Source organism: Thermobia domestica, chromosome 14 (assembly GCF_964235325.1).
Source record: "Thermobia domestica chromosome 14, izTheDome1.hap1.1, whole genome shotgun sequence".
Classification (NCBI taxonomy): domain Eukaryota; kingdom Metazoa; phylum Arthropoda; class Insecta; order Zygentoma; family Lepismatidae; genus Thermobia; species Thermobia domestica.
The window spans coordinates 42,414,435-42,558,613 of record NC_137467.1 but is presented as its reverse complement, the minus strand read 5'-3'; positions in this window follow the sequence as shown (position 1 = coordinate 42,558,613).

Sequence of the window (144,179 nt, the reverse complement as noted above, 5' to 3'; positions counted from 1 at the left end):
ACTGTAAAACTTTTCCGTAATGAAACATCTACTGAAAATTAAACATTTAATAGGGAAATCTGTTATCAAAGTGTCCAAACAAGTAGATAGAAGACTATTTAATGATAAACATTGTGAAACTTTATAAAAATCTCCAAATTAGAATTAGCTTTTACTGGGAAACATTCATTATGCACCAGCGAGCATATTGTGAGCAGTGAGCACAGGGAAAATAATTACGTAACTGTTTACAAACAAAACTTAGGGACACTAATGCAAGTGCGACAACATTTTTTTCTTTTCTTTTTTTTTTTTTTTTTTTTGGTATCGTCATGAGTTTTACACATATGTTACAATTTGATTCTTTCCCACATAAAAAATAAATAAAATAACCACAGTAATAAAAATGACAGTTGCACCTCTGTGGGGATTCGAACCAGCTACCTTCGGCATACAGACTCGTTGCTTTAACTAACTGAGCTATTTGTTTTCTTACGCAGATTGAACATGTTATACGGTAAAGATGATTTTTCATTACGATCGTGCTACCAATTCGTCCTTTTCCATAGGCAATTTCCACTATATGCTCTATCTATACGTTAATACTTAGTATAGATTCATATATTTGGAGTTTGCAGATAATGCACGTAATAAGACATATTAGAAATGTTTCGTTAAAAGTTTCGTTTGTAGAATTAATTTACATTTCTCTCAATGACATAGATGTCGCTGCTTCGTGTTGAACTGCAGAATTCCCTCGCGTTCTTGAAAATTTCCCACTTTAGCAGAGTTGGTAATTCCCGTAATTTCAGTCGATTTAATGTTTTTCGCTTCTAATTTATTTATTTTAAACTAATATCTAACACAAATATTTAAAACGGGCTTGTTATTAACGTTTCCTGCTGGGGAAACTTTCCGAAATTTCGAACATATAAAGAAAACGGAGATATTTTCAAAAAACTTCAAAATAAAGAGACGCGTCATTTATTTTGCTCATGGTAGTACTTTTCATACGTAAAATGAATGATAGTAAAATTAGTCAAGAAGTTATCTTGTGATTCGTAAAATTAATGACAGTAAAATGAGATAAGGGATTATGCGCTTGTAATTCGTAAAATGAATAGCAAATGAAATAACGTAATAATTACATAGAAAATGAAATGAAATGAAACGAAATCTTTGAGTTTAACGTCCCACATTTATGCCCCTTAGGCTAAGGGAGACGATGAATAAAGCAAGTGAATGATGATGAAAGAATTGGTGGAATGAGAAGGTGGGAGAAAATGGAAGTAGGGATGCGCACGAGACGAGTCGAGACAGGATTTTCCTGACAAAATTCGAGTCGAGACACGGCTCATCCAATACAAAAATATACATTTTTCGAGTCGAGACATCACTTTTACGCACATTTTCGAGTCGAGACAGCCACAAATCTTGTCTCGTGCGTATCCCTAAATGGGAGTACCCCGAGAAAATCCACGAGAACAGTGTTGGCCACCACAAACTTACTTGGCCGGAGATTGAATCAGGAACCACATGCAGCAAAGGTAAACATTCTACCACTGAGCCACCGTGCCCCAAGAACTTGTGCTCTTATGATCTATTTCCAAGAAAAAGCGCCTTATCAAGTTGAGAAGTAAGACAATTTCATAGCTTTGAGTTAGTATCACTGTTCCTTTTCGTTCGTTATTTGAGAATATTGGTGTCTGCTATCCCTTCAGTTCCCAATCTTCAGCGGCTTGCTGCAGAAGAAAATAAGATTCCCATAAAATTGCTTGGCAAATCCGACAGCCGCTCCTGCTTCACTAGAAGAATACGAAAAGATACGAGAGAGAAAAAAATCTTCAGTTTTTTTTTATTTTATTTTGTAGTCGTCATGGCGTAGAGTAAAAAGAGGGAGAGAGAATGCGAGTGTAGAAGCAAATTGCATTTGGTGCTGGAGGGCCAGTCAGTGAACGAATTTCGACTGGTTTCCAACTTCGAACGAAAAAAACGACTGGATGAAATTGCAAACTGAAGAAAATTGCATTCGATTCTCTCTTTTTTTCCTTTATTTTTTTTAAAAGACCCTGGTGGTGGTAGTTGAAGAAGAAAAGGGAGTATGGAGAGGGGTTAGAAACGTGGTTGGATTTCAAGAAAATGGGGGGAAAGAATTTTTTGTCTAGTAATGGACGTCCAGAAGAACTCTGTATTTATAGGATGCAAGACAAAGATCTTGCTGAAAGTGAATTTGCCTATTGGTAAAAATGGAGATAAACTGCCAGCAACTTCTGTGTTCATCAGTTTAATGCTTCTACTACTTTTTATTATAGAACTTACTATTTATATAACTCAGATTCAACAGCACGGTTAGTTTTAGCAGCTCCATTTGACAAATGATTTGATTCAACTGACTGTCAAACGGTTGAACGGAGAAAATTGTACAATCACAAAAGTCTTCATAATAAGTTTACGCCATTGAATATCATCACTGAGAAAAATAAGCGGTAACCTAGTCGAGGTTAATGGACAATTTGGCTGCTAGAACCAGTTAGTAATTTTCTGAGACAAAAAAAAAAAAAAATTACGAGGTCATCTGTAATCAATCGAATAAGGGTTACTGGAAAATGCAGTGTTTGGCTATTTTTAACCCATAAAGTAGGCTAGAAGAAGGTAGCCAATTCCAGAAGGTTAATTTAATTTAGCCAATTAGTGCTACTTTAATAAATCAACAAATAAACTGAAGTTCAAGGTGGCTCAAGAAAGCTACGGATATTTCCCGGTACCATTAAAGAAAAACAAACCGAGAACAATGATGCAGAGAACAAGTACGACGAAGTGAGAAGTTTTTTATTAACACGAGGATTACAAGACTAGATATTATTATTTGAAGGTCAGTGCACATGAATATTTAATTGTTGTATAAATCAAGTTCGTCCTTTGTAAATAACTTTTATGCCTATTAATATATTACAATACTGGTGTGGCTATTCTAGCATACGTAGAGATATCACATATAGTTGTGGTATGTGTATTATCGTTATCTTGTTATGAAATATTGGTAACACTACATGTTGGCAATCAACAATATACAAAGTTACCACCTCTCCTCCCATAAATAAAGAATCAAGAACACACATAATACAAGGATATGGAGAATCTCCATGAATGCAGAAATTAACATGAAGGACTTAAGTGTATGTACGCGGTAAGATCTATTGTGCAAAATACATTAACCGAGTAAATAGGTTATCTTAATTAATTGAATATGTTATTTTAACCGATCTACTCGGTTATACATTTATCTAACCCTATTATTTTAACAGAGTGAATGAGTTATTTTAACTAATTCAATATGTTATATTAACGAAAATACTCGGTTACTACAGATGACGCACCCTGTTTCATTAACCGAGTAAACAGTTGTTCCAACATGCTAACTAGGTTACCGGTTACAGTACTGGTGACTACGTGCATACACCAGTGTGTCACTACACCATAACCCAGTAATATTAACCTGTAACGCAAGGTTACAATCACCTTCTCTCGTTAACCTTTTTGGCTTGGATGCTAGGATGACAAACTTGGTCCATCTTTTTCTTGTTTGCTAGTAACCAGGCCCGTATCCACGGGGGGCAAGGGGGGCCGGGCCCCCCTAAACTTTGGCTGACCCCCATAAAATTTCACGGTAGGCTTGCAAATGAACTATAATATGGTGATGAAGAATAATATGATTGGGTCGGGCCCCCCTAAATGTTTGGGCTGGCTACGGGCCTGCTAGTAACTTTCTTTTCTTTGCGTGTACGAATAGGAAAATCGAGAAAAGTGTAGATAAATGTCGTCCACAAGGAAGATAGGGCAATTGTAAACAAATCTACTTGGGTTTGAATAGGTTGGTAGGAGTTAAAATGTCTCTAGTCAGTTGACATAAGTTCCACATTAAACAAACTGAACTGTTCAATGTGCATGATTGTTTCGGTTTTGTGCCGAAAAAATTAATGACTTCCAAGTCATTCAACAGTAGTAGGTGGGCTTTCCACTAACAGTGCCACAATTGTTGAATGACTTGGTAGTCATTTTTGAGCCATCGATTGTTACAGGTTGGAACTTGTTTTTTCTTACGCCATTAATGTTTCCCCCTTCTTCAAGTATATTGAGTTCAAATTGGAAGTATTCTGACCAGTTGTTCTTTATTTCATAGCATTTTTGAAAGTGGGATTTTAATTATTATAACCCTGTATATAAGTCGGAATTTATCATAATAGCTGATAGATAGAAAAATTCAAGAAAAATGTGGCTGAATCAAATAATATTCTCGGTATTATTATTTCTTAGTATTAATAACTAAAACTATGTAATTGTTTTATTAGAGTAAGACCTGAAAGTAATCTTAATTGTACTCGATTGCTGACATGCACATACTTCGATAAATCAATAAGAACTAATTTTGACGGAAATTCGAAAAGTATTGTCGTGAAAATGAACCTAGACAGATATTGATTTACTACAACAGAGGATGTTGCTTAAAAAAAAAAAAAAAAAAAAAAAAAAAAAAAAATATATGATAAATTGATGGCTCGCAAACGGGAGAAGAGAGATTCTGTATTTTGATCAAGTGTAAGCTACCTTCTTGTAATTAGATTTTTCAAACTTATTATTTAATTTCTGACAGATATTTCAATTTCTGTCAGTAACTAAGCGGAAAAATTATGACTTTATGAGAACATGTTTCAGTGACTTTTACTGATCATTTTCTTGGCTTTTACAGTTTCATTTAAAACAGAACGTATTGAGTGGCTTCAGATAGAAAATTGGAGAAGATTGGGAAGAAGAAGAAGAAGACGTAAATTGGAAGTAGATTAAAAATAAAAAGGAAAGGAAGGTAGATTGATAATTTACACGTAATAAATAGTAAATACACTTGTAAGTATGAATTATACATTGAGATTCGAGACAAGATAGCGTCTGGATCCGATGGTCTGTTTCAACCTCCCATTTCGTGCAATTATCTCATTTCTTACAAGTGATATTTCGTGCAGATATACTTTTGGCACACCACTCGAAGCAATTGTTAAAAAATTATAATTCTTTGCTTCCTAAATGATCTGCGCTGGGCGACATGAAAATATCTGTTGGCATAGATAAAATTCAAGGGGGGGGGATAAGAAGTACTTGTCGAAAAATTACAATTCTTTTACGATTTGTGTATAAATACAGTGTTCGAATGTATGGCATAGAAGCTACAGTGCCAAAAACACAAACCAATCTGTGCTAGGTGGCCACCAAAAAGCACGAATACTATCTAACCGAGTCAGGGCAGAGCGAAGCTGGTAGGAAGCAGCCGCTTCAGGGACAGTAGGTATACGCGTAAGCGAGGAGTGAAAACAAGTTGGTTTTTGCAATAATACGAGTTTTAATAGTACTTGCCGTGATTTTATACTAGTAGCTCTCAACTTGTAAACATAAAATACATTTCTGTACATTGTGCAGAAATACACCGCTGATGGAAAATAGTACCTAATACAGTGATCTTCACATGCACTCACTTATTTTATCCATCGTAAAGCACTTGTAATGATTGTACAGTTGTAACCCTACAGTCGAAACTTAAAACCTGTATTACTTTGTATTTAATTCTGTTGCCTGAAGAAATTTGTTCTTTATAAATATGTCTTTTCATGCAAAGTATTGAAGCTTACCTGTAAATCTTCCAAAATGTGGTATGCCAAAAGTTAACAAGCACTTTAACAATGTTATTAATACTAAAAGTTTCTATTCATACCCCAAAATATTATTAATAAGTATAAATATACTGTGTGTATTAGAAGTATCATCTTTCTGAAGCAATATTGCCAAATATTGAATTTTGTTCATTCTGTGGATTAGCTTTGTCCTCATGACGAGACGAGATATAAAATTTTCTTGTCTCGACTCGTAGATTATGTAGAAGTATCGTCCCATCTCAAAAAATGCTCGTTTCGTTTTGTAAATTTATGTATACACGACTCCAAAAGTGCATTACCACCTGCAATTCTCGTTTTCCTGCAATAGCAGGCAACCCAAAAAGCTCGGCGGTTGGGTTGGTTCCGAATTCGAAAGGCGCTGGACCAAACCTCAATTTTGTAATAAATATATCAGTGTGGCAGAGGAAATAAATGAGGAAATAAAACAAATTGTTAAAAATGACAATAATATTATCATGACGGAGATGGATGACATCAAAAGTTACAAAATGATCTTACTTAAGCAGTTCAAAAAAGATGAATGGCAAAAGACACATATCAGAGGAAAACATTTCTCTCCTCACCTCCCAAAAAAGAATCTCATAAAAAAGAAAAAGTTACATAAAGTTACGTAAGTTTTAATATAAAAGCCCCACTCTATATTGTGAAAATTGACACCCGAAAGGCAAAAACAACTGAACCAAAGTCAATAAAATTGTGCACAGATATTGTAGACGTAAAAGGAGGGAATACGAGTTTCGTATTTTCCTGGAAAAAACGGTTGGGTGGGGCACGGACCCCTCCAAACCTTTTATCACGAAATATCAAAACTGCTAGTAACAGTATGTCAGAAGTGTGTAAAAGACATGAATAATTGCAACGGAACATTTTGTATTGAAAATACGCAAAAACTAAAGAAATACGGCCTTGTTAAATTTTCTGCGGAAAAAAGGATTTAGGGGCAAAAGCTCCCACCCAAAATTTTGAAACTTGATGTCCGAAAGGCAAGAAGTGAACCGAAGTGAACGAAATTAAGCACAGATATTGCAAACGTAACATGAGGATACGAGTTTCGTATTTTCCTCGAAAAAACGGTTAGGTGGGGCACGGAACGTGGCACGGAAAATCAAATGTGCTGGTAACAGTATGTCAGATGTGTGTAAAGGACATGAAGAATTTAATCAAACTGCGTCTATGGACAATACGCAAAAAATAAAGGAAAACATTTATTTAAATTTTCTGTGAAAAAAACAGTTTTAAGGGAAAAAAGCTCAAACCCAAAATTTTGAAAGTTGATGCCCGAAAGGCAAAAGGAAGTGAACCGAAGTGAATGAAATTGTGCACAGATATTGTAGATATAAAATGGCGGAATACGGTTTTAGTATTTTTCTGGAAGTAACGGTTCGGTGGGGCACTAACCCCTCCAAACCTTTGATCACGAAATATCAAAAGTGCTAGTAAACGTATCTGAGATGTGTGTAAAGGACATGAAGAATTGCAACGAAACTTTATGTGTGGACAAAAAAATAAATGAATATTGTTTTTTTTTATTTTCCGCGGAAAAACGGTTTTAGAGGGAAAAATTCCCACACAAAATTTTGGAAGTTGATGCCCGAAAGGCAGAAGAAAAAATGAAATCTTTCAGTTTTACGTCTCACGCTTATGCCAGTTAGGCTAAAGGAGAGACATTGATGATGAGTAATGAATGAAATGGTGGAATGAAGAAAGTGGGAGGAAACGAAGAACCCCTAGAAAACCCACGCACACGGTGTTTGTCCACCACAAAGTTCACTTGGCGGGGGCTGGGATCGAACCCAGGACCCCAAGCACCAGAGGTGAATGCTCTACCACTGAGCCACGGCGGCCCCTGAAAAGCAGAAGTAAACCGAAGTGAATAAAAATTTTCACAGATATTGAATACGTAAAATGAGGATACGAATGTCGTATTTCCCTGGAAAAAATGGCAGCGTGGGGCACGGACCCCTCCAAACATTTGACCACGAAAAATAAAAGTTCTTGTAACAATATGTCAAATGTGTGTATATTACATAAAGAATTGCAACGAAACTTTGTGTATGAACAATAGGCAAAAAATGAAAGAATACGTTTTATTAATGTTCTGCAGGAAAACGGTTTTAGGGGGGAAAATGAACCCACCCCAAAAGTTTGAAATTTGACGCCGAAAAAGCAAGAAGAAGTGAACCGAAGTGAATGAAATTTTTCACACATATTGTGAAAATAAAATGTGGGAATTCTAGTTCCGTATTTCCTGAAAAAACTGTTAGGTGGGGCACGGACCACTCCAAACATTTGCTCAGAAAATATCAAAAGTGCTAGTAACAGTATATCAGATTTGTGTAAAGGACATGAAGAATTCCAATGAAACTTTATGTACGGGCGATACGCAAAAAAAAAAAAAAATGGAGAAGTGTTTTTCTGCGGAAAAAAGGTTTTAGGGGCAAAAGCTCTCACACAAAATTATGAAAGTTGACGCCGGGAAGGCAAAAAGAAATGAACCGAAGTGAATCAAATTGTGCACGGACATTGTAGACATAAAATGAGGGAATATGGGTTTGCTATTTTCCTGGAAAAAAGGAGTGGGTGCGGCACGGACCCTCCCTAACGTTTGATTACAAAATATCAAAAGTGCTAGTATGTCAGATGTGTGTCAAGGACATGAAAAATTGCAACATAACTTTGTGTATGGACAATATGCAAAAAGTAAACGAATACGGGTTTTTTTAAGTTCTGCGGGAAAACGGTTTTAGGGGGCAAAAGCTCCCACCCTAAATTTTGAAAGTTGAACTCGAAAGGCAAACAGAAGTGAATCGAAAAAAAATGAAATGAAATCTTTAAGTTTTACGTCCCACGGTTATGCCGGTTAGGCTAAAGGAGGCGGTGATGATGAGTAATGAATGAAATGGTGGAATGAAGAAAGTGGGAGGAAACGGGAGAACCCCGAGAAAACCCACGCACACGGTGTTTGTCCACCACAAAGTTCACTTGGCGGGGGCTGGGATCGAACCCGGGACTCCAAGCACCAGAGGTGAACGCTCTACCACTGAGCCACCGCGGCCCCAAGAAGTGAATCGAAGTGAGTGCAAATGTGAACATATATTGTAGACATAAAATAAGGATACGGGTTTCATATTTTCCTGGAGAAAATAGTCGTGTGGGGCACGGACCCCTCCAAACCTTTGATCACAAAAAATTAAAATGCTAATAACAGTATGTAGAAAGTGTATAAGGGACATGAAGAATTGCAATGAAACTTTTTGTATGGATAATACGCCAGAAATAAAGCAATACGGGTTCTTTTGTGTTCTGTTGAAAAATGGTATTAGGGGCCAAAAGCTCCCACACAAAATTTTGAATGTTGACTCCCGAAAGGCAAAAAGAAGTGAACCGAAGTGAATGAATTTCTACACAGATATTGTAGACGTAAAATGAGGGAATACGGTTTTCTATTTTCCTGGAAAACAGGGTTGGGTGCTGCATGGACCCCTCCAAACCTGTGGTCATGAAATATTAAAAGTGCTACCAACAGTATGTCAGATGTGTGCAAACAACTTGAAGAATTCCAACATAACTTTGTGTATTAACAATACGCAGAAAAATGAATACTTTTTTTTTTTGTTCTGCGGAAAAACGGTTTCAGGGGCAAAAGCCACCACCCGAAATTTTGAAAGTTGACGTCCGAAAGGCAAGAAGAAGTGAGCCGAAGTGAATGAAATTGTGCACAGATATTGCAGACGTGAAATGAGGGTACGAGTTTCGTACTTTCCTGGGAAAAACAGTAGGGTGGTGCACAGACCCCTCCAAACCTTTGATCCCGAAAAATCAAAAGTAATAATAACAGTATGTCAGATGTGTGTAAAGGAAATAAAGAATTGCAACATAACTTTGTGTATGGACAATACGCAGAAAGTAAATGAATACTGGTTTTGTTATGTTCTGCGGGAAAACGGTTTTTGGGGGGCAAAACCTCCCAAACAAAATTTTGAACGTTGACTCCCGAAAGGCAAAAAGAAGTGAACCGAAGGGAGTGAATTTGTGTACAGATATTGTAGACATAAAGTGAGTGAATACGGGTTTCGTATTTTCCTTTAGAAATCGGTTGGGTGGGGCACCGCCCCTCTAAAGCTTTGATCACAAAAAATGAAAAATGCTAGTAACAATATGTTAGATGTGTGTAAAAGACATGAAGAATTGCAACAAAACTTTCTGTGGACAAAAAATAAAGAATATGTTTTTCTTTTTTACGGAAAGACGGTTTTAGGGGCAAAAGAACCCAAAACCAAAATTTTGAAAGTTGACGCGCGAAAGGTAAGAAGAAGTGAACTGAAGTGAATGAAATATGGACAGATATTGTAGACACAAAATTAGGGAATAAGTTTCCTTATTTTCCTGGAAAAAACGACCAGGTGGAGCATGGATCCCTCCAAACCCTTCATCACGAAATATCAAAATATCTAGTAACAGTATATCAAATGCGTGTAACGGACATGAAGAATTGCATCAAACTGCGTGTATGCACTGAGAAAAATCCATTATCCGGACAGCGGTATATTGTACAAATACAAGGATTCGTTATGTTTACTAAGGAAATCTGTACGGAGCGTAATTTATCCATATGCTACACAGGTATTGCCTTTTACCCGCTTAGATATTACATCATGTCGCTGCAGGATGTCTGACATCTAACAATCTTCTGTATTTTACATACGTATACGTATGTTAAATACTTCAGCTATATGTTATATACGTCCATCTGTGTGTGAGGTCCTGACCGCCTATAGACACCTCTTTCCTGCACCATAGATGACGTCATGAAGCAACGGTCGTTTGCTTGCGAGTTGGTTTATAAACGAGGTTGTTTACAAATGGAAAAGAAGAGAGGAAGGAAACAAAAGCCTGGGTAAGTGCAATAGTAAACTATCACTTTAGTTAAATATTCCATTAATTATATATTCCTTTAGTATAACTTGCTTTAATATAGTACTAAACAAGTAATGTGATTTATGACTACAATTCTTACTATTGTAACTCGTTAATGGTTGAGGAGAAAGGAATGGGTTAATCTGAATTTTGAGAAATCTTTGAATATTAATGTTTTGTAACTTTTTACATTTCAATGTACGCAAAATGAATGTTATGTGTTTATTCATTCCTTTTTATATGTGACGGTTTATTACTTGATGGAGATTTACTACAGGACTGCTTAACATAATTGCTAAGAAACCGTTTTCAGCGCGAACATTTTCTTGTGTAGTGAAGATTTAGGATTTAGATTTCTGGGCTTTCGGCATCAATGACCTTGTTAGCCCGTCACATGTGAGTTATGACGTCCCTCGGTGAGCACACTATCCGGGGAAGGGGAAAGAAGCAAACGGCCTGGGACCTATATGTTGGGTACCACCCGGCATTTGCCTGGTGTGAAATGAGGAAAACCCAAGAAAGCTTCATTCAGGATGGCTGGACTTAAAAGCTTTTGATACTTTCTCGGCCGAGTGCCCCTACCGGAATCGAACCTGGGTCCGTTCGTACCGAAGACGAGAGCGTTAGCAACTACGCTACGCGGAGCCACTTGTGTCTAGAAAACCTATTTTTACTAGGATATTTGCAACAAAATTTATTTCATCTCTTTCTTTATTTTTCTTTTTCTTTTTGTTTTTTAACAATAAAAAACATATTTTACAGCCTCACTGAAATTTAAAAACAGCAGTCAGGGAGAGCTCACCTTTAAGGTTGTTTTTGTTTTGTTTTGTTTTGCTTGTTATGTTCTCTAGTTAACTAATGTTTTAGTTACTGAGAATTAAAACATTATTATTATTGTTTCATAATTTTGGAACCAAAAATTAGATGTTTTTCTTTTTTCCTTGTGTTTACGTCATTGTGGCAAGTTGGGGTGTTTGTATCGTACCTTGGCATTAATTTGGTTACAAGCACTTAGTTTCAAGGCCATAAGTTGCAGGCCGCTTGAAGCAGTTACTACACAGCTTGAATAGTTAGGAGTGTCAGGCGTTTGACTTGCAGCTTTCGTTACAGCGTCTAAATTGCAGTATTGGATTGCGTCCAGCTTCTATCGCTGGTAAAAAAGTTATATCGCTTTCGTAATATGGTAAGAAATACAATGTAACAGTTAGGTATAGTATATACTATGACTAGTTTAATCAGTCGGAAATTACTCTGTTTCCTTGTCTTATTCTTTCGATTATGTTTAAGTATTGTGACTTCATAGTATTGTTTCACTATTTCTAGAAGGAATTAAGTATTAACGAAGTAAAGAATAAGCAGAAACCCACTTTGATTGACGTTTACTATTTCTCATACTTCATTGAGAATGTTTTGATCCCCAATTGCGCAAACTTCTAGTATATGTATGTATGTATTTGTGTGTGTTTGTTTCTTTTTTGTTGTTGTTGCTTACACTGCTTTAGAGATGAGCTCCTTCATGGCTAAGCGGTTAGCGTACGTGCCTTTGGTGTGGGAGACCCGCGTTCGATTCCCGGCGGGAGTGGTTCGGAGTCCATGTTAATCAGTAAGTCCACGTCTCATACAGCCTCGTTGCAGAAAAGGATATTAAAATCAGCTCAGCACTGCTTTACAGATGGAGTTGTTTGATTCAGGGTTCGAATGAAGCTTTTTACGGGAAGCAGGCACGTATGAAGGGGTGGGTCCAGACCCCCCCCTTCGGATCCAGAAATGAAAAATATTAAGGAAAGATGAAACAGATGAATCAGCCTCAAAAATATAAAGCTACAATAAGCGTTTGGTTACTCTTTCTTACGAGGAGCTTTGTGTGGAGGAAACGGGGGGGGGGGATCAAGTTGAAATTGGATATTATTGTAACGGAACATTCAGAATTCCATCTAGCTCCATGTTAACCCTATGCAGCGGCGCAAATCTGTCTTCAACATTGGGAGGGACGCGTAAGACAGTTCTCATAATTTTCTTTAAGGATGTTCAAAATATTTATGAAGTTGAAAAACAATGCTGCGGGGGATCAGGGGAGCAGAATTGTCTTCAAAATTGTGAGGCGGGCAGATTGAAGGCTTATTCTGGGGTGGGGACATCATTTCATCTTACTTTCCTTTGTGGCAATCGGACACAAATCATCACATTTCTCCACAAAAAAACGCATTTCAAATCGGATTATTGAGGGGAAAGTCCCCCCCAGTTCTAAGATTGGAGGGGACATGTCCTCATCCCCCCGGGATTTGCGCCAGTAACCCTATGGACTAAAATGACGATCGATAAACCGGTTGTTTCAGATAGCCTGTCAGTTAGAACTTAAGCAATGGCCAGAATTACCAATAATATGAACCATTTTGAAATTCGCGGCAACACTAATCCATTTTATACGATGTCTTTACTCCCGAAAGAGATCTCGTTGCTATCCTTGACGGCATTAAACTAAGATAAGAGAAATAGAAAGAAGACGAGGAGAACCGAGTTCGAATGACCTCGGAAGACTATGTCTTTGTTAATACTTTTTTTCTATTCTTTTACGCAATATTTCTTCATAATTCTTTAATTAAAATACTAACATATCCTCATTTTATTGTCCTAACAAATCAATATGGATATGTTGTCAGTAAAATAGTTTAGATTGATCGATCCCCTGGTGTTGTAACCACAGTATTTCAAGTCACGCATCCCCTTCCATTACGAAATCCTGGCTAAACGAACGAATATATGCTACCAGTAAAATAGTTTAGAATGATCGAACCCAAACGAAGCAGGTAATTAACACTAGTACTAGGTATGTGTAGACTAAATGAGGTGATTTGCTTCGTGACCCTTCGAACAATGTACGAAGCGGATGCAAGCAGTTAGTACATGGAGTTAGCTTACCTAAATTTAGATTTCGCTTTCCGAAATCTTAATGAATGTATTAAGTGATTTCGTTACTTACACTCTCAATCTCTAAATACAAGGATTCAAAACACATTTTCGATTCCAAACTATGACTCTGGTAGACAAAGAAAGCATAGGCCAGTGTATGTTTTACTTCATTTTCATATACGTGCTTGTAGGTTTTCTCGGGGACTTGGTTTCCTCCCACTTTCTCATTCCACCAAATATTCCATAATCATTAACTTGCTTTAATCACCGTCTCCCTTAGCCTAACAGCATAATCGTGGGACATTAAACTCAAAGACTTTATTTTTATTTTCAAGTAATTACTTTTCTCTCCCTTATTTATTTTTAATTTAATTTCTTTTTCAATTTCCCTCTTTTAGGAACATTAACATAATTTGCAATTCTTTCTCATTATAATAACACTATTAAAAGTCCCATATGCAGCTCACCACGTTGTAACCCAGCGGAAACAGACGAACAACGAATATTGTCGAAAATATGTATTGCTTACAGCGGCGTAGCGAGCATTACAAGATTGGGAGGGGGATGAAACTTGAAATTGCCAAGTCTTGATTTTTTTTTTAAAAAAATGTCAAGTCTTGATAAAAAAAAATTGCCAAGTGTTTCGAAAATCTTACAAACCCTGTGGAAAACTATTACAGCAACCTTATTTTCATATTCGTTCCATTCCATGCCCCGTCTGAGACACGAATAAGATCAGCCCTTGTTCCGCTCTCGAGTCCAATTTAACATCTAACCTCAGGATCATTATCATCACCCACGATGCACAACTGTTAATTTGATAACTCATGGCTATGTTAGGTAACCTCCGCCAGCTAATCTTCACGAGAATCTTTAAAGTTACAATCAGTTGTAGAAATGCATTTAAAAACGTAGAATAAGGTAGGTTATATTTACTGTTTGTGATGTAGGAGTGCCTAATTTACATACTAAACATTCAATTGAGGGGTTCAGTGAGAGACCAGGCTAACCTACATCCAGGTCAAGATTGAGATTTTGACGGAACAACATACCAATGTCAATTGACCTTTGCCTCAACCACTTGTCGGTGTGGCTTGTCCTGAGACAGGGAAGGATCCAGGGAGGGTCTATCGCCCCCAAGAAGAGGAAACTTTGTGTATTTTAATATAAAATAAAACCCACCCAGAGTTGAATCTCTTAAAAGTAGCTATAACTTGTAAGTAATGGCATTACAACCCACCGCCCCCCAGTAGTCCATCCTGGATCCACCCCTGTTGTATACTAAGCCAAACTATGAATATCAGTCATATCCTTTGTAACGAGCTGTTTTCATTTGTTTCCTTTTCTTTCAGAAAGTTAAAATTGTCAGTTAGCCTAGTCTCTCGCTAAACTGTCAATTGTGACAAAACACACCAATAATTGTTGATGCCAACTAAAACATACATATCCAAAGCCTACAAAATACATCACATTATTTAAGTTTTTTTTTTTTTTTTTTTTTTTTTTTACAAAATTGCTTGCAATGTTTTTCTTCGTGCCAAGCATCCGAATGTCATCTTGAATTCTGACCTTCTCATTTCACTACAATTCTTTGAAGTGTAAAACTGCGCAGCTTTTTTTTTGTTTTTTCCTCTCTCTCGCTCTCTTCAGTCCTTCAGTCTCCCCCACTTTGATTTCATGATTTCGCACTCTGATGAAAAGTATTAAACACCAAAACGGAAAAGTACTAATATATAACCTCTCTTTTAGTAGCCCCTCCAACCACGCGCCCGGGGCACGTGCCTTGCTTGCTCGCCCATAGCTCTGTGAGCTATATAAGTAACATACAATGCGCGCGCATATGTAAACTTGGTGCCAGCTTTGATTCTCGCTGAGAGAGTATACATATAATGTTTGTTCGAATTCCATCAAAACCATATTCTCATTTTTGTGTAACCTTGGTACTGAAGAAGACAGTAGACTTCAACAAATATTCCTGTCGGGCCTCGATGGCTCAGTGGTAGAGCGTTCACCTCTGGTGTTTGGGGTCTTTGGTTTGATCCCAGCTCGCGCCAAGTAAACTTTGTGGTGGACAAACACCGTGTGAGTGGGTTTTCTCGGGGTTCTCCCGTTTCCTCCCACTTTCTTCATTCCACCATTTCACTCATTATATCATCATCAGCGTCTCCTTTAGCCTAGCCGGTATACCCGTCGCACGTAAAACTCAGATTTCAACAAATATTCCCTTTTCAGCAAGACATTAGGTTAAATTGGAAACAACGAACTAGATCACATATTTCCAACTTCATTATTGATACAACTATTATATACAGGGTGCATCAGAAGTCCCTTGTCATCCTTTCTGAAAACTACAGGGATGTAGTTTCATTGAATGCGAGATAAGAGATACACATTAGGCCCAGAGGGATACTTTCGGATTACATCACGCGGACGGTCGCCATCTTAGATTCGAAATTGTAATACGGATGATAAGTGGGTAGTGTGATACATGGCCATGCACTAAAATGTTCTGAGGATGTCAAATATGCAATCAGATATCATGTAACTTATTCTGGTGAAATGTTATTGGCAGTGAACCAAGTGAGACTATATGTAGTGGTATGTCATACCCTTCTGTTTTTTTTTTTTTTTTCAGTGATAGAGAGATACCGTTTCTGGGTTTTTAGTGATCAAGATATACCTTCACGGAAGAATAAATGCTAAATATCTTTAATAAATCCATTTTTATACGTATTGACAAAGATTTTATTTCTTATGTAGAAGTAACTTCTAAGTTGACAATACTGACATTTTTTACCTTTGTCTACCTTTTGTTTGTAAAATGAGGTGTTTTCAAAGAAGTTCATTAGTTTATATTTTGATGTGCCATATTGAATTGTTTCTTTCGTATGTTGGTATGTGTCGTCTTGTCTGAAGTCTTATAAGCGTCGTGTTTTGAGCATGGGCGGATTTAGAGGATTGCAGTGGGGGCGGATCTTACGGGAGTTTGAAATACCCCTCATTCGAGTGTGTGGTCCAGGAGTTTTCCCATTGGAAATTGTTAATATTAAAAGTCGGTTTTTGAGCACTTTCGTGTATAATTCTCTGATTCAAGGTAAGGGGCTATTTTTATTTATTTATTTATTTTTTCAGAAAGTTGTTCACGATGGATGGATCAGTCTCTCCATTTTTACTCCGTAACTAAAGAAGCTTTCCAGTGGTTTTCAGACATTATGTAAATAAAAATGCAATCTTGTAGGCTTCACACTTCACTGCATTTGAACATTTAGATAGCCGGTATGTCGAGTCAAAATCGTAATAAAACGCACCGCCTTTGATTGTTCCCACTTCGAACACATTTCCCTGTTATAGTCAGGGGTAAAAGCGAGGGGGAACGCGGGAGACGCAGTTCCTCACCTCGAAAACATGTACGGCGTCTCCCAGACCCTAAAATGGTATAATGGGCAAAGATAGGCAGGAGGAACGGCGTGGAGTGATGCCGCTACCTACCGTCCCCCCACCTTTTCAGGTCCACTTTTACCCCTGGTTATAGTATATGTTCCACATGTTCCTAGTGAGCAATAAACATTTGCAGAAGCTTCTTCCAATTAATGTGGACACAAAGTAGGATATAGGGTCAAATTCGTGCACAGACGATGGCGATACTTTGTTCTAGATGATAAAAATTATGAATATTTACTGCACAAACCATAGGCTTAACATGTCCACAAAGCTAGAAATTGAACAGCGTTAGGTCCGGTGATCGGGCAGCCATTCAACTGCCTCTCGTCGATCGACCCATGTTCTAGGGAATTGTTCAAGTAGTGACGCACCACGAATCCATAATGAAGAAAGCGCCATGGTGTTGAAAAAACTGCGAGAATGTACCATCCTCGGGCATCGCAGCTCGCAATATCTATCCCTGTACGAGCGTGAGGTATTATTCCGCAGTTAATTTTATGGAATGAAAAAGTGATTGATTAGACGTATTCCTCATTTGTCTGCCAACACCATAATTAATTTTCTTTGCGCTGGTCATGTTGGAGGGGTCTTGCACGCGGGGTTTTCAGGTGACCAATTGTGCATGTTCTGCCTTATTAACCTTCCCATTTACGTAGAGGTCAGCTTCATCTGAAAAGAGTATTTGCATAAAAATGTTAGAATTTAACCATAATTACTCGAAAACTCGGTCACAAAACTGCACTTTGCGATCAAGATCGTTCTCGTGGAGATGTTGCTTCATTTGCACCTTGTACGGATGCACTTATACACGCGCAGACCCTATGACTCAACCCACATTGCATTAATAAATGACGTGTGTTCCTTTGGGGCCACATCGAGAAGGAAGTCAGCACTGCCGTAGGCGTTGCTTCATCTATAGCTGTCTACGATCGTCCGCTACGACGTATGTCCACGAATGTGCCCGTCTCCTCAAATTTAGTTAATTACTGTGACACTGCAACATGTAACACAGTCACATTGTGGATGATTCTGTTTGCAATCGGTACCACTGCACAGGCACTCCTCCCGCCCCACAGTTTGAATATTTCGATACATTCCTCACGTGCTAACGGTATGGTTCTACATCTAGAAGAAGAGGTAAATACAACGTTCAATTGGCAATAACTTTTCACCAAATTAAGCTCCATGGAATCTGATTGCATATTTGACATACTGAGAAAATTCTAGCCCGTGACCATATATATATATATATATATATATATATATATATATATATATATATATATATATATATATATATATATATATATATATATATATATCACATTACCCACCAATTTATAACAAACAAATTTAATCCAAAATGGCGGCCATCTGTGTGAGTATTCCCAAACGGCCTAATGTATCATCCATCTCACATTCAATTAAACTACACCCGTGTAGAATTTAGAAAGGAACTTCGTAAGATGTATACAGGGTGTTTCGAAAGTCCCCTGACACAGGGTAACTCTGTTATCAGAGTTACAACAAAATGTAAGAGGAAAAACCATTTCTAAATATGTTGTTTTCAATCTAAGATGAACACTTTTTAAATCGGAGGAGCCGTTTGGGCTGTACTCTTTATGCGCCCAATGTGGAATGAAAATGCAATGTTACCATTTACCTGGACCCACAACATATGTGAATGAAGTTACTGTTTGAAATGGGCCATCGACATGTTAGCGTAAAAGACAGTAACTTCATTCACTTATGTTGTGGGTCCAGGTAAATGGCAACGTTGCATTTTCATTTAACATTGGACGCATAAAGAGTGTACAGCCAAACGACTCATCCGATTTCGAAAATTCCTTCAACTTACATTGGAAACATCATATTTGGAGACGGTTTCCCAATTACATTTTGTAGTAACTCTGATAATAACCGAGTTACTTTATGTCAGGGGACTTTTGAAACACCCTATATATCTTATGGAATATATGTTTGATGTCCCTATAACTGTAGTATAATTTTGTTTAAATTTACAAGTTATTACAAGTAGATTCTGACTTACATGCGTAAGAGTTTGTATGTAATTAACTAATGAATTCTATTTCATGAAATTTACATTGAAATATTTAACACAAAATCATTTATATTCATGCTTAGTGACTTGGCTTTGGACTGCAACTGATTATTGTACCCCATTATTGCTTGAGAAGAAAACCGATGTCCGAGTCTTCATTTGGAGAAACCAAAGTTCTATTGGAATGCTGAGGATTGCAATTATTAATTTCTAGACTTCAAGGTGCGTAAATTATATCTAGGTATATTCTGTGTTTATTGTTACAATTACTATTACTATTATTGGGTTTAGAATCAATCAAGTACTTCATGATATTTTAGAGGGATCAAGATGGCTGCCAGATAGATAAATATTTGAGCGTCAGGCCCTTATTTCTTTTCAATTTTATATTTAATCAATGTCTATTTTTCCCCCTCATTATTCCACCAAATCGTATTCCAAGATCATCAATTTTCAATACTCATTTGTGACTGTCAGCATTCATAGCATAACCGTAGGACGTAAAACAAAGATTTCTTTTTATTTTTCGTTTTCATGTCTTTTCTCCATAGCTGTGAAAAATAACGCCTTCAACATCATAAATTTGTATGCTACTTGCCTGCATTCGAGCACAGTAATCAACTATTTGGACATTACGAAGCAAAGCAGGTCTACTTTGCAGTTAGCATAGTTTTGAAAGGATGTGACATAATGATATTGGTGTTGCGATGTTCAGCACCGTAGATAATTAAACAGTGCTAGTAAATAAATCTGTAACAATTGTATTGGTGTTTAGCTTACATGACCTCCAGACAGGCCATTTTTTTTTTACAATATATTGTTACTTGTACTCTATATGAGGGGCCGCGGTGGCTCAGTGGTAGAGCGTTCACCTCTGGTGCTTGGGGTCCTGGGTTCGATCCCAGTCCCCGCCAAGTGAACCTTGTGGTGGACAAACACCGTGTGCGTGGGTTTTCTCGGGGTTGTCCCGTTTCCTCCCACTTTCTTCATTCCACCATTTCATTCATTACTCATTATCACCGTCTCCTTTAGCATACCCGGCAAAAGCGTGGAACGTAAAACTCAAAGATTTCATTTCATATAAACTTTGGTGCAAAGTAACCCCATAGATTAAGATATTTTGCACCACATACAAAAAAGTATGTTCAACATACTAACATAATGTTTGTCTGCAATGTTTTCTCTCCTGTATTTATACATTTCACTTTTTACACAAAACTGCATGCAGTCCACAAATATTGATGTTGGAATTATGGTACCGGTATCAGTACTTAGTATGAATTATCGATATTTGTAAAGAAAATTATGTATTTTCTGGTACCGAAATAGGAGCCACATTCTGATAGTTTAGCATGACCCACAAAAATGGCAACTGAAAAACAGAAAAAATCTCCGTGAACTGATTTGACTTGGTTGCTCTTTATATCCAAGAATATCATCTCAACCGTAATCAGTGGAAGATTTACGGGATCAGGCTGAAACCCACCCAAATTGCAGGATTTCTTTTTTAAAAAATCTAATTTAGTCATTCCTATGCGTATACCCGTCAAGCCCTTCAAAAAGTCTAGTGATTTCTAAATAAACGAAGTATTTCTGTGTGAAGCCCCTCTCAAACTATTCTTCTGAATCCGCCGCTGTTCGTAATTTATTTTCCAACAAGAAATCCATTCTGACATCAACCTAAAGAGGAAATTTTCCTAAAGTTAGACGGCAGGAGGTGCCAGTAGTAAGAATTTCCCATTTAAGGGGTTACGTTGACCCGGTGCAAAGTAACCACGATTTGAGGCTCAAAACAGCCTTCTCCCAGTGTTATTTTTTCTATGACTTTACAATGTTTCACCCTTCAGTTTCAACTATTGCTTAGAAGTCCCATCATACACATACTACGGAACCGACTTAACTTTGACGGAAATTCTTGTAGGTGATATCTTCCAAATTTTGTCTGCATTTGCAGTGAGTGCTTTCCATACCTCTACAACAACAAACCCTTCAGGTAATTAGAACTGATGTTAACCGCCAACATTATAGCCAAAATCCAGTTAGATGTTCTATCTTACGGTGGCAGTTGACACTTTCTCTTTACAGTTCATGGGTTTACCGACGGAAGACTGTGTAACTTTTTTCGTATTTTGTGCGAAGTTAACCCTGAAGTGCAAAGTAACCCCGTCTTAAGGTACTTACAGATTACCTAGGTAGTTAGCAATTTTCACATTCTTTTTTAAGGTGGTAACAGTTGGAGCCAAGGGATGTGCGATATTTCGATCGAACGATTAATATTTTCAAATATCAAACTATCGATATCGAAATTTTTGACCGATATATCGATGTTTTTGATCTTTATCATATTTCTATATTTTCGATTTTAGATATTGCTTATATTTTGATATTGCTGTATTTTTCGATATTTCGAACAAGTTTCAATAGTATGTCAATATCGATTATCTATTTCTAAATTTGGATATCACAAAGCCCTATCGAAACCCCTCTGAAATGAAGTTTTTGTCTATGGGCCTGATTAGGGTTGTGCACTATAACGAAATACTTAGGATAGTTTAATAATTACCTGCACGTTAGGCAGAAAGTGCTCATACATGTGCACTATACTTAATATAATGTTAATGTAAAAATAACAAAAGAAGAATGTTTTTAATATATGTAAAAAATATATATTATGGAATATTATTATGTAGTTGTTGCTATGTAATTGTTTATGGATACCTAATCATCATGTCTGTGTGCATGACAGTTTGAATGAAAATATATTATAAAGTGTATCAACTAATAAACCATTTTAGTACCGTTCATCGACTTTATAATTCTGATAGAAAAGGTGAGAATAATAGTATATAAAATTATTAAAGATAATTTTACATGCAAATAATTGCTACCACTCAAGATTTATATATCATCGATCGAACCAGGTTGACGACTACCCTTGGTGAGTCGTTATAAAAATTTTGGTTTACCTCACCCGGGAACTTGCTGTAAATTCATTCCCGAAGCAAAGTAAGGGTGAATTTACTTTTGTAATAAAGTTAATGAATACAAATTTCACAAGACTGAGAAGTGGTAGAATAATTATAAGAAAAATGAACGGTGAGGCAATAGAAAATGAATCCAATGAGGGTGATAACGGTGAACATAGTGTAGCACCAGGAATGACATTCGAAGAACGAATCTTGCTAACCTTACAGCGGCAAGAACAATGTCGAAAGGACGATTTTAAGCCATGAAACAAAATTTGGTCGAATTGAAGCAGACGATAGAACAGAAGATAGAACAGAAGTCTGAAGAATCCAATAAGCAATACGAGGAATTGAAGCAGACGATAGAACAGAAGATAGAACAGAAGTCTGAAGAATCCAATAAACAATACGAGGAATTGAAGCAGACGATAGAACAGAAGATGGAACAGAAGTCAGATGAAACGAAACAGTCAATTGTCCAGGCGATGAATCACATCTCCTCGCAGTTCGAGGAAAAGTTAAAAAGAATATCGGAGGATTGTCAGGGTAAGCACAACCACCAAATCCAAGAAATCAGTGATGTAAAAAAGGATTTAGAAGTAATAGAATCATCTGTTCAACAGCAAAAGATTCAGGTCATCAATAATTCTAACAACATACGTGCAAATACGCAATTGATAGCTACTCTACAGGAAGAAATTAGGACGCTACAGGTTAAGGACAACACATACCACAATAATATGGGTAGTGAGCGCTTGGAGTTTCCCCACTCACCAGAGATGACTTCGCCTTCACCTGTGTCTGATGAGGATATTATCTTGGAAGAAATGCATCCGAAGAGTACCGATGGGCGAAAAATGGATAGTGCAACGACACATCACGTCATGGATAGGAATTGTCATCCAATAAGTACATGGAATGATAAAAGAAAGGTAAAGTTAAGTGTTAAGATGAGTGAAATACGGGCTATGAGTAAATTCAGTGGTAAATGTAATGAAAACGCTATAATGAGTATAGATAGATCACAATATATGAAATTAATCCCTCATGTATTACTCCCACCATGTTTTTTATGGTTTAAAGCAGTACGTGATCACATCAATACATACGAGGAATTCAAAGCGGCATTGATCGCGAATTATGAAAATGACTTTTTGCTTGCAAATCGAGATGCCACCATTAGAAATCAACATTTCAATCCTCGTGTGCACAAATCTGTTGTAGAGTTTGTTGTAAATACATACAACGAATTAAAGGTCGTTAATCCATTACAATCGGAATCTAGAATAATAGCATCGATTCGAAATTTGCTCCCATTTAAGTTACAACAGATCTTGTTTTCTACACAGTGTATGAGTTTCAACCATTTATTAATGCTTGTCCAATGCTATGAAACTCAATACCATGCTTTGAATCAACAAGTAGGAATGGGTAAAAGTAAAAATAATTCAGATCATTTTGTACCTGTTCGGAATCTAAATATCAGAAGTGTGAACGATACGGAACACAACCCAAGCCGAGTAAATTCTAGCAATCAAAACGAGCAAAATAGGCAAAGTTATGTAGGGAATCCGCCTAACCTAATTAATCGTAGCAATCCTTATGTTAGACCATATAATCAAAATAGGTTTAAAAATAGACGGAATGTATGGCGAAATTCCAGGAATACAGCAAACTACGTGGATAGACGTAATTGGAGATCAAGAGATGGCACTATGCATCAAGATCCAGGTATCGAAGTAATTCCTGTACAGAACAGTAATACGGGACATAATCATGATTGTGCTGTACAGTGTACTTTATTGGAACCATACACGAGTATGAATTTAAACTAATTGCGGCTGATGTGGTAGGGGTTAAACCCATATCAGCTGTAGATTCTCATGAACATTTATTTACAAATTTAAGTGATAATTCTTATGAACATTTATCTTCCAATTCACATGTTCATGTTAATGATGAAAATGATCTTACACATGAAGTCTCTGTAAATAATTTTGCGGAAATAGCAATTAATAGATGTCAGTACCAATTTATACCTGTTGTAAATCGTTGTTGGTTCGAAGATGATACTGTCAATGATGGTTTTAATATTGAAGAAAATTTTGTATTTTTAAAATCATATAGTACAGCTAAAATACCTATTAAAGTCAATGGGTTAAGTACTGAGGCTTTACTTGATACAGGAGCAAATGCCTCTCTATTATCGTATTCATTGTGGAAAGCAATTACTAGTAATTATTCGAATCCTAAGCTACAAAAGGCTGAGAACCTTATTATAGTTGATTTTACCGGTAAACATAAAAAGAGAGTAGCTGGAATTACTCAGGAACTTAATGAGAAATTAATTATGGGTTTAGATTTATTATCTCAATTACGTGTCATGCTTGATTTTAAAAACCAAACGTTGACCATACCTGGTATACCTCAGGAAATCGTTCAGAAACTGCTTCCAAAATTAGATAATATTGCTTGTCAATATAATATTTTTCATGTAGTGAATAATGTTTCCGTTAGTGCAGAAAGTGGTAAATTAAATGATCAACGAATGGAAGACACACAAAATTTGGTGGATTTAAAAGACGATGTATTGTTTTCTGAACGCGTTAAATCACTCGAAAGCAGTCTTGATTTTACAGATAATACAGTAAAAGCTAACTTCAAGAATATCCTATATAAACATAAAAATGTCTTTTCAGAACGTCCTGGGCGTTGCAAGGATTTTGTTTATTCTTTTAAAGTTAAAACAGACAAACCCATAGTAACCAAGCCTTATATAATTCCATATAGATACAGGGAAAATGTACGTCAGCAAATTACAGATATGTTAAGAGATGGGATCATTAGGCCTTCACGAAGCGTGCATCTTAATCCATTACGTGTTGTTCCAAAGAAAAATGGTTCTCTACGTGTGGTATTAGATTTGAGACGCACGAATTGTCACATTGATCTGGAACAAGTGAGGTATCCTCCAGTGGAAGAAATACTAGCTTCTTTACAAGGGAATGCTGTCTTCGGAAATTTAGACCTAGTAATGGCATATAATCAGGTCGAACTACATGAAGATTCGAAACCGTATACAGCATTTAGTTTTGAAAGTCACTTATACGAATACAACCGTGTAGTCTTTGGGCTTATCAACGGTAGTGCGGCGTTAGCATCTTGCTTGAATAAAGTCTTGGGTCAAGACTTACGTAGCAACGTGATAACTTACGCTGATGACATCTTAATAATGGGAAAAAATCCACCTGAATATTTGAAGTACTTGGATATAGTTTTAGACAGATTGGAAAGTTCGGGCCTTACTATCAATATACAGAAATCAAAATTTCTGCAGAATTCCATAGAATTTCTTGGATATCAAATTGATGCCTCTGGTTTACAATTCAGTCAATCTAAAGTACAAGCCATAGAAGATCTGCCTGCCCCATTAAATGTGAAACAAACGCGGCAAATATTAGGGCTCTTCAATTGGTTTCGCAAAGCCATCCCGCGATTTGCCGAGATAGCCCAGCCTTTATTTATGATTATAAAGAAAGGAGTACCATGGCAATGGGGTCCGATTCAAGAACACAGTTTTAATAAGTTGAAAGAGTGCGTAAAACGAAACATCCATTTGAATCACCCCCGATATGACGTTCCTTTCTATGTTCAGTGTGACGGTTCCCAACTTGAAATCTCTGCAGTACTCTGGCAACCTAATCCAACTATTCAGGAACCGGCTGTGATTCATTGCGCTAGCCGTACTTTAAAGAAAGCTGAAAAGGGATACACCACGACAGAAATCGAACTTTTGGCTGTACGTTTTGCGATACAAAAATTTGCTCCATATCTTAGCGGATGTCATTTCATAGTACTTACCGATCATAATTCATTGCGATACCTTAACAGCGTACAGGGATATAATAACAGACTACTTCGCTGGTCGTTAGATCTTCAAGCTTATGATTTCGAAGTAAGACACATTAAAGGGGTAGATAATGGACCCGTAAATACCTTATCACGTCTGTTTCCTGGAGAAGAACAACATATCTTCTCCATCAACGAATTTAAGATCTTACAGGATGAAATAGCTACAATTTCAATAGAAGATCTACGAGAACATCAAATGAATTATCATGAATATAAACAAATTATGGAACATTTATCTTCATGCAGTGAGGAATGTAATTGTCCCAAACATTGGAATTCCAGATTTAAATTAACCAACGGAATTCTACTTATTAAAGATTTTAAATTCAAATCTAGAAACAAAATTTGTATTCCACCTACGCTAACAACACGCATATTAAAGGCATATCATGACGATTTCGGTCATTTTGGTTATGTAAAGGTATGTGCCTTGATTAATAAATCCTTTTACTGGAGGGGAATGAGAGCTCAAATCAAAAATTATATCAAGGACTGTATTGAGTGCATGCGAATTAAACATAATTACCAGGCTGTACAAAAACCAATGCTCTCAATAACGCCTGAGAGACCACATTCGTTTCTGTCAATCGATCTATATGGACCTTTACCAAGAGCAGCTACTGGAGAAACTTATTTACTAACAACCATGGATATCTTTTCACGTTATGTAGTAGCTTATCCTCTGCGTAGAGCAACTTCCGCTGCTATCATAAATAAAATCTTGAATGTATATATTCCCCATTGTGGCCCTATCGAACACATATTATGTGATAATGGTTCACAGTTCAAAAGTGATGTGTTCATCAAAGCCATAAACAAGGCTAACATTAAAATTCATTTTGTAACTCCGTACCATCCTAGTAGCTCCGTTGTAGAAAATGTACATCGCAATTTTGGTATGTTGTTTCGACACTTTTGTAAAGACAAACATGCCGAATGGATCAAGCATGTCAATCAAATCACGTACCTTTTGAATCATTCTATATCAGATACTTTAGGCGTGTCTCCTGCTAATGTACATAATGGTTCTGATTTGATTTTCCCTGTGGAACAACATTTTGATGTCAAGTTAGAAGATTCAACAATCATAGATTCTTCCAATTTAGTGAATATGGTAAAAATCCGAAGACATAACAAATTTTTGAAACGTAATTCTCAAGTAGAATCTTTGCAAGAAGGAAAATATCGGATCAAGGTCAATGACTTAGTTTTTGTTAAACAACATCCACAAAGTAATATGTTGTTAAAGAAGATTTATAAATTTTGTGACATTTTCTCAGGTCCCTATTTATGTTTTAAGGAAATAAATCCTAAAGTTTTTGAATTGTTGAACGCTAAAACGGGTACGTCAATTGGACTTCGTAATATAGATGAGTTAAAGGTTTGGAAACCTACTCAGTATACAAAGGAAAAATGGATGCATCTAGTGAAAGAGTTAGTTGCGCCTGACATTCTTGCTCAAATAAATAGGAATGAAGAAGACTGAAAAAAAAATAATCACAAAAGGGTGTCTTCTGTTTATGTAAAAATAGATTTATTTTCTTCCTTTTGGTTATTCGAACGTAGATTATGTTTAATTTTTGATTCTTAGTCAATTTTATTTTCTTTGATTTTCATTAACCAACGATAAGTTTCCAATGATTTTAATTCTTTCTTATTAACGTGAAGGATTATAATTTAATTCATGATTGATTAAACACAAAAATTGTTTTCATTATATTAATTTGTATTGAAACTTTATTGTCAAAGATAAGTATTAATGAAGTGAAAAATTTGTTATAAATGTATCTATATATATATATGTAATGAAGATACATACGAGGGGCGATCAAAATGTGATGGACATATGTAATGTAAGACCATTATTGTAAACGGACCAGTGGTTCTTGAAGATAAAAGTCAAACTCGCTTATGACTTTTATATTCAGTCCAATTGTCGGGCGACATTTTATATAACGAAATACTTTGGATAGTTTAATAATTACCTGCACCTTAGGCAGAAAGTGCTCATACATGTGCACTATACTTAATATAATGTTAATGTAAAAATAACAAAAGAAGAATGTTTTTAATATATGTAAAAAATATATATTATGGGATATTATTATGTAGTTGTTGCTATGTAATTGTTTATGGATACCTAATCATCATGTCTGTGTGCATGACAGTTTGAATGAAAATATATTATAAAGTGTATCAACTAATAAACCATTTTAGTACCGTTCATCGACTTTATAATTCTGATAGAAAAGGTGAGAATAATAGTATATAAAATTATTAAAGATAATTTTACATGCAAATAATTGCTACCACTCAAGATTTATATATCATCGATCGAACCAGGTTGACGACTACCCTTGGTGAGTCGTTATAGCACGGCACGAGACTAGACAGAATTTTTGTTACGAAATTCGAGACGAGACATAGCTCTTCCAATAGAAACAGATACAGTTTTCGAGACGAGACAACTTTCGCGACATCTTTGCGAGAGGTGACAGTCTCAAATAATTTCTCGTGCGCACCCCTAGCCCATATCGTGCGTTATCAAAAAGCATGTTAATGAGAAATAACAACATGTAAATACAATATAGGTAGTTAAAAACATTTTTGTTTTCATTCTTCAGTAATGCATTATTATTAACCTCAGTATTTTATAGTCCATTCTTAATCTTAAGGTGATGTATAATTAAGTTTTGAATTCGGTTAACTTTTTTGTTTCTCAAATTGTTTTAAAAATGTATGTACAAACATGTTTATTTTCATTCTTGAGTGCTTAAAGTCACTATAGTTATTAAACATAGTATTTAATATTGTACTCTTAACGTTAAAATAATATACAGTTAACTTTTGAATTCAGTTAACATTTTTCTTACTGAAATTGCTTTAAAAAGTATGTAAAAATGTTTTTATTTTCTTTCTTGAGTGCCAAAAATGATGCACAGTTATTAAGATTAGTACTTTATACTCTATTCTTAATTTTAAACTGATAAACAGTGCGTTTCTGAATAAATTATGTCAAGTTATTTGAGTGACGAACACTGGTAGAAAATTCTGACTACTACTGGAACATTTTGATTTTAAGGTGACGACTACTGGTGCAAGGATTTTAAAATATTGTTTTTCCTTCAACGGCTACTCCTTTTTGAATTCTGACTACATGGTCATTATAGGAAGGATCAGTGAGTCTTTCCAACTATGGTACAGCTCCGACAGATTCACGATGCTGAGAGAAGAGACAAAATAGTATGTTTTCAACCTTAAAGTGAGAACCACTGGCGTTTTTACCCTGCTATGCAAAAGTAAGTGGGTACTCCAATGGGGTTCCAATGCGGTACCTAATTTCTGCATTTTAGATATATGAAAATGCATGTGTCTAAAATGTAAAGAACTGATATTTGTTTACTGAAAACTGCAACTCGGTAAGCCTTACGGATACCGAGATATGGGAAAATAAAGAGGACACGATATGTATGTGGGGCTTGCCAGGCCCGTATCCAGGGGGGTCTAGGGGGGCTTGGCCCCTCCTAAATTTTTGCTGGCCCCCTAAAAGTTTTAGAGTAGGCTTGCAAAAGAACTATAATATGGTGATGAACTATCATATGGTTGGATCGGGCCCCCCCTAACTTCAGTCGGGACCCCGTACATTTTTGGGCTGGCTACGGGCTTGGGGCTTGCATACTTGAAGGTACAATTTGCAAAATGAATTAAAATATGACTAACGGCTATCAAGATATTGTCAAATAAAGGGAGGACCAATACAGGTATGGGATTTTCGTGTTAGATGATAAAATTTCCGAAACCGGTCATGGAAAGTTAATAAGCACCAGTAGCAATTCCATCTTCAAGTAATTAGATATTTCCAGTGGTGTTAGAACATCTTACAGTCTACTAAGATTAAATTTTAAAAGCTTTTGAAAATATAACTTGACATTTGTAAAGAGTATTAGAAATATGTAAGTATAAATATGTTTACCTAAAACTTCCAGCCAGTACATCTAACATATAGAGAAACACCGTGAAATAAAAGAGTATGAGATGTTGAAACTTCGGAAAAATTATTGGTCACAACAAAATTAAATAAGATGGTACTTCTATGGGTTAAATGAGTATCTCATTACAATTTCGATGGAAAGGTTCTAGGTTTTCTTCAGGCAGTTCCAAAGGTTCATCGAGCTGTGTAAAAGAGTGAAAATTCCCTGTGAATATCTAATATAGTAACCAAAATACGGTGTATAACGAGTTATATGTTTTATGACGTAAAAATAGAGATCTTTAAGGATTTGTACTTCTGGGTCTTTGCTATAAGAAAGAAATTCAAAAACCTACTGTATATACCTTAATAGACAATTAAATCAGTGAGGACACAGTAACTTCGTGGTGGGGTGTTTACCTAGTATGTTTTGCAGAAACTACACTGGAGTATTCTCTTAATCCACAGAGATACGATCACACTTAACTGCCCATTTAATTTTAAAATGAAATTAAGGCAAATGAATGTTGATGATAGAATTGATGGAGCGCAAAGGTGGGAGGAAACGGGAGTACCCCGAGAATACCCACGAATACGATGTCGACTACAAACTGACTTGGCCGCGGATCGAACCAGGGACCCAATACACCAAAGGTACGCACTCTACCACTAAGCCACCGTGCCTGCACCCATTTAATTGTCTATTAAGGTATATACGGTAGTTTTCTGAAATTTCTTCTTCTTACAGCAAAGACTCGACAGTAAAAATCCATGTGGGTCTCCATTTTTACGACGTCATAAAATACATAATTACTTATATCTCGGTTGCTATATTAGATATTGACAAAAAATTTTCATTCTTTTTGTACGCTAGGAATTATCACGCTTGGATTTACCCGAAGAAAACTTCGAGCTGAATTAATCTTTCGATCGGAATTGCCCTGATGAGTGTGAGGTACGGACTTCACCCATATAAGTACCATCTTATTTAACTTTTATTAAGATCAAAAGTTGTTTTATGAAATTTCAAGATCTAATACTCTTTTATTTCACGGTGTCTCTCTAGCTGTAAGATGTACTGGCTGGAAGTTTTGGGTAACTCTATTCTCTTTTCTAATACTCTTTACAAATGTCAAATTATATTTTCCAAAGCTTTTAAAACTTAATCTTTTTAGACCCATGATGTTCTAAAACCCCATGGAAATACCCAGTTACTTTAGGATGAAATTGCTACTGGTGCTTATTCAGATTTCATGACCGGTTTCGGAAATTTTACCACCTAACACCAAAACCCCATAACTGTGTGGGTCCTCCCTTTATTTGACAATATTTTGATAGCCATTACTCATATTTTCATTAATTTTCTAAACTGTACTGTCAAGTATGGAAGCCCCACATACCTATGGTGTTCCTATTTATTTCACCATATTTCGGTAACTGTTAAACGTACCGACTTGCGGTTTCGGTAACACACACACCTGTAACGTTCTTTATAAGTTTATTAAGATATGTTTTAGAATGTTTAGAAATGGGAGGTCTGTGAATGCCATAGTACTCGAAAACCCCCATAAGGACGTGTGTGTAGTGTATTGAATTGAAACTACGGTACTTTTGAGGTTGTTGTTAGCCCTCAGTAATTACGTTTTCGAAACTGCACAATCTAGTACGCAAACCTCACACTTCTATGGTGTTGTTCTTTATTTTCCCATACCTCGGTATCCATAAGGCTTACCGAGTCGCGGTTTTCTGTACTAAACAGATATCAGTTCTTTACATTTTAGAGACATATATTTCCACATATCTAAAAATGCAGACATTAGGTACCCCATGGTACCTCGAACGCCATTGGGTACCCACTTACTTTTGCATAGTAATACATTTCGAGTTGTTCAGCATCAATAAACACTTTTTTTTTAATTAATCGTTTTTCTACCAGAAACCCAAAAGTCCATACCTGACCGAACAGATTTTGTCCATTTAATTTAAAAAAATGTTAAATATTTTAAAATATAACATTTTAAATATTTTTTTGATTTTTGTTTCAGGTATTTCATGCATCAAAACAAAACCAGGATTCTGCATGAAAGACAGCGAAAAGAAGCAGTGTAATTTGTGGCTAAAAGTACGTCCTTTCTGAAGACAGACCCGATTATATTTACATTCTTTTGTACGAATATGTAACCTTAATAAATATACTGCTCCACAAATTATTTCTTTCTTCCATAAATTAGAATAAATGTATGTCTGTTTAAAGAAAATGTTTGTTAGCGTTAAGTCCTTTCAACTCTTTTTCTCTGTAAATAAGAGCATTATACCTTGCAACATTTTTTTTATCATTGTGCAATTCCGATTGGATAAAGTAAATCTGCACGAAGCACTATTATTTCAGACATACATTAATAACTAATGTATTGTTCTGTGAATAAGGCAATGGTATAGTGAACATGTTTTAACATAAAATCTGTAACTCAGCTTTTCAGTAGTCAACTTTATTGAGAATCCGAAGAAAGAAAGAAAAAATGTTGGACTTAACAACGAATTTCAAAATTATTTTTGTTCGAATTCTGGACTAATCCAAATTATCCAGAGAAATCATTTATGTTGCTCTCTACAGATGTATCCTTTATCCAAATCGTATGAAAAGGAGACTTCATACATCGCTATTTTTTGTATGAACTATGTTTCGTATTTATTTAATCACTTTGTACCTTTCTCTAGTGTTGACAAGGCCGCAAGTGTCAATCGAATAATTTAGTGTTTCACTCATGTAACCTTGTGACTAACGTACGTCCTGTCGGTATATATATGTTACTGGGTTCGATTAGCAACAAACAATTTTTAGCGTTAAACAAATGCAAAAATCTACACGCAATGAGATACGATGATCTTTGCCTCATAGACAATACCAAGCAACTAACGTCACTGAGTGTGGTTGAGTTTACTAGTGGTATTATCTGGCTAAAATCAGTGTTCCGATAGCTATACTTCTTTTTGTGCTCTGAATTGCAAACTTTGATATAACCGTTTTAAATTATTGTATATCTATCTATCTATCTATCTATCTATCTATCTATCTATCTCTATATATATATAAAATTGTAAGCTAGAAACTTCCGAGTAATTCTGAGAATCATCGCTCTTTCTTTAAATAATGTATGAGACTATTACACTGCTCGTTACTTAAAATGTTGAACTAAGAAGGATACATCCAGGAAAGTCCAAATTTGCAGAATGTATAGAGCAGGGAAGGATAAATATGTTTGGTCGATGGCTGCACAGCTTCTCATACCTGTGAACTCCACCAGCTACAGTTGATGAGCTGTGGCATTGGATCGTAAGACGCATGGCTTACCATACCAGAAGAGAACATCCTCTCGATGTCTCGCTGTGTTACAGTCGTTCTGGTTGTCAATGTTGGGTCAGTTCTGCTCCTTTGTCACCACGTTGTCACACAGCCAATACAGCGGTAAGTTTAACCCTTAACGTACCAAGCCTAAGTCGTCAAAGTTGTTTACCAAGCTGGAGTCTTCTGGAGACCCCAAGTATTATTTTAATTTCTCAACATAGTATTGCAGAGGGTTACTCCAACTATTATTTTTTGGATGTCTAGAAGCATACTTAAGTTAAATGAACATTGTTGACATCAAATATTATGTTTATTTGAGCACAATTCAGTTCTTCATACAATTTTATACTTTTGTGTTCGTAAATCTGAAACACAGGTTTAACAATGGAGTTTTTACATTTTCAAGTGTGTTTTTATTTTTTGTATTTTTTTTAAAGAAACGAATCGTTGATCTAATCATGTAATTAATATCTCAAAGGGTTGCAGGATACATATAAAAATTGAGAATAAATTGATTCTTATAATTGCGGCAGTATCACTAAATATCACTCTCTGGGGTCCCTAGAGTATCCCGCTTGGTATGTTAAGGGTTAAGCATATTCGACACTTACTATTAGATATCGGCTTGGGAACTTTGGCGTAGCTACCCTGTCTCCTTGAAGTTGCCTTTTTAATGGCGAGTACTGTGAGGAATCATCTTGTGAGGGAACACGTTTTCAGCTGACACCATGTTTTTAATTATAGCGTCATTTAAAAAATAACTTATCTGTTAATTAAAATGTGCAGAGAAGTTATTTCTGGAAAATCCTATTCACGCCTCTTGTGGTAACAACTTCTGCATTTTGGAAGAGGATATTATTAAGGAAAAGAATGAGGTAAAGTCGTCTTTATATAGTACACACGGAAAAGAAAGTATTTGACAGTTGACAAATTTTCTTTTGCCAATAGCTCGGGAACAAATGAATTAATTTGGATCTTTTTGTTGTTATTCTTCGAATAGTTATAACTTGACAACCTGCCAAAGTCGGTACTCTAATAGGTTAATTTATTGTTGAGTTTTTAGGAAAACAAATTTTGTCAACTGAAGAATATTTAATTTCGTGACTGTACAAGCAATGGATGATAACGGCTTAATAAATGACTGTACGTAAGTCTTGTTTGAGTTCGAACATAGGATTGTACATGGCTGTGCATTTTGCATTATAATTGAAGTGCTGCAACTAAGTTATTGCAAAAGGTATGATAAATTCTTACAGTAATATTGTCACATATTGATTTACTCTGTATGAAAACTAAAATAGTTTAACATATGGTTAACCTCCGTTGTGCCAATAATTTTAAAATTAACGCTTGTGCCACTTTTCAACCTTGGCTTTGCAGTAGCTTTCCAACGAATTAGCAGGAAGTCCAAACTTACACCCTGCAGGTAAATACATTTCTCTAGACAGTTTCACTGCTCCAAACTAAGATTGAAAAGTGTAGTATTTTTAATTTTATTATTATTGGCACAAAGGAGATCAACCATATTTTAAGCTATTTTTGTTTCCATACAGAGAAAAACAATATGTGACAACATTGCAGTAAGAATGTATCATGCATTTCTCAGTATGTTGCAGCACTTCAATAATGGTGCACTATACGTACAATCTAGATCCTGAATATGTCCAATCCATATATTACAACAAGGCAATACGTATGCGATACAGGTAAAATCCGTATATTTCATATGGACAATCTATAAGCTACATACATCCAATCCATACATTACATATGGCCAGCCTGTACGCGACATACGTATAATCTATATGCTGCATGCAGACTCTCTGTAAGCTGCATATGTGCACTCTGTATGGTGCATACGGATATTCTGTATGCTGTATCGGGACAAGCTGTGTGCGACATAAGGAAAATCTGTATAATACATACGTACAATACGTATACTGTATCTAGTCGTACGTACGGGGCACAAGTACAATATAGATGCTGCCTCGGGGTTGAACGCAAGAAACACACGTACAGAACGTATATTGCATACTTCTTGAAATTATGCTCCGTCCTGATAGTCAGTGAGTGTCGTCATTATTAACCCACATGCTACATACGATCCTGACGTCACAAAGCTAGATATTACCTCCGTATATACTTGTTACTGCAGATGACGTCACACGAATGACGTCATTGCACTTATGCAGACAGTACGTATACTACATATTTTTTCAGCTATACGTTTGCTGCAGGATGTTATATACGGTTGTACGTTAAGTCCAGAAACTACAGGAATTACGAATGTAACCTACGTTTCTAAGTATGCCACCTACATTTTTTTTTCTCAGTGTGGGTTGAGTTGAGTTGATTTTAGTTTAGCGTCCCTTTCAGCAGCGAGGCTATATGAGACGTGGACCTACTGATTAACGTGGAATCCGAACCACATGAGCTCCCGCCGGGAATCGAACCCGGGACTCCCACGCCAAAGGCGCGTACGCTAACCGCTTAGCCACGGAGGAGCTCTGCGAGTATGGGCAATACGCAAAAAATAAACGAATACATTTTTTAATTTTGGTTAAAAACGGTTTTGGTTGGCAAAAGCCCCCGTCTACAATTTTGGAATTTGACCCCAAAAGACAAGAAGAAGTGGACCGAAGTGAATGAAATGTCCACTAATATTGTAGAGGTAAGGTGAGGGAATACGTGTTTCGTATTTTCCTGAAAGAAAAAAAATTGTGAGTGAACCGAGGCGTTGAGTCGCGGGAGAAGTGGACCGAAGCGAAAGCAATTGTATGTAGATATTGGATATGTAAAATATGGCCTCTCGTGTTTCACAAGTGTCGTGTCTCCATCCGATTTCTTCAAATTTGGCAGATCAAGTAACAGCAAACACAAACAGTATAGCGTATTTTATAGTATTTCAGGAGGCACCTTTAACCCTTGCAATGTTTTTTCAGCATAAAGAAAAACACGTGTCGATTTATTTCCAGTTTGCTATTGGTATGCCAAATTTGAAGCAAAACGGATAGGAACACTTGAGAAACACGAGAGTCCTTATTTTACATATAATGTCTACACACAATTTGATTTGCTTGGGTCCACTCCTTTCTGAGCTATTACGGTAATATTTCCTTTTTGGGGGGGGGATGGGACCTAGGCCCCAACACTGTTTTTCCGCAAAAATTAAAACACGTTTCATATACTGTTTTGCAAATAGTCCCTTTACGAAGTTTCGTTCCAATTCTCCATATTCTTTAGGAACTTTTGCGTATGCTTATTTGCACTTTTGATATTCCGTAATCAACGGTTTAGAAGGTCCGTGCCTCACTCAACCGCTTTTCCCAGGAAAATACGAAACCCAATTATCTCGTTTTTCGTCTACAATATCTGCGCACAATTTCATTTAATTCGGTGCACTTCTTCTTGCATTTTGGGCCTCAAATTTCAAAATTTGGGATGGGGGCTTTTGCCCCCTAAAACCGTTTCTCCGCAGAAAATAAAAGAAAAACCGTATTCGTTTATTTTTTGCGTATTGTCCCTACACAATGTGTCGTCCCAATTCGTCATGTCCTTCAAACACTTCTGTTATTAGCAGTTTTGATATTTCATGATCAACGTTCTGGAGGTGTGTGTGTCCCACCTAAACGGTTTTCTTTTTTTTCTCAGTCAAATGAGAAAAACGTATTCCCTCATTTTATGTCGACAATATCTCTGCACAATTTCATTCAGTTCGGTTCACTTCCTCTGGCCTTCCGGGCCTTAACTTTCAAAATTTTGGGTGATAGCTTTTGCCCCCTGAAATCGTTTCTCAGCACAAAATAAAAAAAAAACCGTTTGCCTTTATTTTTTGGTATGTTGTTCATACACAAAGTTTCGTTGCAATTCTTTGTGTCCTTTACACACATTTGTCATATTGCTATTATCACTTTCGATATTTCGTGATGAAAGTTTTGGAGGGATCCGGTCCCCACCTAACCGTTTTTTCCAGGAAAATACGAAACACGTGTTCCCTCATTTTATATCTGCAATATGTGTGTAAAATTTCGTTTACTTCGGTTTCCTTGGTTTTTGCCTTTGGGGCGTAAACTTTCAAAATTGTGGGTGGGGTCTCTTGCCCCTTAAAACCCTTTTCTCCGCAGAAAATAAGAAACACGTATTCGTTTATTTCATGTATAGTATCTACCTTCCAAATTTTATCAAGATCGGAGTGTTACACTTCAGAAGTGTTGCTTGTTAATAATAATATTTCTCTAAAATTTTATGAACAAATAGAGGGAATTAAAGCGAAAAATTGGGATCAATTGGAACTTCGGCTCCTACTAACATTGAAAGAAATGACAGCACAAGTATTTAGATGCAAGGTAGACATAAAATTTAGAACTGAGATTTAACTATATTTCTGTCATGATTTTAATGCAGACTTCGAAGTTCTTAAATGCTAATTAAGTCAGGATTTCACATCCAAATTAAGTTGCAACATAATAATTCTTGTTAGAAAACCCGAATCGGCAATGCGAATTTAAGATTAGCCGATACTTTAGATAGCATGGGAAAAAGGTGAAGAGTGTAACCTAAGTGTGCTGCCAAGTGAGTTGCGAGGCGGTTTAATAAATTGGATGTCTTCTACTCGGCAGAGTCCACTTCAACCGTTTAATTTTGTTTTAAAACAAAACATTTTTGTCATGAGTTACATTTAGGGATGCGCACGAGACGAATCGAGACAGGATTTTCCTGACAAAATTCGAGTCGAGACATGGCACTTCCAATAGAGAAATATACATTTTTCGAGTCGAGACATCACTTTTACAGCACATTTTCGAGACGAGACACCCACAAATCTTGTCTCCTGCGCATCCCTAGTTATATTAGCACACACTACATGAGTGACAATTTATATTATGATAGAATATACTATGAGCTTTAATAGAAAAAGTGTAGACACTCGATAATTATTTTATGTAGTAAGATTTCAATAGATTCAGTGCTTGATCGTGCCGTGTATGAAGTTATGAAATATGAATTGGTTTCAACAGGCGCGGATCCAAGAGGAATTTTATAGGGGATAGGGATACAGCCCCCGCCCCCATGACGCTCAGGTGTACACTGGATAGAGTGGGTTTCAATCCTACTTTATTTACACTGGGTAAAGTTGGAAACTATGGTTTAGTCCAGCGTTTCCCAACCTTTTTCAACTTGCGGCACACTTCAGGGTAACTTGAATTCTCGCGGCACACATATTATTATTATTATTATTATTATTATTATTATTATTATTATTATTATTATTATTATTATTATTTGAAAATATGAAATACTGTAGTATTTTTTTCTGATTACTGACATCCTTCTCACAGAGAAGAAAGCTAGACCACTGTTTTTTCCCCGTGGTAAATTATTATGCTTATTTTTTATTTTAATTTAAAAATAGAAAACAATTACAATCAGATATAGGGCTCAAGTTGTTAAAAATACACTTTTTTTTTTTTCGAAAACTGTATCCAACCTTTCATTAAGAAGGAGGATCACTAAATAACGAACGAACAAACGAATTTCTTTTACTTTTAAAACACAAATATAGGTAATTCGTATGCATGTTTACTTTGCCGGAAGGATTGAATAATATTTTAAAATTTCAAGTTACGAAATAGTCTGCAACAATAAAGAAGCAATAATGGTCATAACAATGATAACAAATACTTTTTTTTTCAAAATTAGAAATGTACAGAAAAATGTTCTACAGAAAAGTAACACAGTATGAAACTTTAAATTTTAGATTCATAGTAGTAATTTGAAATACAAATATACCTTTTTCTGTATGTCTTGCAATTTGATTGCTATAGAATTAATAATTTTGTTCCGATTTCCTCGCGGCACACCAGCGACCCATTCGCGGCACACCACTGTGCCGCGGCACACCGGTTGGGAAACGCTGGTTTAGTCCATCCCTTGATCATATTCTGGTTCTGCGGTGTTAATATCTGGTCAGAACTTGCTGTTCTAGAAGCCTTAAGTTAATACGCGATAAAATAGTATTTCCGCATTATGCACCTTTTTAAACTATTTTCAATATTTGTATGTATCTTCAGATAAACCCTCCGTGAAAAGTTTTATTTATTGGATACTGTATTTCTGACGATGCTTCCATTATCAAATAGTGTATGTAGTTTTATTTAACATAGAATTGCATACGACAAAACAGTAGAAAACATTCTCATTGTTTTAACTTTTCTTGAGTTGATTTTGAACTTAACGTCCCTTTCAGCAGCGAAGCTATTTGAAACGTGGACCTACTAATTAACGTCGAATCCGAATCACATGAACTCCCACCGGGAATCGAACCTGGGTCTTCCATGCGTTAACTTTACTTGAATTTGGACTCGAACGCTCTGCAGCAGATTTAAAACGGTGGACTTGCCACCTCTGAGTTTTTCAATGAATGTATTTCTTAGTAATTATTTTAATTTTACTTTTGAAAAGGTGTAAGCATTTTGCTTTAAAAAAAATCCTTGAATTATACGTAGTCAGTGTTGAATACAGGTTTCATTTATGTACGTGGCAATAGTAACTTCCCTGGTCCCCTCTCTTCTACCTCCAGACAGAAATTTTGTTTTTAATAACGCCAAATTACGATTTTTATCAATAAAGAGTGGCTGTCCTACTAACTCTTGTATCGATTTCCTGCTAAGCAAAGATAAAGTGAATCTGAAAAGGTAGGGGAACGGTAGGTAGCGGCATGACATCACGCCGTCCCCCATGCCTATCTTTGCCCATTGTAATTTCTTAGGTACTGGGGGGACGCCGTACACATTTTTTGGAGGTGGGGGACGGCGTCCCCTGCATTCCCAAGCACTTTTACCTCTGCTGCTAAGTATTAATTGCTGTAAGGACTAACGAAAAATATTATGTGGTAATTCTACTACTACTACTACTACTACTACTACTACTACTAATAATAATAATAATAATAATAATAATAATAATAATAATAATAAATGATCTGAATGATAAAGATATTTTTTTAACTCTCTAATTCAATCTCTGTGGGCTTTCGCGAATCTGGATATATTGTTTTTATGAGGAATAAAGAGGCTTCAAACAACGACGATTTGTATAAAAGTCTTATCAGGTGTCTGACAGCTGACCTTGTGTTTGTTTTTTTAACACAATGTTACAAGGCACAGAAGCGTGCGGGCATTATGCTTTTTTTTGCCTGAGTGTAGTTTGAGTACTAAAATCAAGACTTTCGTTCTGTCGTTGGCACGTGTCGAAGCAGCTTGTTTGCTGTGCGTTGTTTTGCCTTCAGGCGATCGACTAGATCGAAGAGTCAAGAAAAAAAGAAATAAACAAAACGATATGCTTGTTTCATGGAGATATGCTTGCTTCTTGGCATTAGTGTTTGAAAACCAAAACTGTTCTGAGTATCCATTTTGTTATGTCCATAATAAGTATAAAGGGAAATGTTAATTCTCATATATAGTAGGGGTAAAACTGAGGGGGAACGCGAGGGTAACGTTATATATATTAGGGATGGCCGGATCCGGATCTGGTCGGATTCGAAGATCCGGATCTGGGTCCGGATCTCGAATCTCGGATCTGGATTCGAAATTCGGATCTGGGTTCGAAATTCGGATCTCAGATCTTGATTCTTATCCAAACCCACATCCCACCCAAATTGTGATAAACTTGAATGTCAAAAATTCGCCGAAAGAAATTTCACGAAGTCTTGACAGTGAAGAAGAAAACAGAAAATTAAGAAGAATACTGGCAAGTCTATTTGTCTCCTTCAATCTACACTAACGATTAAATGCTTGCCTAACTAAAAAATAATCTGATTTGATCCGGATGAGAGTTCGAATGTAGAATCTAAGTCCACCCGGTTGCAGGACCGAGATGAAATACATACATATTTATATTTGAAACCGGAATACAAAACACGAATATTTAAAATTCCTCAATACACCTATTTCATTGACAGTTAAGAAAACATAAACAGTTAAGATAAGTATTGACTAGTTTTTACGTATATTTATCTTGCTCAGTCTGCTCAAAATATAAAAAATGTATAACTTACAATTAGATTTAATAATTATTTAATAAATCACAATATGAGCACCGAGAATAAACTATGAATTTTGGTGCCCCTTATCTAGATTTGAAATTTCGGATTCATACATAGAATCAGGCTGAAAGATAAATATTTGAGATCTGGAAACCGAAACAAGTGCTAGTACCAAGATCGTAGCCGTTTGTACCTAGGTAGTGCGAGCGGAAGGCACTTACACTAAGTCCGGGTGTACTTTGGGGAACACGAGAAACTAAAAACAGATATATATTCTTTTTCAGAGGCAAGTCGCGCTTTAACATGACTTTTCATGAGTGTTGTGTTTAAATACGAAACTGTAGTGGCGATTTGTTTGAAATAAATGCCATTTTTTTAGCAATAAAGTTAGGTACTTTCACATTGAATAAAAATTACCAAAGCACATTTCACTGATGAGAATGCTGGTTCTTATGGAAGCTTTCACACTGAACCGAAGATTTCCTCATGTGGGTATCGGATTGCCACAATTCACCTTTCTGAAAGACGTGGTTTATCAGGAGGTCGGCCAAGATTCTTTTGGACTTAGCGTGTAGACTGCTTCTGGTCTCAATTATTCAAATATAGTAAGACTAACCGTATATAAAGTTGGTTCGAAATGATTTAAAATGAAGGGTGCGGTGGCTCCGTGGTAGAGCGTTCACCTCCGGTGATTGGGGTTCCTGGTTCGATCACAGCACGCGCCGTGTGGACTTTGTGGTGGACAAACATCGTGCTCGTGGGTATTCCCCCGTTTCCTCCCACTTCCTTCATTCCACCATTTCACTCATTTCTCATTATCACCGTCTCCTTTAGCCTAACCGGCATAACCGCGGGACGTTAAACTTAAAGATTTCATTTCATTTCATGATTTAAAATATCACTAATTGACCTTAAGGGTATAATTGCGATTTAAATATTCGTAAATTAGAAGAGATGTAAAAATTAAGCGTTAAAATAAATCCGATAATTCCTAATGCAACCTAATAATAGCAATAAAACTCCTTATGTAACATTTTCAAAGCTAATATTAACAGTTATGTTCTTGAAGAGGGTTTATGGCAACATAGATTATAAATCCAATTATCGTAAGTAGTACCTCTGACAGCCCCGCATTTCACATCACCATCGCCCTTCATCCTGACAATTCCGGACATCCGGGCAATTCACTTACCCACAATGACTTTTCACGCGTTCCAGTGACATCAATATCTCAGTTTGGGTTTGGGTTCATGCTTCAGTGAACCTTGACTATCACCATCAGCAGCTATTAGAGAATCAGAACTTATTTCTGTATTAGATAATGTGGGTAACGATAGCTTTTCGTCTATAAAAGACTGAAAGCCTGCCTTCGGTGCCCGTGGTCATGGGTTCAATTTCCGGAGAGACACTCAACAATTTCGATGTTGACCCAGCATCGTGGGGGAGTTATCTTAAGTAAGAGGTAGCGGACTCCAGTCTAGAAAGCCGGCATAAGGACTTCGGGTGTCGATGCGTTGACTACACATCCCCACTTTGAACGTAAGGCCGCTGGTAGGAACCAAAGGACTGTCGTGCCAAGAATTTAGTTTGTTTTAATTATCATAAATGCCTTCTTTATTATTAAATTTTATCCAATATTTTCTTTTCAACTAGTTTGCGAAACTCGGAGCTAGCTACTTGTTTTCTTTTTAATTCATTTTCATAGTTAGAAGAACTAATCACTAAGGAAAAACAATCTTTTCAATAAAATTCGTCTCGCGTCTTTCGTAGCTCTAAGTTTAGTTATTTTTAGTTTTTTTTTAGTTGAAGGGCGGTTTATCATTTCCCCTCGCTTTCCCTATTTTTTTCTAGTTTTTCCTATATTTCTTTGCACGGACATTGCACCTATACCCACGTGCTTAGTGTGTTCGTTTACAAAAGCGGGCCATTTTCCTGCCATTATAGAAAGTAAGAGTGCACTGTATCAGAGAAATATTAATTGACGTATGTAAGCGAATATATCTGTGACGAAGTCATAATTACTCAGTTTTTGCATCGTACATAGTTTCCTCATCCTCATTAATCTCTTTACCCCCGCTTCCTGAATTCCAGTTCTAGTATTCTTTCTTGATAGCGGACTGATGTCTCATGTAGACTTATTAACTATAACATCAGCAATAAATAAAGTAGGTTTAATTTGCACTAATTTAAAAACATTACATTAATTAAATAATAATAATAATAATACGGAGCGAGCTCAGGCTACTTGTTATGATTCTTGCTTCGCAATTGGATAATACCGGATTCGAATTCGGAGACCAGCTATCCTGACTGAGGATTTTCCAGGGTTGTTTCAGTTATACTGGGCAAATGCTAGGTTAGTACCTTGATCTAAAGCTCTGGAGACCTTCCTTCCATTCCTTTTCCAATGTTTTCATCTGTTGATTACTACAGTGTAAAGTAGCCTCTGAGGATGTATCTGGTAGCTTATAGTGAAAAAACAATAACGACGTAATATATCTTCACGAACCGTGTGGGTTAATTTAACTACAGCCTTACAGTCCCAATATATAGCTAAAGTTTTAATATCAATTTCCTGACTTTTAAATACTATTTTCATATTGTTTCAGCTTTCAATTTTCTCATGTATGTTCCCACCGAGAATTGAACCTGAGATCACATGAACAAATGCGAATATGTTAAATATTTTTGAACACTTTAATATACAAAACACAAAACGCTTCAATGATACGACGCATGGATAAGTTTTGGTTACCTCCTGCAATGTATGTTTAAAGAAACATGGAGGATGAAGAAAAAATAATAGAAATCTTTTATATTTACTCCTTCAACAAACGACCGACCTCAGAAGGGCAAGCCATAAGTTAGGTAATAAAGTCATACAACGAACACAACCATATCGCTCTCCTGAAATTCTCACGCCAACCAGTCTATATTTTTTGTTGTATATACCTTCGAAGTGAAAGATATTCATTATTACATTTGTTGATGGTTGGACTCTAGTGAGTCAGAAACTACTATTAATAAAGAGTTTGTTTTGTCTAGTATTCCTGCGATTAAAAGGGCCTTATCTAAAAGATATTTCATTTGTGTCTGAGAAAAGGAGAAAGTTTATTTTCTAAGAATAAAATAAATATTATCAATGTGAAGTTAACATTAAGTTTCGAAGAGGAGCTAAACAGAAGAATTTGTTACCATTTACATCAGTTTTCAGACAGTTCACTATACTCTGAAATGGGAAGAAATCAAACTTAGAAACATTTTACTAAAGCGACTTCGACAGAAAGTGCAACATGCAAATATTGCAAGGTTAAAATAAAATAAAGAACAAAGGTAGCACAAACGTGTTACGGAAACATTTAAAAGCACAGCAACCTACTATATCAGTGAATCCGAAAAAAGTTTTAACGAATTTTAGATATCCAATTTTATAAGATCACAATTTCAGATGTAGGTTTGGATACGAATCAAGATCTGAGATTCGAATCTCGGATCCAGATCCGAGATCCGGACCAAGATCCGAGACCCGGATCTGCGATTCGGATCCGAGATCCGGATCTAGGTCCGGATCCGGCAAGATCCGGATCCGGATTTCACTGGATCCGGGATATCCGGATCCGAAAATTTTTGGCCATCCCTAATATATATAATAACATAGCATATTTCTTTCCAAAATTTTATAAAAACTATTTATTTTATAGAGTTCAAAATTCGGCCAAATGTTTATTAGTATTAATATTGCATGTTCACTTTTACTTTTTCTTGCTAAGGTAATATTATAGCGCGCTAATTAAAAATTAATTTTCTTCCATTTAAAAGCTGTTTAAGATATTGGCTGCATTTTGCAACAGTGCAGAACAGCAGATAGGAATCTAACCAGGTAGATTTCTTTCTCTCTCTTCCCTCGCTAGGTCACGTGCGTGAACTTAGGATTGTCCGCGGAGAAAAAGAAACCGATGGAATGCAGATTGACAGCAAATAAGAACAAAGTCTGTTTTCTTTCTCTTCATAGATCGTAAAGATTTCCTTGATTCTATGTAAACATCTCCGCGAATAATTACCTGTACAGGAATATTGCAGCTAACAACGTACGAAAGTTTCAGAAAATCTGTCTATGTTGTTTTCAAGTGTGGGGAGTCTGTTCATCTTATAAAATCAGTTTCGAAATGTAGAGCGTAGAACAAACTCACTTATTTTTTGCATCAACTGACAAAAGTTTACATACAGATCAAAGAGAAGTCTTAGTGCGTTTGCACACGGCAACGATAATATCGGTGGAAGCATCAATAATGTCGGCGGTGAAATCGACTTCAATGTACTCAAATCGTAGCTTACACACGCCACCGATATTATCGGCCGATCCTCCGACACGCAGATGCTGTCGGCCAAGCCCCAGATAATGTCGGCGGTATCGCCGACACCGATTTTGTCGGTGGCAATGTTTTCTTATGATTGGATGCACACGCCACCGATAATGTCGGCCGGCCAGTGGGTTAGATGAAGAGAGTGAGTGACAAGGCGCTGTATATTTTTGTTTCGTTTCTTGTCTTTGGAATTTTGTTGTTTCCATTTTTTTCTATTATAATTGTATAATAATATTATTATTATCTTGTCCTATAAACAACTTCGGAACAGCTTATTATTGTTTTACAGTCTCTCTTTTGGAGTAGCTAATTCCCTTTATTAAATAAGTATAAAATGTGGGAAGTTTGAAGAGTACTGGTTTCCCTCTAAATAGCTATTACCAAATAGAATATAGAAAATTTAGATAACCAAGTTCTTGATTATTTTCCACTAATTTTTAATTTTTGTTCTTTCTCTCTCTGTCTCTCTCTCTCTCACACACACACACTCTTTGATGGTATATTTTTTAATCTATTAATGCATTTTAATTTCAATACATTCTGGAAATTAATTTAAGCGTAATTTTCAAATTTTGATACACTGTGAACATAAGCATATGGAAAAAATCCTGATTATTATTACTTCCTTTTATTTTCATTAGAATTGTGTGCTGATCACTTTTCCCGGTTCCACTCAATAAGCAGTGATTGAATACAATATTTTTTGACAAGTCAAAGTAGAATTATTATTTTGAAACGAAATCAACACAATCAAACACTCTTTCCCAAGCTCCAAGGACAAGTTACTCACATGGCATTTTCTTGATTGTGATCTCAACAATAGGGATGTGACTTCATGCTTCACTTGTTACAGATTTTTTCTCTCACTTCCAAAACTATCCCAAATCTCCCATTTTAAAAAATAATGTGTAGAATGGCAATTGAAAACAAAGACCAAAGCTATGTATCCAAGTTTTCCCTCTCCCCTTTGTACCGGGATCGACCCCCTGATAGAGTTCTGCATTTTAGCTACAGTGACTGGATCAAAAGGTTGTGTATTATTGCATTCTTACCTTTCTAGTTTTGCTTAGATTTTTAGAGATGGCAGGAATTTTTCCATTCGATATTTTAACCGTTATTGAACTTGTGGAATGTAGACTTTGCATATGGGATAAGATAACAGACTCTTTCAAGGACAGGATTGAAAAGCAAAAAGCACGGCGAGAAATTTAAGCAAGCCTTGTCCAGGATTTTGAGTTCATGGACAAAAAGAAACTAGAAACGACAGGTATGTATGCAACAGTGCAAATCTGTCTTCAACATTAGGGGAGGGGGGACGGGTAAGATCGTTCCCATATTATATATATACATATATAGCGATGTTCAAAATATTTCTGTAGCCGAGAAACAATGCTGTAGAGGATCAGGGGAGCAGAATTGTCTTCAACATTGGGAGGCGGGCAGATTTGAGGCTTATTCTGAGTGGACATTAATTTCATCTCACTTTCCTTTCTAGCGATCGGACACAAATAATCAAATTTCTCTCCCAAAAAACACATTTCAAATCGGATTATTGGGGAGGACAATCTCCCCAGTTCCAAGATTGGAGGGGACATGTCCCCTTCATCCCCCCGGGATTTGCTCCAGTGTATGTATGGAGCAATGTAAAACAGAATTACTAATTCGAATTTTATCATTTAATCTACTATGACATTAATGTTAACTACATGGAAAACAAAATAATATATATACATGTGTTTTCATTGGGAAGGCCGATGGGGGCTGAATTTGAACGTAAACACTATCGGGGTTGTCACTATACATCTGAGCAATCCCGATAAATATGGATTCGACACAAATATTGGTCATTTTCTACTACTTTTACATGTCCCGGTAAACGCCCCCTGAGACCCCCTTGGTTCGAATTGTGAAAAAATCGCCTCTGGCCTCCAGCCGATACCGCGAAAACTATGAATGTGACACTAAAATCTGCCATTTTCTACTACTTTTACATATTCCGATAAAAGCCCCTATGATCCTCTGGTTCCAATTTTGAAAAAAACCATGCCTCTGGCCAACAGCCGATGGGGGCAGTATTTGGAAGTCAACGCCTGTGGGAGTATCACCATTCATCTCAGCGACAGTGAAAACTATTGATTTGAGACTAATATCGGTCATTTTCCATTATTTTTACATGTCTCGCAATTCTCCACCCCGGTGACTCCCGGCCCACATACAATGGTGGCTGAATTAGAAAATCATCGCTAATGAAAGTATCACCATTGATCTCAGCGACCGCGAAAACTATGAAATCGACACTAATATCGGTCATTTTCTACTATTTTTACATGTCTGGGTTAACGCCCTCCTGAGACCCCCCTGGTTCGAATTTAGTCAAAAACGCTTCACCTTGGTCTGGGACCTGAACCAAGGTATCCGTGTCCAAAATTTGGTAACTCTCGGCCAACTTGTCTGGTTCCCAGGCCGGTCCCGGTTGAAAAAAAAAACTCTTCGTCTTGATCTGTGGCCTAGACCAAGCTACCCGCGACCAAATTTTAAAAACTTTCGTCCACTCGTCTGGTCCACGGGCCGCACACTGATAGAGAGACAGACACTCAAGCAAACTCTATTTTATTTATATTAGAAAGGTCAGATCCACCGTTATTGTAATAGAGCGGTGCTTGAGTGATTGATCGTAGAAATTTAAAATCCAATGAGTGATAATTTCATAGCCTTGTTTTATTACAAGTTTAAACTCTTTAGTCAGTAGAGAAGAGGGCATGATTCGTGGGTCAGAGTTGATGACAATTGGTTTCGGTGGGTCTTCGGTCACAGTGTGTGACAGTGGTTCATGGTGGGTGGTGGGACAGAGTGGGTCACGGTGGGTCATGGTTCACGATGGGTGGTGGGTCAGTTGGTCGTGGCTAAAGTTTTCATTGCCCCACACTCTCTCTGAACTACAGTGTTGAAAATTAATCAGTGAAAATCAATTGCAATTGATCAATCAATTGAAAGTAATTGCTGTGGAAATCAAAAATTGCAATTGAATTAATTGCTAATTAATTTCAATTGCAATTACTTTCAATCGATTGATTAATTGCAATTGATTCTCGTTTATTAATGGGCAACTGCAATTAACAATTAACCATTACTTACTTCCGTTGTCAATTGCAATTAACAATTAAATTTACAGATTAATTGTTAATTGTCAATTCAATTGAAATTTGCCCAACACTGCCACTCTTCTCTTCACTGTCCCGATCCGGCCCTTCAAACTTTTTTTCCTTCTATCGAAGCCAGTACTGCCTATTTGGGAAAAGTCTCAATGTAGAGTGGTAGTGGTAAAGACGATGCATATTCGCCGTTCTGTTGGAAGGGGGGCTGGTGGAATGTGCCGTAAAATTTTACGTTGCCCCCATAGGAAAAAATCTAGATTCGACACTACTAATATATATATATATATATATATATATATATATATATATATATATATATATATATATATATATATATATATATATATATAATTGAGAAACACTATGTTTGTGACTATAAATCTCCCGAACCGCCCCACTGATCTTAATCAAATTTGAAACATGGATGAGTTTTACGGCTGGGCTGGTTTTAGGCTATTCACTTTGATGGTACAACTTAGGGGGGGGGTGTAAAAATAAATAAAATTTAATAATTCCTGAACCACTCGGCCAATCTTGATCAAATTTTCAACATAGATGAGGCTCAGGCCTGGGATCGTGTTATTTAAATTTGACGAAGTAACGTGGGGGCGGAGAAGGAGGAGAGATATATATATAAAAATCAATTTATATAAGACTGAAAGCCACTATTTTTGTAACTTAATAACTCTTGAACTATATCTTGAATATCCGACCGATCGCAATCAAATTTTCAAGATGTATGAGGTTTGGATCTGGAAACATTTTTGTAATTTTACTTTAACGGTACATCCTAGGGGGGAGGGGGGAACGTATAAATAGAAACTAATAAAACCTAATAACTTTTGAACCACCCAACCAATCTCGATCTAATTTTCAACAAATATGAGGGTCGTGCCTTGGGTGTTTTTTTATCATTTCACTTTGACGAGCCAACGTATAGGAGGGAGAGGGGGCAGATATATGTAAAAAAAAAAATAAAAATAAAAATGCCTGTCTCTGTGACTTCATCACTCTTGATCCACCCGACCGATCTAAATCAAATTTTCAATATACATGAGTATAGGGGCAGGGATTACTTTAGGCTATTTACTTTGACGAAACAACGTAGGGGAGGGCGAGAGGGAGAGAAATTTAAAAATGATCAAAAATGACCGATATTAATGTTGAATCCATAGTTTTCGGGCCCGATGAGACAAACAGTAACACTTCTGATGCTGTTTCAATCCAAGTTCAGCCCTAATAGTTGGGAAGGTGGAGGGTACAATGGAGGAGAGGGGGATAAACGTTTAAAAATGATCGAAACTGAGTAATATTAGTGTCGAATCAATAGTTTTAGGAGTAGCTGAGATTAACAGTGACAATTCTGATTTCGTGTGCCGCAGCACGGGGGAGCTATTTATAATAATAATAATCGAAAATAACCAATATTAGTGCCTAATCCATAGTTTTCGGGATCATTCTGATGAACTGTGACATCTTCGATCCGGTTTAAATGCAAAATCAGCTCCGCCACTTGCGGGAAGGGGAGAAAGTGATATATAAAATGATCGATAATGGCCACTATCAGTGTCAAATTTATAGTTTTCTGGGTCGCTTAGATGAGCAGTGGTACTTTCGATCATGTTTAAATTCAAATTCAACCCCACAACTTGGGGGAAAGGGAGGAAGAGATATTTAAAGATAATGGAAAATGACCGTTAATTAGTGCTGAATCCACATTTGTGGGGGGGTCGCTGAGATGAACAGTGACACTTTCGTTGCCATGGCCCGCAACATAGGGGAGGAGGAAATATATATATATATGACCGAAAATGACCATTATTGGTGTCGAATCCATGATTTTTGGGGTCGCCGAGTTGATCAATGATCTTTCCGATGCTGTTTAAATCGATGCCATTAAAAACGAAAACAGCATATTTCACGGGTACTAAACACATGAAATACGGAGTTGTGCTTTAAAATTTTCATTTTAACTTAGCAAAGCGGGTAATATATACTAGTAATACTAATAAAGCTCAGGTACTGTCCTTTCTCTATTTCAAAACCACCTATTTTTTTAAATCTCTTTGCTATAATATCTATTACTGGAGCTATCAGTATATTTTTGTTTTTCGTCTTTATACAACACCAAGGTTATAAAGGAAGGTCTTTTATATGTGGGTTCGGAACTTGAATCTGATAGGTCGTTCCCAACCATACTATCTCGCCTCCAGAAAAACTGGATTACAGGGCAGAGTCTAAAGCAAGAAATTTCTCTCTCTTTAGCTAAAAAAACTTTAGTTCGCATACTAGTTATAGTACATGCTTAGAGGTTTTTCAACGAATCTGTATGAGACGAGACCTGCAAATGACACAATACTGAAAGTTGAGCTTACACCAGGAGTCGAATCTGGTATCATCCTAAAACAAAAAAAATCCTAATGGCTGACTACTTTAATGCTCATAAATCATTCTAATGTAAAACTTTTTGGTGAGCCCGGCCCCCTAGACTCCCCGTGGATACGAGCCTGTGTGACCCCCCACCCTCGAACACAATTTTCTGGAAGAAAGCCTCTATTCTTCCTTTTGTCTGTCTAGTTTACTGAAAACATGAAAAGCAAACTAGATCACAGAGCATAGAGTTGGAAACGATGGACACGTTGCATTGCAGACATATTTCGTACCGTTGGTAATTTTGGGAGGTTTTCCAGGGACAAAATTCACCTCGGAGTTATATCTCCTATGGTGCTCAATATGAGTTGAGTTGATTTTGTCGTCCCTTTCAGCAGCGAGGCTATATAAGACGGGACCTACTGATTAATTGACAAACCCGAACTACATGAGCTCTCACCGGAATCGAACCCGGGTCTCTCACGCCAAAGGCACGTACGCTAACCACTTAGACACGAAGAAGCTCGGAGCTCATATTAGAAAAGAAGAAAGCACATTATGGGAATTTCAGTGCAGACAACTAAGTACGACGACTGTTAAAAGAATATTTTTCATCTTGAATATATTGTAATAATGGTCAATCTTATTCGATAATGTCATTTTTTAAAAAATAGCATTCTCTTTTCTGTAACTTACTACAGTATACAAGTTAAATTTCACACAGTGTGCAAAAGAGGGGAGGGATTACAACGTACGATGGGCTTTTTTCGCTTCCTATCCGATGGACAAAACCTTTCTTGTAAAATTCAGCGTTTCAAAGAACCTGTGTGGTTGCTGATAGCTACACATAAATTGGCAGAATTTTAGTACTGTCTGCCTGAAGCAAAGTCTTAATTTTAGTACTGAAGCTGCGTGAGGCAAAAAAGCAAGCACACCGCAGGCGTGGTGGCTTCTGTGCCTCGTAATATTGTGTTTAAAAAAACAGACAAAAGGCCACTTGTCAGTTCTTGCAACTGATAAGGCTTTTTTTCTTTTGTTGTTTGAAGCCTTTTTATTCCTTTCAAAAACAATATAACCAGATTCATGGGAACCCACAGCAATTGTAATAAAAGTTGGAAAAATATCTGTATCATTCAGATACTTTATTATTATTATTATTATTATTATCACATAATATTTTTCGTTAGTCCTCACAGCAATTAATACTTAGCAGCAGGGGTTAAAGTGCGTGGGAACGCGGGGGACCCTATCCCCACCTCCAAAAACCTGTGTACGGCGTCCTCCCACTTCCTAAGCAATTACAATGGGCAAAGATAGGCATGGGGGACGGCGTGACGTCATGCCGCTACCTACCGTACCCCTATCTTTTCAGATGATTCCATCCCATCTAGCCTAATCCCACCTCGCCTAACGATTTATCAGCCACTTATATCTCCAAAATAAGAATGTCTACCATTTTAGGCGAGATGGGAATTTCCATCTTACTTAATTCCATCTCGCCTAAAATGGCGGTAGGATGCGAGGAGGGAATTTCTGTACTGAAGAGGGAATTCCTCTAATAGAATTTTAACCAGATATTTCAATCAATATTGGCAATCTCTGTCAATTACAATATAAATATATAATAAGTACTATACAAGAAGAAAGCATAGGGGGAAGGCGATTTAGTGAATTTAGTTCACTTTTGGTTTATTTTGGGAATACTGGAAATTGATTGGCAAAGAGAAGCTAATCAGAAACAGGATAGAAATATAGAGGGTGTTTCAAAACAACACTTACAACGTTTGAGAGCTCATTCCTGACACCGTGATAAGACAACCTGGGTGCACAATGCTTCCTTTTGGCGCTATGACCAGCCAAAAACCAGTCGGAAAAATGCCCAAAACAGCCGTAACTCGAGAACAAAATGTCGGATCGAAGTCGGGGGAAACGAAATGTATATTATTTTTAGCCATGGCTTCCATTAATGCACAACCCGATATGGTACAGAGGCAGCACAAAGGTCACCTCAAATAAATTGAAGAATTATGGAGATATTTTATGAAAGGGGGTTATAGCCCCACACAAGTTACTGGCACATGCAAGGAGCATTAGAATATTAATTCTGTGACATTTGTGAAAAATCTGACGCTCACTGGCATTTTCGGAACAAAATTTTGAATTTTTATAAAGGTACATCATCTAATGCTTCGTCCCCTGTGCCCCCCTAAGGCGGTGCGTTACCAAAATAGCATTCCATATTTAAAAAATGCATACTCTTTTGCTACAATGACGCCAAATTTCACACTAATTAACAAAAACACCTTCTTCTCGTATGTCCCTACTAAGGATATTTCTGGTGATTTTCTTACTTTTGAAAGGGGGCTGTAGCCCCATTATCAGTCACTCTTACATGTAAGGAGCATTGGAGCATTAATTATGTGACATTCGTGATTAATCTGACGTTTACTGGCACTCCGAAAATAAATTTTGGGATTTGGTAACACATCACCCACCAGCTTTTTACGACCCTTGCCCCCCGAAGGGGGGCCTTCCCAAAATAATGTTTGAGACGGCTTTACTAGCTTTGTGAATGAGTGTTTTTGCATTTCGTAACAAATACAACTCATTTGCCCCAAAATCTTTACGAATAATTATTGGAGAAAACTGCTTCCCAAATTTAACATTGAACCTCCCATAAGATAAATGAACTTCTGTGTTTACACTTCCAAAAGGGGGGCTAAACATTAATTTTCTTCTATTTCCTTTAGAAATTCGAAAAATTCAGATATTTCTCAATAAGAGTGCCAAATTTTATATTAATGGTGTGAAAACTTCATCTTCTCCCAGTGCTGTAGAAAATTACACGAATTGTATAACAGTCTGTATATATATATATATATATATATATATATATATATATATATATATATATATATATATATATATATATATATATATAAATTCAAAATCACGTTTTCAGTCAAAAAAAATATTTCATTTGTTTACCTTTGGAATACCAATATCTAATCTAAATGATCTAGACCCTCAAAAGTATTGTAATATTTATTTTGTATATTACTGTTACGCACACGCCTAAAATGCCATGATTGTTCTTTCATTTTAGTAGATATTTCTTTTAAAGTTATGTTTTTTAAGTAACATTCCGTATTTTGGAATGCAAAATATTGATGATAATGCATACAATAACTTTGTTTTCCTTCTGTCGTATCTTCCTTTCTCACCTCGCAAAAGTCAATTTATGGTCAAAAATGGTTGGAAAATGAAAATAGTGATATTTCACCCTGTTTGTCAAGTCTTGTTATAAAATACTGTACTTAGAAGGTAAATTCTGTACCACCAGACATGTCAACTCTGACGCGAAATCGTAGCAGTTATAGTAGTATTAACTGTGGTCGTAGTAGTAATAATAGAAGTAGTAATAATATTAGTAGTATTACAGTACTTTGCAGTCTTGAATAAAGAGTCAGTTTCCCAAACACACTACGATTAACATAGACTGACAGTAAGACCGTACGAACACGGCAAAGGCAGGGGTAGTGGAGGACATTTAAGGGAAAAAATGACAACATTAGTTTCCAATCCGTCCTTGAGTGCCCGGTTCCAACCCGGAAATACGTGCGCCCGGTTCGGCCCTATAGCATTTGTGTCCGGGCCGAACAGGACACGCCCAGCCCGTGCAGGGCAGAGCCCTGCAAACCCAGGCCCGAAGACGGCCTGGCCCGACCCGAATGGATCTGAATTCTGTGCCCGGCTCGACCCGGCCCGGCCCGGCCCGGCCCGAATCTCGAGCCGGGCTCTAAAGGGCCGGGCACATTTCGGGCCGAGCCGGGCCTAAACGGGCCGAGCACAAATAAGGATAAGGAATATACGAGCCGACTCGGCCCGAACACTGTGAAAGACGGATCGGAAACTAATGTTGGCAGCCTGTGTTAATCGTAATGTGTTTGGCATGGGCGGCGATTAGGGGGGGCAAAGGGGGGCAGTTGCCCCCGCACTTTTTTTAAGTAACCAATTAATGTATATAGTTTCATTTGGAAATGTAACGATTTTGTATGTATTACTGTTTAATAGGAAAAAATGCTGCCATATAATATTTGCTGTTGCGTGAATACGTATTGGTTGTCTTCCCGTGGAGTAAAGAAAGCTACAGTAATTGCGTTTTAATCGCCACAGAAAATAACCCCAAAAAATAACCTATTGGAGCACAATTTCAGCATACTTTCATTTCTTCTTATAAGGGCTCGATATGTTAGTGAGCCGCTTTGAAGCTAATCGAAAGAACATTATGCAAAAAAGTACGGCCTATTTCACAAGTTATTCTTTAATTGCACAAAAATTGACAGTTCCTAAAATGTCTTTTCTTCTTTCTAAAGTAAGGAATATCGATTAAAAAGAGCGTGATAAGAAACAACTTCTACCTTCTCCATTGTTTTATAGTGTAATATACGAGTGAAGTGTTGTGTTTAAGGATGTACGAGTGTATATACAATAAAATTTAGTAAATTGAACATAATTCTAGGTTTTAAGTTTATTTTGTATAACTGAAGTGTGGATTGTAAGTATTGTTGTGTTTTGTTGTGTTCCAAGAAAGTGAAATCTGCACCTAATGGCAACGAACATATTTCAAGAAGTTGCAAAAGCAAATATTTCTTTAAATGTCGTAGCATATGCTTGTAGTATTTACTGTCTTTCATTTTCTAAGAGTAATAACATACATTTAATATCATGTGTGGAATTAAATATTAAGTTTTTCATTAATCCTCAGTTTCAATATAACTTTTGTAAAACAAGCATCATTATTCATTACTATGATTAATATTATCCTTTCTATTTATTTGTTTTGCAAATTTATTAAATAATCTGATCACACAATTTTCCAGACAGAATTTTAAGATGTTCATGAGCAAGGAATCAAATCTCTTCTTACACTTTCGTTGTTTAAGAGTACAAAGGGCTAGTATCTACTTGCGTTGTTCTTCTCAATTTACTTAATAAACTATTATATACGATATACGGTATTTTAACTGAAAATATAGTATCCTATTAGTTATACAACCTTTCGTCAAACAAAATGTTAGAAACAACCAGGAAAACTAACATTTATATACAAATATTCAGATCATGTCTTGCCCCCTCATTTTTAACGTCCAACCGCCGCCACTGGTGTTTGGGAAATTAACTCTTTATTCAAGACTGTAAAGTACTGTACTTCTACTACTCTTATTACTACTACTACTGCTACTGCTATTATTATTATTATTATTATTATTATTATTATTATTATTATTATTATTATTACTATTACTATTATTATTATTATTACTTCTACTACTACAACTGCTACGAGCGTCAGAGTTGACATGTCTGGTGGTACATACTTTACAATCTAAGTACAGAAAAAATCGAAGAAATACTAGTTCTTATGGCCAGTCTGCGTAGTCTGGCCAGTAGAATGCATTCACATCTGGTGCTAGAGGTCGTCGGATCGATCCCTCCTCGTGTTATGTGAGCTTTGTTGTGGACAAAAATCGTGAGCGTGGGAGTTTTTGGATTAGACCGTTTTCGTCCACTGTCTTCATTCCACCAATTCATCCATCATCATTCATACGTCTTGAGCCGTAATTGCCTAAAGAACATATGAGAAAGTCAAGTCCTTGACCTACTAATTAGAATTTGTTCCGCTACATTAGACCACGGAGGCCGAAACCATGAACTGGCGTGTTCATAAGATTAGCGCAATTTGTAGTAATGTTCAATTAGCACGGCAGATTCCAAATCATATTACATGTTCCTGTATTCTTTATAATTCGATGCTACAATAATAATAACAAAGAACAATGATCAAATAAATCACCCAGATCCCAGGATCGATGAAGTGTTCCTGGAACGATGCGTAACAAGTAAATAACAGAGCTATATGACGGAATGCGAGGAAGTAAATCAAAACAAAATCCACACATATCATTGTTGATCAAAAAATACCTCAAAAGTCCCCTGAATGAAAAATGTATAGATATCAGCTATCAAAAATGCCTCACATATAATAGAAGGGATAGTTGATATTAAGAAAATGAAAATATAAGGTTTCCTAAGAAACCAATAGTGCAAAATGAACATCGCTTTACTGTATGTCCTTGTACGCATCGAATAGCACGGAAACAGATTCAACAGTTTCAGGCTTTAGAGCATTTCTCCGTCCCTGAGTACTAAAATCTCTTTCAGTAGACGCACTAGAAGCAGGGATGACGAGATACTGACGCGTTAATTTACACAATTTTGGTAATGTTTGTTCTTGTTGCTTCCACCACTGCAGTATATCTAGTTCTGTTATACATGATGACATGTTGAGGTAGATGTCTACTTCATCATCAAATTCACCAGAGACTGAATGTCTATCTTCCCAATCCATTAGTTTATTCTTCTTTGTAGGTGGTTCCAAGTTATGCCAACTAGCCTAAAGGAGACGATGGTGAGAAATAAATGAAATAGTGGAGTAAATAAAGTAGAAGGAAACAGGAGAACGCCGCGAACCCCCCACACGGTGTTTGTCCACCACAAAGTTCACTTGGCGAGAGCTCGGATCAAACCAGGGACCCCATACACCAAAGGTGAACGCTCAACCGCTGAGCCACCGTTCCAGGAACATCTAATCGACCCTGGCGATTTGGTGATTTATTTGATCATTATATTTTGTTATATTTGTAGCATCATACTATAAACAATACATGAACATGTAACACCATTCGATATTTGCCTTGCTAATTGAACATTACTACAAATTGCACTGATCTTATGAGCACGCCAGTTTATGGTTTTGCCCTCCGTGGTCCAATGTTAGCGTACCAAATTCTACTTACTAGGTCAAGTACTTGACTTTACCATACGTTCTTTAGGTAACTACGGCTCAGGCTGAATGGATGATGATGGGATGAATTGGTGGAAAGAAAACAGTAGGAGGAAGCGGGACCACCCCAGAAACTCTCATGCACACGATGTTTGTCCACAACAAAGCTCACATAGCATGAGCAGGGATTGATCCGACGACCTCTAGCACCAGATGTGAGTGTTTTTTCTATTGAGCCACTATTCTCCCTCGTAGATCAAGCATCGGTTCACATTCTACGCAGACCGGCCATAATAACTAGCATTTCTCAATTTTATTCTGTACTTAGAAGGTAAATTCGGTACTATCAGACATGTCAACTCTGACGCGAAGTCGTAGCACTTGTAATAGTATTAGCAGTGGTCGTAGTAGTAATAGTAGAAGTAGTAATAGTAGTAGTAGAAGTAGTAATAGTAATAGTATTACCAGTACATCACAGTCTTGAATAAAGAGTCAGTTTCCCAAACACATTACGATTAACATAGGCTGACAGTAAGACCGTACAAACACGGCAAAAATAGAGGTAGTGGAGGACATTAAAAAAACAAGTAGGCTGACAACATTAGTTTCCGAACCGTCTTTCAGACTATAGGGACGAGCCGGGCCGGCCCGGTTCGGCCCGATATGTGCTCGGCCCGGTTCGGCCCGAAATGTGCCCGGCCCGGTTAGAGCCCGGTCCAGTTTGATATTACTTGAAACGGGTCGGGCCGGGCCGGGCACCGGGAAGAATCGGGCACGCCCGGCCCGTGCAGGGCTCTGATTCATATCCACTGCAAACGCTGTTTTTGTTCCATTTTGACTTTTATTTTAGTAATCAGACGAGAATTGTGTTCTATGTTTTAATTTTCTGCATTCTTTCACATATGGAAAGATTCGTTTACGTATCTAAATGTTTCATTACGTATGGAGAGCTAAATGACAAACAGGCATGTGCTGATATTAATACAAAGTTTCGAAATATTGAATTATTAAGTATTTCAATCAATGTTGCTTTTTTATACAATTAATAACAAGTCTTATTATATTTAAAAGAAGAAAAACGCATCTGCAAAATTTCTCCCGATTGCAAAGGTTGACTTCGAGGTTCGAACCTGGTTTACTTTTTCCCGAAGATACCCGAAGCTGGACTTAGAAAATTTTTTCCTTAAAATAGCAATAAAGAATGCCCTCGACCTTTAAGACAACATGTACCTTTCGGGAGTCAACTTTCAAAAGTTTGGTGTGGGTTCTTTTGCCCCATAAAACTGTTTTTCTGCAGAAAATAAAAAAGCATTCCTTTATTTTTTTGCGTATTTGTCTATACAAAAAGTTTCGTTGGAATTCTTCGTGGCCTTTACACACATCTGACATACTAGCACTTTTCATATTTCGTGATCAAAGGTTTGGAGGGGTCGGCGCCCCACGCTTCCGTTTTCCCCAGGAAAATACGAAACTCGTATTCCCTCATTTTATGTCTACAATATCTGTGCACAATTTAATTTACTTCGTCTCACTTCTTCTTGCCTTTCGGGCATCAACTTTCAAAACTTTGGGTGGGTTCTTTTGCCCCTTACAACTGTTTCTCCGCAGAAAATAAAAAAAACGTATTCCTTTATTTTTTGCGTATTGTCCATACAGAAAGTTTCTTTGGAATTCTTGGTGGGCTTCACACACACCTGACAATCTGTTACTAGCACTCTTGATATTTCGTGATCAAAGGTTCAGAAGAGTCCGGGCCCCAACTAACCGTTTTTTTTTTTTTTTAGGTAAATACGAAACTCGTATTTCCTCGTTTTATGTCTACAATATTTGTGCAAAATTTCATTCACTTCCGTTTACTTTTTCTTACTTTTTGGCGTCAAATTTCACAATTTTGGGATGGGGTTTTTTGCCCCATAAAACCGTTTTTCCGCAAAAATAAAAAACCCGTATTCCTTTGTTTTCAGTGCGTTGTCCATACAAAAGTTTCGGTGCAATTCTTCATGTCCTATACACACATTTGACATACTGTTAGTAGCACTTTTGATTTTTCGTTATCAAACGTTTGGAGGGGTCGGCGCTCCACCCGACTGTTTTCTCTAGAAAAATACGAAACCCGTAACCTCATTTTCTGTCTGCAATATCTGTGCAAATTTCATTTACTTCGGCTCATTTCTTCTTTTCTTTCGGGTGTAAACTTCAAAATTTTGGGTGAGAGATTTTGATCCCTAAAACAGTTTTCCGCAGAAAATAAGAAACCAGTATTCATTTATTTTTTTGGTTATTTTGCATACACAATGTTTCGTTGCAATTCTTCATGTTCTTTACACACATCTGACATACTGTTACTAGCGCTTTTGATATTTCGTGATCAAAGGTTTGGAGGGGTCGGTGCCTCACCCAACCTTTTTCTTCAGCAAAATACGAAACTCATATCCTCATTTTACGTCTGTAATATCTGTGCAGAATTTCATTTACCTCGGCTAATGTCTTTTTACCTTTCGGGCGTCAACTTTTAAAATTTTGGATGGGGTCTTTTGCCCCCTAAAACCGTTTCTCGGAGAACATTAGAAACTCATATTCCTTTATTTTTTGCGTATTGTCCATACAAAAAGTTATGTTGCAATTCTTTGTGTCCTTTACACATATCTCAAATACTGTTACTAGTACTTTTGATATTTCGTGATCAAAATGTTTGAAGGAGTCCTTGCCTCACCCAACCCCTTTTTCCAGGAAAATACGAAACCCGTATTCCCTCGTTTTAAGCCTTCAATATCTGTGCAATATTTCACTCACTTCGGTTCACTTGTTCTGACCTTTCCAGCTTCAAATTTAAAATTTTGGGGTGGGTTGTTTTGCCCCATAAAACAGTCTTTCCGCAGAAAATAATAAACCCGTATTCCTTTATTTTTTGCGTATTGTCCATACAAAAAGATATGATGCAATTCTTCATGTCCTTTACACACATCTCAGATACTGTTACTAGTACTTTTGATATTTGGTGATCAAAGGTTTGGAGGGGTTGGCGCACTACGGAACCGTTTTCCCCAGGATAATACGAAACCCGTATCCTCATTTTACGTCTGCAGTATCTGTGCACAATTTAATTCACTTCGACTCACTTCTTCTTGCCTTTCGGGCTTCAACTTTCAAAAGTTTGGATGGGGCTATAGCCTTTAAAACCGTTTTCCCGCAGAACATAAAAAACCCGTATTCCTTTATTTTTTGCGTATTGTCGATACGAAATGTTTCTTTGGAATTCTTCATGTCCTTTACACACATCTGACGTACTATTAATAGTACTTTCGATATTTCGTGATCAAAGGTTTGGAGGGGTCGGCACCCCACGCTTCCGTTTTCTCAAGGAAAATACGAAACCCATACTCCCCCATTTTATGCCTACAATATCTGTGCACAATTTCGTTCACTTCGGCTCAATTCTTCTTACCTTTCGGGCATCAACTTTCAAAATTTTGGGGTGGGTTCTTTTGCCCACAAAATAATTTTTCCGCATAAAATAAGAAACAAGTATTCATTTTCTTTTTGCGTATTCTCCATACACAATGTTTCGTTGCAATTCTTCATGTCCTTTACAGACATCTGACATACTGTTACTAGCGCTTATGAAATTTCGTGATCAAAGATTCGGAGGAGTCCGTGCCACACTTAACCGGTTTTTTTTAGGTAAATGCGAAACCCGTATACCCTCATTTTATATCTACAATATCTGCGCAAAATTTTATTCACTTCGGTTCACTTTTTCTTCCCTTTCGGTGCCAAATTTCAAAATTTTGGGGTGGGGCCTTTTGCCCCATAAAACAATTTTTCCGCAAAAATGAAAAACCCGTATTTTTTTATTTTCAGCACATTTCCCACACAAAAAGTTTCGTTGAAAGTCTTCATTTCCTTTACACACATCTCACATACTATTAATATTATTTTTGTTATCAAACGTTTGGGAGAGTCGGCGCCCCACCTAACTGTTTTCTCTAAGAAAATATAAAACCCTTATCCTCATTTTACGTCTGCAGTACTTGTGCAAATTTCATTCACTTCGGCTCATTTCTTCTTGTCTTTCGGGTGTCAACTTTCAAAATTTTGGGTAGGAGCCTTTGACCCCTAAAACAGTTTTTCCGCAGGAAATAAGAAACTCGTATTGATTTATTTTATGGTTATTTTCCATACAAAATGTTTCGTTGCAATTCTTTATTTCCTTTACACACACCTCACTGTTATTAGTACTTTTGATATTTCGTGATCAAAACTTTGGAAGGGTTCGTGCCCTTTCCAACAGTTTTTTCCAGGAAAATACGAAACCCGTATTCACTCATTTTACGTTTACAATATGTGTGCACAAGTTCATTCATTTCGATTCACTTGTCCTTGCTTTTCGTTCGTCAACTTTCAAAATTTTGGGTGGGTGCTTTTCCCCGTAAAACCATTTTTACGCAGAAAATATATAAAAAAAACAGTATTCGTATGTTTTTCGCATATTATCCATACATTAAGTTTCGTTGCAATTCTTCATGTTCTTTAGACACATCTCACATACTGTTACTAGCACTTTTGATATTTCGTGATCAAATGTTTGGAGGGGTCCGTGCCTCACCGAACCTTTTTTTGCAGGAAAATACGAAACCCGTATTTCCTCATTTTAAACCTACGACATCTTTGCAATATTTCACTCACTTCGGTTCACTTCTTCTTATCTTTCTCGCGTCAACTTTAAAATTTTGGGGTGGGTTCTTTTACCCTATAAAACTGTCTTTCCGCAGAAAATAAAAAAAACGTATTCCTTTATTTTCTGCGTATTGTCCATACAAAAAGTTTCGTTGTAATTCTTCATGTCCTTTACACCCATCTGACATTTGTTACTAGTACTTTTGATATTTCATGATTAAATGTTTGGAGGAGCCCGCGCCCTACCCAGCCGTTTTTTAAAGGAAAATAAGAAACCCGTATTCCCTCATTTTATGTTTATAATATCTGTGCAGAATTTCATTCAGTTCGGTTCACTTCTTCTTACCTTTCGGACGTCAAATTTCAAAATTTTTCGTGGGGGCTTTTGCCCCCTAAAACTGTTTTCCGCAGAACATTAAAACCTCGTATTCCTTTATTTTTTACGTGTTGTCCATAGAAAAAGTTTCGTTACAATTCTTCATGTCCTTTACACACATCTGACATACTGTTACAAGCATTTTTGATATCTCGTGATCAAGGGTTTGGAGGGGTCCGTGCCCCACCCTACCGTTTTTTTCAGGAAAATATGAAGCCTGTATTCCCACATTTTACGTCTGCAATATCTGTGCACAATTTTATTCACTTGGGTTCAGTTATTCTTGCCTTTCGCGTGTCAATTTTCAAAATTTTGGGTGAGTCTTTTATATTAAACCTTTACTTTATGTAACTTTTTCTTTTTAAAATTCTTTTTTTGGGGGGAGAAGGAGAGAAATGTTTTTTCTGATATGTGTCTTTTGCCATTCATCATTTTTGAACTGCTTAAGTAAGATCGTTTTGTAACTTTTGATGTCATCCAACTCCGTCACGATAATAAAATTGTCATTCTTAACAATTTGTTTTATTTCCTTATTTTTCAGTTTGCCATACTGATATATTTTTAACAAAATTGAGGTTTGGTCCAACGCCTTTCGAATTCGGAACCAACCCAACCGCCGAGCTTTTTGGGTTGCCTGCTATTGCAGGAAAACGAGAATTGCAGGTGGTAATGCACTTTTGGAGTCGTGTATACAAAATTTATGTCCTGATTCCAAACGAAACTCGAGAAGTTTCTCGTCTCGTCTCGGAAACGAGACTAGAATTGTAATATTTCCTGTCTCGTCTCGAGCTTGAAAAGGTACTTCTTCCTTGTGGGCAATTCTATCTCTACTGCGGAAACGCTCGTATGGAAAATTTCTAGTACAATAAAATAATTTATTCTGCGCGGAGGAAAGGAATCAAATTTGCCGCTCCTTGGTTGTAGATCTCCTCCGTGTCTAAGCGGTTAGCGTACGCGCCTTTGGCGTGAGGGACCTGGGTTCGATTTCCATGATGTGATTTGGATTCCACGTGAGTCCAGATCTCATATAGCCTCGATGCTAAAAGGGACGATACACTCAAAACTCAATCAATCAATCAAAAAATCAAGCTTCTAGGCTGCATGCCGCTCTAGCATTCACCTTAGTCAGCCTAGGCGCTACTTCTGACCTGTATCTATATAAATAAATAAGTTTAAAAAACAAAGAACGGCGCACATTCCGACATCCTCAACCTCACCCTCATCCTCATACTCATCCACATTCTGGCGTTATACCAACACTCACGCTGAGACATTTCACCTTCTTGGTTTTTGGTAATTATTACAACTCAATGTCATGAAACAATCCAAATAATGTGGGACCAGCGCTATCCGTTGTGTTAATTATTAACTAAAGAAACCTTATCGTTTTTTTTTTTTTTTCAATTTTATATTTGGGCTTGGAAATGTTTCTTACACATTTCTCGATTCTCAGCTTCCTCTTTTAACTCTCATTATTATCTCTGTTTTTCAAATCATCCATCAGTTGTGTTCTGCTTCCTATTTCTTCCTTTCCTTCCATCTTTGCTTCTATGGAAGTATGAAGAAGACAATTTCTTCGCAAAATATGTCAAATCCAATTGGCCTTCCAACGAAGGATGCTTGCTAGAAATGCTCTCTTCTCTCATATCTGTTTTAAAACACCTTCGTTTGTCTTTGGCTGTGTTCATTTTATCTTCTCCATTTTCCTCCAACATCACATTTCGAAAGTCTTATATGAAACACTAAATTTAAACAAGTTGCTTTTTGCTCTACATTTTGGATGAAAACGTAATGAAGAGGCAGATAAGAAAGCCAAAAAGGATTTCTCGTCGCACACTAGATGCTTCTTCGCAATTACCACCTATACACTTAAAATTTCAATCAAGCAAACGTAACACGTCTTTTGTAAACACACATGGGAACACATGTAGCATATTATTTTCACATTAGTCATTAGTAAGTGCGAAAGGTCCTTACAGTTCCACAAGAGCTAGATAGTAAAAAGGGTAAAAAATGAGAGGCAACGAAAGAATATATCGGAGAGTATTCATCAAAGAGAATACCGAAAAACCAGTAGCATCATCATCGTTATCCAAGTGAACATGATTTATGATAGTCTCTTGTTCTGTATACACAACATCAAAAAGCGATGCGTAACTATAGGAGCTGCTAGCGTTAATGAACCTCGATTGAAGGCCAGTACAACCAGAAAATACATACACAAAAAAATGTTGCTTATTTAACAAGAAAAAAAAACGTAAGGAAGAAAATCAGCTTCACACAGTCCTTTATTTGTCGTCTTCTTTTCGTGCCCTTTAGAATCTTGCACAAACGCGCCGCCACTGAATCGTTGAATCAATGTGAATGAGGAAAGAAGTGAAGTTGTATTCTTTTAAATCTTTTCGAACACCTGCGATGATGACATGGGAGGTCAAAACACCTTCATTTAACATATTATCTATTGCAAAGTTTATACGATGGTGAAGGAACCTTTTTTTATTTAAGGAAAATAAAAATGCTTCCATTCAGATATGTACGTACATACATTTCTTTCAATCTACGAAAAAGAGTCTTTCTTCATATTTTGTTCCACTGGAATGGCATGAAATTGTTCCTAGCTATTCATTGGAATCTAATTCATATAATGCATAATTATTAAAAGGAATGTGTTGCTGCTATGTACGTGAACGTAGCTTTTCATACCTCACGATTCTGTGGTATAAATTCCTTTCCTTCTGACAAAATGTAAAGTACTCAGTTTTTGAACCACGTTTGGTAGAAGATTTGTCAAGTATATTCTTTTTCGCCTTAACCATAGGTTGGTGAGCAATATGAAAATTTTAAAACTTCTCTCTCCCTTGGGAGAGCTATTTTGTACTTTGATAAGGCCTCTTCTTCGGAACTAGTCTATAGATATTCTATCCTTGGTCTTCCTCTTCCTGGTTTTTCTTCTATCTTTCTCTCTATCAACATGGTGATCCAATCGGAGCTCCGAATAAGATGACCAAGCATGCTGTATCTTCTTTTTTCCTATTATCTTCATGATCTGTCGTCCTTCATTAGCTTCCTTTAGTACGTCTTCTTTCCTTTTCCTTTCGGTCCATAGCATTCTGCGCCAATACCACATTTCAAATGCTTCCAGCTTGGATGTTCCAGCTTTTCTCAATGTCCATGTCTCTGATCCATAAAGCGACACACTCCATACCAGGGTCTTAATAAATCGTTTTCTAACGTCTAACGACACATTTCTTGATGTTAGTAGTCCTCTTTTCCTATTGAATGCTTGTTTAACCCGTGCTATTCTGGAACTTACGTCTTTTTTACTTCTTCCGTCCGAGGATATTCTTAACGTATTCGATTTTCTCTCCATCTGGCCATACGTTTGTCCCTTCCTGTCTTGATCTTGTGTATCAAAATGTTGTTTTCTCTTTTCAAAGCATCTCCTAAAATAAAGACCAGTAAACACTTTATTCTAGTTTGAGGAATATTGTACGTAGAATGTGTGAATGGTTGTTAGGACTAAGTGTGTCACTCTTAGGAGCATGTATGTCATCGTTAGGACAACATTAGTTGGTTGGATTGGAGCTTTAGCGTCAATTTCAACACTATTGCTATATAAGACGTGGATCTATAGCATCTAGACACGAACCACATGAGCTCTCACCAGTAATCGAGCTCACGTCTCCTGCTAAGACTGTTCCCCTGCAACCTAAACCATATTAACACAAGGAAGCTTTTGTGCAAGTGCAGTATGGTAATAAACTATTCTATATCTATCTATTTGGCACCCCTGAAGTCCCATTTTGATCTCAAAAGTCCAAGTTCGATCTCACTGAGGACCCAAATAGACCAGCAAAGTCCCATACAGACCTCATAGGTATTTGAGCGCTCGGAAAAACCGAGCTAAAATCACCTCCCCCCAAGAATCAAATAAGTACATCAAAGATCAAGAATCAAGAAATGCATTTGGTATTTTAAGAGTAATCAATGAAAGATTTATAGCAAATAAAAAGAGATGTTTGTGTATGTGTGTGTTGATTTTATTGATCTAGAAAACGCATTTGATTGGATTAGCTGGGAATTGTTGATGAAATTTCTAAAGAAAATGGGTTAGAATGGAAAGATTGAAGATTTATAAGAAACGTATATATGAACCAACAAATAAATGACAGATGCAATTGAAAGGGAAGTTTGAGAGAGATGTTGCCTCTCGCCGACGTTATTTAATATCTATCTAGAAAAGATAGCGAAAAAGAACCTACATAATCAAGACGATATTTGGGTAGAAGGTAGAATATACTCCATTAGGTGTATATGGTTTTGCAGATCACATGGCGGTTATTGCGGAATCTGAAAAGGAAATCAATAAAATGTTAGAAAATTTAAGGAAGGGGTGTGAGGAATATGGGATGAAAATAAATGGTAGAAGAACAAAATCCATGGTGATTGGAACGAATCGGTCCAAGTGAAATATAAAAGTAGGAGGGGAGAAAAAATAGAACAGGTGACTAGTTTTCGATATTTGGGTAGTATTATTAGTGCTGACATGAAGTGCGAACGTGAAATAAAAGCAAGGATAGGAATGGCGAAAAAAAAACATTTAGGAGAAAAAGAAAAGTATATTTCGTAGCCTTTGAATAAAGGGTTGAGAAAAGGATTCATGAAATGCTTCGTGTGGAGCATTGTACTGTACGGGGCAGAAATATGAACATTACGCAAAAATGATGAAAAATAACGGGAAACTTTCGAATTGTGGGTGTGGAGAAGAATGGAGAGAATTGTTTGTGATTAACCACCTAAACCGGAAACGAAAATGACGTTTTCTGCATAAACGTATAGTTTTAATTCTTGAAATCCCTTGCATGCTAGTGGCATCTACTGGAATCAGGTAGACACGTAGTGTAAGTAGCGACAACTTTCTGCTTGATTGGGTACTATTAGATATTAGCGTTACTCATAGACTGAAATGTTCTTCTATCGTAAATACGATTATTATTAGTAGTAGTAGTGTTAATATTATTATTATATTTTTTTCTCAATGTAATTTCCAGAGTAGCTCCACCTTTGTTGCCAACTTTCTTTTTATTTTTAGCACTCAAAGCCAACACACAAACTCAAACTCTCTGTAATATAAGACAAACAAGTGCAATAGAATTTGTTTTGGCGTGATGTTTTCTTCAATTAATATTAAAACCGGAAGTAGTAGTAGGTTTCTAATAGCGAGATCCGGTTCTAATAGAGAGATTAGAGTAGAAATGGAGCATAATCTTGGAACGCTTAATTTATTCAAAAAAAAAAAAACTATAGTTACCTATTACTATGTTTGTTCTAGAGTGATCATGGGCCCGAAGGGGAGGGCAGGGTGGGGCCCTCCCTGGCTCACGAAAATGTATACGTAATATTTATAGCAAACCACGTATATTAAATACCAGAAATACCAGACGTAATGTAGCAACCATGGAGATAGCCCCCCCCCCCTCTAGAAAATCCTCTTCGGTCGCCCCTGACAGTGATCAACGTTAAAACCGGAATTTGTTGATTTCTCCTACTTCTAGTTTAAAGGAGGTTAGAAGAAAAGATAGCACTTATTGTTAAAAAGCTAAATCGACCTTTAAAAAAGCCGTTTCTTGGTATCTCTCAAGGGCGCCCATGTGGTTTCTAAGGAAGGGGGCAAGAAAAAGCGACATTTCAAATATAGTTTCAAATTTTGCTGTAACTATTCTAAAAATTCTATTGGATTTTCGATATTCCGAGGTACAATTTCCTCTATGGGGGCGAGTGCCCCACCTTTCGCCCCTGATGAGCGCCCTTGGTATCTCTTATGCTTTTTGCAAAAATCTGTATCGAAATAGGAATTTATAGAGGATTTCTACCTCTTGGGATTTAGTTGAGAGTCAAGGATGGAGAGAAAACGGTTAATCGATTGCAGAAAACCGCTGTTTGCCATTTATTACCGTTTTTGTTCTGCATAAATCAATGTTATAACCGGAAATGATTGACTTGTATCACTTCCGCCGGAAGGATCATTCCGTCTTCCTATTAACAGTTCTTGAGGTTGTTTTGTTTCCAGGAGATTATTTTGTCTCCAGGTGTTCCAAAAATGGCGCCCATGAACCACAAAGTGCATTTTTTTCAGGTCAAAATAAAGCGAAAATCCTATATAATAGCATACCCTGCAGGGCCTCCTTCAGCCGCAATAAGGAATCAAACTTTCACTATGTGGTAACGTTGCAGGTTAAATTAGAACCAGTGTTGCCACAGTCCTAGCTCTGAAGTGGGCTGAAAAACAGTACCAAATTGAAACAAATAGGGCTGAATTCATCATTATTTTATACCAGTGTAATACATGGCCCTATAACACAAAACTAAAATAGGTAATGTTCTAGAATCCCCCCCCCCCCGTCTTCCAAGAGTCCAAATCAAGAAAGTGCCCTTTTTAAAAATTAATCTTTAGAAATATCCAAACAGGAAGACCCCGAAAAACCGTCGTGTAGAATCTTTGCAACGACACATAAATTACAGACTTACTTGAACACGCACTGGTCTTCTTCAGAACATTCAACATTTGATTCAATGTGTGTGTGTGTGTGTGAGTGATTTTTTTTTTCAAACTAAAATTTCCACCACACTGCTTCTTTCTCGTCTCCATGCGCGGCGCGGATGAGCCCATCTAGCGTTATTTGTTTCCTAGTATAGTTTGAATTACGAATATTCCAGAAAAAAATCGTAGCGTTATGCGGTGCAACGTCACAGAACGAATATTCAACAGCATATTTTAAGAGTCCAACACGCAGTATGGATAACGTGAGATGTAGGAAAAATCTTATTGACACTTTTGAAAATGTAACAAGTATTTGTTAAATGGTGCTGAATTGGGTAGAATTGTACCAACTTTTGCACAAAAGGGGCTGAAAATCCCAGCGTGGTACCAAAGGGCCGATGAATGACAAAAAGGGCTGAATTTGGTATAATTGTACCAAGTGTGGCAACACTGAAACCATTAGTATTGCGCTAAGAATCCATCAGTTCATCAGTTACATCAATTGTTTCATTAATAGGTGGTGCTAGTATCAACGTCTACCGACATTGACTGCCATCTGGAAAGAATCGATATAACTATTTGATAGATTGTTAGTTCTTTTTTGCTTTTCTTTATCAGCGAAGTACTCACCAACTACCTCTATAAAAATTGCGGAAGTACTGGAGGATTCTGAAACTTGGATATTTGGATAAGGAACATACTAGTTCCTAAAAAAAAATCTTGACCCGACTACGGTAGGTTCCAGAGTATTAGAGCTATGGACCTTAAAATTATTTTTTTAAAAATGTTTTTGGCAGCCTATAACTCCGAAAGGAAGCATTTGTGTGCACCCGGGTTGGCCTATACTTTTTGTCTTATCTTGGTGTCAGGTAACACCTCCCAAACGTTGTCGGTGTTCTTTTGAAACACCCTGTAAATTGCTATGGTTATGTTAGAAACAATTATAACTTGACTGAAATGGTTAGGAAAAATTGAATGTGGTTAAATTAATGTACGTACTACTTATGTAACTATCCATTGCTAGAAAATACAAACAACCTAATTAACTCCAAATATACACTTTGAGCGGAACTGATTAACTCTTGTATTTTATACATATTTTGTTTAATTATAACGTTACCCAAAGACGGACATATTAATCGATAGTTTACATTGAACTTAAAAACTTACGTGCTTGGAAAAAATTCTTATGCTTAGTTTCCGGTTGATGGATGGATTAGATTTTAGTGTCCCTTTTAGCAGTAATGGGGCGTTTACACTTGGTCGATTTAGTCGCACGACTAAATCGACTCGCTGCATTTGCCACTAAATCGAAGTAACTAGTCCGAATCAGATCGATGGATGTGTTCAATTATTTCAACCGCAGAAAATAGAACGTCTTTTAATTCAGTTGCCAGTCGATTAGTCGCTTTCGATCAACAAGCGATTAAGTTGAATTCCCGTTTACACGGTCGATTAAGTTGAAAGTGACGTCAATTCAACTGAATCGAACGCAAATCGACTAAGTGTAAACGCCCCATAAGGAAGAACGTACGCAGAAAGTGGTTCCCAAATCCTGATTTTTCTGTAAATATAGTCTAATTTTAGGGACGATTTTTTTTTTTTTTTTTTTTTTACAAATTTTGATTTAATTTATCCTCATATTGACTGAGCTCCTTCGTGGCTAAGCGGTTAGCGTACGCGCCTTTGGCGTGGGAGACCCGGGTTCAATTCCCGGCGGGAGCTCAAGTGGTTTGGATTCTACGTTAATCAGTAGGTCCACGTCTCATATAGCCCCCGCTTCTGAACGGGACGTTAAACTCAAAATCAACTCAACTCAATCAACCTTATATTGACTCTCCCTCCTGTCCCGAAATAAATTCCTGGCAGCAAGACTATATGAGACGTGAACCTACAGCTTAACATGGAATCTGAACAAGCTCTCTCCAGGAATCGAACCCGGTTTTTCCTATTCGATGACGTGGATGCTAGCCATATTATACATCCACGTGCGATCTCTAGGAGCAATTTTTGAGATTTTTTTTTTCTTTTTACGGTGTTGTTCCTTGGCAATTATGGAGAGTCGGTGGCTCAGTCGTACAGAGTTTACCTCTAGTACGTGGACCTCCTGGTTCGATTCACGACTAAGATGATTGTGGTGGACTACATCGTGTTCGGGGACTTTTGGAGTACTCCCACATTCTCATTCCACCAATTCTTCCATCATATTCATTTGCCTTGATCATCCGTCTCCATTCACCTACCTAAAGGAAATAATCGTGGGATGTTAAACTGAAATATTTCATTTCATTGTTCTTGGCAATTATAATTAAGTTTCCTTTCTGATTTATGCAATATATATATTTCAAAAAAATGTTAAGTAGCAGATTGTACTACTGTTTCTTTTCTTCTATGAGCGATACAAATACTCCTAACAGTGACACGTATACTTCTAACAGTGATACACACACTTCTAGGAACCTAGCGCGGGGAGGGGGACCTGGGTCCCCAGTTTTTGAGTGACAACAAGAATTGAAGCTATTTCTTATATATTTTTTGAAAGTTTACAGTAAACTCATGATATAATTATCATAGTCTGGGTTCTGGTTTCACCCCAGTTTTTACCTCGTAAATCAAGGTCACCAGACGTCCCGTTTTAGCCGGGACAGTTCCTTATTTTCAACCCTTGTCCCGTTCTTTTTTTTTTTTATTCTCAAACGGGACCCCTAAATGTCCCGTTTTTAAGCAAAAATGACCCAGGTGTCCCGTAATTATTATTCAAAATATAAATGGTCAATGCAAATTCTGCACTTTTCCATACCAACACTCATTGGGAAGGTTCAGCCGTGCCTAGAACTTCTGAATACTCAAATGAGAATTGAGTGTTCTATGGTTCAAGTTGGAATTCTGAGTGTTCAAGTAGTTAAAAGTATTGTTGGGTTGTACTTAAGTTAAAAACGCTGTGTTATCATTCTTACTTGTGTATTTTGTAAATTGAAAACACTGCTGAGTCCCAAAATGCAATGTGGAAGTCACTCCATCCCTCGCTCCGTCGCCGATTCCCGTTTTTGAAAGTAAAAGTTCTGGTCACCTTGTCGTATGTATCATAGTACCTAGTAAATAAACTAAGTTCCTTCCTGGTATGCGTACAAATAAATCTCTTGCAAATTGAAAGAAATGAGAAACCAATGATTTTTTTTTTTTTTAAGTGATTTCAATGTCTTTGTTCGACCAAGGATGGAAACGGTAGCTGTCCTTTAACAAGGCCGCCACAATAACTGAGAACAAGCATATATTCATAGCTACCTGCTGCTTAATTGAATGCTGCAAGTAATAAAGGAACATTTGAAAAGTATTCCTGCAGGCAATAAGTTTCTACTACATCCCATAGAAACCACCGAACAGTCGTATTGCTGAATGTGTATGCAGTTAACTTCAGCAAGTCTCTTCTTTGAGTTCCGATGCCTTTGAAGTTCTCTTTCTTCGAGTCTTGAAAGAAATACCTTTTCCATTCTTCGTTCCACTCCTCTCCAGTTCTACCTTTTTTTAAACCTAACTCTTCTCACCACAATTAAAAGTCATTTATCATACTGTAGAACGTATAATCCCCACCATAGTTTAGTCCCAAAGTAGACACGCCTTCTACCTTTCTAACTACAGGCAATGATACCTTTATAGCAGGCCATAGACGCACGCACTTGCATTACCAACATGTATGAAAGGTTTCTTTCATCAAGCATCTTGAAAGAATTTTTTGCCCACACACGTACCAACGTGCTGTCCAACATACTGAAAGTAGTTTGAGAAATGTGGAGGACGAGGAAACGCGTGCTTTTTCTTTCTGCAACAGCACGACCTTGGCATGCGACGGAGGAGAGACTCACGTGATTTCTTCCGCTGTCGTGATTGGCGGACCTAAATATAAAACAGCCACCTTGCATGAACGAGCCCCATACACGGTAAACATGCACGCAGAACGGCAAAAACATCAAACATGTTTTCAGAAGATTTTGAAAACTTTTAACATGAATGAACGAGGCCATACACGATTAACTTGCCTGTGGTTTTATCATTTTTCATACAAGTCGGGCTGTTTCTTCAGGCATGTGTTTACGTGTATGGGCTGCTTATGGGAGTTGTTGCAATCACTGAATGGTTGTGGTGGGGATACACACACATATGTGTGATTATCTTTTTCTTTTTCACTTACTTTCCCTCTCTACCAAGATGGAACTCATTCAGTTCTACTTCCCCCCCCCCCTCTCTTTACTTTGATCCAAAACCCTCTTGACCATTTCGACAACAATAAATTTGTCATGCTATAGTCGTTTCTGCTTTCTTAGTCCAGGAATACATACCGTACTCTATTCAGGTGACAAATTGGATACTTTCTTTTTCTCTTTCTTTCTTTTTCTCTTTCTTTCTTTCTCTCTTCCTTACAAATAACAAGAAAAATTAGTCAGAATCTCTACAATAATTGTTCAGTTCTCGACAAAATTTCAGTGAATCTTCAATCATTGAATTTGTTTCGTATCGGTTTTTCTTTTTTCTTTTCTTTCTTTTCGTTTTTTGAGTTTTATATGAGAAAACACAGTTTAAAGCAGTAAGGATTCGAGCAATACGTGTTCAAGGAAACAGAAATTAGAATGAAATTAAATCTTTCAATTTTACGTCCCACGTGTATGCCAACTAGGCTAACGGGGACGGTGATCATAAGAAACGAATGGAAGGATGGAATGAAGAAAATGGGAGGCAACGGGAAAACTTCGAGAAAATCCACGCACACGTTGTTTGTCCATCACAGAGCTCACTTGGCGCAAACTGGAATCGAACCAAGGACACCATGCACGAGAAGTGAACGCTGTACCACTGAGCCATCGCTGCCCCATAGAGAATTAGAATTAGTGGTAATGTGATCTCAGTGGTGAACAACATCGAGTCTGTGGATTTCCTCTAGTTCGTCCGTTCCCCACTAATGTTGTCCAAGTGATTAGACGATATGATCTAATTTCAGCTTAGTGTCAATTTCAGCAACAAGGCTGTATTAGGCGTGGACCTACAACTTAACCCCTTCAGTGTGTAATTTTCAGATGCGAACCGTTGTAAAAAAAAGTGTAGTTTTTTTTTTTTTTTTTTTTTTTTTTTTTTTTTTTTTTTTTTAGAACTTTGGAATTTGTTACCTTTTACCTTTTGAACCTCTCAAGCAATCACAATGAAATTTTCGGCATTATGATCTTTGTTGCTTCTAATTAGCTACTATAACTTGTCATTGTCGTATTTATGGTTATCATCATCATCATCATCATATGGTTAGGTTACACAAAATTTGGGAATGCCTCAACAGATCAAGCCCAATCTTTCTGTGTGGTCTCTTGGGGTTCCTAGGTGAGTGCAAACTCGCTAAATATTGTCGGGAATAACATTACTCATACTATGGACAAGTATATTCGCCATACGCAATACAAAATAGCCAAAGCAAAATGAAAGCGTATATATACGCCATCCGCACAGCAGGTGCGTTTTGAAGACACGAGTTAACTCGCCACCCACACTGAAGGGGTTAACGTGATATTCGAACCACATGAACGTGACTAGACGAGACGAGAAATAAAGTTTGTCTTCCATTGCTCTAGTAAAGTTTTTAGAAACCTTATCCAAATTCAAGACGAGATTGTCAATTCGTCGAAAACAATATCAGATTTATAATTTTTTTCTTGTTCCTGTCTCGAAATTGAAAATTCAACTTCTCATCTCAACTTCTCGTTTCGTGAGCAACACTAAAAAAAAAAAAAAAAAAAAAAAAAAAAAAAAAAAAAATCATTGTTTTAACGTCCCACGTTTATGCGTTTTAGGTTAAGGGAGGCGGATGGTTGAAACAAGTGAATAATGGTGGAAGAATTGGTAGAATGATAAAGTGGAAGGAAACGGAAGTACCCGGAGAAAACTCACAGATATGATGTTGTCCACTACAAACTTACTTGGCTGGGAATCGAACCAGAGACCCCACGCTCCATAGGTAAGCGCTCTGCCACGAAGTCACTGCGCCCCCCCCCCGAAATACTAATTCACCCACATCTTTAATCTCAGACACTGTTTTAGCGTTACATTGATTCATAGTAGGAAAATAAACTATAAATTGATGAAGTGATTGAGCGAACACAATGAAGAGCATTTTATCAATGTTTAAAAATAAGCAAGTCATTACACAATTTACTCCAATAATAAATGTGATTTGAATATTCTTATGTCATGCTCTTTGTGGACTTCGAGTGATGGGGAAGAATTCTAATAACTTTTAGATGAAATTAAGAAAAATCCAGGGTTTATATTTTGTACATAAATTCACAAAACGAGACGAGAGAAACTACTCGAGAATCGAGACGAGACGAAAAATTCTTATTTCTCATGTGAGCAATACTAGTACTCTAAAACTCGCATTCAATATACGAAAATGGATAGACTATGGAAATGAAATCAAATCTTTCAGTTTTATTGCCCACAGTTATGACCTGTAGGTTAAAGGAGACGGTGTTGATGAGTTGAGTTAATGTTAAGTTTAACGTTCCGTTCAGCAGCGAGGCTATATGAGACGTGGACCTACTGATTAACGTGGAATCCGAACCACATGAGCTCCTGCCGGGAATCGAACCCGGGTCTCCCACGCCAAAGGCGCGTACGCTAACCGCTTAGCCACAAAGGAGCTCACGGTGTTGATAAGATTGAATGAAGTCATGGAATGAAGAAAGTGGGAGAAAACGCGAAGACTCCGCAAAAAGCTACGCACACACGGAGTTTGTCTACCACAAATCCCACTTGCCGCGAGATAGGATACAACAAAAGACCCCCCATACACCAGAAGTGAACGCTCTACTACTGAGCCACCGCGATCGTGGGGGAACATCACATGCACTAGATTAGTTAAACTGAGGATCTAATCCTATATATAGCCTCACTGTCTTGAAACGATGTTAACGAAAATCAATCAATAAACTTGAATAAAAAATGAAATATTTTGAGTTTTTGCAAAAAAAAAAAAAAAAAAAATCTTTGAGTTTTTGCAAAAAAATGAAATCTTTGAGTTTTTGCAAAAAAATTGAAATCTTTGAGTTTTTGCAAAAAATGAAATCTTTGAGTTTTTGCAAAAACATGAAATCTGAGTTTTTGCAAAAAAAATGAAATCTTTGAGTTTTTGCAAAAAAAATGAAATCTTTGAGTTTTTGCAAAAAAAATGAAATCTTTGAGTTTTTGCAAAAAAAATTAAATCTTTGAGTTTTGTCCCACGCTTATGCCGGCTAGGCTAAAGGAGACAGTGATGATGAGAAATGAATGAAATGGTGGAATGAAGGAAGTAGGAGAACCCCGAGAAAACCCCCACACACGGTGTTTGTCTTTCACTTGGCGCGAGCTGTGAACGAAATAGGGACCCCATGTACCAAAGGTGAACGCTCTACCACTGAGTCAATTGTGCGAAATATTGCATATTTTAACATGCTTTCGAATATTTGCAGTATAGAATCCGAACTATTGACTTTCTGTTAGCCTGTGTTCCACTATAACTTTCGTAAAGAACTAATGACCGTACCAATAGTAGAAAGTGCCTACTCTTGGATAAATTTCTGATTCCGCTTTTGATACTAATTTAAGGTTTGTTGATTGTAATTTTTAAACTTATCTGTCCGTGAGGTCACAAGAAAACTGAACTCAAAGTTGAGGTCTTTATAAAGGCGCGCTTATCCCATTAGCAAATGTGCCCATACTTTGATAAAGGGTGTCCCAAAATTCATGCAAGATTTGAATTTTGCGCCATTTGTACGGTAAGGTGTTGCCAACGATGAAAAAGACATCGTGAAAACTGACAGTTCAAGGTTATTAAAAATGAAGCGCTACACGAAAGAACAACGTGCAAATGTTCATTGCTCGGCATCATTTTAGAAATAATGAAGTTTGCAGCTACAGTTCGCAAGTTTAGTACAAAATATGATCGGAATTGTGATTTAACTTCATCAACTGTGAAGAGAATAATTTAAAAATTTTAGGGAGACTGGATCAATTTGTGATCTTAAACACTCTGGCCGTCTTTCCACAAGTCATGCTAACTCGAAACATCGAAGCAGATAAGGAGAGTATTACTGAAAGTCCAGGAACATCAGTTCGGCACCGTGGTCAAGAATTGGACATTTGGGAAAGCTCTGTACAGCGTATGCTCACCGAACAGTGACATGATAAACTAGTTTTTTCTTTAGTGTGTCTAAATTGCAAAATATAGATGTGGACGACAAGTGGTTTCAACAAGACAGTGCCACATGCCATATAGCAGCCGTTCTGGTGATCAGATTGGCCGTCCAGATCATGTGGTTTATCGCCGTTGGACTTTTTTCTTTGAGATCTTTTCAAGTCTAAGGTTTATGCGAACAAACCCACGACCATTCAAGACTTGAAGGCAGCGATGCAACTAGGTTACTTCTCACCAGGGGCAAGAACTCGTTTAATTGCTCCCCTCCCACCCCGACCAACCAAACCAAAACGCTCCACGGCTATACCTAATATTGGCATCACACAATAGCTATCCTTTTCCACCTTTTCTTCAAGTGATAAATCTTGATTTGAAAGTTGCAGCACACAATTTAATTTTTAGTACAAGATAAACCACTAAACTAATTAGTATGGTACTTGTACCGATTATGGCCCGGGTCCCTAACATGGCCCACAGACAACATCTCTGCAGATTTACGTTGGTGCTACTAGATGACAATATATGTCTTCATGACAAGCGTAAACATATTTGCGCGGCTCAAAGGATATAGTTTATATTGTCATCTAGTAGCACCAACGTAAATCTACAGAGATATGATAGGTGGGTCATTTAGGGACCCGGGCCATAATCGGTACAAGTACCATATTTGATTGCCAAATAATCTGAAAGTAGCATGCTTGACATATCCTTATAGTCTTATAATAATAACTACAAATCACAATGAGTTTGGAATTATATGAGGATATCACGACAAGATAATGCCTCAAATTTGAGATGTATATCCCACATTTAAGTTCATTTTTCTAGGAAACCCAGAAATATGTGCGTTTAGAAATACCTTCATTAGATCCAGTATCCTTAAATAATTTAGTATGAAAAATGAAATTAGTAATGTATACAAGAGTGGGTCTTTCAATTATTGGAATAAACGGTACTTTTAAAGATCCCAACTTTTAGGCCATTTTTCTTTTAACTCCTTCACGGAAAAAAAAAATTTAATGCACTCAGCATCAGCACTCATATTAGTATAGAAAGAGCCAGTGGTGTATTTAGGGGGGTGGCTTCCGGGCTTAAGCGCCCCCCCCCCCGAAATCTTACTTGGTATAGTAAAGTAAATGAAATATCTTGCAGAATTTTCACATTTCCAGGCCAAGCCCCCCCCCCGAAAGTTAGCAAAGCCCCTCCCGAAACAAAATCGTAAATACGCCACTGGAAAGAGCAATCAGAATTTTATCCAAAAGTACGACCGTTACTTCTTTATCCACTTTTATTAAGACTTATCATCTGCTTTCTTTTAAGACCTAATAACTAAGTCTGCTGCTTCTAGGTTAAAATCCGTCAAAAATAAAGGTGTATAATTAACTTCCAAAACTTGCGCCTATTTATAACGTAATTTATAAAATAATCTTTGCTAAAGATACCAAAGAAAATTATGTCTTGAAGTTTTAATTTCGTCCGGTAGATGTCACCCACTGAAGGACGTTTGCTGCCATCTAACAGAGCGATGTAGAACTTTTAGCATTCTTTAATTACGCACCTTTGTTTCAATTGTAGAGACCCCCAAAGCTCATGTGGGCCCCCGCATTTTATTTATGAATATACAATATTTGGCATAATTTGAATTCAATTTGTCTTAAAATTCTCATATATGCCTTCTGCATCTGAATATCCCCCCCCCAAATTTACATAGAAATCGGCACTCTTGGATAAAGATATCCGCCGTTACCCGTGAACATGTTAACAGATTGATGTCGTTAACGAGACCGAAACAATAGTTCTAGGTGTCTATTGCAAAGAAAAAAAAATCAAAAATTAGCTTTCATTGAAGAGTCATCCTGTGGACTAACGGACCTACATAACTAACATTACAATATTGTATCTAAGTCTCATTTGTGTGATTGTAATACGTAATTTTGTAGAATAATCATAAAACATTACGTGATTTTACTTGTAACATGGTGTACAGTCTATTTTCTTTTTAAGAGTTCCCAATCATTTTAGTTTAATTAAGGTATAAATCGGTGCACAGTAAGTGGGAATAGAAGGTGATACATTCATACTTATCTTGATACTTCCGAATATATGTGTACTATAGTCCGCGTCACCCGAATTGGCGCAAGGCATCAGCTAATAAGCGCGCAGTGTGCTATTACTAAACTTTTAGGAATGAATCTAATCATTCATAATTGATTTTGTTCGTATTTGTGGACAATAATGAATGATTAGATTCTTCCCTGAAGGTTTAGTAACAGCGCACTGCGAGCTTATTGGCTGATGCCACACACTAATTCGGGTGACGCGGACTATAACTAAAACTAACTCTATGGCGTATGGGACCCGGAGGTTTAATACCGCTCTCACGAAAGCTCTCTATTGACTTCTATCTTTAGCTAACTGGATCCAGTTTCTACTTTGTATTCCTATATCTCCGAAATCCATCTTAATATTGTCCTCCCATCTGCGCTTAGGTATTCCTAATGGTCATTTTCCGATTGGTCTTCGAGCTTCCCCGTGGCTAAGCGGTTAGCGTACGCGCCTTTGGCGTGGGAGACCCGGGTTCGATTCCCGGCGGGAGCTCATGTGGTTCGGATTCCACGTTAATCAGTAGGTCCACGTCTCATATAGCCTCGCTGCTGAACGGGACGCTAAACTAAAATCAACTCAACTCAACTCAACTCCGATTGGTCTTCCAGTCAAGACTTTAAAACCGTTCCAACTTTCTTCCATTCTAGCTACATGACCTGCCCAACTGAGCCTCCTAGACTAGATGATCCTAACAATGTTTGGTAAACAGAATAAATGAAACAGTTTCTTGTTATGAAGTTTCCACCATTCCCCTTTCCCGATCCCCTTGGGTCGGAATATTCGTCTTAGGATTTTATTCTCAAATACTTTCAGTCTACGTTCTTCCTTCAGAGTCTGCTACTATGTTTCGCAACCATACAGCACAACATTCATAATTATTGTTTTATGTATTTTAAGCTTCAAATTCCACGAAATAATTCACGACATGTATATTACGCGTCCTCTTCATGCGAGAAACAGAACAATTTTAAATTATAAATTTCAATAATATATATATTTTTTTAATACAGAGCATATTTTGTTTGAGGTTTTCTTTCTCATTGACTCAGGCACAAATTGGTCAAAAGTAACAGAGTGTATCCCACCTTAAAGGTTATATTCCAAGATGGATTTTGAAAACTTAAAAGAAAGAAACAAATAAACCCTCTTAAAGGCAGAAATGAGTGAGAGTGCTCATCTCTGCTAAGGACACCATAATTATATTACAACGTTGATTCAGATTCAAAGAAAAATATGTCGGTCTCTGATCTTAAAAGGGTCAAAGACCTGTTTACTAAGATTATTTCAGTAGTATTGTGAATGACACACGAAAAATGATGCTCAAAAATTCATATATGATAGGCCTGTTAGTAAGACCATTCAAAAGTGATTCCTACATTAGTTTTGTAGTTCCCTTCTTTCAACAAACTGATTCCGTTACAAATTGGCTGAGATCCCTGACCAAGAGGAGGTATTCAGTTCTTTTTTTTTTTTTTTTCTGGAGAAGTATCGGAGAGGTACAACTAGAGGGTTGACAACAATGAAAACATTTCAGTTCATTCAGTACCAAAAAAGTTCCTTAACATGGCTATGCTCTCGTTTGTCCACAAAGGCATTGACCTGGTTCCCTAGCTCCTCATCGTCAATTTTTTTTTCAAACGTCTCTTTATAATTTGTTTTGTATTTACAACATCATACATACCTCTTGAGTTTGTTGGTTGAAAACTAGCTCCTCGAAAAACGAGGAGGTTCGCAAAAAGGAAATATATGAAAGAAAATAGAAGGAAATAGAGAAAAGGTAAATACTTGAAGAAAAAACTGTCAAAGGTATCTTTCCCACCCATTTTTCCCGCTTTTTTCTCTCTCTTCTGTTCCTTGCAGAAGACTAGGGTGCTTTGCTTTTGTACTTACGACTTCTCAACCACCTGCGGAATACAATAAGTTTCTCTTTTTTGAACTTATAAATAAATGGTCTTGAAAAACGCAACACCTGTGCCGCTCTAATACCTTTCTTATTTTGTGGAACATTACAAGTGTCCTCCCCCCCCCCCTTATTCATCAAACTCGACCTTCATCTTGTGTTCTGTTTGGTTTCTTTCCCCGGTATTTACTACGCACTTCACAGATTTTCTGAACGTCTTCAAAGAGGACCGAGATGCACTAGTGAGGTTGTACTGTAATGAAATCTGGTTTGTAGGTATGTGTTTATTACAGCTTAATACAGGATAAAATGAGAGTTGAAGCCTGAAGCTGCGTTGATTCAGTGGTAGAAGGCTTAACTCTGGTACCCGGGATCCCTGGTTTGATCCCAGTTCGTGGCTTTGTGGTGGAAAACGCAAAGCATGAGTTTTCTCGGGGTTCTCCTGTTTCCTTCTACTTTTTTCATTTCATCGTTTCGTTCGTTATTATTAGCGTTCCTTTTGCCTCGGAGCATAATGGTGCGTTAAACTATTTTTTTTTCTCTAAAGGTAAAAGTGACGGTAGCATAATCAGTAAAATGTCTACTCCAAATGGACGAACCGGGTTCGATCTTCGCTGGAGATGGTAATGTTTTCTGTATGACTTAGGGATTCATCTGTCTTCTGTAAAATGGCTATCTGCGGTAACCTTGCAGATAAATGCGACCGAAGCAAGGCATTGAATAGCCTTGCGTTGTGAACCAAAGTCTAGAAACTGTGGAGACTTATCTAAAAAAAGCCCTTTGGCCCTTCCTGTCCTAATTAAATCCTCTACCATTTCCGTCCTTTCTAAAAATAAATAAATAAAATTAAAAGAAATAAAAATAAACATAACAAATACGAATACGATTTGAAAACTTGCACAAATGTGTGGAATCAAAATATATGGAACAAACCTTGCCCATGGAACAAATAAATTTAAAAATATATTTTATATTTATTTATATATATTTCTGGGTATTACCGGTAAGCACACTGTTCAGGTATAGGGGCGAAGGGAGGAAGCGGTCTGAGACCTGTATGGTGGATACCATCCCGGCTTTTCCTTGGCATGAATGAGAAAATCGCAATAATAATAATAATAATAATAATAATAATAATAATAATAATAATAATAATAATAATAATAATAATAATTTAAAATACAACAATTGGTTAATCTGGAAACCCACCTCGCCCCTAGATACGTTTGCCAGATTCAGTTCCACTTTCTAGTACGTATCTAAATTGTAGGTTTACACTATCTTAAAAAATCTTCTCCCCTGAATGGTTGAATCTTAACCCTAGGAACACCAAGGGGGGGGGGGACCTCGGAGGCCCACAAGTTATTTTTGTTACATTTTGTAATATTTCTAATTGCATAAAAAATCTTTAAAAAAAATGATATTGTCAAGTTTGACCCCATTCATCATAAAACGTACTTGCTTAGTTTTTAGTGTTTTATTTTTTCTGTTTATAAATAAAGAAAGTGCTGTAGACCTTAGAGGCCCCCCTTGCCAGTGCCAAGGGGCTATTCATCGCATACGCTAAGTGTTATATTTCAGTGTTTTGGTTATTTATTTTATTTTAATTTGAAATAATTTTGGTATTATAACATGCAGGACAATCTATTATTCTAGTGCAGTGTTGCCAACTGCACATTATAAAAATTTAGTATATACGTTTTCCTGATAATTTTTTGGCAGCTAAATATTTTATTTCCTATTAGTTTATTCCTTCAAAGCTGCTAACACCTAAATATGTCACTTTATATTAAAATCACACACTACACACACACACACACACACACACACACATATATATATATATATATATATATATATATATATATATATATATATATATATATATATATATATGTGTGTGTGTGTGTGTGTGTGTGTGTGTGTGTGTGTGTGTGTGTGTGTGTGTGTGTGTGTGTGTGTGTAAAGAAAGGAGAGAATCAAGTTTCAATAGTGATTGGAAATAACTATGCTGCTGCACCTCTGGTTGAATCTACAAGCTACAGCCTGCAACATTGACTGAAGACTCATAGGAAATTGTCAGTTCGTTATTTTGTGACTGACTGTATGTGGAAATCTGCAGCAGCGTTGGAACAATGGCAAATCGCGTTCTTCGCCAAAATTCAATTGAGAAAGAACTTTGAAATGAATCTGACATAGAAGGTAGTGAGCTCGTATACAGAACATAGAAATAACGCTGTCAGATTTAGATGCAAAAGACAGTGATTTGAACATTTTATTTGATAATGTAAATGGAACAAATAGAAGCAGTGATACGTTTCTTGCAATAAATTCCTTCTAATATTCATGATGTTGTAGTAATGTTAGTTTATAAAGCTGACAGACAAGTCGAAGCTTGTGTGCTTACGTTTTACATGTTCATTCTATAGGTGCAAAAACCTGATGTTGTACTACTAGAAAAATTGTAACTTCTGTTGTGTTGGCAACACTGCTTCTCTGATGACATCCCCTATAGGGTCCAATGACCGTCTCTCACACTATCTATCCACTATCTATCTTTTCATGGAAACAAAATTTGAAAGAATTTCACCATTCCAAGGATAACCGGATGGAATTATAAAAGATTAATCCTGAATTCATTGGAATACTGACGTATACCCCACTCTTCCCCATTCTACTCTACTTAACAGCACCACCACCAAAAGGCTTTTAGAAGCCACCTTTGTACACATACTACACTGTACTAAGTTGCTATTGATCTGTTTGATAGTTTTTCTACACAAACAAATAAAATAAATATGTCATAGTTTCTGGCATAGATAAAAAATAGTAACTTAAACAATTATACACATATAGTTGGCAACACTGTACTTAGAAATCTAGTAATAATAGAGAATAAAAATATATGATGTCTTAGATATAGCAAGTTCATATCAGACAAAATAAATTATTTTCCATCACAAATAATGACCTGGGCCTCAGAGGTCCCCCGTTGGTGTTCCATGTAACCCAAAAATACCTTGGTGTTCTTAGGGTTAATATCTTTTACGCTAGATTAAAAAAAAAGATTTGATTAATTTAAATAAAATTGTTGGGTGTACTCAAACGGATTCTTCTACAGACGTTCCGAAGTCTGAACCATGATAAATCTTGTTCTCGCATCCGAAAAATAAGTCTATTATTAAAGCTTCATAAAATATTAAAACAAAATGGATCTACCTAAAATTTAGAATCTTTCTTCGAAATGTTTGTCTATAGACTAAATTACTTTCCTGAGGTTCAGACCTAGCTAAATCGCTTTTCGACACTAGAAAGCGTAATTTTGCCAAGTTTTATAGCGTTTGTCCCTCTACTGGCAAGATAACGTATATATTTTTATGATCATTTGTACCAAAATTCTGCTAGACAGTAATAAGAATCAAGCCTAGATACGTATTTCAAATTCGTACCACTAGAATATATTTAGTGCAATCGAGCAGTCCAATGTGCAACTTCTAGCATTCTACAATTCAGGGGCGTAACTACTATGACGCAAAATCCGCAATGCAGGGGATCCCGACACTTCGAAGGGGGCCCTTCACCCTAGCCTCCTAATAGTCGAATCAACATTCTTTTCAGTTTTGTATTAGTCGGCAATGTTCTTTCACCCTCCCTCTTTTCCGGCTATCTTTGGGAGGCTTGACGTGTCGGTCAAGCACACCGCGATCAAAACGGTGGGAAAGTTGGTCCGGTCGACTTTATAGGTTATTTTTTCTATATATTTTCGTAAAACTAACTTGAAAATTACACATTTTTTTGGGATAAAAAGCAGTCGATTAATACTTATACTGCATATATGTTTCCTCCAACAGTGGTGTAAATACCGAAATAATTGCAGAATGCACCGATACTCATTAGGCTCAAGTCCAAGTACTAGTTCACAGAATAAAGGGACAAAAATAATAAATTCAAATAGCGTGTTAACGGTTTCATTAGAGGGAAAGGGAGCTCCAGAAATTTCTCATGATCTCTTAAACCGGGACAACCCTACTGATAAGGGTTATTTATTGATATCAGTGACAGTTTAAAAGAAAATCATAATTCGAAAAGGGACGTGCCAACCTACAGGCCCTTTTCCGAAAGATGTACACAGCAGAAGTTTTTCAAAATATTATTATTGAACTCAAAATATTGGGGGCTCTGAATATTCTCTTGGAGAAGGGCCCATAAAATGTAGTTACGCCGCTGGTACAATTATCGTAATTATATTAATGAATCCAAAATAATCCCCATATTTTAAACAATGAATTCCAGAAGTACTTCTATACAGAAAATATTTAGGCATATTTTCAGAAATTAACTATAAAATTTCACTGCAAATCAACCCAATTACAAATCGAAAAGCTCCACTGAATCTGTGAACATTTAAGGATAAAGTGGTAAGCGAAGAATAAGGTAAAGTTAGAGCTTAAGAGTCTTCATCCCGGCGAAATTAAAATACCGCTAATTTTACAGTAATTATGTGATATCTTCAAATAGATAAAAGATAATTGAAATATGGAACAAGAGCGCCCTAGACAATATTATTTTGCGTGAGGTACCGTTATCACAAGTCACCCAGTGGCTTTCCGTTTTCAGCTGTTTAGAAACGCGAAAATAAATGCCGATTTTCAAAATGGCTCTAAATCGAAAGCAGATAAGTGAGTCGCGATAACGGTTTCTCATGTAAAATAATATTGTCTAGGGTGCTCTTGTTCCACATTTCGATTATCTTTTATCTATTTGAAGATATCACATAATTACTGTAAAATTAGCGGTATTTTAATTTCGCCGGGATGAAGACTCTTAATGGATAAAATTAAATGAAATCTTTGAGTTTTACGTCCCACGATTATGCCGGTTAGGCTAAAGGAGACGGTGATGATCAGAAATGAATGAAATGGTGGAATGAAGAAAACGGGAAGAAACGGGAGAACCCGAAGGAAACCCACGCCCACAGGTTTGTCCACCACAAAATTTACTTGGCTTGAGCGGGGATCGAACCAGGGATCTCGTGCACCAGAGGTGAACGTTCTATCACTGAGCCACCGCAGCCTAAGAGCTTAAATAGATGTTCGTCACGTTCTAGCAACGTATATTCACTAATGAAAAATTACAGCAGAATATAGCAGAAGCAAGACGACCTCATATTTTTGGGTACCAAATTACAGGAAAAAAAGAAAACTCGTCTTTGATTCGGAAACATAATATATACATTTGCTCCAATACTTGAAAATGGAATATAAATATCCACGATTAAAGTCACAGTTACTTGTAAAGGCTACAACTGCCCATGAGACGAGACGAGACGAGAAATAAGACTTTCTAATCCAGTCTCTTAATATTTTTTGTAGAAGACTCGTCTCGTCTCAATTCTCGATAAGGTAATTCTCGTCTTGTTCGAAGAATTTCTTGTCTCGTCTCGAAAATTTCTAGACTTGTCTCGTTCTACTTCAGAAAGTAGAACTCTCAGAAGCACCTCAAAGTAAGACAACCCACACTACTCTGCTGTCTTGCAGGTTTGCATACTGTTCCGTCAGTTCGGTCCGCTTCTACTTGTAAATTCTATGAAATGCTAGCCCTGAGAGACAAAGCAAAGGAAACTTGTTTGTGTAATTTGTAAACCCTGAGGTCCTTAACTACTGTAAATGTGATGCGAAATTCACTTCAATTTTATTTACTTATTTATTTATGCATTTATTTATTTATTTACAAGGTGGGCACAAAGTCGCTTTCCCCAATGTGTGAAGAAATACTTATTTTGAGGGAAGCGATTTTGTGTCCATCCTGCATTTATTTATTTTTGTCATTTAAAAAAAAAAAACTTTTAATTAACTCAAGAGGACCTTAGGGGTAGACCTCGAAATCCAATTATGGTCCGAGAACCATAGTTCGAAACATTAAATAAAATATTAAAATTTAACATCCGATGTTTATTGCCCTTTAGGCTAAGGGAGACAGTGGTTAACGCGAGTGAATGATGATAATGGAAGCATTAGTGGAATGAAAAAGTGGGAGGAAAGGGAGTACCCCAAGAAAATTCACGGACACGATGTTGTCCACCATAAACTTATTTGGTCATGGATCGAACCAGGGACCCCACGCATTAGAGTTAAGCGTTCTATCACTGAGCCACTATTCCACCCGCGAACCCTAGTTCGAGAAACGCTACTTTTAGCCATTGAGTTATCATATCCCCCCCGCATACACACACACACACACACACACAAAAGCAAGTAAACAATACGCAGACAACAAAATCATTAAGTTTTTCAACAGTACGTATTTATCCTATGCTGTAAAGGTATCTGTTTCTGTTAATGGGAGGTCCTGTTATTATGCTGGACAATCCCCTCTTAGATGAGCTTTGCCGCTGTCCTTTTATCCTTTGGTTTGCGACAGGATAAATTCTATTTGGAGTCAACGGAACAATGAGGATTTAAAATATTACCGCTGGTCACTCTCATGTTTATATATATATATATTTCTCGTATTTGTGACGAAGAATAACTGGTATTAAAGCTTTGGTTCTACTGTGAGTTTTAATCCTACAGTAACGAGAACCTCACTCACCGTGTTGTTACGATACAGAACTGGAGGCCGCTGGTTCCTGTATTGTCGGATAGCTTTGTGTTTCAATACCGTTTTGTGTTTGAAATAGCAACAAAATAGCATTAGGGGCAAAAACCATCTGTTTTCTGCGAGACAATCTGGCGACACTCTCCATACTGTTATCTGTCTGGGTTCCTCTTCGCTTTTATGATAATTATTATTTACCTGCCCGCACTCAATCCGATTGTTGGTTTGCTAACAATGCCCACACCACTTACGAAGAATTCCGTTAGGTTTCATACCGAGCACCTATTATGAATATCCGTGAATATGTTTTGTACTTCTTTGACTACTGGGGTAGTGCTTTTGAAGGATCTTCCATTTCTGCCCGGTAGGTGGCAGGCTACCCTGCCGATCAAGGGAAAACTGAGGTATCTAGCTGAAGTGCTTTTATAATTCATTATGTAGATTTTAATAGCCTAAAAGTTTGAATACTAAATGAAAGAAAACATGTATTTAGTCGTAACTTTTAAAAAATACTATATACAGGGTATTTCGAAACAACAGCAAAGTTTGGGAAGTGATTTTTAACACCGAGATAAGAAAAACTGGCGTGGGTGATCAGGGTTCAATTCCTGGTGGGAGCTCATGTGGTTCGGATTCCACTTTAAGCTGAAGATCCACGTCCCATATAGCCTCTCTGCTGAAAGGAACGCTAAACTAAAGAAATCGAATCAAATTAAGAAAAAATGCTATAGACTTTTAGGGAAAGTGCTTAATTTCACAGCTAGGACTGCACAAAGGCGAGCTATTTTGCAGCATGTGTTATTTCGAACACGAGAAACCTTGGGTAGTAATTGTAAGAAAATAATAGTTAAATTTATTTTTAATTATAATTGATTGAGTATGGTACGTTTAATCTAAATCTGTACAATGAAACTACATACGCCTACCATTGTTCTTAATTAGGCCTACATATCTGTACTAAACCAAACATTATCACAGAAATATTTATTGTATTAAGCCTATTATACATGGTCATTGTTTTCCATAAGTTGTATCAAACTTATCTTTGATAGTCATTTGTTCAAATAAATTGGCTAAAACTTTTACACCCACTATAAACGATCAAATACAAAACTTAATTTTGTTGCTCATTTGTTTAGATTTCTTTATTCAATTGTTACATTTGTTGATAGGCATAGAGTCAGTGAAGCCAATTTATCCTATTTTTGGCCAAATCTAGCCTATTTGGAAAATCATTTAGCCATACAAATCTATGCAATGCTTATAGCCTTAAATATAGTTTATTTTATGAAATTCTTTTGCTTTTTATTAACTGTTAAATTAATTCTAAAAATACTTTTTCTTTGAAAATAAAGTATAATTTTTCAAAATTAGCCTATTTATCATTATACTCTACTCAGATCCGAGAAAAAACGAATTGTTATATTTGGGTTTCATTTGAAGATTCCCGTTGCTGTGCATGCAAATGAAGTTTATTTTTTTTTTTAATTTTTTTTTCAAGTGTGGTCATTCCAGATCAGCAGTGGATAGGTCGCTCTAGTTACCACTAGGTCTCAGAGGTGGCAACTGCCGGAAGTAGCTCAAGTGGTAGAGTGTTGGCTTCGCTATCGGGAGGTCGTGGGTTCGAATCCCGCTGCCGACCATTCTGATTGAGGTTTTCCAGGGTTTCCCTCAGTCCTACCAGGCAAATGCCGGGATGGTACCTACTAAACAGGTCCTGGCCGATACCTTCCCAAATCCTTTCCATTGTTATTGTTGTGTTGGATATCCAGTGTAAAGTGGCATCTGAGCTGTATCTGGTGATTGCTAAATAAATAAATAAATAAAACAGATGGTCGCTTGAGCGACCACAAATCAAAGCCAGGTACGAGGAAGATATATTATTGTATTAATTGATTTCTGTAGACAGAGTGTGTTTTATTGCGCAATAAACACTTGTTTATCATTCTTCTTCTCTCTCTTCACCCACATATTTACAACTACTTAACAATACTTATCAACTCAAAGAATTTTAATGTCCCTTCCGTAACGGCCCCTATTGCTACTTTTTAATTATTTTAATTTTCGCATAATAGTTTTCTGATACAAATTTAGTAACTGTTCGGTTCTTCATGCCACAGAGATTGTTTTTATTTACTAAAGGAAACAAAATGGATATCTAATTAGCTTGAAAACTCTCAATGTAATCACGATGATTCATGTGAGTGTATGGAGAAATAAGAAGTGTTTGTAAGGACTATGATCTGCCGAAAGAAGTACTACTGAAAATTAAGACAATGGCATCTCTACATAAACACAACCAATCCACAATCCAACGATGGTGCCTCCAGTTCCAGCGCCTTGGCTAGCTGCGACGTCATCGATGATGACTTATTTCAATTCAACTTATAATATGGCTGTTGACTTTCAGAAATCAGATGAGTTGTTGATGGATTTTATTTTAATTTAAAGTCATGTATGTTGCTTCGAATAAAATTCAACATTTCAAATTTTACTATAGCTCACCTATAATTCTACACACAAAAAAAGGTTAGCAGTTCAAAATCTAGCCATTTTTTTTTCGTAAAAAGCTTATTTCTGAAGGCCATTAGCCTATTTCCTTGAGAGGTTGTTGACAACACTACATAGAGGGCAACGCGGTACACGCTTAAGATAGTTATTTAAAAGTAAGCTGTTCAAATCGTAAATCTTAAAATAAACTAGCTATAAATGCAATAAAGAAAAGGTGACGATAAAGGCATGTGCAAAAAGAATCTGGTGATGGTAAAATTAATTCTTTGTTAATAGGGAAAGCAAAAAGATCAAGGATCTTTCAAAACATGAATGTGGAAAACCTTCTTGTCAAATCTAAAAGCTCAAGCGTAGAAGGTGCGTAGATGGATTCAACAATTTTTAAGTAATGGTTCCACGAAGAGCCTTGTGTCAAGTGTTAAAAAAAATTCTGATGAAAATAGTCTACTCTAAATACTATATTAATTTTGGACAATGTTCCATGCCATCCCGATGAATGTCAGTTGGTAAGTGGAGAAATCTGGGTTTTTATCCCCAAAGAAACGTAACGTTCCTGATTCCATCTATGGATCAAGGGGTTTTAGAAAATCTAAAATTACACCACCGAAGCAGACTTTTGAAACTATTATTTGAAAATCTAGAAAATAACACAACAGTTGTCGAAAGCCTAAAATAGGGTATTCTAAAAAAATGTAATTTACTGGCTATGAGAATCTTGGGACAATGTGGAAGAATCTACCATACTGAAAAGCTGGTAACATATTTCACCAAATAATGATAGCACAACCTCAAGAATCTTCAAATGATGTAGAACTAGTAGATATCTTAAACAGACTACAAAGCCAGTACCAAATGAAGATGTGAGTGGCTGGATGCAAGATGATGAACAGTATGAGCTGTCCAAGGACGCCCATCAGGGAGGGCAAGGTGGGGCGCTCTCCCCCCTCCCCCCCCCTTGTAAGAGGAAATTGTACTTGGGAATATTGAAAATCTAATAGAATTTTTACATTAGTTACAGCAAATTTTGAAACTATATTTGAAACGTCGTTTATACTTGCACTCTTTCCTTGGAAACCACAACATGGGCGCCTTTGGAACTGTCTGATGAGGCCATTGTAAATTTAATCGCACAACACACGATGACAGTTTGAATGACGAAGAGAGCAATGAAATGGTAAATACTAAATTTAAAAAATCAGTCACACAGGTGGTTTGATCGCGATCGAGAAGGCACTGCACTACGTCGAATAGCAAGACGACATGGAACCAACTAATTATGATGTTGCGTTGTCTGTGCAATATAGCGGCCAAAAAACGAGACAGCTTAATGAAACATAAGTCTATGAAATATTTTTTTAAATACTGATATGTGTATGCTTAACAGTACCTTATTTGCATTGTATTTTAGTTATGTATGTATCAATATCAAACTTGCATTTTATTATGGATAATTTCTTATGTACTGTACTATATACCCAATAAAAATAATAAATAATCTAATAAAGACAAATAATCAATAAACTTCAATAAACTGTACAAAATTTTCTATGTATCTATCCGTGTTAATCGAGTTGAGTTGAGTTTAACGTCGCTTTTAACAGCAAGGTTATATCAGACGGACCGCATGAGCTCCAACCCGGGTCTCCCACACCAAATGCGCGTATGCTATCGCTTAGTCACGAAGGAGATCTCCGTGGTAACAGAGTTTTTGCTTTTCCGAGTTAGATCCAGTCCACATTAGCTCGGATAATCGGGACTGTACTGTATATCTTTTCCGCGCCTGTGGCAACCCTAGTTGTGAAACTAAGCACTTTCCCCCCATAAGTCCATATTAATTTTTATTCTTATCTTGTGTTAAGAATCACCTCACAAATAAGGTCGGTGTTGCTTTGAAATAACCTGTATAAAAACTCTTGTTAGATTATGAATGAAATGATCGTGATTGTAATAAGTAAATGTCCGTGGAAAATATAAAGAGGCAAGAATTGTAATGTACTGTATATGTATATACAGGATAACAACAACGTTTATTGAAAATCGATTCCCTCGTGTTGTTGTCTATATAGGGAAGTGGGAGAAAGACATCCGTATTTTCAATTTAAAATATGCTTTTATATAATGCGGATGTAAGAGAAATTTTTAATTATACCTAGCATTGCAAGTTAATTTGCATAACATAGGGTTCGAAAGGAATATGGACATGTGACAAAGGATATGACGTGAATCCGTTGAATCACATCACTGAATACATAATGTGAATTATCTAATTACTTGACAGATATGTAATAAGGCGGAACTTAAAGCAAAGAAGATGATAAATTTTAATTTGTACGTAGTTAAGAGTACATGTCATGAATTCTATACTTTTCATTTATTAGTAGGATTACCGTAATTTCGGGACACAAATCCGGTACGTTTTCTTAGAATGGGATGGGATGGGAGATTTAAGAAGAAAAAAATGTAATTTTACTTCAAAAAATGTTTTTACTCATTTTCTTTACTTAAAATACATTTTTTTTAAAAAATCGCCTTAATTATATTGTAAATTATTCTTTTATTATTAAAAATGTATTTTTCTGATGAAAATATCTTTCCCAGGAACAACTTATCACTGTTGATTTTTTTCATATAAGTCCACACAAAACAGCTTTGCAAGCCAATCGCTTGACTAAAGAGAGTGAAATTTTCCGGCCTTCCATTGAACAACCCGAAAATACCAGACATTAGTTAATCCCGAATAAATTCCCGGACATAGGCTTGAATCTCGGACTTTCCAGGCTAATCCCGGACATGTAGGAAGCCTATCTCTTAGGATCAGCTCTTCGATGTAGTATTTCATTCTTTAGCAAATACTGTTCTAGTACATAGGGATGCGCACGAGACGAGTCGAGACAGAAATTTCCTGACAAAATTCGAGTCGAGACACAGCTCTTCCAATAGAAAAATATATATTTTTCGAGTCGAGACATCACTTTTACAGCACATTTTCGAGATGAGGCAGTCTCAAATCTTGTCTCGTGCGCATCCCTACTAGTACAGAGCTCCTTCATGGCTAACGGGTATCGTACACGCCTTTGGCGTGGGCGACCCGAGTTCGATTCCCAGCGGGAGCTCATGTGGTTAGGATTCCACGTTAATCAATAGGTCCACGTCTCATGTAGCCTTGCAGTTGAACGGGACGTTAAATTCAAACTCAATTCAACTCAACTATTCTAGTACAGTTTTGATTTGACAATAATCAAAATATGGTGCGAGGTTGAATACCCAAAGTATAATAAGAGAGTGGGAAGCCAAGATTTGGTTGGAGATTATAACAAATAATGAAGTAGCATAAGTTTGCACTTAAGTAAGACTGAAAGTCCAGAAGTGAGTCAATAGAAAAAGTGAGGTTAAAGTCGACTGATAACAGAATTGGGATTTAGATTTCTGCGCTTTCTGCATCTATGGGCATGTTAGCCCGTCACGTCAGCGATGACGTTACCCTACGAATCGGAAGGAACAAAAGATTGGGAGGGAAATAAGCAGCCTGGGTCCTGTAGGTGGTACCAACCCTGCATTTGCCTGGTGAGAATGAGAGGAAAAAAACAACAGGAAAACCTCATTCAGGATGGTGGCCCGAAAAAGCTTTTATGCATTTTTTTTCGACCGAGTGTCCCCACTCAGTGGCATCATTTAGGGGGGTAGGAGGGGGCACTTTCCCCCAAGAGTTTGAGGAATACATATACTTTAATCGATTGCCTACTGATATACTAGTATAGAATATGAAAGTCTTGTCAGTGGTACTCTTGCCCCCCCCCCTCAAGCGAATTCTGAAATGACGTCCATATCTCCACTGGAAATCGAACCCTGGACTGTTCACACCAAAGACAAGAGCGTTAGAAACTATGCAACGCTGGATCACCGCGACTGATAACAATAATCATTCTTATCATATTTTATATTACCACTAGGGGCAGGTAACTGACGCAAATTTAGAAACTTCCACCCAGCACGACCTTACACTAGTCACTTTCCATTGACAAAAATTGTCTTCCTCAATGCAGTAAAATGGTGGAACATTGGCAAGTTTTTTGAAGTTTTTTTTTTCAAGGTTTTCCAGAAACTATTGAAGATTCATTTTTTAAAAAAGTCAACATAACTTTTGAACCTTCCTCTTGTAATATCAGTAAAACATATGACAATTCTCATCTCTTTTTCGAGACGAGACGAGAAGAGAATTTTCTCTTGGGCAACACCAGGTTCACTCAACTCTCAGATTTCAAGCAGTGTTTTAGTATTATATGATTCATAAACACGAACTATGCGTTAAAATATCAAATATTATTTCTAATAAAATGGATCCTTTCAAATGTCTAGAATCAATATTAACAGACGAAAACCATATTTACGAAGAAATTAAGTGTTGAGCGAAGGCAGAGAATTCGTGTTATTATTAAGTTCAAAAATATTTTGTCGTCGCGAATTCTGTGGAGGAATTTGAAGCTTAAAACATATAAAACGATAATCAAGCCTGTTGTAGTGCATTGTTGCGAAATATGGTCGCTTGTTCTGAAGGAAGAACACAGACTGAAAGTATTTGAGATGAAGATCCTGAGACGAATATTTGGATCCAAGAGGAACGGGAATGAGGAATGGCGGAAATTTCATAACGTGGAACTACATAATTTATACCGTTTATCAAAGATTGTTATTGTCGTCAAGCCTAGGAGGCTCAGGTGTGAAGGTCATGTAGCCAGGATGGAAGGAAGTAGAAACGCTTTCAAAGTCTTGACTGGAAGACCAATCGGAAAACGACCATTAGGAAGACCTAGGCGCAGATGGGACGACAATATTAAGATGGATCTAGCAGAAATAAGAATACAAAGTAGAAACTGGGTCCAATTGGCTAAGGATAGAAGTCAGTGTAGAGCTTGTAAACGTGACATCGAACCTTCAAGTTCCATAGGCAATAGAGTTAGCAAGTTAGTTAGCAGCGGCGTATTTAAGGTGGGCTTCCGGGCTTAAGCCCTTCCCCCCGAAACTTTATTTACTATATTAAAGTAAATGAAATATCTTGCAGATTTTTTTTTTTACATTTCCAGGAATAAAGTTGTAAAGCCCTCCCGAAACAAAATCGTAAATACGCCACTGTTAGTTAGTATAGAAACTATAAATTGATTGTTACGAGTATAATGAAGAGCATTTATCACCCTTTAAAGATACGCAAGTCATTATATAATATACTCCATTAAAGAATATGGTTTATACTTATGTTGCTATATCACACTCTTCGTGGATCTCTCGTGACGTGCAGAAGGATTTTGATAACTTCTACATGAAATTAAATATAAATCTGAGCATAAGTTTTGTATGTAAATTTCCAAAACAAGACAAAAAGTTTTTGAGAGAGAGAGAGGAGCTTTCCGAAGAATCGAGACGAAACTAGAAGTATTTCTTCGAGAATCAAGACGAGACGAGATAAAAAATGTTTCTCGTCTCGTGTGAAACACTATTAAAAGAGATAATGAACTAATTCTTAGAACAACGAATCGATTTCAGACACCCGCTCCTTCCTCTCTCTCTCTTTTGTTTTTGCTCTCTTACTTGTAGACAGACAGACGCGCGGACGGACATAGCTGTTCTATAAGCCTTTCCATACTTGTGTATAAAAGTCTAATAAAACCACAGAAGTTGAGTTCTATATTTTTAAAAAATGCACCGACTTTTCCGCCCTTCTTTTTAGTGGAATTATATAAAGACGAACAAAAGGAAAGATGATCTGGCAACAGTCACCAGAAAACTTATCCCCAGACGCCACTCTGAAAGGAAGATGATACCTTTCACCATATTTTTTTACTCCACTTTTCTTATACAGAAACACGTAAGTTTGTCCGTGTGTGTGCGGTAGAGATACGTATCAGAGTTTATTTTAATGCAGCTTATTGTTGAAGTTAAAAAGAAAAGAGAGAGAAGTAGATATCTATATGTATATGATTGGGAACGAGGGGTGAAGAGAGAGAGGTTTTAAAAAAGGCACCTTCGTAAAAATCTCTGTCACCTGCCAGGCGGTAATCATTGACATGTCACCATCCAAGACCGAAAGGACGACTTTTCTTTTTGACAAGCTTCACATCTCTTTTCTTTTGTTTCTTTTCTCTGTTTAGTTTTTTTTTAAAGGAAAATAAAAAAGATAGAAAAAATCTTCGTTTACTGTCCTGTAGTGTTGCTAACTAACTTCGTACTGTGCACGTAATTTGTTATTTGAACAAGAACTCAATTCGCACATTGGTTTGTTCTTTTTAGATAATGGTAAACAATGGTTGTGAATTGAAAATTCTATTATCTGTACATACTTACCTCTAAACCGCTATAAACAAAGCCACGTGTAACTAGAACACGCTGATTTGTTGTTCGGCTACCGAGACAGTTTTGCCTATTGTTCGTTCCGCCTTACCTCTAAACCGCTATAAACAAAGGCACATGTAACTAGAGCACTCTGATTCGTTGTTGGGCTACCGAGACAGTTTTGACTATTATTTGTTCCGCCTTACTTCTAAACCGCTATAAACAAAGCCACGTGTAACTAGAGCACGCTGATTTGTTGTTGGGCTACCGAGACAGTTTTGCCTTTTATTCGTTACACCTTACCTTTAAACCGCTATAAACAAAACCACGTGTAGATAAAGCATTCTGATTGGCTGTTGGTCTAACGACGCTTATGCTCCGACACAAACTACTTCACCTCTTTTAATTATCACTTTTATTATGAAACAGTCATACAAAGCTACATTATTGTAAACGACAAAAACATTGTACAGATTTGTCTAATAATAATCCAATCGAGTATGCCTTATGAAATAACATAAATATTACATTTAAGCATGTACAGTGATTATAGCCCCAATTCAACTGTGTAGATGAGTTCTGCTCTTTTTGCTGCAAGTACTCTGCACAAAACAGCATGTGTATAACTTGTTCCTCGCTGTGCGAGAGTTAGAGCGATGTATCAGTAGTCAAATACTATTTTTGAACAGTGGAATGATAAGAACACCTTTTTTCTTTTCTTTTTCTTTTTCTTTCTTTTTTTTACATCTCTAGAGGTACGTATGAACAGAAAATAACAATCAAGTTGAAAAATCCGAAGACCAACGTAGTTTAAAGCATATATTGGCCAACCCATAAACCAGGGGTGCCCACAAGAGGGGGCTATGACGCAAACTGCGTCATTGAAATATTTGGGGGGTTAAAAATCTATATAAATATGTTTGAGGGGGTGTAAAAATTAATCGAAAAGATTTTTTTTTTTTCATGGAAGAACACCTACGGATAGACAATTGGGGGGGTGCTTCATGGACATACGGGGAGGTGAGCACCACTGCATAAACCAACAATTTGTAGTTTAAAGTTTACGTTGGCTAACCATCAACCAACAATTTGTACTTTAAAATGTATGTTGGCCAACCATAAACCAATACTTTACTGTCATTTATCCAACAATTTCGACTTCGTACTTCTAATTCCAGTTTCGCATTTTTGTAAAGATTACATTTATTGTTCAATTGGCTATCAAATGCTCGACAAAGCGTCCAATTACACCACAGGACCAATGTTGGCAGTAGACTTCCCTACCGTTCCCAACTTTTGTGTATACTTTCTCTATTGCTAGGCAAAGAGCTACTTTGGCTTAAAGAAAAAGCGCTTATTCTTGGTGCAAGAAGAATCGGGTTCAATCAGAAATCCTTGCTGGATGCTGGTTTTGAATATTATTGACAGAAGCATGTTATCTGTCATGATTTTGACGGAAAGATTATCAAAACATTAAGTAATGATAAACTAATTATTTTATTTATTTATTTTATTTATTTGCCAAAGTTCCAGATACAGCAAGGCAGCCATTTTACACTGAAACTATATAACATAGAATATAAAATCAACAATAACAAGTATAAACAAAAAGCTACATAAAGTTCCATAAGTGTAGCAATAACAAATTGAAATAAAACTAATGTTCCATAAGTGTAGCAATAATTTCCTGTCGAATACATTCTCAGATTTAAAAATATCCACGTGAGAAGCAATGGAGTTAAATTCAGAAGCCAGTCTATAGAACAAAGAACGCTGAATAATTGATAATCGAGGCGTGTTGCAATGAAGTAGTTCACTATTTCTAGTTCTTCTTGCAGGTACCCGAATATTAAATTTAGAGATTAGTTCTTCAGTTCTAAGTTTCCCATTTAGAATTCTATGAAGAAACATCATATCAAGTAGCATGCGACGAGATGAAAGTGTACGGATGCCAAGAACAGTCAACAATTCAGGTTCACTTAAACAGCATACAGAAGGTATTCTTTTCCTGACAATGGCAAGAAAGAAATTTAGAACTGAGTCAATGCAAGAGAGATTTGATACGCTAACCATACTCCAAATGGTGGAACAGTACTCTATTATGGTTGAAATAAACGTTTTGTAGAATATACTTAAGGCTGTAATGTCCCTAATCTCTGTAAACCTGTACAGGAGGCCTAATAATCGCATAGCACTCTTGGTCATGGCAGCAATGTGATCAGTAAATAGAAATCTTTCGTCGTACACAACCCCGAGATTCTTCTGAGATGAGACCTTAGCAATAGGATCATCTCCAATGAAGTAGGTAGAAGGGATTTTGTTTTTCTTTAATGAAAATGTAACCGTAGAAGATTTTAAGGGATTTACTTTTAGATTCCACATAGATTACATATATATACTAGTGATTTACTTTAATTAATATTTCTTTGAATAAGGTACATTATATTTAAAGGACACGTCAGTCGAATATCTACAACTATCTGATGATCAATAAGGCTCAAATTTGGGACCTCTACTGTTTGTAACTGTTTATAAACTATCTTCCTGAATGCATAATATACTTCCATAAATTGCTACATGCCGGTGACTTAAATTTTGTATATGTATTAAGTCAATATAAGATTGTGTTGAACTTCAACAAGATGGGAATTCAATAGTCAAATGATGACAACCGAACTTACTAGATGTAAATATTGATAAATGAAAATTTTCAGTTTAACATCCCACGATTATGCCCTGTAGGTTAAGGGAGACGGATGATTGATTAAGGCAAGTGCATGATGATGGAAAATTTGGTGGAATGAGAATGTAGTAGGAAACGGGAGTACCCTGAGAAAATCTACAAACACAATATTGTCCACTTGGCTGTGGATCAAATCAGGGACCCCATAAACCAGAGGTAAGCGCTCTACCACTGAGCCACCTTGCCTCCATTATTAGTATAAAGGTTCTGTTGCTTTTTGTGGAGGTCTGTGTTCAATTGGCCCTCACAATGTGAGTTGCAAGCGAATGGAGATAAGGCGAAGGTCAGTTGTTGGTGTGAATATATTCAACATACTACCTGGTTGTGACAGTTCAGTTACACCGTGAACTTCCGTAAGGACAGAGTGAATATGGGACCTACACACAGAGTCATAAGGAATGTATGCTATACGAGTTCAAACTGGGAACAAACGCCGCTGCAGCGGGACGGAAGATATGCCCGGTCTTTGATGAGAGTGTCGTGACTACACGCTCAGTGCAGCGCTGGTTTAACAAGTCTAAGGACGGTGACGAAACACTCGAAGACGCACCACGTGCCGGAAGACTAACACATGTACACTCATGTCCGAAATTATTGTCGCACGACTATAAATACGTTATTGTAGGAATATAATTTGATAACGAATCCGCCCGGTGTTACTTGTAATTTTAGTATGTGTATAATCGGCAAATATAATAACTGCTATTATTTATATTTTTGAGTGACAACAATAATTTCAGTTATTATTTATATGTCTTTTTTAAAGTTTATAGTAAACTTATGATATACCCATCCGAGTCCTGTTTAAGGCTTGTCCCCCCCTTGCTTTCACCTTCTTGATTCTCCACTGACCATGGCCTAACTTAAGCTTTTACTATTATCGGTATGAGAGTGCTAAGGGGTAGTGGATGAAGTGGAAAGAGATTGACATAAAAAATAACATAATTTGACCGATATTAATGTCCAATCCATGGTTTTTGGGGTCGCTCAGATGAATTATGACACTTCTGATGTCGTTTAACGCTAGGTATACCAAGGGTTACGCGTAACATCTCACACCAAAGAAGGGTAAAAATGTCCCCTACATAAATGATTGTTTTCTGTCCCAGAAAATGTAACATTCTTCTCTATTTTGTGCCTTCAGTTGTTTTAGTTTATAATTAGTTTATAATTAGCGTATCCTAAGGGTTGAAGGGGGTTCAAATCCTCCTGACTCGAAACTGAAGTACTCGAAGTAAGTACTATAAATGAGTTAATATATGATACAGAACTTATTTGGAACTCACACTGAAAAATACATGGTGAGGTAAAACGATGTTAACATTAAATTGGAGTATTTTATATATATATATATATATATATATATATATATATATATATATATATATATAAACCATGGCGTGCGGATATTCCAGTGAGGAACGACTGTAGCTGCCTGGATGGATGTTTGTCAGTCCCCAAACATCGTGCAAGAAAAATTCACGGCCTGGACCGGACTTGATGCACCGTCACGCCTGACAATTGGTAAGATCTACGAGAAATTTGTAAGGACAGGGTCCATTCAAGATTATTGCAAGGAAAACAGTGGTAGAAAGAGATCTGTCCGAACTGAAGAGAATATCATCCTCGTCCAGGGAGCGATGGTAGCCAACCCATCCAAGTCCTCGCGCAGACTTTCTCTAGAGATTAACATTTCTCGATGGTCACTGGTTAGAGCTTTACACTGTGATTTAGGAATGTAGCCATAGCACTTGCATATTGTGCAGCATCTCACAAACGCGGTCAAGCAAGCACGCGTTTGAATGCTGCACAAACTATCTTGGAAATCGTGCGCGTGGAGCCGGGCATTCTGTTCATGTTTCGTGACGAAACAACATTCTGTATCGGCGGTCGTGTGAACAAACACAACTCTGTCATATGAGCGACCGAGATCCCAGTTCGCGAGCACCGAGTGTGGGATTTCCCCTAGATAAACGTTTTGTGTGCAGTGAGCAAATTTAGAGTGATTGAAGCCTTCTGTTTTGAAGAAGAGACCGTCAGGGGAGAGAGACCTTGGCATGCCGAGGACGTTCATGGAAGAGAACGCGCCACTTACCAAGAATCGTGTGTATGCCAGCAAACCTAGCAACTTGGACAATCTGAAGCACCGCATCACTCAGGTCATCGCTGCTATCTTTGCCCAAATGGTCCAGAGGATCATACAATCAACAATGGACAAACTTCATAAGTGCATTGAGCGGGATGGGTGCCAAATTGAAACCTTGTAACCAAATCCTTGCCTTATAATTTCACGTGAGTAAACTCTCCCCGTTTAATGTTAACATATTAACATTTTTTGCCTCACCCTGTATAATAAATGAAGCGAATAGAAATCTTTGGTTCATCCTAAGAATTAGCAGGGAGTTTACCACTATATAGTATCATGATCCTAGCTCCTGTATGTACAAAAGTGTTATCAGATAAGAAAATTACAATTAAAATATCGATTATTTAAAAGCAGTACCGGTATGCCTTTCCTGTTAATGGTTTAAATAACTTCTTTATAAATACCTCGTTCTTCGAAAGACAAAAGACGTGCGAGATAAGGCGTTGGAGTCCACGGGAGACGGTTTCCGCCTTAGTGCCTGGGTGCCTACTTACGTTCATGTCCTTGTCATGTAGATACTGAAAAAAAAGAAAGAAAAGAAAGAAATTCTAAAACGAAAAACCCAGTAAAACAAAAGGGAAAAATATCCCTCCATATCTTTCCATTTTCTTCTTTCTTCTTGTCATGCAGTGCAGAGTGTCTGTCTGCCTGTCAACCTGCCATAGGGACAGAAAGACACACAGAGGATGATTTGCCGCCCGTTCTTCTCCAAGAAGGTAAATCGTTGACAACTGAAGAAGGGAAGATCTGACGGCAATGCAGACAGGAAGGGAAAACTTGGGAAATCTTCATTATAATTAAGATGGTCTTTCGCTTCTTTCAGTTTCGTATCTTTCTAAATCAAAGTTACTTCTCATGTTCGTACTGCTGGCTCTATTGTTCACAGACAAACTGTTTGATACAGAAGGATCACGGCGAAACGATTCAGGGTGTATACTACATCCAGTAGCGAAGTCTAATTTCAAGGTTAAGTCTCTTCATTCCGGCGAAATTAAAATACCGCTAATTTTACAGTAATTATGTGATATCTTCAAATAGATAAAAGATAATTGAAATACGGAACAAGAGCGCCCTAGACAATATTATTTTGCGTGAGGTACCGTTATCACAAGTCACCTAGTGGCTTTCCGTTTTTAGCTGTTTAGAAACGCGAAAATAAATGCCGATTTTCAAAATGGCTCGAAATCGAAAGCAGATAAGTGAGTCGTGATAACGGTTTCTCGTGTAAAATAATATTGTCCAGGGCGCTCTTGTTCCACATTTCGATTATCTTTTATCTATTTGAAGATATCACATAATTTCTGTAAAATTAGCGGTATTTTAATTTCGCCGGAATGAAGACTCTTAAGTGGCAGGCGATCTCTGTAGAAGCAAGCGATAGATTTTTTTAACCATCTATTTCCTTTTCTGTTTCAATCCTAACCAAGAAGGGTAATTCTCAGACCACTAAGGAAATGCACTCTATCAGAGGAGCATCTACGGGGAGGTCCATTGGGTCCAAACCCCTCAAAACTTTCTAACTCAACGTAAATTTGTACACTTTCTCAATAAAACTATTCTTGTCTAACAGGGAAATGATTGATGTAGCATAAAAGTTTGATCTTATACTTCATCTGCACTCTTTCTCTTATTAAAAAAAAAAAAGTTTTTTTTTCTGAAAATATATGGTGTAAGTATTATATACGTAATTATTTATCGTCTTTTCAGGTGCAGAATAATATCCGTTCAATACTACATACATGTAGTGGCTTGTAGTATTGGAAAGCTTGGACCTGTCCCAACAAAAATTTCTAGGTACGCGCCTGCACTCCATGTTTCTAGAAAATCGGATGTTTGGGGCAGTTGTTACTCAGTGCTAGTTTGTCCATTTCAAGCGCTCACCAATGATGTTTGTATAAGGGTCTCTGGTGCCTAGCTCGAGCCAAATGGTCATTGTGATGGATAAACACCGTGTGCATTTTTTTTTAATTTTTTTTTTTTTCGTTTACTTTCACTTTCTTGGTTTCATCATTTCATTCGTTACCATAATCTCTATCTCCTTTAGCTTTAGAGCATAATTGTGGTGCGTTATGCTCTCTCACTATATATATATATATATCTATATTATAAAAGAGAACGTACAAATCCTTTGTTCCCTCATCACGCTAATACGGCTGAACCAATTTCTTTTATTTTTGGGGGGTTATTAGGATTTGGACCCTAGATGGTTTTTATCATATCACTTTAATTTTTAATTACCAGTGTCTTGAGATAATTGACCATTCAAGTGTCCATAACGTACAAATCCTTTGTTAGTTCATCATAGGTATAAAAATAAACGTATTTATATGCAACCCGCATGACCGTGTCACTCGGCGGGTTAACATAAATGACAGGCGCTATAATGTTAACATTTACTGCAATTTGAAAGCGAAAAAGTAAAAATTATCTAAGTAACAAAGTTTATTGCGTTCCGGGGTGACCGCAGCGAAGCGGGGTGAACGCTGCTAGTATATATAAAAAAGATCTGCATTTTTCTGTGAAAACCCAATGATCCTACATAATACACAACTAATAAAAATATTTATTTACGAAGTTGTTGAGGCTATTTCAAGAAAAGTCTCGATTTTCAATCTCTACCTTAGAAAATTCTTATTTATGAGTGTAGTAAAAATTGGAATCCTATTACTTTATAAATTTTAGGTCAATGTTGAATGAATTTTCTCGGGCTTCTGCACATACAAAGTAAGAGACGAATAACGAATGAATGGATGACTTCCACATATCAGTATGCTATGCACGAGATATGAAACTTGTAAATCAGTTTAAATCTCGAATTTCATTAAATTTTTTGCTAGAAAATAGATACTTAGTACATATGTAAGAAACAAGATTGATTCTAAATAACTAGAAGTGAAATTTTTCAGTTTAACTTCCCACGATTATGTCCTTTAGGCTAAGGGAGACGGATGATTAAGGCAAGTGAATGATGATGGGATAATTCGTGGAATGAGAATGTAGGAGGAAATGGAAGTACCCGAGAAAATTCACTGACACGATGTTGTCCACCACAAGCTTACTTGGCCGGATATCGACTCAGGGAAACCAAGTAACAGAGGTAAGCGCCCTACCTCTGGGTGAGGCACTGTGTCTCCCCTCCCAATAACTAGAGTTGTGGCAGGCTCCCAGTGGATGGACAAACCAGAAAACTATATTATATTTGCCAACCTTGTCACCTTAAATCAATCGTATCTAGAGGTTGACGTGTGGGAAACTTCTCTCAAGCACCTACACTGTATCTGCACTATTTTGTTGTTTATTAAGGAAAATGGTTTGCCAAAACCATTTCGTATTTACTCTCTGTGTCCGTCCGTCCATCAGAAAAAAAAAAAGTCTCAAGAAATCATTGATAAATTACCATTAAGGGGGCAAACTACTGAAAATGATTTTTAAAAAAGCTAATTTTCGTGAGCGAAAAGAGATAATAAAATATAACTTTCTACAATGACAGACAATGTTATTCTACACCCGAAAATATGAATCAAAAGAATTTTCAGTGTTGCCATCCATAGAAATTACACTGTAACGAGAATTTGAATTACCAAAAAATCTAGGTTAATGCAGCGACTAGAAAAATGAAGTCAACGGTAATTAATAACTTATAATATTTTCTTGGCTCCTTATTAACTACTTTTTTAAATAACATTGTATTTATTTTGTAGTGTTTATTACAAAATTATTTATTTTAAACTGTTTATTGCAAAGTTAATACAAATATGATTTAGAAAGTAGTTAACAAGAAACCAAGACAACATGATAAGTCATCAATTATCGTTGAGTTTATATTTCTAGTCGGTGCCTTAACCTAGATTTTTTGGTAATTCAAATTCGGGTCACAGTGTAATTTCTATGGATGGCAACCCTGAAAATTCTTTTGATTCGTATTTTCAAGTGTAGAATAACATTGTCTGTTATTGTAGAAAGTTATATTTTATTATCTCTTTTCACTTAGAAAAACGAGCAAAAGAAAAATTGTTAGCTTTTTTATTTATCATTTAGCCAAAAATTAGGGACAAAAATTAGGAGGTGATCCGTCCACAGGAAATGGTAAAAATCAAGCATTTCCGGTTTTTATGTTGATCCCTATATAGCAAAAAATGCAATAGATAGCTAGAAGCGGTTTCCTGTAACCCCTTAAACGTCTGAAGATTACATTTCATCTCCATCCGTAAGTCTCTACTAAAACCGGAAATGATATAAATCTACTATACATTTCTGACTTCAATATTGATAAGCATAGAGCACCAAAAAAGCTATAAGAGGTAACGGGAAATTAAAAAAAAAAAAAAATGTTTAGCGTTCTAAGAATAGGTACCATCTTCCATCTTAACTTGTATTCAGACCGTAAGTGACAGAAATCAACAACTTCCGCATGTTACTTTTTTCTGTCCTGGTGTTTATTTTTATTGACAAAAATATGAAAGAATTTTAAAATATATGTAAACCTTTGAGTGAAGATGGAAATTTGAAATTTTAAAGCTGAGAAGATACTTTAAACATTAAAATAATTATTTTTTTATAGTTGGTGAGGCAATTAATATGTTATGATATAGGCACAAGTTAATTGCTAATAAGCACTACATATCTATTTATATTTTATTCTGACGAAGACTAACCTTTAATGCTATTTAAACAGTATTTGTTACATGGTTATTATGCCCAATGCCTTGATTTAGAGCTTCGTGCATAACGTAGGAACCAAAAGCCTACACCAAATATTTCACACACTTGTAGAACAGGTTAAAGTCTACCATTACGCCAAGCTTGACCTGATCGTATGAGTTCGCTGTATGACTTCTTGTTTCCGGAAATATGATGCCAAATTTTACAGCTCATAACGTAATTACTGAAATCCTCCTGATTATAATATTTCATACACTTAGGCTTATATTGCAGGTCAAGATCTACATCATGACACGTTTAACTCTAATTGGATGAGTCGGTGAGTTACTTTATGTTTTTGAAAACATGACTCAAAATTTGAGGGCCCACAAGTCCGGAACCGAAAGGCTGCACAGCACTATATAAAGATTAACTAACTAAGTCTATGTCCTATGGAGTAGATTCAATGCCGCGTTCACAAAAGCTCTCCATTGATTTCTGTCCTTAGACAAATGGACACAGTTTCTACTTTATATTCCTTTCTTCGAGGTCGAACTTAATATTGTCCTCCCATTTGCGCCTAGGTCTTCCTAATGGTTATTTTCCGATTGGAATTCCAATTAAAACTTTGAAAGCTTTTCTACTTTCTTCCATTCTGGCTACGTAACCTGCCCACCTGAGCCTGCTAGACTTGATGACCCTAATAATGTTTCGTAAACGGTATAAATTATCCAGTTCATCGTTATGAATAGGGATGCGCACGAGACAAGATTTGTGGCTGTCTCGTCTCGAAAATGTACTGTAAAAGTTATGTCTCGACTCGAAAAACCTATATTTCTTTATTGGAAGAGCCGTGTCTCGACTCGAATTTTGTCAGGAAAATTCTGTCTCGACTCGTCTCGTGCGCATCCCTAGTTATGAAGTTTCCGCCATTCCCCATTCCCGTTCCTCTTGGGTCCAAATATTCGTCTAAGGATCTTGTTCTCAAATACTTTCAGTCTGTGTTCTTCCCTCAGAATAAACGACCATGTTTCGCAACCATACAGCCCAACAGACATGATTATCGTTTTATGTATTTTAAGCTTCAAATTTCTCGATAGAATTCGGAACGAAATACATTTTAAACTGAATAATAACACGAATTTCTTGTGGGGATAGTTTTGGTCTATTAACATCGATCGTTACATTTGAAAGTATAAAGACACAGACCCTAAAACTTTAAAGGAAACAGTCGAAAAAGATCAAAATTATACAGCGTTGGACCACCTTTCGCTGTCAGAACAGTAATGATGCGAATGGAAAAAATGAAATGAAATATTTGAGTTGTAAGTACCACGGTTATGCCGGATAGGCTAAAGGAGACGGTGATGATGAGAAATAATTTAAATCGTGGAATGAAGAAAGTTGGAGGAAACGGGAGAACCCCGAGAGAAACAATGCCCACGGTGTTTGTCCACCACGGCGCGAGCTGGGATCGAACCAAGGACTCTATGCACCAGAAGTGAACGCTCTAATACTGAGCCACCGGGGGGGGGTGTCTGTAATGGAGTCACAGTAGTCGTGAATGGTAGCAAATGAACGTTACACCATTCCACGTGCAGTGCATCATTCAGTTACGTCAGAGAGAATGGAGACGGAAATCTGCGCCGGATTCGTGTTTATGAAACGGGGATGATGAGGCCATCAAAGGTGTTCAACGTCATCTTGCAGTTCCACGCTGCCTCAACTCCACTATGTGAATCGGCACATTATCACCCTAGAATATGGCGTCATTCTACCGGAAACAATATCTGGAACGTAGATTGCACATCGTTCCCTAAAACGGCGAAAGTAATTACGGGCAGTGATGCGACCTGTAAGGGCCACCACAGGACCCTCTGAAACCAGAATATTGTGGTACACGGCAACAACTGCCATGTTCCACTGTTTGGCGAAGAAACTGCGCATTATACTCTTTTGTGGATGTCCGCCATACATAAATAGACTCCGTTGTTTGAAATAAGGTGAACTACGGCTCATCTGACTATCACATGTTTCTAGACCTAAGCTTTTATTGGTTTTCGACTGATTACCGCATGTTTCCAGTCATCAGCGATCCATATTTTCCCAATGTTAGCGAGACCTCTGACTATCACTCATTTCCAGTCACCAGCGATCCATATTTTCCCAATGTTAGCGAGACCTCTGACTATCACACATTTCCAGTCATCAGCGATCCATCTGGCGCATGGGGTCCCGGGTTCAAACCTTACTTCCGCTAAGTGAACTTTGTGGTGGACAAACACCGTGTGCGTGGGTTTCCTAGGGGTTCTCCCGTTTCCTCCCACTTTCTTCATTCCACGATTTCATTCATCCCTCATCATCACCGTCTCCTTTAGCCTAATTGGCATAATAGTGGGACGTAAAACTCAAAAATTTCATTTCATTTTTTTCATATTGCCCCAATATTAGCGAGACACCTCTGACTATCACACATTTCCAGTCATCAGCGATCCATATTTCCCCAATGTTAGCGAGACCTCTGACTATCACACATTTCCAGTCATCAGCGATTCATGTTTCCCCAATGTTCGCGTCATCTCTGACTATCACACGTTTCCAGTCATCAGCTATCCATGATTCCTCAATGTTAACGAGACCTCTGACTATCACACGTTTCAAGTTATTAGTCGTCCACGTTTCCTCAATGTTCGCGACATCCCTGAGTATCACACGTTTCCAGTCGTCAGCGGTTCATGTTTTCCCAATATTCGCGACACCTCTGACTATCACACGTTTCCAGTCATCAGCTGTCCATGATTCCTCAATGTTAACGAGACCTCTGACTATCGTAAGTTTCCAGACATCAACGATCTATGTTTCCCAATGTTCGTTACACCTCTGAACATCACACATTTCCAGTCATCAGCTGTCCATGTTTTCCCAGTGTTTGCGACATCTCTGACTATCACACATTTTCAGTCATCAACGGTCCATGTTTCCCCAATATTCGTGTCACCATTGATGTCATGCTTAAAAAAAAAAAAAAAAAGTGATGCTATTTTTTCAGCGGTTTCGTCCATGCAACCCGACCCCGTATGTCCACGCCATGCAAATCACAGCGGGATGTAATTGTCAACATAAACTGTGGAAGGTGCTGCTGGAGTTTCTCCGCCACTTACGCCGCAGTCACATGACACTCCTAAATGACAATCTGCTTTAATAATCGGTTGGACACAGTCACTACGGGTTTTCTTCCGACCACTGCTCCTCTTCATCGATGTGATTTTGCCTTGCGTATTTTAGGCCGCCATCACCTTGGACACTGTCCCTCGCGATACACTCAACTTACTTGCCAGTTTCGTCATGCTGCACAACGTAATCTAGCATCAACAATTTGCGCTGTTTGGAAATGCGAAAGGTAGCCTATTTTACATTATCATCGTCTGCTTTGTTCACTGCACACTGCCTTTCTACTGCTTCTCACGTAATACGGAATTTGATCCAACAAACCACCACCAACCTCTGCGGTCGCTGCTTGAACGTTGCCAACCCAGACATCTGACGTCTTACCAATTGCACGTGTTTCATTTCAATTGATAAGGCCCTGTGTTTCATACTGTTTTATATCAGGTCAAGCCCTAACACTACGCCAAGTTTGATCCCAATCAGATTAGTTCAGTTGAACCCTTGTAGTACTAGCTGAACCTACATACGCTTTCTACACAGTTTTCTAATACGAGCATGGATTTCTTTCTCATTTCCTCACTCTGTCTGTACATGTCCGTTTACAGACACAATTGGAGGTCGGAAGTCACACAAAGGAAGTAAAGTGCTATAGAGTTTGTGGCAAACTTGGAATACGAGATGTAAACTGGATTTTTTTTTCCTTATAAATCTTTATTCGAGAACTCCTATTTGAGGCTCTATAGACCTTTGAAGTTGTCAGCATACAATATGCTTTGCAATTCAGAGTAAAGTAAAATGCCTGCAATGTCCGTCAAGCCGCTATATATAGTTCTTCTACTGGTAGCGTAACACAATGATATTAACCTTAACAACGCTCTAGTCAGTGACAATGCTAATCTTATGGGCTCCAAACAACCAATCAAATGTTGAATAACTAGAAAATAACGGAACTTTTTTTTTTTTAAGAATTTGAATGAAAACTGGCAATACATTTTGCAATTAAGATGAAAACAAAATGCCTGAAATGTCCATCAACCCGCTATACGTACCTCTTGTACCGGTGGCCTAGCACAAGGATATCAATCTTAGTAACACACTATCGAAAAATGTTAATCTTGTGGGTTAAAAACGACCCCTCAAACATTGAATAGAAAATAACGGCACTTTTTTTTAGCAAATTATCTGCAATGTCCATCAACCCGTAATACGTAGCTCTTCTGCTGGTAGCCTAACACAATGATATCAATCCTAACAACGCCCTAACGATAATGTTAAACATGAGAGCCAAAAACGACCCCTCAAAAGTTAAATAGGAAATAACGGTACTTTTAAACTCAATTTTAAGCAAAATACCTGCAATGCCCTTCAACCTGATTTACATAGCTCTTCTACTGGTGACCTAACACAAGGATATCAACCTTAATAAGCATGCTAATCTCGTGGGTTCAAAACGACCCCCTAAAACGTTAAATAGAGAAATAACAGCAAGTTTTTTTTTATTTTTATTTTTATTTTATTTTTGAAAATTTCAATGAGAATTGACAAATCTACACGAAATTTGGAACCGACTAGCAAAAACAGCATGTTTCTGAAGCTTGTAGTTCCCGAGATCTCATTGTCAAAAGGCCACAAATATATAGATTCTTGATTTTTCAGAAAAATCCAATTAAAGACCAACAATTTTAATTATTTACTTTCAACTTTTTCTTTTTGGTTTATTCATCAATCATCCCAAACTCATACCATATTTGACTTGATTTGATTTTGAGTTGTGCGCTCCTTTCAGCAGCGAGGCTATATGAGACGTGGGCCTACAGCTTTTCATGCGATCAGAACCACATGAGCTCCAGCTAGGAATCGAACCCGAGTTTTCCAAGCCAAAGGAGCGTTCGCTAACCGCTTAGGCACGTGAAAACTCTCGTATCACATTTATTCAATTTTTAAATTCAAGGACTTAGTTGTACTCAGCGACATCTATTGGCGTAACTGTTTATTGTTTACGCACAGAATGAGACGCTTGAAGTTTATTATTCGGTTCTGCTGCTGGTTCGTGAGGTGGTTTGTAAGTTTATGATCATCCTGTACAAGATCGTTACACGTACGTACCCGAACTTCTTTTCAATTAAGGGGCCGTTGTATGAAAACAACGCTTGTTGCTGGACTTTGCAGAGATACGAAGTTGACCGACCAATGATGGATTGGGTCGATAGAACCTCTTTATTGTTTTTCTATCTGTCATCGCATCGCGCTTTGCCTTCGAACCTGTTGTTGCGTTCCCATCGTGGTTTTAGGGGGATGGGGAGAGGATACTTCTGGGTGGCCGGAGAGCTTTTGGAGACTCATCGAACACCAAAACCTGTCAATTTTCTTTTTTTTTCCTTTTTGCGTCTTCTTTCGTCTTTAGCACAGAATAAAAACAAGAGAATTATCTTTTCAAGAAAAGTAAAATGGAAAGAGAACAAAGATTTTGCTTAAAGTTTTCATACTACAATGGATTATTGACAAGAAAAATAACTCTAATGACATGAGCGTGTTTGGGTTTGAAATATGTACATATAATAATAATAATAATAATAATAATAATAATAATAATAATAATAATAATAATAATAATAATAATAATAATAATAATAATAATAATAATAATAATAATAGTTTTGTGTCATAAACAGCCTAATTGCAAAATACAGAACCTTATCAGAAGTGTTTCTTCCAGACATGTTTTTTTGGGGACACTGTCCCCCGGAGCTCTGAGAGTGTCCCCCGTAGGAGCAAAATAATATTTCAATAATATAATAATAAATAGAATAGTAACAGCAGTGCCCCCGGGAACATTGTTTCTGAAAGAAACACTATTTATCAGTCAAAAATAAACATATATTGCTCACAATGTAACTTACCTACTGAAAAAATAAAAAAATAATGATAAAATAAAATAATTGGATTAAACAATAATTCCTCGTCAAATTAATACTAAATATCTTTTTTAGTCTTAAAATAGATACATCGTCAACAATACCACAAAATATTTGTCGAACTTTCAAATCTATGCTTTTCCACTGATAAAAATGAATGTTTCAAATTAGATGAAAACGAATTAGCCATTCTTCTTAAAACTACATATTTTGGATTCAAAGGAATTAATGTTGATCCATTTCTCATATTATACATAGACACCCTTATACCTATATTATGTAAACAGTGTTCACTACGGTATCTATTGTATAGTATTTTCTGAATAAAATCTCTTTCAATAAGTTGTGAGTGTAATCCTGAAAATCCATTTTAATATTTATAACTAGTAGTAATATAAGTATTCTCTATTCATTTTACTACATAGTAGTCTAATAAAACATTTTTGGGCTGACTCTATTATGTTTGAAATTCATATTTTAAATATTTCATTCATTTTTATAATTAGCTCATACACAAAGTTACAAAACGTTTATTAAAAATAGTAATCTTCTAATAGAAACGAATGAAATGTTTTTAAAGTTGACGGTTCGATTAAATGTGCCTCTTCTCAATGGCCATTTTTAGTCCCTACTATTCCAAATAACTACACCAAACTCTAGTCTTGATGTTGCAGGCATCTTGTATAAAATATACATATGAGCTGGCATTTTTAAACTCAGGCCGTTGCCTGAAAATAAACCCTATTGTTCTTCTAGTCCCTTGGACTTTAATATGATAGCTAAATTCCATATTTCTGTCAAACACTGTACCCAAATTTTTAATATGTACGGCTTTATGCAATATTACTCCTTAACTACACATTTGCTGACGTAGTATTGGATTTTGTTAGTACATAAGCTAATATATATATATATATATATATATATATATATATATATATATATATATATATATATATATATATATATATATAGTTTTCTGCCGATTTATTTTCAATAAGTTACTTTTACTCCAGTTTAACACTAACAATGTCTAATTTTTCCTATGGTCACTATGATAACTACTTACTACAAAGAGATTTAGATATTGTTAGTATAATAATAATAATAATAATAATAATAATAATAATAATAATAATAATAATAATAATAATAATAATAATAATAATAATCTATATTATAACATTGAAAGTGACTATGTTTGTGACTCCTAGGGTCTTGGACCACCCGACCGATTTCAATCAAATTTTCAACATAGCTGAGGTTCGGACTTGGGAGAGTTTTTCTCTATTCACTTTGATGGAACAACGTAGGGGAGGAGGAAGACAGGGAGATATAAAAATAAATAAAAGTAACTCTTGAACCACAAGACCAATTTCGAATAATGGACAAAAATAAGAAATATCACACTGGGAATCAAACACGTAAGTATTCAAGTTCGAAGGGTGGACAAAAATAAGATGTCACACTGGAAATCAAACACATGAGTATTCAAGTTCGAAGGGTGAACAAAAATAAGAAATGTCACACTGGGAATCAAACACATAAGTATTCAATTTCGAAGGTTGGACAAAAATAAGACATATCATACTGGGAATCAAACACATAAGTATTCAAGTTCGAAGGTTGGACAAAAATAAGATATCACACTGAAAATCAAAGACATGAGTATTCAAGTTCGAAGAATGGACAAAAATAAGAAATGTCACCTTGGAAATCAAACACATGAGTATTCAACTTCGAGTGGTGAACAAAAATAGGAAATGTCACACTGGGAATCAAACACATGACTATGTTCAATTTCGAGTAGTGGATAATCATAAATCCACTAAAAAATTATGTAGCAAAACTGTAGAGCTGATGTTTGGGCTGCTCTCACGTCACCGGATTTGTCAACGTATCAACGTGTTTATGTGTGTCTGCAAGTCTTTACCAGGTCAAACCTTGCCTGAGAAGCGAGACCCAAACCTGGTGACCCGGGCAAAAGTCGTCACCGAATAGAGCCAGTTGGGCTGGTGGTCTGTGACCCAGGCATCATTGCTCATGAGGTGACTTGAGGTTAAAATTGAAGTCAGTGAAGGTCGTAAGTGTTATAATAAATACATAGGAAAATGAATTGTAAAGACAAGATCTCCGACATCTATTGTATCAAATCCATAAATGAGATCTTAATTTCAATTAATCTAATGAATAGTACTAAGATTGAGAAGCTTTAGTATAAATGGGGACTAATAGAATATGAAGTTGAGTTTGATTGTCAAGTTATTGGCGTGGAATTTAAAATCATTGTCACTGGAATAGAAAAACCCTACAGTCCCAACACCAGGAGACGTTAAAAACACATCTTGTTGCTACTGAACCCTTTTCTAATTACCCTTTTTTCTAATACCACGGCGTCTTTTAGTCGATGTGCTTCAATAAAAACCAGGCGTAGAGGAGAAAATTTTTTAAAAAAAGAAAATGAAATACTTATTTAATGGTGATGAGGGTCCAACTAACTGATGACGTCACACTGTTCACAAGGTTCTCTATACGTACTTCTTAGTCTGTCGGTACCTTTTGATGTGTAATCAGGTACATATGTGGCGTACTTTTTCTCTCCTTCTTCTGTCTCCCCTTATTTCTCGCTATGAATGGAGGTGAGTGTGCATTCGTACTTCTGTGAATGTGTTTTCGGATGACTCGGGAAGATTTTCTGCTACCTGATTGAGACTCTTGCAGTTATATATATATATATATATATATATATATATATATATATATATATATATATATATATATATATATATATATAAAGAGAGAGAGAGAGAGAAAGAAAGAAAGAAAAAAAGGTCGTAAAGAATGCTATTCAAATTCGAAAAGGTTTAAATTACATAATTAGAGATAAAGTTTTTCATCGTATTTTTCACACTCCAATAACATGTGTGGGAAATGGAAAATTCGTTCTATATTATCTATTTATAGGATGATCATGATATGGAAACAAACTTCCCAACTGTTTTAAAGAAAACATTAACAATACTGATTACCCAATACCCATGTAATTTCCAACACATTGGTAATCTCTTTAGTTATTCAAATTGGTTAACACGCATCAATATCCGCGGAATTTTCTTCCAGGTGACGGGTTATGAGAGAATTGAAATGAATTTTATCAGTTTAACGTTTCACGATTATACCTTTTAGGCTCCGGCAAAATTAAAATACCGCTTATTTTATAGTAATTATGTGATATCTTCAAATAGATAAAAGATAATCGAAATGTGGAACAAGAGCGCCCTAGACAATATTATTTTACATGAGATATCGTTATCACGACTCACTTATCTGCTTTCGATTTAGAGCCATTTTGAAAAATCGGCATTTATTTTCGCGTTTCTAAACAGCTGAAAACTGAAAGCCACTAGGTGACTTGTGATAACGGTACCTCACGGAAAATAATATTGTCTAGGGCGCTCTTGTTCCACATTTGAATTATCTTTTATCTATTTGAAGATATCACATAATTACTGTAAAATTAGCGGTATTTTAATTTCGCCGGGATGAAGATTCTTAAAGTATTGAATGATGATGATAATGATGAATTTGATGGAATAAGAATGTGGGAGGAAACGGGGGTAACCCGAGAAAACTCACAGACACATTGTCTACCACAAATTTACTTGGTCGGGGTTCGAACCAGGAACCCCACGCATCAGAGATAAACGCTCTAGTACTGAGCCACCGTGCCCTTCAAGAGAGGATTAACACTACAAATTTTCGCTTTTTTTTTTTTAGAACAATGAAATTAAATGTTCCAGGTTTACGCCTCACGAGTATACCTTTCAGGCTAAAAGCGACTTATCAAATTGAATGAATATGAGGGGCAACGGTGGCTCAGTGGTACAGCGTTCACCTCTGGTGCCTGTGGTCCTTGGTTTGAGCCCAGCTTGCGCCAAGTGAACTTTGTAGTAGTGGACAAACACCGTGTGCGTGGGTTTTCTTGGGGTTCTCCCGTTTCCTCCCACTATTCATTCCACCATTTTATTCATCTCTGATCATCAGCCGGCATAATCGTGGGACGTAAAAACTTAAAGATTTCGTGTCATTGAATGAATATGAATGAACTAGTGGAACAATAATGTGAGAGGGAACGCACAAATATAATGTTGTTCATCACACTCTCACATGGTAGGGATAAAACTAAACGGCGTGACAAACATCTTGGCATTTGAAGGCAACGCTCTAAGTTCCCTTTAAATGCTACTAGCAAATGAGAGGCCAGCGGTATTGCCACGTTTATTTTGCACACATCCACGTCTGTCCCCTGTCACCTCATCGCGCTATAGTTTGTCTGTTTACCCATAGCCACACCCCTTTACCACTTGGCAACGTCACGCCAGAGCTCGCGTTTTGTTCGTTTAGCTGAAATGCCAAGATGTTTGTCACAGGGCTTAGAGACTTCTCGCACTAGAGATGAAGGGTCTAACACTTTTCAAAAAAGCAAATTATTCAAATTATCCTTATATTGTTTAATATCTTCCGAACTCGACATAGAACACTAACATAGAAAGTTAAGTGCAAATTAAAAGTGCGATGTCCTTCAGAGGGACTCGTATCTCCGATATGTTACAGTTTACGATCGTCAACCTAACACTTCAGATAGTACATGCGCTTTACTACATCACATGAACTCACTAATATTTTAAGAGAAGCTCAAATGGATTTTAACACTTCATTAAAGCATAAAAACTTTAATTGTGTAACGTTTCTGGAGAACACAAATATTCTCAATCAAGTTACATGTGCTAAAAATGTAATTGTTTTCTTTTGCCAAGGAACCACGAGCATCGCTCCGAAAATGGAGGGTTCACTTGGATATGGACTCATGTGCTAAGTTCTCGTCACATCTTTGAGTTGAGATGATTTTAAGTTTAACGTCTCTTTCAGCAGCGAGGCTATATGAGACGGGATCTACTGATTAGCTTGGAATTCGAACCACATGAGTTCCCGCAAGGAATCGAACCTGCGTCTCCCACACCAAAGGCGCGTATGCTAACCACTTAGCCACGAAGGACATCTCATCTTTAAATGAAAATATAGGCTAATATCAAAATATTGTATTTAGCGTTCGAATTACTAGGGAGTGAGGGGGAATACCGAAACAAATATATCGGTGTGTGGGGGGAGGGCTGCAAAATATATTGCATGTATGGTAATTTATTTCTCAACTACACGTAATTCCCCTTTAAAATCCAATTAATTCGCATACTGATTCTACTAGAAGTAAAAGCAATGCAATATTTTATTGTGGATAAAAAAAGAGAAATTCCAAGTTCAATATTTCAATTATTGTATGTGTAGTGGCTTACCAGGTCATTCTCTTACGACACACATATTGTGCGGAATAGATTTTGATACCATGCTACTTCACAGATTTATCGTGAAATTGCCGAAAGTATTTTTTTTTTTTTTTTTGTGCTAGATAAATACATATGAATTAATACTGCTCCCTATTCGTTATGTAGAGGAGGGTGTAGTCCTGTACTGTATATATTTTTGCCGAGACAAAGTGTTCTTATCCGAGCCGGTTCGATCTGAGGGTGAAATATCAATGGCATTTTCCAGGAGACAAGAGTAGATTATGCCTAACCCTTTTAGGATTTATTGAAACTTTTGTTACCATGACGTAGTGTTGTCTTTAACCGCTTATTTAAGTCCTATAACCGGCATTTAAGCTGGTTTTATGTAGGCCTATTATTCAAGTCAAGCATGGATCCAAGAACACCTCAGATTCGTTTTAGAACCGGATAGTCAACTTGGCGGCGCCAAGTGGGGGCGGATAGGCGTGACATTGATTTTTTCTTAAGGCAAATTTCAAAAAATTTTCACTCCCTTAGTTTTGAAGATATCAAATTGAAATTTTGCAGATGGATTGTGTGCATCTTTGAGTATTTCTTTTCTTTTCTTTTTTTTTTTTGAGATCGTTACGTAAACCCGAGCCCAGGTCCCAGGGGCGCAACTATTCCTAGGGGGTGATTTTTTTTTTTCAGAAAATTTTTGGTTTTTCCCGAATTTCTTGGTTCAGGTGTATGATACGGACATGTAAGTGGTATCGTTGGAAAGGGCGCGTGATGCTGAAGAAAAAGGTGTTTTAATCATGACTTTAGCCCAACTAGTAATGACGCAGTAAATTTTATTATGTATATACGTATATAGGAATGCGCACGAGTCGAATCGAGTCGAGATTTAAGCCTGTCTCGACTCGTCTCGAGAAAATGTTGTCTCGACTCGTGTTCCGACAAGAAAATATGTTTCTGTCTTCAATCGACTCGAATTCGAGATGATACGTCTCGAAATTCGATGTACGAGTTAAAATATACGCACACATCAGCCAGAACATTATGACTATCTGCCTACTTGTCAGGATGTCCACCTTTAGCATGGATAACAACGGCGACGCGTCTTGGCATGGTCGCAATGATCCTTGGTAGGTCGCTGGAGACAGTTGACACCACATGTGCACACACAGGTCACCTAATTCCCGTAAATGCCTGGGAGGGGAGCTCTGACGTCACGTTCAATCACATCCCAGATGTGTTTGATTTGGTTCAGATACGGCGAGTTGGGGGGCACTCGGAACTCGCCCCTGTGTTCCTCGAACCACTCCATCACATTCCTAGCCTTGTGACATGGTGCATTATCTTGTCAAAAAACGCCACTACCGTTGGGAAACATGGTCATAATTGAAGTGGTGTACGTAGTCTGCAAGCAGTGCGATACGCCCTGGCCGTCATGGTGCCTTGCTCGAGCTCCACTACAAACATGGATGCTCACGTGAATGTTACCCAGAGCATAATTAAGCCGCCGCAAGCTTGTCTCCGTCCACAATACAGGTGTTAAGGAACTGTTCCATTGCAACACGACAGATTCGCACCCTCCCATCTCATTCAGAGAATTTATGAAGTTCACTTTATCGCAATAGTTTTATCAAACTAGATAATCAATTAATATTATTATTATTATTATTATTATTATTATTATTATTATTATTATTATTATTATTATTATTATTATTATTATTATTATTATTATTATTATTATATTTGAAGTTCAATCAAGTATCACGACATTAATTATTAGTTTTAATTAACTGAATTGAGCTGAAAATTAAATCTTGATATCGAAATGTTAATTATTAAGTTTATGCGTTATGTACCTTTTTAAAGTAATAAATGCTGGAATTGGTTTTCAAGGCTGTTTCTGACTGAATTCGAGTCGAGTCGAGTCGATATTCGAGACATGTCTGTCTCGACTCGTGCGCATCCCTATATATATCCTCATGCCGTAAACGTCACCAACACCTAGTGGTCTACTTCCCTGTAAATTTTGATCGTCGATGTAGCGACGCGTCGAAGAATTGCTGCTAGTGTGCCACTGGCGGTAAGGTTTCGTCGAGTCGAAACAAATATCTAGAGTCGGGGTGTTGAAGTTACCACCGCGTAGCAGCGAGGACTTCATTTTGGTCCGAAGCTCCTTCGATTCGTCGCAGAGAATCGCGAAGAGACCCACGGGAACTATCTTTAGTCATGTGGATGCAGTCATTGTATTATTTTTTCCCGGAGAATTCTTCCTAAACTGAGATCCGATGGTTAAGAGTAACTCCTGCCTCTACATCATGAAGTGAAAAATCTTGAGATGAAGACGTATAGTTATATGACTAGATGGTAACTGTCGCCGATCATAAGAAAGTGAATATGGAAGAACTATGAAATATAGTAAATAGACGTGCGTCAGTTTGTTATAAAATTACATGCCAAATACATTTTATCTGGCCTCAAACGGTTATCGTCGAATATACACGGTTAAAGGAGTACTCTGATTAGCCAAATAAAAAAGACCTAAAAGATTTTCCCTCTACAAGGGATCTTCCCTTCATCGCCTCCATTCCCAACGCGGAAGAACGCGCACCTAGTAATCACAAGGTTGGTCGTTCGCGTCCGTCCCGAGTACTTTTACTTTTTTACTTTTTTAAAGTGTTTTTTACTCACCTTAATGTAAACGAATTACGCATATGGGCGATTTAACATATTTTGAGGAAGTAATTTTGTGGTTCATTGGCGTTTCGTCGCGTCTCTGTCCTGCCGTGTCGTGACAAAACGCTGTAACTTTGGCGAAGAAGTTTTGCGGAAAATGAGCCTTAAAGTTTTCATCCGAAAATGTGATCTGTATCGTGTAGAAATAGTGTATCTTGACTTTGGAAACACGTGGTTACATGTAATGTTACGTAAATGCATGTTGTGTGATTAAATTTGGTGAAAATTGATTGGTTGACCATTATTGCCTAGTTACACTGGTTCTACACGATACAGATCACATTTTCGGATGAAAACTTTAAGGCTCATTTTTGCAAAACTTCTTCGCCAAAGTTACAGCGTTTTGTCACGACACGGCAGTGTCGCTGATGGGCCGCTGGTGTTGTAATTTTCAAAACGGGAGTGGGACCGCCGCGGATCGTCGCTGCGCAGCCGCCAATTTTTGATGAGATATCACTAGTTGCCCTTTTGTGGTCCACCGACGCTTACGGCATGGATATATAATGGATCACCTTCAGACTTCCAAAAAATTTTCCAGCCTTTGTTTTCAAGATACAAGATTGAAATTTTGCACACACATTGTGTACATAACTAGCTATGTATTTTTCAAGAGATTTTTAGATACCTACCGAAAAAACTCCCCGCATTCCCTGATTTTCCCTTTTCCGGTGTATAGGGTATAATACGGGGGGTACCGTTGGAAAGGTCACTCTATTAAAAAAAAAAAGAAAAGTATGAACCATGATCCTACGACAAATAGTAAGGAAGCTGTAGCTGTTTGACTGAAAGTCTAAATTTACCTCAGAAAGTGGAAATCCAAATCCCATGTGCAAGACGTAGACGGACCCACCTCGAACGGCGGCGGCCTGCCGTCGAAAATTTGGCGGGCCGATGGCGGCTTAACGCGGCGGTACCGTTACGTAATTACACGAATGCCTCAATTTTAAGGCGACATCCGCCGTTTCTCCTTGTCTGAACCGCCAGTGCCGGCTTGAAATCACCAGTACCGTCATTAACTCGCCACATATTATCTTCTCTACAGCCTTTAATCCCCTACTCTCAATTTTGCCAACAACGTAGCTATTGCATTCGTATTTATACCTGAAAGTTCTATACAAATATATAGTTAAAACACAAAATAAGTACAGCTTTATGTTAATTTAACATCCCGAGATTTTATTTTATTTATACTAGCTTGGGAGCTAACTACCTCTAAGAGGGGTACGCCCTCTTTCAGGGATGGTAAGTTAAAGGAAAGAATGGTTGATAGGATTATTTGTGGACGGTCTAAGTGAGGCTAAATTACTGGGTCATATAGTTTGCATTATATACATTTATTTATTTATTAAATCAAAATTATACGGACATTATGATCTCTGTGATCATAATCATTATGGCGTCGGTCGTAGAAGGGAGTTGGGAACAAAGGCATGTTACAAATACAGTACAGATAATATAATACAGTATAAATGATACATGAAATAATATAATTAGAATACAAGAAGATATATACAGACAAATTTAAAATAAATGCGAAGTGATGGGAAGGACAAAAACGAGTGAAGCAAAGTAAAGTTAAAAGAAAGGCATCTAGATTTTTTTTTTTTTTACAATGCTAGCCAAAGCTAGCTACCTTTTACAGGGTTACGCCCTGTTTGAGGGAAGTGCTGTGAGGAGACTGAGGTTTAAAGGTCGGGAGGTGGTCTAAGTGCTTTATTACATCTTTATTCGTTGAAATGCTGGACTTAAGGAACTTTGCGTTCCTTAACATTTGGCTTGGAGAAATAACGTTCACAGTTTACATATATTGATACAGTGATAAATACAGGAATGAAAGACATACATACATTCATGAGTTGTTAGGAATTACAACATAACAAATTATTTATTACAAACATTATGATTGTCAGTTTATAATAATAATAATAATAATAATGATAATAATAATAGTGATAATAATAATAATGAAATGGAAAGTGAGATTGTCAGTACTGAGAAAGTGATGGAAATAGCATACATAATAAGAGAGAAATATAACATGGATGAAAAGAGGCTTATTGTGAAATTAGGAAAGATAGAAACGATGTAGTGTAAGATACGATTCTTTAGTTAGGTGATGATGGAGATGAAGGATGGAGTGAGGTGCAATTCACAAAACAACACAACGGGAGATGTTAACAGACGCATGAGGTTATCTTCTTGCCTAGGGGGACTCTAGGCTATGATGTAAGACGGTGGGAACCCAAGTTAGTATACAAAGGAAATCACTGTGCGTGAAATGATGGGAAAATGAGGGGAAGATGAGTATGAATGGTGTAATCATCTAGAAGCATAAGCATGGGATCATCGGGAGGAAGTGTGTAGTGATATAACGTGAAAAGAAGGGATAAGGGAGTGTGTACATGGCGTGAAGGCGTAGGATGTAGTGCTAAATAATGCATTGTGTCGAACAGAAGAGGATGGTGAGCTTGAAAACGGCTACGGATGTAAGAGAGTCGGAGGGTTTCGAGGTGATATTGCAACGTTGGAAAAGAAATACGGCTATAAAGGTCACGTGTTGGGCTAGGCAATTGTATACGAAAGGCTATACGGAAAGCGTGGCGTTCAAGGACAAGTAGCTTATGGTAGAACTTGTCGGAAGCGGCTATCCAAGCTGTAAACCCATAGGTTAAAGTAGGGCGAAGAAAGACCTTGTAAGTGTTTAGAATAGTGTGCGGTGATAGACCCCAAGTTGTACCGGCGAGACGTTTAAGTAAATTAAGTCTATTATAAGCTTTTGTCGTAATTGCTTTAAGATGTTGCATCCATGTAAGATGAGTATCAAAAGTGATGCCTAAGTAAGTTACTGTCCTGGTAGCTTGCAACGGAACCTGATCCACATGGAGAGAAAGACAACGTCTATTTCTGCGTACTTTAGATGTTTTCCGCTTCGGGAGAAAGATGATGGCCTGTGTCTTGTTAGCATTTATTGTAAGTTTCCAGTGTCTACACCAGCGGCAGAAGTCGTCTATAGCGATTTGCAAGATACGGTTGATATGTTGAATAGATGTGCCAAGAGCAAGAAAAGCAGTGTCGTCTGCGTACTGAAAGGCGTGGACGTGATCTGGGAGGCGTGGCATGTCAGCTACAAATAGAATGTATAGGAGAGGGGAAAGAGCGGAACCTTGCGGAACTCCTGATAATAAGAAAATCGGATGAGACAGGCTATTGCGAATGGCAACATATGTAAGGCGGCCGGAGAGAAAGTTAAAAATGAGACGTATGTATTCGGTAGGTAGCTGAAGTCTAATGAGTTTGTGAATTAGTCCGAGATGCCACACTTTGTCAAAAGCTTTTTCCAAATCAAAGAGAACCAAACATGATGGATTCACTGAATTGTAATGCGTGCTGATTAGGCTGGTGAGGCGTAAAACCTGATTGATCATTTATAGAAAACATAGGGCGGAATCCTGCTTGGGTGAGAGGTAGGATGTTTCTGCGAGTGAGGTAGCTATGGAGGCGTTTTACGAGAATACGTTCAAGTATCTTGCTGAATGTTGCTGTTAGTTGAATCGGTCTGTAGGAAGAGAGTTCGTGAGGTGGTTTATGCGGTTTTGGGAACATAAGAGTTTTTGAGGTTTTCCAAGACATAGGAAAGTATCCAGTACGCAGGATGAAGGTGAAAATATTTGCAAGAAGAAGTAGCAAGGTAGAAGGACACTCTCGGATTTGGCGATATGTGATGTTATCTAACCCTGGTGCTGTATTTCGTTTATACCGTATGGTATCGCTGAGCTCCGTTACTGTTATGGGTGAGGTGATGGGTTGATTTTGGTTGAGTACATGTAGATGACTAGGCTGTAAAAAGGGGGTAGATGGGTTTATTCGATCAGCTATGTGTGGCCTGCCCTCAGAGGGTGGGGGTGTGAAGATTGTCTGGAGGTGATCGGCAAAAGCATTTGCTGTATCTGTATCTGTGGGAGGAGCAGAGTTCCCAATCAGTATGGGGTATGGAGTGTTGCTGGACTTGCCGCATAAAGCGTTGAATCTTTTCCAGTATCTTGTTGGATGACTGGTGGTCGCTAGGTTGTTGCAGGTTTTGACCCAGCATCGTAATTTGTATGCTTTAATGTAATTGTGCACTGTGCGCTGTAATTGTTTATGATGATGTAATGATTCGGGGTTTCTGGTGCAAAGGTAATCTCTGAAAAGTTGACGTGAACGGGTTATCATATTCAGATATTGTGGTGGTAGGCGTGGCTGATAGGGAGTGCATTTACTAGTTGGAATATAAAGTTGACTGGCTTCCTGGATGGAAGTGGTAATAGAATCAATAGTAGAATAGAGTTCCTCTTCGGTAGTGGGTGACGTGAGATGAGATGTATGTTGCGTCAAGTAACTGTGATAATGGGTCCAGTTTGCTTTATCGAAGCGATAACAAGTACGGGAAGGCATCTGCGATGGGGGTGATGCAGTAGGGTGTAGTTGAAGCGTAAACTGGACAGGAGCGTGGTCGCTACCGATTGTATCAAGAACATTAAGGACGCTATGGGTGGAGAGATTTGCAGAGGTGTTGACAATGTCGGGCGTTGTGTTGGAGATGGGTCGAGTAGGCTTTGGGAGAGGATGTATGATTCCAGTTGTACTTGTGGTTATAAAAGCTTCAAAAGTGACACGATCCAGATGTGAGCGACTATGGAGATTGAAATCGGCCATTATGATATAGTGACGGTATGTGTTTGAGATATACTGAACAAACTGAGTCGGTAGAGGGTGCCCAGGACGTACATAAATGGTTGCAAACGTGATGTTGAGAGATTTGAAATATATAGTGGTGATGAGATGTTCGGGTAACAGATTAATGGCACAATGATGCTGACGATATGGGAGATGCGGAGAGAAACCAATTGCCACGCCCCCATTTGCGCGTTGTGCTGGGATCTGATTGTCTGCCCTGAGTATAGTGTAGCCTGGTATGCGACATGGAGTTGCTTTTGTCAAGAATGTTTCATTTAGCAGGAAAACTGGGATACGTTCCTCCCGAAGGAGAGTCTCAAACAGGAGTTTGTTTGTGGTGAATGATCTGATATTCAAATACAGAAAGTTCAAAGCCATGATGTAGGAGTGATTAACTGATGTGAGTGGTTGGAGATGCATGAAAATGTACTGTATTACCAGAATACGTAGCTGTGAAATTGATATGAAATGTGGTTTTGGCTGCCAGAGTAATTTGCTGTAAAATGTGTGGCCGTATGAAGGGGTGAATATTCTGGAGTGCCAGAGTGAAAAAGGTTAGCAATTGATTTAATGTGACAGGGGTGTCAGTGGATGGCGGAGTGGAAGGGGCGACGGATGCCGTACGTAGTGGAACAACAAGTTCGGGATGGGCTGGTGTTGGTTCCGGCTTGGCTTTACACTTGTAACTATAAGTGGGATGGTTGTCAGGACACGTCGAGCACTTCGCTGGTTGGTTTAAATTGGTGCAGAGCCGTGTTGAGTGGGGTCCGGCACAGTATCAGCACTTGTAGTTGTTTTTACATTCAGATGTGGTATGAGTATTGTATTCCTGACAGCGCTCGCAGCGTATGGGCAATGGTGCTAGTGAACGCGATGGTTCAACTCTGTGTTTGCGATTATAAATATATGCCCCATGAGCGAGGAGATCGTCAATCGTGTCTTGATGCGGAGTAAGAATACGGACCATGTAGGTGGGCCCACGGTCGTTACGGATCCTAAGTACTTTAGTTATAGAGTATCCATCGAGTTTTAATTCCTCATGGATTTCCTCATCTGTGTATGATGGATCTACCCCGCGGATAACCACAGAGAGAAGTGAAGGCCGCCGTGGTGGAGGTGGTTGTTTGCGAAATGAATCTGACAGTCGAGTGATTTCGGCATTTGCCCCGAAAGTATCTATTGGGACCTTGTTGCGAATTGTGGTATAAAGATCAGGGTCTGCTGTTTTGAGAATGTACCCATTTCGGGTATGAACTATTTCTTTGAGAGCAGCACGTGGTAGATATTTGCGAAGTTGGAGTGAGACAAACTTCTCATTGGAAAACTTGCTGTCATAATTACGGAGTAATATAGAAAAAGTTGGAACACGTGAAGTTGGCGATTCAGAAGCTCCTATTTCCATATTGTCAGTACCAGAGTCTTCGTGATGATGTTTTTTCTTTGGCGGGGAATCTTGCACCCTTGACGCATAGCTGTCTTTAGACTGAGGTGATCTGGATCGAACGGAGGTCGTGGATTCCACAGATGCAACGGAAGTATGAGAATCTCTGCGTGTGCGAGAAGTTGTGGGACTTGTCTGCGCTTTTGACGATCCCTTCCGTGGCCTCACCTTCGTGGGACACACAGGAGGTTCGTCTACAACAGAAGGAAGAGTAGTGTGCCGACTGCCCATGCGTTTGCCAGAGGTGGTGCGTGAATCCGCCATCTTTAAAGACCGTCCGTTGGGCGACTGCCCAGATGCAAAAAACTAGCCTGACTAATGTATATATGATGATAATGAGATGTGTGAATGATCTCAAGGTCGGACTACCCGTTTGGATAGTAGTCCAGGTAAGACAGTTCCCCTATTAATGCAGTGACACTGTACACCCTTGGCTGAGATAAGTCTGATGAACAGTGTCCTGTAATAACACGGAGAAAAGTCCAGGATCAGGAGTAGGAAGGTTTCTACAAAAAACGTCACCGTTTTAGATAGGTGGCGCTTCAGAGGCGAAACCTCTGGAAAAGTATGGCATCTAGATTTTTTTTTGTACGGGAATAGGGTAACATTGAAATTTTTATCCATCTAATTGCTTTATCCTTATAAAATAAGTTCCTACTCCCAGCCATTAGAGGGTTACGCCCTCTCTTTGGCATAGGTTACAATACGTATTGGTGTTGCTAATACAAGTACAATAGATGGTCTAAGTGCAATTTGGTTACACGGGGAGTTAATCATCATTTTAATCAGGTTGTATTTTATTTGATCATGGTAAAAAAGAAAAGTAGGAGAAGTAAATGAAAAGAGGAACATGAAGTGCACTGTCTCAACACAACACAGATGTGATAATGTACCAGATGAATGCTATGTTCTGTCCAACTTTGGACGTGATGAAGACCAACGGTGCCCTGGTAAGACATAAGGTTGTTATTGTGCAGAGGACGAAGGGGCTATGTAATGAGGAACGACGGATGATGAGAAAGCTGCAACTGCGTCTAAATCCGGATGATCAGGAGGTAGGGTATAGCGGTAAAGTGCAAAGAGTAGCGACAAAGGTGTATCCTGTAATTGGCGAGGTGGATTGAACGGGATGTCTGCTTGCATTGTGGTGAGGAGTAACGGATGCCGGGACTCGAATCGGTTAGTAATATACTTCGTCCGTAAAGCTTCAAGATGGAACAGAAGATGTGGAAAAGGCATAATGTCGTAAAGATCTTGAGTAGGACTAGAAAGTTTTATTCTGTAGGCTATTCGTATGGCATGTCGTTCTAGTATCTTCAGTTTTTCATAATGACGCTGGAGTGCGGCTATCCATGCAGTGAATCCGTAGGTCAGGACTGGTCGTAAGAAAACTTTGTAGGTATTAAGAATGGTATTTGCTCGTGGTCCCCAAGTAGTACCCGTGAGGCGTTTGAGGAGGTTAATCCTGTTATATGCTTTCTCTATTACATTCTGAAGGTGAGGACGCCAAGTGAGGTGGTGGTCAAAAATAATTCCCAGATACGTTACATGTTTAGCTGGATGAGCCCGCATGTTATCCACTTGGATATTCAGTAGTGAAGGATTTCGATGTACCCGTGATCTGCGTTTTGGCGGGAGAAAGACTATTGCTTGTGTTTTATCTGGGTTGAGTTTCAGACGCCACTTCGTACACCAGGTGAGAAAAGTTTGAATTGCTGCATTAATTTCAGTACTTATACGGTGAATAGTCCGGCCTAATGTAAGAAATGCAGTGTCGTCTGCATACTGAAAGATATGTGTGTTTGGCGGCAATGGTGGCATATCTGCTACATATAGAAGATACAGCAAAGGTGATAAGGCAGACCCTTGTGGTACTCCAGAAAGAATAAATATCGGGTGCGAGAGAGTGTCATTAAGAGCAACATAAGCAATACGGTTGTGAAGAAAATTATAGATAAACCTGATATATGATATGGGAAGTGTCAGACGGATAAGTTTATATATGAGAGCTGCATGCCATACCTTATCAAATGCCTTTTCCAGGTCGAAGAGCACTAGACAAGATGGAAATTGTGTATTAAACTGATTGGTAATAATATTAGACAGACGAAGTAACTGATCATTGATACTAAAACCGGGGCGGAAACCAGCTTGATGCAGAGGGATTATATTACGTTCTGTTAGATAAGAATGAAGGCGTCGAACAAGGATTCTTTCAAGAATTTTGCAATACACAGAAGTAAGTTGAATGGGCCGGTAAGAAGAAACAGTATTTGGTGGTTTGTGTGGTTTTAGGAACATCAGTGTTTTGGAAGTCTTCCACTCACAAGGAACAAAGCCTGTCCGCAGGATGAATGTATAAATGAGAGAAAGAAGGTAAAGCAGCTGATAAGGCGCTTCTTTAATATGGCGATAAGTAATCCCATCGAAACCAGGTGCAGTATTTTTCTTGTTCTGGACAGTTCGAGTTATATCCGTTACTGTAATTGGTTTTGTAAGAGCAGTCTTGTGCGGGAAAGTGTGAGAGATGTCAGGTTGAAGACAAAAGGTGTCAAAATTAAGTTTCTCAACCGGATGAAGACGCTGAGAGTATGCAGGTGGTAACGGGGTAAAGATTCCCTGGAGATACGTTGCAAAAGCGTCGGCTTTATCCTTGTCACCTTGTAGTGGGGAATCTTTATCTATTAACGGATATGAAGTACGAGTGGATTGTCCTGTGAGCTGACGGAAGCGCTTCCAGTATTGTGTTGGATGAGCTGTTTCGGCTAAGGAATTACAGGCTTTTATCCAGTTGCGTAATTTGTAAGCTTTAAGGTAATTGGAGACGGTGCGTTGAAGTTGACGATGATGACGAAGAGCTTCTTCGTTTCTGGTATGGATATATTCTTTGTAAAGGGCTCTGGAACGTCGTATGAGAGGCAAGTATTGCGTAGGTAACGGAGGACGGCTTGGAGAAGTAAGCTTGGTAGTAGGGATGTGTTTATTCCCGGCATTTTGAAGTGCTGTGTTGATAGTATCTAGTGTAGTATAAAGTGCTTCTTCGGTTTCTGGACTAGGAGTTTCCGCCAACGCAGTAGCTATATCAATTCAATTCTATATCAATTCTTCCCAGTTTGCTTTATCGAAACGCAGGATACGTCGAGCAGTATGACTGGATAGGGTTTGAGATTTTAAACATGTGATTGTTAACTTGATTGGTAAATGATCGCTACCCAGATTCCCCAGAACTGTAATATTACAGCGATTATGAAGGGAGGCAGAGGTAATCACAATGTCTGGGGTGGTTTGTGAGATGGGTCGTGTGTGCGCTGGAAGTTGATGAATGATGCCTGTCGTGTTTGTTTCAATGAAGTTAATGAACTGTTGTTTCTCTCGCTCTGGCCGACTATGAATGTTAATATCTGCCATAATGATATAGTTACGGAAGTTATTGGAGATATAATGAAAGAAGTTAAGCGGGATAGAGTGACCTGGACGTATATAGATGGTTGCAAGAGTGACATACAGTTGGCGAAAATAGGTCGTGACTATAAGGTATTCCGGAAGTCGAAATGTGAGGAAATGTTGTCGGATGGCAAGAGAAACAGGATAGCCAATAGCTATGCCGCCATTTGCGCGTTGTGCTGGAACAGTGTTATCGTGACGTAGAAGTTGATACTGTGGTATCTTACAGCTTTGCTTGGATGTAAGATACGTTTCATTCAATAGAAATGCGTTAGCTTTTTCTTCAAGAAGAAGATGCTCGAACAAAAGCTTGTGCGTTAGTAGCGATCGGATATTAAGAAATATAAACACAAGTTCCATGATCACTTTATGCTTAAACTGCTGTTTCGAGGGGGGCAGCGTGAAAATAAACAGATTGTCCGCTGTATGTAGCATTGAGGTTAATATGAAAAACATTTTTGGCAGCATATTGGATTTGTTGAAGAACATGTGGCCTATCAAAGGGATGTATGTTTTGAAGAGCGATGGTTATGAAGGAGAGTAGCTGAGCTACAGTTACAGTTTGTTGCGTTTGTGTAGGAGGCATTTGAGTTTGCTGTGTTGTATGAAGCCGAACTGGAACAACTAGACTTGGTTTTGTGGTGTCAGGTGCTGGGCGTGATTTACATTTAAAGCTGTATGTCGGATGACTCTCAGGACAGGCAGAGCAAACAGGTGGCGTTTTCAAATTTGTACACTGATTAGTAGCATGGGGACCAGAGCAATAACCACATTTCGAAGCTCTCTTACAATTAGCTGTAGGATGGTCGTTATATGTTTGACACCTCTCACATCGAATCGGTAAGGGTTGTGCAGTTCGAGAAGGTTCTACACGGTGGCGTTTCTTAAAGATGTATGCGCCGTTGGAGAGTAGTGTGTCAATCGCATCTTGCGAATTCGTTAGGACTCTCACCATGTAAGTCGGGCCTTGGTTATTGCGAATACGCATGCACTTATGGATGTCAATGCCTTCTAGCTTTAGTTCTTCCTCGACTTCGCCGTCTTGGATGATAGGGTCGACGCCACGGATAACTACAGATAAGAAAGGTGCTTTCCTGGGCGGCGGAGGTTGTTTAGCAGTTGGTGGTTGTAGCTTTTCAAGCTTGGCTTGCTTGCCGAAAATCTCGTAAGAGAACTTATTGCGAATGATGGTTGCAAATCGAGGATCAGTAGATCGAATAATAATGCCATTCCGGGTTTTGATAATTTCCGTTACAGCTTCCCTTCGAAGATATTTAGTGATCTGCTGTAGCAGAAGTTTTGGATTTTCGAATTTAGTATAATAGTTTGTGAGTTTGAATGGATACCACTTCGGTTTCAGAGTAGACTCAAGGGTTGGGAAGTCCTGATCGTTATCGCTATGGATGTCATCGGTGCCTCGATTTGTGTGATGGCGTTTTGATGGAGGTGTACCTGGTTGCACAAAAGTATCGCACACAAGTGGTGATCGAGAACGCGAGCGTACCGAACACGATTCGGTGTTGCAGGAAGAATTTGATGCAGTAGAATTTCTTCTGCGAGCTTTGCGTTTCTCACTAGCGGGTGGATCGATAACCTGAGCAGGTAAATCTGGGTGGAGTCCCGTGGCCATCATAGAAAGGACCTATTTCTTTTCAATGAAAGAATAAGTAGAAAATATATTCTTTAGCCGGTAGAGATGCCAAGGTCGTCAACTGATTTTCGGTAGCTCTACCTCCGAAGAGGAGAGAATAAAATAAATCGAAAAGCCAAAGAAATAGCAAGGTCGTCAACTTATGATCAATTACGCCTGTTTACCTCCGTGGAGGCTTATAATCAATTCGACGGTTGTTTCCTAAACCCCAAAGAGGCAAGTAATCCAACCCTATATACGAAGATCGCGAATAAAATCAAAAATGGGGATGGGAAACCTATATAGGACTTGCTTATTTTTCTCCGCCAGCTACGGATACCCTATTTTTTTACCTGGTTAGAGATTCCAGGTGGCCAGTTCCTAGCATCTAGATCTCTGGCCCTCCAAACATATTAGAAGTAACTACTAATTGTCAGTGAGAATTTTTAATTAGATTTTATTGTTTGCAAAGAGCAAAGCTTTACGCAGTACATTTGACATTTTTGCCAAGTAACGAATAACGTAACACATTCTGCTGCAATCGGTCATGAAAATAGTTCTGTAAGCCTATAAACCGCCTGACAACACTTACATGAGTAGCAGTGGTGCCACCTATTGTTCTTATGTCGTCGCACATAAAAACAAATGAGAACAACAGATGGCAGAACAGTTCTCAGCGGACGTTACCAAGTTCTCACCATCATGCAGTGGTCGTTCGTCGAAAATTCTCTATAACACCGCCTGACTTAGAAATGATAACTGCCATCTAACTTTATGACGACGTCAGCCGCTTGGGTGAATTTCCGCTTGAAACCGAAAGCGGACCGATGCCGGCAGTGATTTTTCCTTCACTTCGGCGGCTATTCGCCAAAAGGCAACAATGGACTGATGATAGTTGCCCGCACTTTGCGCACGGGGAAAGGGCTAATCTCAAAACAGCTGTCGTGAAAATGAAGTTTCGTCTCCGAAAATTTGTCTGTTTCGATTGGAAGAGTTCTATCTTTCCTTTACTCGTGGATAATTCTAAATACAAATATAGGCTACCTTCTGTGGTTAACAATTTAGTACACATGAAATTTCGAACTTGTTATTGTTTACAGATAGGAAACCACGTTAGTATTATTCGCTATACCGGTCGCATTTCAGTGGGGGAGGAGCTTCGAGGGTATAATCCATTCTGATCAAGATATTATGCAAAAATAAATATTTACCATACTAAGATATGTGTAGAAACACATGAAATTATATAAATTCGGAAACTCTCCCCTTGACGAACTTCTGCTTGCGCCATTGTGCTCATCCCTCATTTTAAAGAACTAAAAGGGGGCAATATTGATCCGGTGTTTCCAATTATACGTAAGCTCTAACACATTCTGTAGTGGCTAATATCCACAATTATTGTACATTACGGAAGAAAGAAGATCACAATACTGTACATTTAATCAAGTATAGCGTAAAATACCTGGTACACTGTAAATATAGGGTGTTTCAAAATCAATATCAGGGTTTTAAGGCTTTGTAATATTTATTGCAATTAATTTACAATTATAAATAGTACATCAAATGAAAGAGCAACTCAAACAGTTTTGTACGAGCGCATGCACATGAACTGTTTCCTCTGTCTGCCGTTAGAAAGCGCTAGTAGCAACGATGGTGACTGGTGAGCAGAAAGCTTTCTGTGTTTTACATTTTGCAAAGATTGAATCTGTAGTTACTGTGCAACTCTCTGTGTGGAGAATTTTAAGGAGACCCTTACAACTACGTCCTTATCGTTTGCAATTGCTACAAGCTCTAAAGCTTGCGGACTACACTTTACGCGCCAACTTTACACATGAAATGTTGCTGCATGACGATGAAGATTTACTGAATCATCTTCAGTGATTAATCGACATTTCACCTAAGAGCCTATATGAACACTCATAATGTTGGCATCTTGGGGTAGGCAAATCTCCACTAGAAGGTATAGTTGCAATGACACTCCCCTAAATTGAAAGTGGTTTGTGCCATATCCTGGCGGAAAGTTTATGGGACTTTTTTCGTCTATCGACTCGATGTGTGCCGTGTGACGAATGGTGTTCACATTGAAGACTTGCATAATTATACGTTAAATATAATAAATACTACAAAGTCTGAAAACCCTGATATTCATTTGGAACACCCGGTATATACTATAATACAGTAAATTCAACATTTTTAGTTTAAAACCAAGACTTCCATCCAAACTGAATAGTATGCTCGAAATGCTGTCCACTGCTTTCGATAGCCCTTAAATGGAAATCCGTAAAACAAAGAGATGATTGTATATTATTGATAGCGATAAAGTCAGTAGGAAATTTAATTAAGGCAATACGCTTCATTGATACAACCCGTCTCGTTTTCGCACCTTCATAAACCATTCGCTGCTTTATTATTAACTTTGTTGGGATTTGTTCTTCCTCTTTTTCTTTCCTCTAGTTAAGCTTCTTTTGGCGGCAGCATGAGCTGGCAACAAAAAAAGACTTCACAATTATTGCCATGTCATTGGGTTGTTTGGTGCTCCTGCGGTTCTAACAAACGCACAAGTTGCTACCGTGTGTCGCGCTAATGAGAGGGTTATTCATCTTAACACTTGTGCGCCTGAAGAGTAGCAATAGAACTATTTTTTCCGCCTTTATTCAAGTCACTTTGCTTTCTCGGTTCATAGTTATTTTATACACATAGAAAATTATACGTTCATACATGTATTATTTGTAGGTAGTACTAGGAGAATGTTCTGTCCGCTCTACTCAAGTTTTTCCAAGCGCATTTTTATGATGTATCCATCCAGAAAAGAAAGTGTAAGATAGAGATTTATTGGACTTGAAAAAAAATAACAGAAAAACCTCTCCAATACGAGAATAGGCTACAAAATTTAAAGATGAAATAAAATGAAATCTTTCAGTTTCATGTACACTCATGTCCAAAATTATTGCCGCATGTCTATAAATATGTTGTTGGAGGAATGTAATTTGATAACGAATTCACCTGGTACTTCTTATAATGTTAGTATCTGTATTATCGGCAAAGACATGTATGTGGCAAATTTCATGTCAAAAGAGCAGTAAATAAGAACAATAAAACGAAAATAAAAGTTTCTTGTACATTTAGCAACATTTTGTTTTACTCATTCTAATTTTCGTGTTTATAATTCTTTCCCTATGAAATTTACCACAAATATACACTTCCAGATCATACACATAGTATCAGTATTAAAAGTACCCTGCAAAATCATTATCAAATTATATTCTTACAAGAAGACAGTTATAGATATGCGACAATCATTTTGGACATGAGTGTACATTGTTATGTCCTTTAGGCTTAGAAAGACGGACGATTAAGGCAAGTGAATGCTGGTAGAAGTATGGTGGAATGAGAATGCTGTAGGAAACAGCACTACCCCGAAAAAGCCCACTCGGATTCGGACTCATAAGAAAAAATCTTGATGAGAGAATATTTTAATATGAGTTTCATCATGAATATATGAATTTTGGTTATCATACACCAAAAATTTTTAGGTTTACAAAAAATTAGTTTTTTTAAAAAAACATCTAGGAGAAAGTCGGATAAAACCGGGTAAGTGGATAAAATCGTAAAATGGGTTTTCTGGCTATATTAGTGCCACTATCTGTCGGCTAACGCATGGAATTAGTAGCAAACAGCCGCCATGTCATTCTTAGTTTAAGAGAAAGCTGAGTAAGTGGCTCCTTTGTTGTTGGCGATGTGTTGAAGAATTTGTTGTAGAAAAGTTTTGATTTCTCTTCCATCGATAATATGCTGCTGTTCCTAACCACTGGAAGATTGACTTATGTAAGTATACAACATATAATAATAATAACTCTTCGTGCTGTTATTTCATGTCTTGAATCAGGATTTTTGTGCTCTTTGAGAGATGCTAGGCCTGTAGTTCTGAATAATGGCGTAGTAGGATAAAATTGGGACATCAACAGTCGGACAGAACCGGGTAGTACAGTGTAAATATGAGAAGGTTAGATACAGTGTCTTAACTGTAAAGGATGGGCACACAAAGCTTGTAGCAAGGTGGACGAATATGATGAAACTTTTAGTTGTGATTTTTCTTCTTAGATTTAACAAAATCGTGACCTAAAGTTATTTTTTGTATGTTACTGGTCTAATATAGTCTAGCCCTCTATATTTTCCGTACTTTTTAAGATCACAGATTTTTTCAGTTGTATTGATTCTTACTGTACCGGTTTTTGGCGTAATTTCGTATGTTTCTTGTAAAAGAAACGTTTTTTTTATAATTATTTTATATGTACCCGGTTTTGTCCGACCTAATCGGACAAAACCGTGTTTTTGCATACTCTTTAAAAATTGTTTTTGCTCTCGAAATTTACCAGCTTTTTCCACTGAAATAAACATGTTTGTGTCAATAACAAATCTATTTAACATTTGAAAACTAATTCAAGCTAAACTATCCACATAGATGCTGAGGAACAAGCAAAAACATTTTGGGTCCCGGTTTTGTCCGACTTTCCCCTACGTTCTCGAAAATTACTTACGGATAAGAATGTACACTCACCTTATGGTTTTGTTCAGCTGGATTAGAATTGGCATATGTCTCATTTTTGGACTCTTTTTTTTTTTCTTTTTGTTAAACGCTAATAATGGGGAATTATAGTATTACTTTGATACGAAAAAAAAAATGCTCTCTCGGAAGGAAGAACGTCTAATGAGCAAAGAGCCTTCTTCTCAAGTAATACCCTGTATGTTTTTAATCTTCCAGATTTTATTATTTTTTAAATGATTTTTACTCCTCCTTTTTGATATGTAGGGCTACTTACACTGACAAAAATGTCCAAACGTACATATCTGTGAGACACTCCCCCACACTAATCTAGCGGCAAGAGGAGCTCCTTTTAGTGCATGAGGTCCCAGACTCAATTCGTCACGAGAGAGCACTGAACGCACTACATCGATTCCAAATCCCACTTCCCAGATAGCAAAAATGACTTGCAACAAACTTGCACCAGATATGCAATTCCAATCTGGCAAACTTGCAGCAGACTTGTGATGCAAGTCTGCAAGTTTGATGCAAGTTTAATGCAACCTTCCTAGTTGACGCTCTTCGAACTTGCAGCACGTCTGCAGTGCAAGTGTATGGTAAGTTTGCAAAGCAAGTTTCTGCAAGGGGTTTACTTACACAGCAAGCCTACTGCAAGTTTCCACTTGCACAGCAAGTCGGCAGCAAGTTTCTAGTAAGTCTTCTGCGAGTATATACTTGCATTGCAAGTCTACAGCAGGTCTTCAGCAAATGAATGTAGTAAGTCTTCTGCAGGTATGTACTTGCATTGCATTGCATGGCTTTTACAAACCGAACATTTACTGTATACTATCAATCACACAGTATATTTTTCTCAACAACTTTGCCAAACAATACACGTTTAAAATATATATTATCTCAACATACTGGATGCTTACGTAATTATCTTAATTATCCATTTGTTTTAATGCTTCACACACTTCGCACCTACTACAAATGGCGGCCTGGCGCTGAGATTTCTAAGATTAGACTTTTGTGACATCTGTTGGTAGAAACTAGAACTGACAAACTTGCTACAAAGTTGCACCAAGTCTCCGAGGCAAGTAGAATTTAGCAAGTGAAAATCAAATTACGACATTTGCGGGTAACTCTTTCAAAACGCCTGCAGCAGGTGTACAGTGCACGGAAAGTCTAGCAAGTTAAAGTCATATATAGTGAAAGACTTGTTGCAAACCGACGTGCTATTAGGGTTTGGTTCTTTTGAAATTTAGTGACCCTTTTTTCAACACCAAGGGTATAAATGTGTTGTGAGCTTACAGTAAACGAGAGAATCCAAATCGAATTCAATTTTTTTAGCTATCCCATTGAGAATCGAACCCGGGACACCGTTAACCACTATAAAAGTAAACTTAAGTCTCGTTTTAAAACTCATCCTATATTCTCGCTGCTGATAAAGGACGTAAATGCATATCTTTGTAAGCGAAGTTTTAGTGCAACTTAGTTTGATGTCCCTTTTTTCTCAGTGATTTTTAAGGAAGGAAAGAGGAAATGGACAATGTGTAGAATTTATGGCTGCTATATAAAAGAAAAAGCTAAATAATTTGGCGTTTTATTTTGGTTAAATTGCTCTCATTCATACAGCATACAAACCTTCTGATTAAAAAAAGGTGTGTGTGTGTATGTACGAATATCTTTTGGGAAGAGAATTTTCTCAGGAACGCTTTCAGCGGACTCCTGCGGCTAATTAGCAACCACGCGCAACTCCGGAAAGAATGAATGAAAATCTTTTTACTTCCACTGTTTTTTTCATCTTCATCATCTTTTTCTTCTTCTTTGCACGAAAGGGTTCATTAAAAAAAAAAGACAGAGAAAGAAGGATTTGGTACGTTGCCTTCTTTTAATCATGATTTTTATGAGAACCCACGTGTTTTACCGTTTGCCTGACTTGCTTCCAACCAACCGTCTCTAACAACAAATGACTGTTTTCCCATCGTTATTACGTCATTGAGACTTACATGCTCCCCCCTCCCCCGTGATCTCCTTGCCTTGACTTTTTTTTTTTTACTCTTGTTAAATATGTTCATCAGTGCCACATGTATGAATGAGATAATCTGATTGATAAGATCACAAGAATTTTTACTAATTTCTAAGACTTTTTTTTTTAGCTATCAATGGAATGTTTTCACTTCTGTACCGTTCTCACGAGTATAATATTGCACAGGTCGTGTAAAGGAATACTAGAGAATTTGTGTACTAGAGAAATTTTTAGTGCCTGTGTATTGAAATAATTGTTAAAGTATAATGTAAAATCGTTTTATTTATTTTTTAAATTACAGTGTTGATTTACATTACATAGTTTGTCTCATAAAAGAAATTTCTGATTTCCAGATATTATGCAAAAGACTTTTATTACATTACAATGGTTACTTTATGAAAGTCAGGATACTATATTACAAACAAGAATTAGGAAATGTTCCAAAATGGATCAAAATATTGGCGATCTTGGCCAATAATTAGTTTTTGAATCAGGGCCACAAAATTTTTGAAAGGCCTCTAAATCAAGTTTTCATATTTTCTACAGAATAAACACATCATACTGAGCTAAATGATACTTTGGGTTTGGCTACACTGTATGTAGTTCTCCACATATAAGGCCTACAAGAAAAGTTTCGTTGAAATATATTGGATCTTTTGGGTCAATAATTAGTTTTTGAATCTGGGGCAACAACATTTTTGAATAGCCCCTAAATCAAGTTTTGGTATTTTCTACGGAATAAGCACATCATACTAAGTTTAGCTGATAGTTTTTGTTTGGCTACACTACAAGTAGTTCTCCAGATATAAGGCCTACAAGAAAATCTTTGATTGAAATATATTGGATCTTTTGATCCAATAACTTTCTGGCAGCCAGATAACTTCATACAAGTTACTTTCTGCCTTGTGAGTTACTTCATTCAAGAAACTTTCTGGTTTCCAAAGGAAATGTAGAAATGGTTTAAGAATTGCAATTCTTATATCATAATATAACGAAGCTTAGGAAAGTCTTCATATAGGTAACTTTCTAGCTTCCAGATGACTTCATACAAACAATTACAATGCTTTTGAAATTTATATTATGAAATTTGGAAATTTTCATACAAGTAACTTTCTTTTTCCAGTTGATTTCATACAAGTAACTTTCTGGTTTCTATGTGAAATGTAACTTTTTTTTTTTGCATTAAATACTGATTACATTACGCGGTTTATGAAAATTTCGTACAAGTAACTTTTGGTTTCCATGAGTAATGTAAAAAAAAAAAAAAAAAATTACAATGCTTATTACGTTACGTAGATTTAGACATTTTCATTCAAATAACTTTAGGTTTTCAGGAGCAATTGTAATTAACGTATTTCGAACTACAATGCTGTTTGGGGGGCGCGGTGGCTCAGTGGTAGAGCGTTCACCTCCGGTGCTTGGGGTCACTGGTTCGATCCCGTGTGGACTTTGTGGTGGACAAACACGTGCTCGTGGGTTTTCTCGGGGTTCTCCCGTTTCCTTCCACTTTCTTCATTTCATTCATTTCTCATAATCACTGTCTCCTTTAGCCTAACCGGCATAACCGTGGCACGTAAAACAAAGATTTCATTTCATTTTTACAATGCTATTTATAGTAACTAACTTAAGCATCATACATGTAACTTTCTGGCTCCCAAGTGTAAGGCGAAAACATTTCTTGCATCACAATACTGATTACTTTACATAGCTTACGAAATCATCATAAAGTCACTTTCTTCTTGTTTTCAAGTGTAATGTAAAAATAGGTTTTGTCGTTACAATGACCCGGTTGATTGGTTGACTAGCATCCCTTTTAGCAGAGAAGCTACATAAGACGTGAATCTACAGTTTAACATGGGATCTGAACTACATGAGCTATAACTGGGAATTGAACCCGGATCCCCAACACCAGAGACACGTATAGTAACCATATGATTATGAGGGAGCCCCATTAAGTTGTGGTTATTTTAAAAGGCTTAGAAAAGTTTCATACAACTAACTTTCTGATTTCCAGGTTTAATGTAAACAGTTTTTGCATTACAATGATGATAACAATAAGAGCTTAGCGTAGCTCATTCTCATTCAATATGAGGACTTCATGTCTGTTGGCTATTGCTGGATGCTTTCTGACAAGTTTGGGGTATAAATTTCATGGGATTTAGTACTGTATAAGTTAATTCACCATAGTATATCGTTTCCATGCCGTGCCCCTACAGGCCACCACGAATTGAAACGACCTCGGTTGCGATGCTTCGGCCTCCCTCGGAGTACTCAAAGCGGCATGAAGTTGACCCCTCCTTGCAATCCGTCTTGGAAAATGGTGCAGAAAGCAATAGCGGTACGGTACGGTACGGCATGGTGTGTGTGAATGGTCACTGCTTTGGCACGGACACGGAGCATGGCAGGGGAACGGCATGAGTATTGGGCACGGCACCCCATGTGAGAATCAGTCTTAACGAGCCTCAAGGAAGGATTTCGCTTCGATGGAGAAAAACATGATAGATTACCCCACCGCCATAAACCATTATAACACCAACAAATCATTCTGCGGGTTTAGGAAACAGATCTGAACATTGATCACGGTCCAGCCACTGTTCTGACCGTTTACAATAGTCGTAGTTGATTCTTTTTTTTTTAAAAAAAAAAAAATCTGAATGAAAATTTGGTACAAGAAATCTTCTAGATTATTCCGCACACGCAAAAAACTGCACATATCCAGATTGAGATTCTTGTTGGCCAGTGCCAACTTCTGTGGAACATATGAGTCCAAATGATTCGTCTTACCGATTGCGCAGAGCAGCAGAGCAATGGAGGTATGGTATTACACCTAATTGAATTGCAATTGTGCGAACACTTTTCGCGAGAACTCACAAGAATATGCTGCTCGCCGGTGACCACAGGCTTCATTTTTCAATAGTTTTTCACTGAAACAAAATTTCATAAACCAACGGCGTACGGTTCGTTTCTTCATCACTTCGGGTTCAAATGCACTGTGAAGTATCTCGAAGTTACATGTATGGAATTTCCCAGTTTTAAGTCGTAAATCAAAATCAGTTGGAATTGTATGTTCTCCATTATTAGTGTAGCCTTCGAGATGAGACTTTCTCTTCGCGCTTTGTGTCGTTATTCGAGATAAGACGACAACGTGGGCAACACTAGTTGACCTCAATTTTTAGATTTCAAACACTGGTTTAGAATTACATGATTCATAGTATAAGAACTATAAATTGATGGACAATGTTTAGCAGAAAGGGTCCAGCTATTTTTTCTAACAAATGTTGCAATTTCGGTACTTTCTGTTCACAATAGGTTATTTTAGGTTGGGTTACGTTAGTTTCGGTTAGGTTAGGTTACTTTATGTTAGATTATGTTAGTGTAGGGATCCAGCATAATTTCCAAACAAATTATAGAATTTCGCTTATTTCTATTAATATTAGTTTAGTTTAGGTTAGTTCAGGTTAGTATAAGTTAGTTTAGGTTAGGTTAGGTTAGATTTGGTTAGGTTATGTTAGGTCTAAGTACATGCATCTTCCATTTCTCCCGTAAATTTTGTATTTTTTAAGTACTTGTGGACCCCGTCTGCTAAACATTTACCAAATTGATAAGTAGTTGTATGAACAAAATGAAGAGTATTTACTACGTATCTACATTTAAGAATATGGAAGCCATTACACAATACACTCCAATAATAAATATGGTTGAAATGTTACATCACATCCTTTAAGGACTTCTCGTGACGTGGAAGGATTCTGCTATCTTTAAAGATGAGACTAAGAAATAAATCAGGACATAAAAATCTTGTACATAAATTTACGGAGCAAGATTACAAATATTTCGAGACGAGACAGGCTTCTTCAAAATTTACAAGACGAGATGAGACGAGAAAGTCTTGTCTTGTCTCGTCTCGTGGGTAACAATACCATAATGCACTTCACACGAACTTGTTCAACAATACACTATCTGCGGACTGATTGTGCATCCCGACTCTTTTCTGAACACATTATGGAGTTTGTGACGTCATAAGTGTAACATTGGTGCATCCATTGACTCCGTTACAAGAAAGATGGTTTCCCACCTGACGTAAAATCAAACGTTTCAATAGCACTAATCCAATTCTATTTCTCCTTTTCAGTTCATAAATTTCTTTAATCCTTTGAAATGAACTTGAAAACATTCTCTTAGAGAAAGTATGCTTGTCTTGAATAGAATTACAAAGCATTTTTGCACTAACTGAAAAGCGATGCGTTGCATATTACTCCTTCACTCATGCATATTCACCTTTCAGAAAAACTGTTGCAAACGCTATTGTGCTCTTTGAGTCTGAAATATGAACAAGAGTAAACAGAAACTATTAAAACACTTGTTGACAGAATCTTCTACCTACATTTTAAAGGGAACTTGCATGCGGAAAATTTGACTTTTTTACACGAAGACCCGCATTTAACTACTGTTTTACTTGTTTCACTTACGACAGTGTTGTCATCCTTATTCGGATTTTATGAACATTTATTAAACACGCTGTTGGCCGTTAAAATTGCAGTACCAGAAATAAGTCATCCGATCGGTCCCATATTTTCCACAATGTGTACGTGCGTAGAGTATGGAAGAGCAGGCATGCTTAGAAGGCAGGGTACCCAAGTGTAACATGCCGATTGTGTGTGACAGACATAGAGAACATCGGGAAAGAAGTGACTTGTATTTTTATATCGGCCAACAAGCGTATTGAAAGGGTCAAATAAGGACATAAGCATGCGGTTAAAATAAGATTATGTGGAATATAGCGAGAGCGAGAACAGATATCGGAAAAGGTAAAATGTACGAAATACTACCTCTAGTCGACGCAAGACAATGAGGTAGAACGCACTTATGCGAAGAAAGCAGAACATCCGGAAATGGATCAATCACGTGTACAACATTGTTACAATATGTTACAGAAATGAGCGAAAAGGGGTTGCAAGGAGCAAGAAGAAAGAAGAAACGGAAACGGAAAATACGTATTTTTGCTTTGCGTGCATACGTCGCCCGTAAGCGATAGAGACGCAGATTCATTTCAGAGCACGAAGTTGGGAGAATACGCAAGAAGGTTGCAAACGCCGTTCGCATAGGCAGCCCACAAGACAGTAGTTCACAGTGGGTTGCATATGTATACTAGAACCTCAAGTTGAGTGGAAGGACTAATAGATGGAGAAATGCAAGGTCAGATGACGTAGTACGTCATGGCGCGTGCAGGTACTGCAAGGAAAGAAAGAGCAAGTTAACGTTGAACACAAAACCAGTTGTGAACATCGAGAGTATGGGACACACAGTGTTGCCACACTTGGTACAATTGTACCAAATTCAGCCCTTTTTGTCATTCATCATCCCGTTGGTACCACGCTGGCATTTTCAGCCCCTTTTATGAAAACGTTGGTACAATTCTACCCAATTCAGCACCATTTAACAAATAGGCCTACTTG